This window comes from Drosophila busckii, chromosome 2R (genome assembly GCF_011750605.1).
Source record: "Drosophila busckii strain San Diego stock center, stock number 13000-0081.31 chromosome 2R, ASM1175060v1, whole genome shotgun sequence".
NCBI lineage: Eukaryota > Metazoa > Arthropoda > Insecta > Diptera > Drosophilidae > Drosophila > Drosophila busckii.
In genome coordinates, this window is record NC_046605.1 from 6,859,423 (window position 1) to 6,996,981 (window position 137,559).

The following is a 137,559-nucleotide window of genomic DNA, read 5'->3' on the forward strand; positions in this document are numbered from 1 at the left end:
TAATTGCCAAATGCAATTTGCTTACCTGCTGCTTTAAATAGAACTGCTTGATCCGGGGTCGTTGGCAAGGTCATTGCTAGCGCCAGGCACAGGCGCAGGCAATTGGGTTAATGCAGCCTTTCGCCGGCCCAGTTAATGTTTGTTGGCCATGCAAATGAGGCTTAAGCCGCAACAGCGCAGCTCAGCTAACGGTGCTGGGGCGTTGCCAGCAACAGCAGCAGCAGCAGCAGCAGCATCTATCAAGCAGTCTGTGTCCGATGCGCGCATGTTGTATATTATAAGATGCATTGTGGCTACCAGTTAAGTGCATGTTGCTGGCGGGCAGCTCAGCTCAGCGTACTCAGCTTGGTAGGTGTGTAAACTATGTTGCTGCTGTTGCTGTCGCTGCTGCATGTTGCTGTGAAAATGTTGCTGCAGCGTTTGGCCATGGGGCGCGTACCTTGCTTCATTTTTTTTTTAAGTCGAGTGGGCGCGTTCACCTGATGTTGCAACAGTTTTTGCAGCAGTTGCCTGTTGAACAGCTTCTGTGCAACATCGCACATAAAACTGGAACTCAAAGTTTTAGCTTTGGCTTTGGCTTTCTTTTCATTCATGCACTTCTGGCTGCTGCTGCTGCTGTTGGGTTTGGCAACAAGTTGCCAAGCTATAATTACTGCATCCATGTCGCTGCTGCTGCTGCTGCCGCTTGCTACTTCATAAATTAGCATGCCAGGCAGCCACTTGTGGCATGTGCTCCCATTTGCAGGCGCTTTGTCATTGCCACGGCGCACAGAATGCGGTTACCGCCAACAGTTTTCCATGGAAACCATGGCAACGCAGTCCTCACTCATCTAGGCCCCCAAATCGCTAGTCCAACTCCCCAGCAAAACAGAAAAGAAACACAAATCACAATTCGCATTGGCAGCGGCCATTAGGCTTCCGTGCTAGGCTCTCCAGCAGCGTCTACAGACATGCGGCGTTGCTTGTTGCCTGCGGCGGCAGCAGCTCCTTCTGCTTATTTTTCCTTGAATTCTGGCACAGCGCGCTCTGCCCAAGCCGCAACGCCTCTCGCTGTCTCGCGTCCTGCTCCAGTCGCTTGTTAGGGCAGCTAACTAAAAAAAATATATATATAAACTCATTTTTTTGTTGCTTTAGTTTGCTGCCTGCTTTGGTTTGCTGCTGCTGCTGACTGACCCACAAACAATTTGTTTTTGCATTTCGCTGGCGGCCACGACAAAAGCAACTCAACATGATAGCCGCCACCCCAACCAAAAATAAACCAAGCACCATTATTAAAATAAAACTAAAGCGCTCAAATATATACTCTTATAAAAAATATTAATTAATTACAAATATATCTATAGCAGTCTAGACTCCAACTTTACAAAATACTATACAGAATATTTTATAATTAGCAAAACTTTTGAGTCAATTTGTTTAGCACGCTTATTAAAATTTAAGTTAACATATTCTTAATATAATTAAGTTATAAAATGCTTGCAATTAATAAAAAAAATTTTAAATAATAATGCAATCCGATTTAAGCGCAGTTATATATCATTAAAATTTTTGCAATTAATAAAAATATTTTTCTTGTATTTTTTATTTATTATTGAAACAATATTGAAATATATGACTGAAAAATATAACTGCCCTTAAATCGTATTACAAGAAAAATATATTTATTAATTGCAAAAATATTTTATTATTATCGCATTAATCAGCCTGTGTCAGAACAAAATATTTTCTCATTTAAAATAAATTATTTTTGTAGATGCTTATGCTAATCTAATCTCGTCCAATACTTATTATAGTAGCTTAGCATTAAAGCTAAATAATATAATAACATGTTGCAGAAATATTTTTTGATAAAAGAGCACTTAAATCGATGTAAGAAATATTTTTATTAATTGCAAAAATATTTTATTTTAATTTTTTGGCAAATATAACAATTTAAAGCAGTTTTTTAAAATTTATAAATTAATTAGTAAAAGGTATTTTTTATAAATTTATAAATCATTTAGTAATTTAAATAACAAATTCTAAATTTGCATAAGGAGGTCTGCCAACTATTAGACAATGTTTAGTTATTATTATTATTAGCTAACAATTTTCTTAGTGTGCGTGTTTTGCAATAAATATTTATTATTAAAAAGCTAAATAGAGCATAAATAAATAGACTCTACGTACAGGTATAATATAAATATTTGATTAAGTTTGCTTAACATTGTTTAATATATAAAAGAAATGCTTTAATTTTTTATTCAAAGCACAAATAATTAATACTTAAGTTTATTTTTACAGTATTGCAAAACATTTATAAAGTTTTTATATTAATGTAAACTGCCATTTAGTTTAGACCAACTTTACTACTATATACTATATACTCTACGCTTAGTTAGTGTATTAGTTTGATTATTTTCAGTCTAAGCAGAACTCAACGCACTGCAACAACATTATCACGATCGTACACGATATTGAAGCTGAGCGAAAAATAAAGAAAAAAAAAATAAAAAATAAACTGGTTGGCTTGCGATCGAAGCATTGCGTGACTGCGTTTCAAGGCTTCACGTTTGCCGTTTTCGGCTTATATCAGAAACTTAAGAAACAAAAAGCTTATAAAAGCGTAGAAGAAAGATATTGTGCAAAAAGTTGTGGATTTCAGGAAATCAATCTTGTTGCCATTAAAATCGCATGGCATTCAACATTTGCCATTTCGTGTTTATTGTTTTACTACAACAGAAGTTCGAGTTGCTGCCAAAAAGAGCCGAAGCGGGCATGCAATGGAATTAGCATAGGCACGAAAGTTGTTGCCAGCCCTTAAGTTGAGTCGACAACAGCAATGCGTTCATCATTAGGCGTAGCAAGAGCTGCAACTGCAACAGACAGCAGCAGCGACAGCGACAGCAGCAGCAGCAGCAGCCGCATATACTTGGCGTATTTGTTCGTTGAACATGACCGCAGGCGAGGCTACAGCTTGGACCTGGTCTTGGTTAACACCCAGTGCCACAGCCCAAAATGAATGAGATCCAAGCCAAGAGACAGCCTGCCAAGCTGCCGCTCCGGTTGCTGCTGTTGCTGTTGATGATGTTGCTGCTGTTGCTTTAGCTTTGGCCCTGGCTGCTGTCATTGGCCGCTGGGCATTAGCTCGTAAGCAGTTTTGAAGACCTCCAGTGCAGCACGCGATTTATATACGACACCCAATCTGAACATGGAAAGGAAATGGCGCAGAGACACAACAAAAAAAAAAAAAAAGCATCAGCAACTTGTAGCACGAGTCGCTTCGGGTGTTTCCTTACGGTTCTATAAATCTCCAGACAACAGACAAAAAGAAAGAACTTTATGTTTATTAATGATTTCACTTGAATTTGTTTGAAATTTGTGTCTGCAAATGGCGACGAGTTGGACTCGAATCTTGAAAAATGAACTTTTAATTGGATTAGTCAAAGTCAAAGGGCACAACTCAAAACAACTCATTTAGCGCAACACGTGCAACAGCCGCACAAATGGGGAAATGCTAATAAATTATAGATTTATCATCTTGCAACGGCAACAAGCTGCAGCAAAGGGCGCTACCATAATGATTAAAGCAAATGTTTACTTACATGTTGCTGCTGCTGCTGCTGCTGCTGCTACTAGAAATATGCAACCTCATCATAGCTAAATTGAGCATCTGTGATGAGGGTTCAAGACTTCACTTAGGCCACAAGTTGGAGCTAACATGTCCCAAAGACAAGCCAAGCACTTGCGTGTGTCACTGCGCTGACGCTCAAGTGCTCCGACTGGCACCAGCAACCAACCAACCCAAGCAACCAGCCAAGAGCAAAGAGCAGCAACCGAGCACCTGTACCAGCTGCTGGGTTTATGCCTCTTTGGCTGAAATGAAAATTAAGTCATCAAGACGCAGACCCAAAGCCAGACTCAGAGTCAAGCTCCCAAGCCCAAGCCCAAGCCCCAGCTAGTGTGCGCTTTATAACTGAAGTAGTTGCTGCAAGTCCCAAAATCTTTATAGATACACAAGTAAACAAAAGCTACACTGGGCGAAAAGCGTAGCTAGTTTAGACAGCAGCGCACTGAGCGCTCAATAAAAATTCGTTTGCATTTTAATTCAAGCCTAAAGCTTTAACTCTTAATTTATTTGCTATTAGCTTAGACTAAGATATAAAATATAAGAACAACATGCAAATTAATTTAAATCAAAATATTTTTCTAAGCAATTACTTAAATTTCTCAAATATAATTTGATAGTTTTAATCAAATATTTTAATTTTAAACATCTGATTATTAAAAATCTTGTGACAAAGCTTAACGAAAAAAGTTTTAGCAACTGCAAGATTTTGCTAAATTATATTTTAAAATTTTTTTTTTTTGAATACTTGAATACTTTTTATTAAATTTGATAGGAATATATAACAATTTGTCAATTTGTTAGTTTAGCAGCTTAAATTATTTATTTTACTAAAAGGTATTTAAAAAGAATTTTATAAATTTTAATCGATAGACTTTATGTAGCTCATTATTATTATTAAAAAATTTTTTAAATAAAATATTTTAATTTTAAATGTCTGCCCATTAAAAATTTTAGGACAAATTTTAACTAAAATAATTTAACCCAACTACAAGATTATCTTTTATTATTTATTTTGCTAAAATATATTTTGGAATTATTTTATTACTTGAATACTTTTTATTAAATTAAAAAAAATATATAACAAACTTACAATTAGTTTGTTTAGCAAATTATTTTAAATTAATTTTAGTAAAATAAATAATAAATGTATTAATTTTACTAAAATATATTTATAAAGATTTTTATACATTTTAATTGACATGCTTCATGTAGTTTATTTAAATAAATTATTTTTTCTATTTAATAAATTCTTTACTAAATGCTTGAAAGCAAGTTTAAGCATTCTAATGCACTTTTTAAATTTAGTTACATTTTTATAAACCTTTTCTCTCAGTGCATGAAATAGACTTAGCGCATAGCTACGGCGAACACATCTTGATGAGATTTGAGCTCATCAGCGTTACGTGTCTCTGCGTAGCCCGAACGGAACAAGTGTCTGCCGACAACAACAACAACAACCAACAGCAACTCCAACTCAATCTCAGAGTTCTGTGTCTCCAAGCTGCGCGCAGTGCAGTGTCTGGAGTCGCGGGATAATGATGAATGAGCCCAGTTGACATATGAGGGCTTTAATCGTTAGAGAAAACCTACGCATGCGAGACAAACATTAAGCTAAGCTAGAGCGCATAGTTAGAGCTGCTGCTGCTGCTGTTAGTTTAGTTTTTGATATTAGAGCCACTCCCACGCTCCATATAATGCGATGACTTATGCTAACAACTGCCAATGGGCACTTGACTGCAGCCAAAGGCTGCCGCTGCCGACTGTCTGCACTTGAGCAGTCAAAAAAGGATAAAACGGCTTTCAACAAGTTTATGTCGATCCTTTGTTAGAAAGCGAACAATGCCAAACAATAACAAGTAGAAGAAATCAAAGAGACAGCCGAGCGAGCGAGCAAGCAAAAAAAATAACAGAAAGGAAAAGCTGAGCGGCAAAATGTCAGTCAGCTATTGATGATTGTGATCATCAAATTATTGAGCGCCCTATAAGTGAGTACGACTCGACTGCGAGAGTTTGGGGTTTGGACACAAAACGCCCCCTTCCGCCCAGGCCAGGCTGCAACATCAGCTTGTTGCTGTTGCTGTTGCTGCTGCTGCTGCTGATGAAGACAAGAAATGAGAAACTGCTGACACAATCAAAGCAATTAAATCGTATGACGCGGCGGCAATGCCAATGCAATCGAAGTCAATCGAGAGTCAAAGCCACAGTTCAGCAACTTGAGAGGCGCTCGAGCTGACGATAAACACAGTTCTTCTCTTTTTATTCGGCTGCTGCTGCCTTTTTACAACCTTAACAGGTGAGAAAATGCGCGCAACATTTACATGTGTGTGTGTGTTTGTCTTGTTTGTGTGTGTGTGCGCACATTTTGTTCATTCATGAGTCCTGAGCTTCTAATTCAATTGTTGTTGCACTGCTTTGGCGCTATGACTGGCCACAAAATTCTGCCGCAGTGTTTTGTTTTTTTTTATTTTATTTTGGGCTCTGTAGATTTGTTTAGAGATCGCGCTGCTCCAATGGGCGCAGCATTTATTTCATCCAACACAGCAAATCTCCAATCTCCAAGCTCTGAACGCGGCTCGTAGATAATTTCACCAATCAATTGAGCTGAACTTCCGTTTTGATTAAGTGTCAGCGATAAAAAATATGCTTTATTTTTAAAATTATGTAGTTAACTGATTTTTAGAGACTGCACACGTTTTTATTATAAGTGAAATGTGTTTATGGCATTGAACTATTTTTTACCAGCAGTTTTAATTCAACATTTAATGTTGTAGTAATTTATTAACATTCATATTAAACATAAATAGTTAACAAATTTTTAACTTTTTGTATTTTTCATTTCAGTTTTAATAAAAGTAACAATAATTTTCCAAGGTAAGCATAATAATAGTTGATTAATATTTATTCAATAAATAGTTTTGTAAATATAAATAAATTCATAAAAATTTCATTTAATAGTTTATACATTTTTATTCAATAAATAATTCAGTAAATAAATATAAATAAATATAGATAAGTAAATAAATAAAAATAATATAAATATAAATAAGTATAAAATAAATAAATATAAATAAATAAAAATAATATAAATAAGTATAAAATAAATAAGTATAAATAAATATTATTAAATAAATCAGTACTTAAATAAGTATAAATAAATATTATTAAATAATTCAGTAAATAAATGTAAATAAATTCATAAAAATAAATTCATACATCTCAAGTCGACAATTTGCAACTTATTATGAGATTTTTTCAATTAAAATAACATAAAATACAAATTATAAGCTACAAAAATATTACTAAAATATTTAAAAATATTAAATTATACAAATTGCATTCAATACTTACTACTAAGATTCAGCAAACTTTTTTGTTGCTTAACTTAAATTATTTTAAAATTACAATTTTTATATTTAAGGAAACAAATTCAACTTCCCTACAAAAATATGATGCAGTTTTTTTCTTAAATGTTACTTAATTAATTACGCTTGCGTTTTGATTAGGTGTCATCGATAAAATTAATAGATTATATAGTAAACTAATTTTCCAGCATAAACTTGTCCACAACAATTTAAATTTAATCAACAATGCAATAAATCAAATTGCCTTGAGACACAAACAATTGCAATTGCGCTTGCTGCAAGTGTAAAATCATTAAAAAATATATATATATATGTATATATATGAAATTGACTTTGGTTTTGATTTTAATTTTGGTTTTGGTCCATGGCTTGACTGCAAAAAGTTTTCCACGCTTGGCAAGGCTAGCGGCAAATTGACGGCAATTTATTAATTCAAAACAAAAATGGACAGCGAGTAAAAAAAAAATAAAACTGTGTATGAAAATGGAAATAGACAAACGCAAATCCTATTTGTCAATTTATTTGAGCAAGTATGCGTGCAACTGGCAGCAACAAAAAAAAAAGCAACAACAACTGCAACAATAACAAAGCAAACAAAATGTCAATTGCTTAAGCAAATTGCGCATAATTGACATTTTTTGCTCAATTGCTGTACTGGGGGGCATTGTTAGACTTATAGACTAACTGCTTGGCAACCTGCAACCCGCACCCCGCAGCCCCTTCATGCTGTAGGCTGTCGTCACGCCTTGGGCTATAAAACTGTCCGTGGCAATGATTTAATTTCCCAAATATTTTTCAAGCATAAATCTTGCGCCGAGTGTCAACAAATCCTTGTAGGTGGGCCCTCAAAGCAAAGCCGCAACAGCAGCAGCAGCAGCAGGAGCAGGTTGCATGAAATCAAATCGTGGCACCTTTTTATGGTTTGTTGCAACAGCCAAGCCAAGCCGCATCCCTAGCTCATTAGCTCTTGTCTGTGCGGCGGGCATTGCCATTGTGGCCGGACACACCTACACGGGCGGCTCTACGGCTTAGAGTCGTCTCTGCTGTTGTCCTGTTGCTGGTTGCACGTTGCTCGAGTATGTGTCGCATTGTGTGGCACTAATAATTATGAGGCCTTTTGTTGCTCAATCTGCCGCAACACTTGTTCTACGCCATTGTCCTGCGCTCTTTCATAATTTCCACCTAAAAGGATTTCACAGTTCCTCTTTGTCTACATGTGTGTGTGCGTGTGTGTGTGTTGGTCATAGATAATCCCATTGGCATTATAATGAGCTGTTAGCCTTTGTCTGTAACACTTCAGACAAAAACCAAAATTGGGTTTGGGCGCGTAAAAAAGAAAACATATTTGTTCAATATTAAAAGTAATAATAACTTATGCTGAACAATAAGCATTAGAAACGAAGTTTGATAATCTACAAATGTATGACTTAAATGCAATAAAGTAGTTATAAATATGAAAAATAAATATACAAAAAATTATTTTACTTTTTTGTAACATTTTCTCATTATTTAAGCATTGTTAGTTTGTTAATAGTTAAATATAAAAATATTTTCAACGCATTTTTTCGCGAAAGCAGTGCACGGAAATAAATATTCTTCGCAAGCTGAATTATACTTAATTACCAATGTATTTTTTTTGCATAGTAAAAATATTATGAAAAGTTATTTGTTGTTGTTCACAAGAGTTTATATCAATTAAGTGGCAGTTAATAAAATTTAATATTATAAAATACTCTGAGCACCATATTCCCAACTCCGCTAGTTCTTAATTTACATTAATTGTTAGCTCTTTATATAAAAAAAAATAAATAAAAATACTCTGAGTTTCTTTTATGCGCAAATTAAATATTTTAGGAATGATTTTCATTGCATATATATATATTTTTTTTTTTTTGTATTTTCTATGTATATTTTATCATTTATTACTTTAATATTTTAGCAGTGTGATTTAAAATTGTTGAACATAAAATATTAAAAAATAATGAAATTAAATGAAAGCAAGTCTTAAAGTAAATTCTTTTAAAAATTTTTATTATTGTTTCAAAGTTTAAGTAAATTATATATTTTTTAATCTTTATTGCTGGCAATAAATAATATAGTAGATAAAAGAATAAGTAAATTATATTTTTTTTTTAAATTATCTTTATAGCTGGCAATAGATTTTTGTATAAAAGTGAGTACAAATATTTGAAGCTTATAAAAAGTTAGACTGTTGTTCTTCTTTATAGTAAATTAAATAGTTGTTTTACTATTTTCATTGTTGTTAATATCTATTAATTCTTTGCTATATAAAGTCAGCAGCTTTGTTTACCAAAAGGCTTGAATAATATTCTTAACAGTTTGTCTTAACTTTGCGTGCCACAATTGACGAGCAGCTCAAAATGTCGCCATGTTGGCGTCTCTTGAAACGGAAACGTTGCTCAAATACACAAACACAAATGCACAGAAGATATGTGTGTGTGTGTGTATAAATAGAAATACACGTAAATCTAACAAAAATCTAAGTTAGACATAGCGTGTGTTGCGTGGCGGCTAAAGTGGCCCCTATCATTATAGCTGTCGTCTTGGCTGAAATTGGGAATTGGGCAGTGGCAGCAGCCGTAACAACAACAACAACAACAATAACGTCTGGGGCGGATGCGCTTTTTTGAGTCTCAAGATCGAGACACCAGCTAGCCAAAAACAAAGATTTCTAGGCCCAAAAATTTGTTGAGAAAAAAAAACCAAAAAATTGATTTACGACTTCCGTTGGTAATGAAAATTCACTTCAACATTTTGTTAAATATATTTCTTTTTTTTATATTTTGAGCTACTTCATTTTGTGGTCAATATGTTGGGGTGTTTGGCTTTATAGACTCATTTAAGGCGATTATTTAGCAATTTTTTTTGAAAAGTTTTTTGCTTGCTGAAATTTATTACAACAATGCGCAGCTTTGTTGTAGTCGCAGAGCTGGAAGCGCCAGTTAGTGGCGAAATTTATGGCCCAGAAAGTGAATCATTTAAGTTAATGACTTTCAAACGTGTTTTGCACTGAAAAGAACGCTCCAGCTCCGGCTCCTTTCGATGGCTGATTGACTTGGCCACAATATGCTGAACCTACTAGCCGCCGCCGCCGCCCCACCACTCCCCGCTCTCTGCACGCTTTGCACACTTTGTTGCTTAAGTCTTGCAGTCAAGACGAGTAGCGCGTTGATTGATAATCCGTTGATTGAATTATGAGCGCAAGCATCATTTGGCTTTATCATATATGTGTATGTGTGTGTGTGTTTTTAGACTTAGTTCAGCTTACTAGTCGTAGCTAGTTGTTGTTTAAGTTTTGTGTCTTTGACTGCGCCGTAGGCGTTTTTGGCGGCAAATCAAACTGCGTCCGCCTAAGCTCAAGAAATTGGCAAATTGGCTTTTGGCCACAGCGGCTTAACTTGAAACAGCCACAAAACGTAGTCGCTCACAAATAAAAAAAAAGGCAGTTGTTGTTTCATTTGTTGTTGTTGTTTCTGTTACTGATGAGCGGCTTCTCTCTGCGATTCTCTATGCGTGCCAAAGCGCCAATGGCGTTTTAATTTGAAGTCACATTTGGCTCAGCTGCCTTCAACTTGAATTCTGAAAACATTTTATGAGCTGCCAGCTTTTATTTAGGCCCTCTGCAGTTTATAATCAATACACTAAACTGAGAGCAACTTCACTTTGTGTTAACATTTGCATTCATTCATTATTTTTATTACTTTCAATGTAAACAAAATTTGTTAGTAGCAGAACTTTTTATGTTTAGTTAAGTAAAAACTGTACAGTCTTTGATATAACATTTTACTTTATTTAAATTATAGAAGATGTTCATATTCATCTACAGTAAATATCCAAATATCTTACAATATATTTAAAAAGATTTATGCTCCTTAATAAAATATTTCTTAGAGTTTGACTGACTTAACTCCTGAAAATGTTGAATTAACAAAACTTTTGCTTCAATTGTATAAATTCTAAATTATAAACTATAAAATAATAAAAATATTAAAATCTATTAAAATATTAATACTGAGCTACTTAACTTTTTCATATTTTGCATTTGCGTAAAAAGAAAAAAATTAAAAAATTTATCATAAAATGAAACATATCTTGAAAAAGTCTGAGCATGTTTAGTTGCATAAAAAGTATTCAAAATTCAAAACTTTTAACGAAAATAGTTGCCAAAAGTGTTTGAGACTTTGACATTTTTTAAAAAATTTTAAAAAATATTTATATTTACTTTATTTTGAATTTAAAGTAAATAACAATATTTTGTATAATTTTTTAATGCGTGTTGGCAACAATTAAATTTCAAATTTATGTTGTTAGTGTATACAAACGTTGCTATGGTATGGGTGAGTAAACTTTTTATAATTTTATTTGGCTTTTCCGCCAGCGTGCAACAAAAGGCAGCAGCAGCATTTGGACGCCGCATGCGGCATCGACACTTGTGCTAGCCGCTGGTCTGGCCTGGGCCGCTTTGTTGCTACCTGTGGCCAGTTAAGCAAAACTGGATTAGGGCGTAGATATTATTTTTTTTTGCATTTGCCATTTCTTTTTGGCTGCTTGCTGTTGTCGTTTGCGCCTAATCCTGGCTGCATGTAATTGCAGCGGCAGACATGGCGCCAGTCAGTCAGTCAGTCAGTCAGTGAAGTCTGTGCAGCTAATAGGATCAGCAATGCTCTGTCTGATCCTGGCGTGAAATCCGCACAAATGTTGTTTACCTTTGGCATGAAAGAAAGGGGTCGCTGCCTCTCGCTCACTCTCACTCCCACTCGGGCAGGTTGAGAGCCCTTTAGAGTTGGCCTAGGCGTCAAGTGTAGTTCACAATTTTATTTTGTTGTTTACTTTTGGACTGCTGGCTATGTAGGCATTGTTTTTACAGTTTTAGCTGAAGCGACACCCACTAGGGCAAAACATTCTTGGCAGCAACACAGCAATGAGTCAACAGAAAAGCAAAAAAAAAAAAAACAATCTTAAAAAAAAAGTTCGCATCGATGGGAAAATTGTGCAAACAATAAACCGCAAAAGCTCTCAAGCCAAATCAAGATATAAACAAGCAAACAACACATACACATACATGCCTGTGTGTGTGTGTGTGTGTGTGTGTGTTGGGTTTACCCTATAGCCATTATTATATTTCACTCGATAGCAATTATTGCTACCGTTTAATTGTGCGCATTGCGATTTTATGGAACGTCCAAGTTGATTTTTCACACGCGTTACGCTCACCTGTTTACACAGCTTTGAGTGTGTGTGTGTGTGTGTGTTGTGGCATGCCACAAAGTTCAATATGCCACACGATTTGCTGACTGGCGACTGAGAATGCAAGCACGTGGCTAATGATTTCAAAATGATTCTAGCACTACACCATCCTGCCCCGCCCACTTAGCAACAGCTATATATAGCACACCCCCCAGCCCTCTTTAAACCTACTCCTATGAGGCAACTTGTGCAAAAATGTTGAAAGTTTGCCCTGTAAACTTATTTATTCCACACTTGCCGCTCGCTTATTTCACTCGCTTCTCATACAAGTCGCTTCATATATAAGTCGTTGCTATATGTAGTATAATCCACCAAAGTTTTGCAATTATTTGCATATTGAACTTTTAAATGTACGGCAATTAGTTGAGCTATGACACTTGACTGGCTTCAACACAGCCTTAACCATTGGTTATTGCACTCTACCATATAATCAAAAGTCAAAACAGCTGCAAGGTCTACACAGCTCTACTATAGTAGATAATGCCTAGGGACATAGACATATGTAGCTGTAAGCGTTCCTATAGGGTAGCTTGCACATTTTAAAGTTTTTTCTTATTTAATACAATGTTTAGTTTTTATATTCAACAAGCGCACTTATAGCTGTAGCCAATTTTTAATTCATAGTTTATAAAATTTTTGAATTTTCGAAACTTATAGTATTTGTCTTAAGCATTTGTAATGCAATTTTAGCAGCCAACACATTAAGGAGATATATATTTTATTTATTTATATATAACTGTTAGCTGATGGTTAAAACTAAAGATACAGGAGAAACAGCCATAGCTACTATGTAACTAAATTTATATAATACAGTTCGACTTACTTATAAAAGGTTAAGAGATAAAGCAATTGATTTATTCTACTGCACTTTGATAAGCTTGAGATGAATGAAACTTAATAAAAAACTCTTAAAATCAGGGTATAGTTGAACATTTATTTGATTGATATTTCAAGCAAATTGGCCATGAATTCCTAAGACATTTTAAATGTTATTAAAGTATGTGTAACTTTTTTACTTTTTTTACTTGCAGCACAATTTAAAGTATTTTTTATTTAAACGTCTATTTATGCAAATTAAATTTATATTTATTTATAAAGAGTTATTGCTTAATCTTTGCCATTACCGACTAACTCATTTGCTGCTTGAATTTATTAATAAAATCAACTACAGCAGCATAAAAACTGTTTATAAATTATTAACAAGTCATCAAACTGTTGGAAAAAATGCAGCAGCAGCGGCAAAAAAAAAAGTGCAAGCAACTCTGTTGCAGTTAATTACCTGTGCGAACTTTTCAACTAGATGCTACTCAAAAAAATGCAACAAAAACTAAAAAAAAAAAAGGGGAAAAAACCAAGTCACAGCAGCGTTACAGTAAACACTCAGTGCAGGGTGACTTTTAATCAGCGCCACTAAAACCGGTTAAGTACTAACTGACAGTTTCACCTTGTTAATTATGCGCATGGTCATGCAAAATAGAGCGAGAGGCCAAGAGTGCGCGACAGAGTGAGCGCTAGACAAAGTTGCATTGTCAGCGTTCGATGGCCAGCAAAGCAGACGATGATGATCTCTTAATTGCATAGTCGCAATACAAGTGAAAATTTGCGCTACAAAAAAAAAATAATATAAAATTGTATTTTCCAATGTTCAAACAGCTGTCAGTGAGCATTAGAAGAAAATAAAATGCGATAAGTCAAGCACAGGCGACATAACTAGACCCGGTGCATATTAATAAAAATAAAAACAAAGAACTTTGATACTGGGAATAGTCAGAGCGTCAGCAATACAAGCAAAATCTGTTGACAAACAATGTTTTCGAGCTTTTAGCCTAATCAATAATATATAAAATTCTAAAATAAATTTGCACTTACTTTTGCAACAAGTTTCGAGGCTCCAGATCTTATAGTTGCTGAAAACTTGGCGCTCATACATACAAAACAGTTATAAAAAATATAAAATTTAGCCCTTGAATAAACTGCTGCCTGCCATTTGATGTAACTATAAGACCCGCTCTAAATTTGTGCATATGCCGGGTCTAGAAACACTTAAGAGCAAGCTATTGGCAAAAAGGATCAGCACAGGTGTAACTGTTATTACACCAGCGTAGGCGTGAACCTAGCACGAGCTGCAGCTGCAGCAGCGTCTTTTATTTTTCTAGTCTAGTGCAGTAGTGAATGTGTGTGGGTCGACAGCGTCCATATTCGCCATTGGTAGTCATGGGCACAAAGCAATTGACTTCAGTCGGCTGCTGCTGCTGCTGCTGGTCCTTGCTCTGCTGCTCAGCCAGCTCCAGGTTTAGTTGCTCCGCTTGGCTCAAGCAGCGATGCTTGTCGTTGAGACGCTCGCGAGTAGCGAATTTGTCAAACTGCTCGTCCCCATACTGCTGACGACTCTCGCAGTAGATCTCACGTATGCGGCTGTATTCGATTTCCTGTTGCTCCGGATACCAGCTAAAGAGCTTGTCATAGCGATTCTTGAAGCGCAAATCCTTGCTGGCCACCAGCCGGCGATACTTAAGCTGATCTGTAGTAATAACCTCATTGGTGGCCATGCTGCTTTTTATGCGAATATAACAAAATAAAAAACTTGTATATATTTTTTTGTTACAGCTTTGCTAGCTATGCGTGTACAACTGAAAATATAGAAAATCTATGTGCGTAGGCTACATAATGCGAAATATTGTTAATATTAAGATTTAGTAAAGTAGACAGAGATCTCAGCGCGTACTATTTTATATGATTGCCAGATGCTCGTAAGCACATAGCGACCATCGGGTAAAACATTTTGGACCACGTTATTCACATAATGCACCGGCAGCTTATTGAGCACCAGATCGTGCTGTAATGGCATAAGAATAACAAAAAGCTGTTTTAAATTAATTTAAGCTTACTTACATCATATGGACACGTATGATTTACATTCGTGTAATGCTGAAAAGTGCTAAATATAAAATTGGCAAACGGATTGCTGCGATATTTTAAAAATTTACACACATCCAGTGTGGCATTCAAATATCTATACAGCTGTTTTGTCTCGCGTTTTGCCAAATTAAATTGCACCTGTAATTAGTCTGCATTAAATCAAACATAACTTGTCTTCTATACGCTTACTGTAGCATTATCCACAGGATATTTGTATATATGGCTGTGTATAGTCAGATACTTGTAGGTGCGATTAACGGAACGCAAAAAGCAATAGTTAAATGTCGAATAACTGCGATCAAACACACGACACTTGACATTATTGAACTCAAAAAGTGCATCAATCTGTAAGTAAAATTTTTAGGTAACTACTTTTATGTATAATGCAGTCTACTTACTCTTATGTGGTTTAATATTAAAACTATTGTGCATATGCGTAAAAAACTCATGCCGTTAAAAAAAAATAACGTCTTTTATGCTAAAGTTATAGGCTATCAATGAATGCTAAAATATATAAATTTAAATGGTTTATTGATGCTATCAAGCTAAATTTTATAAGTGCAGCAGACGCGGTCATTAAAACAAACAATAAAATAGATTCAAATTAATGTTTTGTTAATTACTGCAGCACACTTAACATAGGAGGAGCACTGCTGCTCCCGCTTAACATGAGACTGTACATAACATAAACATTTGCTGCTAACAGCGCTGCCAACTAGCTTAACATTTGCGCTCACTACTTGCATGCAGTTGGCAACTAGCTTAACATTTGCTCGGACTGCTTTCATGCAGTTGGCAACATTTGCTATTATCGATAACTTGCGTGTTGGCAACAACTCTGCCCCTGTGCATCGCTATTCCCGGCAAAAACACAAAAGTAAACAGAAGCCCAGTGATATTTAAACATGCCTGAAATTGGACAAGAGATTAGACGAACGCGTCGCTTTTTAAAGGAGCGTCTGCAGCGAGATTATACTACACTGCGCGGCTATGAAGCTGAGCGCGCCAATGTGCGTCAGCTGCTGCAGCGCACAGCAGAGATGGGCGAATCAAACTCGCTGCTGCTAATAGGACCGCGCGGCGCGGGAAAAACAACAGTAAGCACAAATGCAAGAAAATTGTTGATATTATTAAATGCAATATGCTGCTCTAGCTCATTAATGCTGTACTAACGGATCTACTGCTAAACGAGGCGTTTGTTAACAATACACTGATCGTGCATCTCGATGGCAATTTGCATACAGATGATCGCATTGCGCTCAAATCCATAACAGTGCAAATGCGTTTGGAGAATGCTACGGATGGCAAAGTGTTTGGCTCCTTTGCTGAGAATTTAGCATTTTTGCTGCAGTGCCTCAAGGCAGGCGACAAGCAGTCCAAGAGCGTTGTATTTATACTCGAAGAATTCGATTTATTCTGCACACATCACAATCAAACGCTGCTGTACAATCTATTTGATGTATCGCAGTCTGCACAGGCGCCCATTTGTGTGCTGGGCGTAACTTGTCGTTTGGATGTTATAGAGCTGCTGGAAAAGCGCGTTAAATCACGCTTCTCACACAGGTAAAGCCAAAACAACAGCAACCAAGTTTGTAGCTCAACTCTTCTCATTGCAGGCAAGTGTTTCTGTTCCCCAGTGCCAACAAATTCGATGCGTACACACAGCTCTTTCAGCAATTGATGTGCATACCTAGCAAAAAAGAGCTAGACGCACAAGTTGATCGTGTGGATAGCCTGGAGCAGTTCAAATCAGATGCATTTTGCTTCAAGCATCAGCACTTTGATGGCCTGGAATATGATTTTGATAAAAAGTATACTGACAGCTGGAACAAGCACATAGCAAAGCTACTCAAGCTGCCCGCAACGCAGAAGACGCTACAAATGCTTTACGATTTTGATGTAAGCGAGGCTTTTCTCAAGACTTTTCTATATCGTTTGGTGGCACAACTAAAGCCAGCAGCGCCGCTAATAACTGTGGAACAGCTCAGCGCGCTAGCTAACCAATACGAAAGTGACGACAAAGTAGAGCTGCTCTGTGGTCTATCCGTGATAGAGCTATGCCTTATCATAGCCATCAAGCATCATTCACAGATATACGATAGAGATCCATTCAACTTTGAGATTGTCTTTGCGCGCTTCTCCAAGTTTGCCAAAGTGTCTACAACTATGCAAGGCGTGGAGCGCGCTATAGTGCTCAAGGCTTTTGAACATTTGCGCATTGTGGAGCTGATAATGCCGCTAAGCAGCAGCGGCATGGGTAAACTACAAAAGGAGTTTGAAATGCATAAGCTGGCGCTCACATATGGACAGATACAACAAGCTGTGCAACGTTATCAGGCGCTGCCCACTGAGGTGGCACAATGGGCGCAGAGTTCATTGATTTAATTAGTTAGTAAGTCAAACAATTCCTTAATTTTTAAGTTTATTTATTTTTTCATTAAATTAGCGCACTTTATAAACTGTAGCAGTTAGTTTACTATGTAATTAGGTCAACTGATCAATAATGTTAATTTCGGGCCTACAGCTGTTGCCCGCATGCAGCTACCCTTGCTATAAGGGCTGTCCATTTGTATATAAGCTGCCTAGTCTGCTGCAGTCTAACACAGTTGGCAGCAGCATGAGTTCGTTTACTATACCAGTTCTGCTGTTAGTAGCTTTGCTATTGGCCATGAGCCAGGCTGATGAAAGTCCTGGCTTCTTTCTGAAGATTACCAAAAATGTGCCACGTTTGGGCAAGCGTAGTGACAATTTTCTTATGAAGAATCTGAAGACTATACCACGCATAGGTCGCAGCGATCCTCAGGTAAGCCTTCACCTAAACTTAGGCTATGCTTTGCTTATATGTTTTATATATTGCAGGCTTCCGTTACACCGCTACTCTCCTGGCTTTGGAGCATGGAGCAACCGCAGCTCAGCAAGCGTCGTTTGCCTGGTAATGTGCCAGCAGCTAATGCGGAGCGTGAGCTCAATGTGGTGCAGCCTGTCAACTCGAATACACTGCTGGAGCTTTTAGATCGCAATGCCATACCCAGCGAGCATGTCAAGTTTGTGCACTGGAAGGACTTTGATCGCGCCTTGCAGGCTGATGTGGATCTATATGCCAAGATATCGCATTTGGGACGCACGCCTGATGAACGCTTGAAACAGGATCTCAACTTTAGCAGCTTTGTGCCCATTTTTGGCACTGACGAACAGGGTGATGACTATATGCTCTATAACAAGGACGATCGTGATTATGGTCGCTTTGATCGGCAGTTTATGGCTTACAATCGTTTGTAAATGAGTTTGGAAATAAACTTTAGTATATGTGCAAGGTTTCAAATGAAAGCCACAAATTAAATTAAAGTAATGCATTGCTAAATATAAACTTAATCGGAACGGGAAGAGTTTGAACCGCGTGACATATGGTCGCACTTTAATTTTTAACCAAACGGTAAATCTGACTAAAATCGGCTTATATATGTATGTAAGTCTGTTGTAATCAGTTGCTGTGTCAACAACCTAACGGTTGCCCAGAGTCCATTAAGCCGGCTTATAAAACAATTCTTTACACAATTAAATGCCTTTATAACGTATGCCAAAGTAATTTGGAACTTTCCTACGTAAAATTAGCAATTATAATAAGCCCAATGATTATTTTTGCATATGTATGTATATTACAATATTTCAATTGTTGTTGCCTTAATTAGCATTTGTTTGTTAAATGCTTTGCATTTTTTGTGTTGACAACAAATTTAAATTGCAGCAATTAACAATTAAATTAATACCTATTGATATGTTTATGCTTATGCACGCAAACTTGACTTTGAAAATTCGCCAAATGTTATTTATTTGTATTTTCTATCATATTTTTTCAATTTCTACTTTAAGTGCAATCGTAGAACAAGTTTGTGCGCAACAAAAACAGCGAGAGCGTAAGTGAGTGAGATAGAGAGCGTAAGCTAGGCTCTCTCAGTTATGAATAGCGCTGCGCACGTGTACGAAAAACTCACGACGCACGTTCGGAGAGCGCGAACGATACTCACGCCTACGCAGTCGCACTGCTCTCCGATGTGTCACGCGCTCAGCACTGCTAGAGACAGAGTCGGAGCTTAAATAACAGCGCGCTGTTCAGTGTTGCTTCATTTGAAGACGAGTCGCTGAGCCAAACGTTGAGCTGCGTTCAGTTAATATTTGAGTGTGTGCGTACGTGTGTGTTTGTTTGTATAAGGAATTCCATATGTGGGTTGTGTGCATATGTGAAATGTGAAACGAGCTTTTTGCATTTTACAACAATAAACAAACAAACAAACAAATATACATGCATATATGAATAAAACTATAGACGTAAATAAACAAAATAAAACGTCATAGGCTGAGCTTGCGCTGCAGGTTAACTTAATTAAGTGCTAAAAACAAAGAGCGTCCGGGACAAGCGAACAAAAGAAAGTTTTTGGTTTTGAAACAAATGCGTTTTTATTGTCTAAAATAGAAAGTCAATAACGGTGTGCAATTGAAAAAAAAAAGAAAACAAAAAATATAGTGTTCAAAATGTTATTCACAACGCGTGTAATCTTGGCTAGCTGCCTGCTTGGCTTTTGTGCCATAGAAATGACCAAAGCATCGGCTATACCCATTTGGGAGTTTTTGTCACGCAACGAGAAGGTGAGATATACTTAAATTACACATACGCCACATGGGCTAGTTATTATTATTAATAAAACAATGTTAATTACGCTGATGTCCTTGGCATTGAGCCGAAAACTGCGTGGCACAGTTTTTATACATTTTTGGCAAATATGCTTTTAATTAATAATAATTTTATGAGATTCCCATTGATAAGGCGACAATGAGCAACACTTATGGCGCATACATATTAACGGCTTTTTTGTCAGCGTGTGCGTGTGTCTGTCTGTCTGCCTGTTTGTTATGTCGCTTGTGTTTCCACACACAAAGATATTCAATAATTTGTTAAATATGCATGGGTAGATAAACGAAATAAAACTGAAGCACCAGTGTGCGGTATTTAGTGACTAATTTGCATAACTGTACCGCAACACACACACACACACACAGCTGAATCACAACACACACACACAAAGACAATAAATACTTGAAAGACAAAGCAATACAAAATCAACTGAAAATTTGTTTTCAAAATATTTGACAACACTTTACTTATTTCATATTCACAAATTCAATGCACAAATATTGTCGCACTGAAGAACAGCTCGAGCGACTTAGACTCTGCTCATCCTTGACATAAATATGAAGAATCCATTTGCTCAAACACTTGCTTGAACTTGACATTGTCTAGACGTTATCAATTGTGCGATATAATCAAACAAGAGCATGCCGACAAACATTCATATAAGTATAAGTATAACTAACTACTTCAAATAAGCGATACCGGCTTAGCCAGTCCATATAGACAATAAAATGTATCTGTAGCTGTTTAGTTTGCTGCCCAATGCGTTTGGAATTGTGTTTGCCTTCGCGTTTGTTCGAGTGCTTTTGAGTTTGTTGCAAATATATACAGATACTTATACTAAGTCGGACGTTCGAGACTTTTATGGCAGAATAGACTCACACGAAAACGGAAATTTAGAAAGGCTCAAACAACTAACACGAGCTTAGTAGGAACTACTTAAGGTTTCTATAATATTTGCATTGCTAATTAGATCTATTGGTTCAACAAGCTTGCTAACTAATTTAAGACAGTGTAGGAAATAAAATTGATCGATGTTTTAAGGCGACAGAACTAAAATCTGATGAAATTCGAAGTATAAAGCAAACTTTATAAGCCAGAGATTATTGTATGTTAAGTCTTTGGTCTATAAACCTCTTAAACTTTAATCAAATTTAAAATTTTCACAAAAGTAAATAATTTTTATTAAGTTTTTATGTTTAGCTCAAGTCATTCAAATATAATTCGGTTTTAAATTGCAAACCAATTTGTGTTTTGTTAAAGCTAATAAAGATATAGAGCTGTTTATATGATTTGATGTATATGCTCAACGAATAATAACTAACTGCTAAAATAAAAAAATGAATAGCTGCATAAAAAAGTATTATAGTTTTATTATAATTAGCTTATGTAAGTGTATAAAGCCATTAAATCTGCAAATTTTTATGTTCGAATTAACTTAATAAATTACACCATAAATTAAAAGTTATTACCAACTATTAGGATATATAAAATCTAAACATTTCCTAGTGAAGATCCGCACATATTTGATGCAAACAAACTACGCTAAACTTTTTAACATAAATAAATGACAGGCAAACATTTGCCAACATAATGAAAAGTAATTAACAAAACTGAACAACAACTACCAAAAAAGACCAAAAAGCCAGCGAAGCGCAGCGACAACAAACAACAAGACAAACATTAAATTTCGTTTATGATAAAAACAAAAAACAAAAACTATTTTCATTTACATTTGCAATTGCTATAAAGAGCGGCATAAAAAATATAATAAAAAACAAAAAAAAATGATTCAAAAAAAGCTTTTCACTTTTTTGCGCAACAAAGCGTGACAACGGCGGCGCCAAAAGACTAGCTCCGCGAGTGGAGAAGGGTGGTTAGCTGAGGGGGGAGTTGCCACACGCCTGTAAGCAGTTAATGAACTCTGCATCTAGTCAAAAAAAAGATTGTAAAACAAAAATAACACAGCAAGGCGTATTAATTAATAACAGCTTAGCGTTAATGCTTTTTGACAAGTCATGTCGACTATATATATCGTTATATATACATAACTATCATTTTTTTCGTACATCAACTCTCGCACGCGAACTGCGCCTTAAAAACAATCCAGCAAATAAATTGTTTTGCTTTATTGTTTATTGTTGTTCTAAACAATAGAACCGAACCCGAGTCGCTATTGTAATGTGATTTGCACAAAGGCTTTAAGCATATATACATACATATGTATATATATGTCGGCGTATATCCGGCACCCGCATACAAACGAGAAAATAATTTCTAAAAAAGAACTACAAAAAAAAGCTAATTAAATGCTTTATGCTAAAACGCAATTTGGTTTTTGTACAGCAACAAAATTCCATAGAATTTGTTAATTAAATATTTGCACTTGCTGAGGTTTTATAATCTTATTGTTAGTTGAACTCACTACATGAGTCGCATCTTCAACGCTTTCGATTTTATGTTTGCAAAAAAATGAGAGAGCGCAGCAATAAAATGTTGTTGTTGCCCTTAATGTTTAAAGGTGCAAACGCGTTTAGCTGGTTTTTTGTTTAACTCGAACTACAATAAATAAATTATGTGTGCATTACCTTTTTTACGTAAACGCGTGTGTTGCTTTTTATATAAGCAAAACGTCATCATCATCATTAGCAATGAACATTGCTAATCAATCTGTAGCCTTAACTTTTCTTTTGCATTACATTTTTTAACCTTTTACATACATTTTGCCTTTGGCGTTGAATTGTATGTTTCATAATCAAAAAAAAACTGCGCATATCAACAGGTTATTGAACCAAAAACAACAACATTATAAACATAAACATACATATATAAATATTTATTAAGCTCTTTAGTTCCGCAGCAATATTTATGACAATTTTTATGTTTTTATTTTGAGCAAAAAATTGTTCTAAGCTTACTACACTAACAATTTAATGTTGTTTATTTTTAACATTATTAACTATTCATTCGTGAAGTTCAGGTTTTGGGTCAAGAGCGCTTCTAATAATAAAAAAAAATAACTTGTTGCTGCTTATTTTAAGTTTACACATTTCACAGCTTTCCCAAGGAATTAATGTGTGCATTGCAAATTTAATAATTGCTTTAAGCAATTAATTGATTTTGTTGTCAGACAGCTTAAGCATCTTGCAAATTGTTTATACATTTTTATGCGACGCAGCTTTAGTCAATTACAACAATAAAAAAAGCTAAAGTCATGTGTAAATTTATAGGCATGCATTTAATATATGCAGGCGACTTTGACGACTCCCACTTTCATTAAAATACACTGCAAGAATTATGTAAAATGAGCTAGCAAAAATATATAAATAATAATAAGTAAATATATACATAGTTTATTGTTGAGATATTCTTAGAATTCTGTGTATATTCAGAATGTGGCGGCTCTTACCTTTTTTCTGACTCGAGCTAATCGACTCGCTCTAATATATATAATATCTAGAGCTAAACACTTACTGACAAATGACTTATAATTAGATATTGTAAAATTTGAAAATTATGTAGCACAATTTTTAAATGCGATTAACTTAAGCGCCTTCGTAATTATCAATTCATCAATCATAGTTAATAACAAAAAACTTTACTGAAAAGACAACAGCGCTAAGCTTATTGTTTTATTTTTTTTAGAGCAATTAATTGTTGCTGACTTATTTTTTAAGGCCTGGCTTGTAATAAATTAAAATATGCAGCTTGTCATACAGTTAAATTAATTCAACCTGCGGCTTATCAAAAAAAAATATTTATATATTTTTTATGAACTGCTTAATCTCAAGTCACATACAATTCACATATATTATATCGCGGCTGTGCTAAAATTCCAAAAAAATAATTTTGTTGATTATTTAATTGTGTCAGGGGCTGGAGCATTTAATGTTTAAATGTAAATCAAATCAGATTAACGTGCATTCTCATTTGTTCAAGCCTAAGCATTTTTATATTTTGAGACAATACACGTACATAATATGTATAGCTACATATAATTTGTTTATAAATTGTGTTTGGTAAATTGAGTAATTTTGTGTTGCACACGAAAACAAACAATAGCAACAATAGCAAAAAAAACGTTAAAAACATATTGGTCTTAAATTGCATTTGCCAGTTTGCACACGTTTTGTGGTCAATAAACATATTCGCTACAGGTTGTTGCCATTGTTGTTGTTGTTGTTGCTGTTGGGCTTAACGGTAATTTGTAATTTGAGCCAAGTTTCATTTTGTGCATATCGAGCCATATCATTATGCAAACAGCGTCAAATTGTAAAATCCAATTCCAAAGCCAAACTCAGCGGCCAAAAGCAGCAGCAAAAGACAAAGTCGCAAGTCGCAGCCCCGATGCAAATGAAACTTTTGTTTGGCTTGGAACCAGATCAAGGTGCCCCAAGCAGAAGTCTCTATATACATTAAAGAAATCGTATATTGTATATAGTGTGGCTTGAAATTTCTACAGTTTGCGCTTTTTACTTTCTTTGTGGCACACTGAAAAATTAAGGCTACTGTTAATTAAATGAAGAATGCCGGACTTTGGCGCTACCGCAATTAACGTCTGGCGTCTCAGTTTATTAGCCAAAAGCATTGGGGATATTTTGCTAAAAACTGACGTCAGAGCTAATTCATGTGTCATGTTGCTGTTTCTTTAATTGCACTCGCTTGTAGTAGAACATTCGGCAATTAAATATGTTGAACACGCTTCGCTGCGTGCAAAGAATAGCCGTAGATTAAGCGCAGATATAGCTCGCTGACTTGCATTGGCTGCTGAACCGTAAAATCAAAGCTAAAGTAGAGCACCCAGCGCTCAACCCTTGCCCCACACACAAACACAAACACACACACATACAAAAGCTAAGAGCATTGCCTAATATACGAGCGAGCGGCTTTTGAAATGCATTTCACATCACTCACACGCACTGTTGCCGCTATTGCTTAATATCCAAAGTCTGCCAAGCAACTCACGCTCTCTCTCTCTCTCTCTCTCTTTTGCAGATGTCTTACCTGTACTCCACATTTGCACAGCTGGTGAGCGTACACTGCAAATCAACTGTGGGCGTGGTCGGCAGTCTGCCCGTCAATCAGTGCAAGCATCAGCTTTTGGGCTATGGTTATGAGAAATTGCAAACATTCTCCGCTGCGCAGCTGGAGGCACTCGATCCATATCAGCGTGATGCCAATGAGCTGAGTAAGTATATTGCATATTTATGAGACTTGGCGTGGGAACTCTTCCGCATATGATAATAAAATGCGACGCTACGTGTTGCCCCAACTCTTAAGCCATAAGCTCTCTGGTACGTGTTTTTGATTTGCTTTCTATGTCTGTTCCGCAGTCTGGTCATCGATTATGCGGGATCATCCCAGCGCAACGCTGATAACCACACGCAAGCCGCAGCAGCCACTGCCCACGCCGCCCGCCTCGTCGCTCATCATACTCAGCCAGCAGCAGCAGCCACAGAATCCCATTTTTGAAAGCAGCGAGCATAAGCACAAGTATGCCATGGACATGGACATGAGCTATGGTTATGGCGTCAGCGGCAGCGATGGCAATCCCAGCTCCAGCGAGCTGCCCATGGCCGCTGCTTTGACCGCTGAGCCACCGCAAACGTTTCTAAGCGGACCGCTGGTCATACGCGTGCGTCCCGATGGCACGCCCGTGGAGGAGGATCAGCAGCGTCCGTTGCCGCGCGACGATGATCTGGAAACCTATCGTCTGGCACACAATGCCAATGCGCCGCGTCCCAATCGTCATCGCAAGATTGCCACAATAAGCGCACTCAAGCAGCAACAATTTGCGGCCATTGCACTGCAGCGCGAACTGCAACCGCCGCATCCACATCAAGTGCAGCAGCGACGCCAGTACCGCCAGGCACAGCCGCAATCCATGCTTCCCGCTGGCTACTACTACAGCCCGGCGCAGCAGGCCTAAAAAGTGGGATTCCCGTTAATTCATTGTCTAGATTTTAAGCTTTATCTACTATAAGCGAACATGTTTGTGCGTGTCTGTTCAGGTGTCTGCTTGTTTATGAATGTGATATTGGACGTCGTGTGTCTGTGAAATTATTTCATTTGTCCTAAGTTTTATCGATTGAATTTCGTATTTGTAACAATTTACAATTCGTAAGTTTTTCTTTAAATTTTATTTATTTGCCTGCACTAGTCTGTAAGTCTTATGAGAGATTCATAATAAATAATTAATAAACTTTAAATGTATTTTAAAAATACAAATGTTTAGCTTGTTTATACAGAAAAAAAAAAACAAAACAAAACAAAACTTGTTTTTCATATTGGCACATCTGCTTTTGCATATGCAACTTCATATTTAAAGCAATAAATATGTGGTACAGAAGAAAGTTTCGTGTAGTGGTATAAACAACGGTATTTATTTATGACAAGTGTCATATACACATTGGCTTACTAACCCACAAAACAAAGGAAAATTAATAAATAAATGTTGTGTATACAGTGGGAAGAAATGTATATCACTTTATTATGAGTTTTGAATTTGCATCTTTATCGCTGAGCTAATTAAATTATATTATGCGCACGCTACGCAATCTACGGAAATTTCCATTAAGCCTAAAGAAAAATTCAAATTTGAGTGCAAGTTGTTTGAAAATTTACGCGCGCTGGTCACACCTATTTTGTTGTGGATAATACGTGCTAACTTCTTGTTGCTCTGCTGGCCACACTGCTCTGGACTACAGCTGTTGATTAGTTTGACAAAATGCACAAATATAACTAAAACTCGTGTAGTAAAAATACAACGAAGCGGCAGCAAATACATAAATACAGCAAGAATTGGCGCAGCAGTAAATACAACTAATGTTGATAAGGTAAGTCTGATAGATAACTCATGTTGAAATCAACTTAATTAACAATGACGCAGCAAGCGGGGAAGCCAAAAACTTCGTGAATCACAATTACGAATAGTTTAAAGTGGATATAGATATATATGTACTATATGTAGATACAAATATATCTCGATGTGACACGAAAAAGAAAACTAATGTGTCAAAAAAAAAATTTTCGCAGCTGGGCAAGGTTTATCGATTAGTACGGTGTGTGCAATGAACACTTTAGTTGATTGAAATTAACGTAACATAAAGGGGATTCCCAGCAAATTAAACATATGCTAGCTGACTAACATTAAGCATCTTTCGATTTCAGTTATACAGCGGCAGATCGAACGCAAAGGTTAAATAACAATATGTCAGGAGAGGAGTCCTTTGTTATATTGGGCAGTTCGCCTTTACCTTCGCTCTGCTCCAATGGATTGGAAACTGGAAAAGAAGTCAAACCACAGGTGGAGCTTAACGCAGCCCCAAGGGAAGTTATTTGGGCACAAGCTGAGGCACAAGCTGAAGTCAGTCAGCAGTCCACATCACAGCAAAGCAGCCTTCCAGCCACATTGCCCTCGGCTCCAAACTCCTTGGCAGCTAGCTTTTTAATGGGCGATCTAACACCCGATGTGCTTAAGGTAAAACAATGCATATCTATTGTAAGAATATAATTAAATGTGTAATATTTTTTATGTTAACAGAACAGCGTCTACTCGCAGTTTCCGAGTCTTTGCTCGATGCAGGCCTGTGCCGAGGATGTTGTCAAACTACAGCGCATGATGACTGAATATATGGTTCTTAAACGTATGTGTTATTCACCTTGTGTTTTATGAAAGCTTCTAGTCTGTTAGCTAGGCAGCAATAGCTTTATATTATATAATAATTTCACCAGTTGCTTTCTGGCAGACTCTTTGCTTTTGTGCGGCACATTTTGATATAATGCTTTTAGCCCATATGTAAGGAGTTAAGCTTCATGAGCTATATATTCAATTTAAATTTCATAATTTACATGCAGAAACCTTAGACAAGTTGAACAACACCATGCAGGATTATTATAAAATCACACAGCAATGGCGCTTGGAGGCAACTAAACGTGAGGAGGATTATCAGGAGCAGCTGAAGCAATGTCGTGTACAAATCGATACTTTAAGTGAAGAGAATAAGCAGCTCAAAAAGGAAGTGCAAGATAACTTGGAGCAAATGCGTTTGGTAGAGGATATACGCCAAAAGGAGCACGATGAGCTAAGGCAAAGCGTTTCGGAAAAATCTGCGCTTATTATGAATATGCGTGTTGAAATTGACCGACTGCAGCAAAATCAATTGGTAAATATATAATTTCGTAGGCATGAGATATACCCTATTGAAGCTATATATTTCATCAGCAATCTTTCGAGTACATAACTGACGCTGATAAAACAAATGCACAGAATGTTAATACTGCGCTTAATAAAATGAAGTCGGATGAGCATGAGCAGAAAATCAAAGAGCTGGAGCAGAAAATCAAAGAGCTGGAGCGACAATCGTCTCGCCTTTTAGCCGAAAATGTTGAATTTCAGGATATGGTAAGTGTCCTAATAAGCAAAGTAAAGCTATATTATTTAAATAATTAATTTATTTATAGAAAAAAGTATACATTGATGAGATTACATGCTTGAAAGTGACTTTAACCAGCGCCGAGGAACTGTTAAAAGCAACACGAGCCGATGTCCACCAGCTCAAAGCGCTGGACATGCAAAAAACCGACGAAATTGCACATTTAAAAACTCAAATTGAAATTTATAAACGTGACTTTGAAATGGAGCGTACGGACAGGGAAAAGAATGCTGGCGAAAAGGAACAATATCTAGTGGACTTGCGCGCTTTACAGCGACGCAATCAGGAGCTCATTGAAGCTTTAGCTGAAGCGCATAAGAACAAACAGAGCCCGTCGACTAGCACAACTACACCAAGCAGCTCCCTTCGAAGCAATTTACGCGAAGAGCAGCGGCCAGTAAGAGTATGCAAGATAGCTGTAATTTTGCTACAAAGCTAAATATATATTTTCAATTTTATATTTGTTAGGTTTTGGATCCCACTGGTGCTGCAGCAACTACGTCCGAGAGTGTGCTACGCTGTCCGATCTGCGCAAAATCGTTCAATGCTTTGACCGTATTGCAAAGTCATGTCAACGATTGCTTAGACAAGAATTAAATTTATAATTATTAAACACATAGATTGTTATATATTAGGTACAAAGGTTTATTCACAATAAAATTAAGCATATATACATGTAAAATATTACAGCAACAAAACTAATTTATAACTTGCTTTGTATAGGCGGCAATTGCAGCGACCAGACGCGACGCACGTCCTGACTGGCCAACAGATTGCTCAGCACATTTATATCTATAAAAAAAAAAGTAAAAGCTTATTAACTTATCAAATGAATTAGTTGTTACCCATACACACCACTTGTCTTGGCAAATTCCACCAACGTCTGACGTATATCGTAAATGGGTATAGCTGTATTTATATTTGGATAAACCACGTCCTCGTACTTTATATTGGACACACAAACGCCCAGTATATTGCCATGCTGATCGAACATAGGTCCACCACTTTGACCCGCCTGCACGCTGCCATCAGACATAATGGCGCCTTGATCACATTTAATGATGCGTCCTTGGAATATCGAAGGATTAAAGTCATATTTGAAATTAAAGTTTACATAATATGGAAAGCCAGCATTATAGACAGTCTGTCCCAAGCAGGCGCGATTGCGTGCCAAGCGCACACAATGACGCACAGGTACATCTGAAGGAGCAGTAAGCAGCGCCAAGTCATAAGGACGATCCTCGTCGGGATTGTGCCAAATTACCTCCGCTTCAAATTCACGATCGATGGCGCGACAGTGCAGCTTCGCATTGGGCTGAGATAAGCAAAATCAATATTAGTTCAAAAGCTGCTGGCTATGCTGCTTACCTGTCCAATAACATGTCCGCAGGTGAGTATAAAACGTCGATTGTGCACTTTAATGAACGTGCCAGTGCCTTGTTGACCACCCGACTCGATGACCGCAATACTACGCTCCCCTTTAAACAGCAAAGCAAACTAGCTTTAGTAAATTAAATCGAGATAAGCTGCTGTACATACACGCAAAGTTAGAAGGTTCTCTAGTCGAGCTTATCATGGTAATAGGCGTGCCCAGCTGCTCCATAAAATCGCGCAATAGATAACCAAAGTTTGCGGCCAATGTTAGATTAACATTCTCCTGTACGCGTTGGAATGAAGTGCAGATTATAATGCCTATCAAACGCCTGCAAAATATTAGAAGCTTTAGTTATTTGCATTAGCATTGCACTAACTAATACCCACAGCCTATTGTTGAAAACCGCTGCACCTTCGCAGCCCAGTGGCAGCGCATTGGACAGTCCAAAAAGCGAGGCGCCCATGACATTTGCCACCTTGCCTATGCTAATGGTCTTGTAGAAATTCTCCAGTCCAAAGGGCGAGCACATAACCAGCACATCATCCAGCGTATGTATGGGTTGCAAATAACGCAAATAGCTGGCAATGTGTTGCAGAAAACGCTTAAAGGACTCGCGCTCCTTGAGCGCACGTATGGTCAGCACCACAAAACTAGAGCGCAACACATTCTGTTCATCTGCATCTGCATTAATCAGTATCCTATGTAAATTGCGCGACACTTCCTCTGCAGAAAAGACGTACAAAGGCTGCGCTGCATAGCGCGTAAGAATATGCGCACTTTGGCCGCTATGCTGTTGCTCCGTCAACGGCCGATGCTGGCGATCAAAGGTCACCAGGTAATTGTAACTGCGTAGCAGTTGACACTCCTTGCTGGTCTCATCCTGCGCATCCACGAGCTTGCATTGCTGCAAATCTCTAAGAATTTGCTCACCCTCGCCAGCGGCGCGTATAAAGGGCTGTAAAATGCTGCCCGAGCTTATAATGATTTCATTATTAATTATAACGGCAGATTGCTTGGCAGACTGCTTGGCGCCCTGATTGGTTACTTCCAGGAGCGCATGGCGTATTTTTAGCAGCATCATCGGTAATTTGAAACATTAGAATAACAAGCAACAAGCACAGACAACAACCGAAGCAAAACTAACAAACACTTTCTTTGTTAACTTAATTGTGTAAACAAAAGAATCAAGTCAGGTATGCAAACAATGTTTTTGCTTGGCCGTTTAACTCTTTGCTTTGCTTGTGAGCTGCGTACGTGACGCAATCAGCTGTTGCCGCCACAAAAGCAAAACATTCAACATAACCTTGCTTTTGGTTAGCCAAATAACAATTGTTTGTTATGATGTTTCCTTTAAGGCTGCGCCTGCTTAGGCAATTAAATTGCCAACAATTGTACGCTAAGCGCACATTTACTAATAATAATCTTCTGGAGCTCAATGAACGCGGTTTCTTTCAAAGCATATTTCCAGATACAGCGGCGTAAGTAATTAAAACTCAAAAAGTTATGCATTAAAAGTTGATGCCTTGCAGTCCAAAGATGAAGAAGCTGTTCCAGAGCGCACCACAGAGCATTTATGCCGGCTTTGATCCTACGGCGGACAGCTTGCATGTAGGAAACTTGCTGGTTATAATGGGTCTGCTGCATTGCCAACGCGCTGGACACAAACCCATAGCTTTGGTAGGCGGCGCTACTGGACTGATTGGTGATCCCAGTGGGCGCAAGACCGAACGTAATCAACTAGGACAGTCAATACTAGACGGTAATCTGGCAGCCATACAAAAACAATTGCTTAAAGTATTTGAAAATCACGAAGCCTGCCTCTGGGATACGAGCAAACATAAAGCTCCATTGGCGCCGCTAACGTAAGTTTATAACTAAAAAGCTTAATCCACTAACTTATTGAATTCGCTTCTGCTTTAGAATTGTTAACAACGCTGAGTGGTATGCCAATTTAAACCTTATAGACTTTATTGCCAATATGGGCAGACACTTTCGCATGGGTTCTATGCTATCGCGGTCTTCTGTGGAGTCACGCTTGGAGTCCGAGGACGGCATGAGCTTTACCGAGTTTACGTATCAGATTTTCCAAGCTTATGATTGGCTGCATTTGCTGCGCAAGCACAATTGTTGCTTTCAGATGGGCGGTTCCGATCAAATGGGCAATCTGATGACAGGACACGAGCTCATAAGTCGCGTGGAGCGAAAACGTGAAGTCTTTGGTATGACGCTGCCCATTGTTACCAACGAGGAGGGCGATAAATTTGGCAAATCCGCTGGCAATGCAATCTGGCTGGATGAAAGCAAAACCTCGCCATTTGCTTTATATCAATTCTTTATGAGGATGCCTGACTCTGAGGTAGAGAAGCTTTTAAAACTGTTTACTTTTATACCGTTGCCTGAGGTGGCGCAGCTGATGCAAGAACATGCCAGGGAGCCAGAGAAGCGAAAAGCGCAGACATTACTGGCGGAGGATGTTACACTGCTGGTGCATGGCGGTAAGCCAACAAAATATTTGCTGTTGCTTTTAGTTAAACAATTTTTTTTTGCTCAGAGTCGGGATTAAAGCAAGCAGAGCGTGTAACTAATGCCTTGTACAAGGGACAAGTTGATGGCCTAGCTGAGTTGAACTATGCGGAGATTAAGCAAACGTTCCAAGGCGCTACTGTGGTGGATTTGCTTAACGAACCCGGCATGTCCATACTACAACTAGCCATGAAAGCCAAATGTTTTCCCACCGAAAACGATGCTGTGCGCATTATTAATGCTGGTGGCTTCTATATCAATCAGAAGCGTGTGCAGAACATTACGGAAGTCATCTCCACAGGCATACACATACTACGCAATGGTATTTCCTTGCTGCGTGTGGGCAAACGCAACTTTTATATTGTACGCTGGCAATAAGTAAGTGTTAAATTTTAAATAAGTTTGTTATATGTTATATTTATATTTAAATAGAACTTTGCTACAATTTACACGTAATGTTACTTTCGTGGCGCTGGATTCTTGCGCCAGCGTTTGCGTGCCAGCAGGTCCTTGGCCTTCTCCTTCTTCAGGTCCTTGTCGTAGAATTTGCCACTTTTTGTGAATGTTTTCTGTTCGTTGCGCATTTCAGCAAGCTTGCGATTCTTTTGTTTAATTATGTTTTTTTTGTTGGCCGACTTTTTCTTGCCTGCTTCAGATATTTGTACCTTAATTTTTCTGCCTTGCAACTCAGTATTGTGCAGTTGAAAACCTTTTTGAAAACTGACCAAATCTGCCATTTCAACAAAAGCAAAGCCACCGCGACGCTTCTTGGGTATGCGTATGCCCTTTATTGTGCCAGCGACTGAAAAGTGTGACTCCAAGTCATCTTTGGTAGTCTCAAAGTTGAGATTTGTCACATACAGTACATGTCTGTTTGCTTTGGAGGCGCCACGCAACAGCGAAGTCAACTGATCGCTGGTTATATGTCCATCTGGTTGTGCCTCTTCTTCCTCTCCGTCACTTTCTGCACTGTTCTCGCCGGGTTCACTTGCCGCAGCCGGTTCTGCTTCAGATTCACTGTCGTCACCATTTTCCTCATTGCTGCTGTCTGAATCGCTTGGGTTTTTGTTTGCATCCTTGTCTTCATAGGTACCTTCAAAGATCTCTTTGCGTTTCTCGTCATCGAAATTGCCCAAGAGGTCCGCCGTGTCATCATTAACAGCACGCCGCACTCGCTTTGGCTTTAGGTACAATTCTATCTCATAATCACTGCCAGAATCAGAGCTGGCCATTGTTTTAGGTGCATGTAAATTAAGCAAAACTATCTAAACAAATTTCACACGTGCAATGGCAACAGCTGTTGTGTTTGCTTTTGCAGTGACTGGCAATTTGAAGTGTTGGATAAGCCTGGCGCGTAAATCTAGTATTATTCAATACTCTTATATAGTAATCCATTTTAATTATAATTTAAATGTTAGATGTTAAGCATACGCAGTTAATTATCATGTCATCTGGCTAAATTCTTCTGTAGTTTTAACTTTCTTGCCAAACCGGCCATCTGCGTAAGTACAGCAAATTTGTGTGAAATTATGCACTAAACCGGTTCAATTTCATGAAACATGATAAGGTTCCTTTATTTTGACGATATGATAATATAATGGAATTATGTTAGGCAATAAATAAATGTACATTTTATAAGTCTAAATATTATACTTATTATGGCTTGCATTTCCTTGAATTGGAGTCTATTCTAATTTAACTTTACTTCAAATCCTTTTCATCTGAAAGTAACGGATGTTAATCATGATTATCCAGTCGTAAAAATATTCAAAGCTCTCTTTATTGTTCTTAATCAAGATGTACGGATAAGCATATTTCATAAATTTATAGCTTAAAGACATAAAAGAACAAAAACAACTGGTTGCATCCCAGGCATGTGTTTAATTTAAACAAAACAGTTTAGATCAAGTTTGTGCAAATATAGTATATGCCGTAGTTGGCGAAATGTTACCCAAATTAAGTATAAAAGCACGACAGCTTGTTGCAAACATCAGTTCAGTTTCGCCCTCTAGCTTACTTACAACTAAATATACAAAATGAAGTTCTTAGTAAGTAAATACATGGAAATCTCTAATCTAATAATGGAATGTTCAATAAACGACAAATCACAATCCCAATAGTTTGTGCTTGCTTGCCTTTTGGCCGTTGCCTTCGCCAGTGATGACAGGAGCTCTGTGGCCACCGAACAGGCTCAGGAAGTGAACCCAGACAGCTTCTCCTACAAGCTGATCACATCGAATGGTATTAATGTGAATCAACAAGGACACTTGGTTGACGAACACACCCAGGATGTTGCTGGCTCATACGAATACACATCCCCCGAAGGCAAAGTTATCAAGGTTACCTACACCGCCGGTGTCAACGGATATAAGCCCACACTCCACTACTAAGCATTCCCATTGAACAGACCACCAAATAAATTATGAGCAATTAAATACATATTTGAATTTTTCCGTGGGCGGGCTTAATTGCAAATTTCATATGAATGGTAGCATGTCTTCTTCTTCTTTATCGATGGGTTGAAAAAAAAAATAGATCTCTCACTATCGATGGCGCCAACTATCGTTGATTTTCCACCTCTATTATGCTGGCTTTGCAAAAAAGAAAAGAGTGCAGATGAAAACAGTAAAATCTAAGAGAATAAATAATAAATAAAGTCGTGCAACAATTTAGAATTGCTTATGAAAAATAATTAATCCATAAACATATAAATTGCAAATGGATTGCGACGTGGAAACTGTTGCCAGTGCCGGCGTTTCTGATGCTGCTGAAGCTGCAGAGACAACAGCAAAAACAACAACCACTGAGACAGATGCAAACACTGGGGAGGCAACTAAACAACAAAGTGCAACAGCCAAAAGCACTGAAGATGAAAATAAAAGCGAGGTAGCAGCAACTGCGAAGGAGTCTGTGGGCGAAGAAGTCAAAGAAGAAATAACCAAAAGTTCGCAGAATGAGGAAGAGAGTGCAGTTGATGAAACCACTACTTTAGATAAGCCAATTGAAGCTGACTTAGACAGCAGTATTATATTGCTGGAAAGCCCGGTGCAGTCAGCAGCTGATGGCGAATCTGAAGCTATAGAAGAAGTCACAGATGAAGTCACGCCTCCGGAAGAGGAGCATAGTTTAAAGCAAGACACTGTAGCGAGCGATAGCAGCGTTGAGCTCATTGACAGTCCAAGCAAGGCGGCAGCAAAGGCAGCGTCAGAGAAAGAGGAAATTAAAGAATTGGAAAGAGTTGAAATGGAAACGGAAGATGTCAAAAGCGATGACAGCGTAGAGCTGATAAGCAGCACACAGGAGACAACTGAAGAGAAAGAAGATGTTAGTGACAAAGATCAGGTGACAGAAAATATAGCAAAAGACCCAGAACCAACTGAGGCAGAACAGAAAGCTGCTGATGTTGACAGTGACAACAGCGTGGAGTTGATTAGTAGTCCTCGAAAAATTGCTAAAATGGAGATTGATGAACAGCAATCGGATGCAGCCATTACAGAGATGGATGAAAATAAAGAAACATCACAAGAAGATGAAAATCAAGAGCCGTCGAAAATCGAGCCCATGGACATATGTGAGCAGAGCAGTGAGAGCAAAGACATAAATCAAGAAGACAACTGCCTGTTAGAGCCTAACACAGCACCAATAGAAGAAAAAGCATGTGCGGCTGATTTAAATGAAGATTATGGGGTATACTACAACAAGGATTGTCTTAATTGCAATTGTGGCAGGCTGCATAAGCAATATATGCTGGCAACACTGGCCGTGCTGAACTTCTACAAGGTGCCCAGAAAGATGCACAAGCGTCAATATGTGTGCATGGGTTGCTTTGATGCGGCATTGGATGTCTACGAGGTAAGTTTTCTACTTTTATCAAATACATTTATTTATTATTTTTTTGTATTTAGGATTACGCTGGTTATTTGCTAGCTAAGCAGCCGCTGCTGCTGCGCGAATTTAAGCAGGAGAATGCTGACTTTGTTGCCTTGGACAGCAGTGAAGATGAGGAGACTGATGACCAGCCGGATAAAGGTGAATTCTCTACAGATGATTTGGCATTAATTGAAGAAGAACTAGAGGCTGCCGTGAGCAATGTATTGGAGCGTGTGGGCATGTCCGATCAAATGGCCTGGTCTCACACCATATTGCAAGCCAAATCGGACCGCATTGGACGTGACATCGAGCTGGCTAATGTAGAGTTGAGTAAACTGCAAAATATGGCCGACAAAATGCACTTTGCGCTCTATAATTCCTGTCAGGTGGTGCACAAGCACATGCCACCACTCGATGTGTATCACAATAATTCCGATTTTGTAGTAAGTGTTCAAAAGTGATTTATATACATTTTGATTATTAATTTTATATTTTAGCAAGTGCCGCCAGCGGGTGAAATAGAGCGGCCACCCATACAGCTCAATGAGACTTATTATGCGGTCAAAAATAAAGCAATTGCCAGCTGGGTGTCAGTTAAAGTCGTCGAATTCACGGAGAGCACTGCTGTGGGCGGCAACATAATGAAGAGCTACAAGATACGTTATTTGAATTCGCCATATCATATGGTCAAGACCATAACCGCCAAGCACTTGGCTTACTTTGAGCCGCCGCCAGTGCGTTTGACTATAGGTAAGTCGCATGTTCATGAATGCATATTAAAATTAATGTTCTATATCTTACTCTTAGGCACTCGCGTCATTGCCTTCTTTGATGGCAGCACCTTGTCGCGTGGCAAGGCCATGGTGCAAAGCGCTTTCTATCCCGGCATAATAGCCGAGCCTTTGAAGCAAGCCAATGGTTTTCGTTATCTCATCTTCTATGACGATGGCTATACACAGTATGTGCAGCATAATGATGTGCGCTTGGTTTGTCAGACGTCGGAGCGAGTCTGGGAGGATGTGCATCCGGGCTCACGTGATTTTATACAGAAATATATAGAAAAGTATTCGGTGAATCGTCCAATGGTGCAGTGCACGCGTGGGCAGAGCATGAACACCGAGTCCAATGGCACTTGGTTGTATGCGCGCGTCATGGACATTGATTGCAGCCTGGTGCTGATGCAGTTCGATGATGATAAGAACCACACCGAGTGGATATATCGCGGCTCCTTGCGACTGGGTCCAGTTTTTAAGGAAACCCAAAATGCGTTGAATAGCGCCAATGCCATGCAACAACATCGTCTGCGACGCACCATACCCTTTATACGCTACACCGAAGAAATGGAATCCAGCAGCCGTCAGGTGCAGCAGCAAAAACGCGACAAGGCGCGCAAGAGCAGCGCCGCACCTCAGCAGATCGAGATGCAGGCCCCAGCAAGCGACTCATCTCCCTGTTCATCTGCAGCCGCCGCAGCAGCTTCAGCAACTGGCAAAACTGTGCGACATTTGAACAATTCAACTATTTATGTGGACGATGAGAATCGGCCTAAGGGTAATGTGGTCTATTTTACCGCCAAGCGTAATTTGCCACCCAAGATGTACACGCCTCATGAGTGCTGGCCAGGTTGTCTGTTCAAGATTGTGCATCGCCTGGATAGCTATAGTCCGCTGGCCAAGCCTTTGCTGTCGGGCTGGGAGCGTCTGGTGTTCAAGCAAAAGACCAAGCGTAATGTAGTTTATCGTGGACCCTGCGGCAAGAGTCTGCGCAATCTGGACGAAGTGCACAGATATTTGCGTGCCACAGAAAATGTGCTTAATGTGGAGAACTTTGATTTTACGCCGGATCTTCGCTGCCTGGCAGAGTATACCATAGATAAAAGAATTGTCAAAGAGGCAGATATATCCCATGGTCAGGAAAAGATGGCCATACCCTTGGTCAACTATTATGACAACACGCTGCCTCCGCCTTGTACATATGCAAGCCAGCGCATACCTACAGAGGGTGTTCACCTGAATGTCGACGAGGAGTTCCTTGTAGGCTGTGACTGCGAGGATGACTGCTCTGTAGGGCTACTTAATTGCAATTTTTAAACTGATTTCTTGTTAACGTGCTATTTTTTTTAGGACAAGTCAAAGTGCGCCTGCTGGCAGCTGACTGTGGCCGGCGTTAGATATTGTAATCCCAACAAGCCAATTGAGGAGATTGGTTACCAATACAAGCGTCTGCATGAACATGTGCCCACTGGCATCTACGAGTGCAACTCACGCTGCAAATGCAAGCAGAATTGTCTAAACCGCGTCGTTCAACACTCGCTGGAGATGAAACTGCAAGTGTTTAAGACCTCGAATCGTGGCTGGGGTCTACGCTGTGTCAACGATATACCCAAGGGTGCCTTTATCTGCATCTATGCCGGGCATTTGCTGACGGAAACTAAGGCGAATGAGGGTGGCTTGGATGCGGGTGATGAGTACTTTGCGGACCTGGATTACATTGAAGTGGCTGAGCAGCTTAAAGAAGGTTACGAGTCGGATGTAGAGCATTCGCCCGCAGAGGAGGATGAGGAGCCTTATGTGCCAGATCCAGAGGATGATGATGATGAGTTTACGCCAAAAAAGTATTACCAGCCACGCAAAAAGGATAAGCTGATGCGTGTTTCCCGCAGAAATTCCAATCCAGTCAATGTACAAGATTCTCAAGAGCGCGCTGTTATCAACTTTAATCCCAATGCGGATATGGATGAAACAGTACGCGAGAATTCAGTACGTCGGCTTTTTGGCAAAGAGGAGGCGCCCTACATTATGGATGCAAAAACTACCGGAAATTTGGGACGTTATTTTAATGTATGTGTATACAAGATTTTCCAGCTGTGAATTAATGTCTAATTATTTTGTTTCTCTTTTGCAGCATTCATGTGCACCCAATTTGTTTGTGCAAAATGTTTTTGTTGACACGCATGATCTGCGCTTCCCTTGGGTCGCATTCTTCTCGGCTAATCACATAAGATCTGGTACCGAACTGACATGGAATTATAACTATGAAGTGGGCGTGGTGGCTGGCAAGGTGCTCTATTGTCAATGCGGCGCCGCTAATTGTCGCATACGTTTGCTCTAAATTGTAATTGTAAAGCTTAAAGCATGCACAAACCTTTAAATCGTATTACAAAAATTCAAAAAATATATGTATATCGCTTTTAATGTTATCGCTATTGATATTTTCAAATGGGTGTATGATAGATCAAAATGAATATTTGAATACAAAACATCGATATATTTACTTTGCGATACTAATATCACAGACAAATATCGATATTTTGTTATAATATCAACAACCCTAAAAGAAACGCAAAGCGAAAAGCGTGGAAGTAAAAAGTACCTGTAATTAAACATTTGCGACTACGTGTTATAAAAGTATTAAGTTGACAGATTATAAATTAAACACGGCATAGTAAGCAGAGTGTCAGGCGAAAACGTGTGTACGGCATTTATGGTAATACTGAATCCAATGAGGCTGTTTAAATTATGCCTAAGCCTTGTGAAATTTGCAACAACTTTGAAATTTGTTGCTGTAGTTGTGTAACAATACATATATTTATAAGAAAAAAATGCAAAAGCGCCCGCAAACAATAACAACAACAAACATTTGCTTGTAAGAAACATCGCCTGATAAAAGTGCGTGTGTGTTTCAGTGAGACTGTATTTGTGTGAATTGCGCGTTAAGAATAGTAATATGAGTGAGTGTGCGTTGACAGTTTGAACTATTGTTGTTGTCATCAATACAATATGTAAAAGATATATAACTTTCGGTTGTTTATGTAAATTACTTATAATGTGTACCAATTTCTTCGTAGGCGTAGGAAACCAAGACAACAATTATTTGGATTGCAGCAAACAACAAATCCGAAGTTAATTAAACACGAAACAAAGCAAACAGTGATTCGAAAATTCAAAATTAATAACAGATTGTAACTCTTTGGAATCGGATTGTCCGCCTGCTTTACCGCTCAAAACCCGCCTCCGCCCAGAAATCCACAATGAATGCATTGCTACAGCACAAAGGATCTTCAATAAATTTGAAGGCGCACTATGCGTATCAGAATTTCTACAAACGATGTAAGTTATCATATCAAACAATAACAATAATAATACATAAAAGCTAAAAAAGTGCAATGTAAATTGTAAAACTTTCCATTGATTTTATACAAGCACGCATACAAAGCACGCAACAATAGCGCTTTGTGTGTGTGTGTGTGTGTGAGAGACACTTTTCGTATTTTGTTTTGACTGAATTTTCGTGCACAGCTGATTCGTCAGTTGACTTGCGCTATAATTTCCCTTGGTACTTTGCCTAACAAAAAGGCTGCTATAATTTCCCAAAGTACTATAATGTCCGCTGCAAATGCATTGAGAATTTCCCGGTTCAATGCCAAGGCTGATTGTCCATTCGCTTTGTGCGACGCCAGTTACGGTTTAATGACTGTAAACAAAGACTATTGATAAAATAGGATATAAATATTATTGTAAATTTACTCTGCATATCAAAGCTCACGTGTTGAAGTATTTCCCCTGCATATTATTCATTTGCTAATTTAATTCACACTTAAAGTCTTTTGGTTTGAGCTTATCTACTTGCTGAAGCTAAAGTTTCAAAATTAATCTTTTGCTAAAGAGATAAGAAAGCAGATAAGCAGCAAAGTTTCTTTTTGATTATTTTCTGTTTATTTACAATTGCAAATGTCTCTATATAAATGTGTATTTTGTTTAGCAAGTTTCGCAAGACTTTTCGCTTGACCATTGCTTGCTCAAGAAATTTGTGTCTTCATGCGATCATTGCTCTATTTATACAAAACATACACACACACATATTTATGTATACCTGCTTACTATTTAAATAAGGGACAATTGCCAAGCAATTTAAATTGGTACAATGACAGACAATATGACGCCGACAAGCAAATGCTATAACTAAACACCCTATATTAAAGCTAAATGCAGAAAGTACAGTTAAGACGCCAACCAATTGCCTTGACCAATGGACTGTAGGGTGAATGCATTTCGCTGACGCCGAACTTTTCGTTTGCGTTTCACCTTGAATTGATTTTTGATAAAGTGTCTAATGCTGAACGCTTGCCAAAAACAAAAGAGAAATTGCAAAAGCAAAAGTGCAATGCACAAGCAAAATGCATTGAAATACATGCAAACAGTAAACACCCGCAAATTAGTTCCAATGACAATTTTAATATGCGAAAAATGCTTATTAGTGCAGCATTTTTTTTTACTGCATTTAGTAGTTAAATGAGCTCTTATAAAAATCTATAGAATTTGAGTAGAATAATTAAAAAATGTTATGTTATACATTAAATACAAAACTATTTATAAGATTCTTCGCGTACATTCATTGTACTTGCAATAGACTTTCTTTGCTATATAAATTGTTGACAGTTTAATAATTAAGCTATGTAGGCAATATTCGATTTCATTATTTACATAAGCTAAGTGCTAATAACAGGTGTTGGTTTTCATTTACTTTCTGCTTCACTTGCCTTTCTACATATTTGTCGTAATCAGCTTTTTTATCAGCTGTTCGCTTACGAGATTAAACATTTATTGTGTTTTTTTTTGCCGGCAATTCTAAACAGTCTGAAGTGCCTATACTAATTGTGATTTATTGCAATTTCATTAATTTAATTAATTTTGCAGATATCAAAACAAATTACTGTGCAAGCAGCGCGACAAAGCAACTACATCACAGAGCTGGAGCAGCGGGCTCTCCAGATGCATCAGCACAAATCAGACTTAGATACTTACAGGATGGCAGTGTGCTCAGCAATTGTGCGCAACAGTATCGCTTGGGCTTTCGGCACTTTCATGCGAGCAGAACGCTGCTGGAGTCCTGCTCCAAGATCGATGCCACAGTGAAGAAGCTTAAGAATCAACAGAAGGAAAAGGTCGAGGAGATAATGAAGGAGGTGGCCAATGGTCAGGCGACGAAGACAGCAAGCGCTGCAGTTGGCAGCAGCAGCGCAGTCACCAGCTCGCTGAGCAGCGACAGCAGCAGCAGCAGCGGCAGCGATACTGCCAAAGACAAGACCACAGTGGGCACGGCAGAGTCCACTGCGGTGGCAACGTCTGCTGCCACCAGCAGCGCTGTGGCCGAGTCGCCGGACAAAAGCGTTGCCAAGCCAAAGAAGCCCCTGCGACAACGCATTTGGGATGAGCTCGTGCATTACTACCATGGCTTTCGTTTGCTCTTCATCGATACGGCCATCAGTGCCAAGTTGATATGGCGAGTGCTCAACGGCAGAACCTTGACGCGACGTGAAAACAAGCAGCTGCAACGCACCACCTCCGATCTGTTCCGTCTTATACCCTTCTCAGTGTTTATCATTGTGCCCTTTTTGGAGCTGCTGTTGCCGCTGTTTATAAAATTCTTTCCCGGCCATGCTGCCGTCCACATTTCAAACGGCCAAGGATCGCGACGAGCGCCTGAGGCAATCGCTGGGCGTGCGCCTGGAGGTGGCCAAGTTTTTGCAACAGACTCTGGGCCAAATGCCTGTGCAGCACAAGGAGCACAGCAGCGAGGAGGCCAAACAGTTCGAGGCCTTCTTTCGCAAAGTGCGTGATCCCACTGAACATGTGACCACCGAGGATATTATCAAATTCGCCAAGCGCTTTGATGATGAGATTACGCTAGATTCGCTCACACGCGAGCAACTCACCGCACTTTGCCGCGTGCTGGAGCTGAACACCATTGGCACCACCACCTTACTGCGGTTTCAGCTGCGGCTGAAGCTTCGCTCGTTGGCCACCGATGATCGCGTTATCGCGCGCGAGGGTGTGGACTCCTTGGATCTGTTTGAGCTGCAGCAAGCGTGCAAGGCGCGTGGCATGCGTGCCTATGGCCTGACGGCGGAACGTTTGCGGTTTCAGCTCAAGGAATGGATCGACTTGTCGCTCAATGAACAGGTAAGCCCAGAATGAATTTAACTTTGTTTGCTCATTGCTAAATACACTTCTTTGGCTACAGGTTCCACCCACTTTGCTGTTGTTATCACGCGCCATGTTAATCTCCGATGACAGCATTACCACGGACAAGCTGAAGGAGACCATGCGCGTGCTGCCGGACGCAGTGGCGGCACACACACGTCATGCCATTGGCGAGCGTGAGGGCAAAGTGGATAACAAGACAAAGATTGATGTGATCAAGGAAGAGGAGCGCAAGATTCGCGAAGAACGCGAGGAGGAGCGCGAGGAATCGATTGCCAAGCGCACAGCCATCAAGGAGGATCCTGCTGCACCCTATGTCTTTACCGAGGAGATTGTTACACCGCTGGACAAAGCACAAGCGCCACATATTGCCGATAGCGAGAAGGTCATCTCGCCCACGGATGTACAACTGCTGTCGGATGCGCTTAAGACGCTTTCGTCGGACAAACAGCTTGTGGTTGAGAAGGAGACAATCAAGGAGCTGAAGGAAGAGCTGCGCGATTATCAGGAAGATGTGGAAGAGTTGCGTGAGGTGCGTCAAGTGGTCAAGGAGCCAATACGTGAAAGTCGCGCTGCCAAGTTGCTCTTCAATCGTGTGAACAAAATGATATCGAATCTGGACACGGTGCTCAACGATTTGGAGCATCGTCAGCAGCAGATCAAACAGGTGGAGACTGGTGAAGAGCCCAGCACACCCGCACACACAGGCACACCAGTGGTGCATATTGATGAGCTGGTGTCCACGATACGCCGCATGAAGGAAGCCTCCGATGAGGAGCGCTTTAAGGTTGTCGAGGATCTGATGATCAAGCTGGATGCGGACAAGGACGGTGCTATATCGGTGCAGGAGATCACTAAGCTGGTGCAGAGCATTGACAGTGAGGCCACCAAAATCGAGAAGAAGCAGTTGGAGGAGTTTACGGATATGCTGGCCAAACAGGCAACCAAGCGACGCAACGAGGAGATCGTACGCATCGATGATCTCATGATGAACCTCAAGATGCTGAAGGAGACCAGTGACGAGGCGCGTCTTAAGCACATTGAGCGTGTGCTCGACAAGTTCGATGCCGACAAGGATGGCGTGGTGACTGTTAACGAAATACGCAAGGTAAGTGCAAAGAATTATATCCATTGGATGCATTTAATGTATGGCTTGTTGCTTAGGTTATGGAATCCATTGGACGCGACAACATTAAGCTGAGCGAGAAGGCCATTGAGGAAATGATTACGCTGCTGGACAAGGAACAGATACTGGAGGCGGAACAAAAGATTGAGAAAGCCATTGCGAAGAGCATGAAAGAGGCAGAAAAGCTCAAGACCGAAGTTGAGAAGACGGACAAGGAAATGGCTAAGCTTGTGGATGGCATACATGACTCTGCTAAGGAGATTCGCGACATTGCCACCGAACTGGGCGCCATGGAGGAGAAAACCAAAAACTTCAAACCTGACGTAAGTTGTTAAACATTTCGATTGACACACGAGTGGCAGTCAAAGTGTATTAAAAAGCTGGCTATGCCCAACTGTAGTGTGTTCTTCAACTAACGTAAATTTAATTTGCAGCCCGAGCTGCAAGACAAAGCTAAAAAGGTGGAGGACAAAGCTGCGGATTTAAGTGAGCTGCTTTCTTCGCCGCCCAAGAACAACAAGGGCAGTGATGCCAAGGGCACGCCGAAGGGCGCCAGTGGGGGCAGCGACAAAGGTGTTAAGGGCGACAAAAAGGGCTCGGACGTCACCAAGGCGGTGCTAAGCGAGGCAGCCGAACGACAAATGGAGAAACTGCTGCCCAAGCAGGACATCGAGCTGCCGCCCACGATACCCACAACCACAGCAACTACTCCAAAGTCCGCCAAAGCGACAGCGACGGCATCGACAAATGGCGCGAATGCGACGCAAACGCCCAAGAAGCTAATCTGACAGGTGCGCAAGCCATTAACAGCATCGAAGCTAAAACCGGATAATGTACCCAAGGCGAAGTAAGCGAGAGTCTAACCAATGTCCATAATGCTAATGATTGCAAATCAATTAACTGTTATCCACTGCAAAATAGAAAAAGTTAACGAGCAATTGCAATAGTCTGTATTTAAAACTTCTCCAACCGCAAGGCTTTTGTAACAAACATACAGAAACAACTTCAATACGAGTATATTTCATATATATGTATGTATATATCAAACATATATATACTATATACAGCGTGTAAGGCAGGCACCTCAACTTAAACTACTCCACACTATATTTAATGTGTCTACTACAATATTAAAACAAAAGATTAGGTACAATAAATATTTTTTATTATTTTTTTGGTTAGTTTTTTTTTCTTTACTTGTTTATGTGTGTTGGTTGACTTGTCTACTTGCTCTGCAACAATATTAGCAATTGTGATCATTAAGCGAAATGTTAATTTAGATGCTAATTTCTACAAACGATGCGGTTCGATGCTCGAACTCAACGAAAATGAATTAAAACAAAACAGAACAGAAAAAGAATTAAACTAAAAGAAAAACTAGTGTTAAATCACGTGATAATCTTAAACAATAATTAATGTGTGCTTAAAAATGAATTAGATAACAACAATTTGTAAAACTGTTATGCAATAAACTTTATTATAAACACAACAAAGCATAAAAAGTGTTTCACTGCGGCTAATAAACAACAATTAAATTGCATTAATAAACCAACTAAATGTTTTATGTTACCACCCCTCATATTTCTGCCCAACACCACAATAGCCATAACTACAACGCCACGCCCGCTCCAAATAACTTTTGAGCAATTGCCAAAAAAAATATATATATGGAAAGGAAACTGAAATTGCAGCATTCATAGTCTAGGCAATAAAACGAATAAAAATTACCACAGAATGTGCAGAAAGTTCTCTTACTATGCCAGCTAAACCACTGACCCATAAATTTTACAAGTGAAATGCAATGCACACCGCAATTGCTAAGGAATTTGGCATGAACGCAGCCAGACGCACGTTGGCGAAAGATTTGATGAAATCAGTGTGCAGAGAATTCGCTTCTACATTGTCTCCCAGCCATCTCCAGCTCCATCGCCCAATACTCTCATTGCAATTGAGCTGAAAGCTAAACAAGTGTAAATATTGTGCACACACAAGTTGCTCGCTCTGATATCGAATACAAATAAAACTTACTCAAATGTATTTTCGTGTGTATTTGGAAAAGGTAAATAAAAGTATGATAAAAATGTGAAACAAGCCAAATAATAATAAACTTTGGCTTTTCCAGTGAGCTGCAGGCCAAGTGGGAATTGTTGTTTGCAATCAAGCGGAGTCCAACAAGTTGAAGGCGCCAGGGCACTATGGACAATTGACGCACATTTTAAAGCAAAAGTTAAAAGCTTAAAGCTAAGTCATTAATTTTGTATAGCAAAACGCTAGACAAACAAATCAATTTAAATATCAGCCCTAGGCTTACCCTAGCATAATATTAGCTATATTAGAAAACAAAAAGTCTGCTCGTAATATCTAAATATCTTTATAAATACAGAAATTTTGAAAAGTACTCAAATTGTATTGTATATTGCTCTATAGGCCAAGATCTGCCAAAAAAAGGATGTGCGCTTATTATTTTGCCTGTTAAATTTCAGGTATGCAACATTTAGTTTTAATGTATGTAGCTATATCCTATAATGCTCCATGTATATAGCTGTTCCGAAATATAGTACAACAGTCCTACAGTGCAATGTTTAAAGTGAATAAAGTAAGAGAGCACGAGTCCTTGCAGTTTTTGGGCAGTGCCAAAAGTGATTGGAATGCAGCAATGTGTTTTGCTTTGTCGCCATTGCAGTCTTCAATTGCAGGCAATCAGCAAGCTAATGCCAAATACATAGCTTATAGTAAACTGTTAACTTTGTCAATTAAATAAGGGTACAGTTTAGTTGGCTGTAAATTTTACAAAACTATTATAAACTTGTGGACCTCTGTCAATGCAATGGGTGTAAAAGTTTTGTCAACTTGACATTGCAACATTTAAAGCAAGAAGCAGAAAATAAAGACATTTAATGCAGCTAGAGAGCAATTCGTGGTTTAGTTTGTTCCAAAATAGTTTGCTCTAAGGCTTTAAAGCTGTGCCACCAACATTGACTACTCCGCATGACTTTCTCTTTCGCTTAATTTAAACTGTTGTCGTCTCTTAGAGAGTTTTGCTATCTGAATCTTCGTTTATTACAGAGCAGACTTCAACTCTCTAATAATATGTTAAATCTATTTTTATTAAATATAAAGCAGACAAGCTTTCTTTCAGTCCAAGGCTAATATCCTTGCTGTTGGCTCACCTTTGACTTAACCGTGCAGTGCTTAAGGCTTTCGATTGTTTCCATCAAAAATGCAAAAACTTTATTTCAAATAAAGAACAAATCCAATTTAAGTTGTCAAGTAGTGTAAAAGGCAATCTATATGCCGTCCAAGCGTTTCAGTTCTTCACATTCTGACGATGAAACCAACCATAGCGCCAACTGGTCGCCTCTGGATAGTTGTACCTTTGGTCTGGTGTGCGCAAATAGCGCGTCTCCAAATATGTGGCACGTTGTCCGCTACGCAGCAGCGCTTGCTCTGCCGCCGGCACAGATTTCATGGCGCTATTGCAGGAGCCAAAGCATCTGTGCTCCTCACGGGAAAGATCATAGTCAAAGATGCGCGAGGCGGAGGGTCGAAAAATGCGCCGGCTTAGCACATTGCTGTTGGACTCAACTGTTCTGGTTCGCATCCTGGGCGATGATGCACTGCTCGCTATGTAGCGTACGTCTCTTCTAGGCTGCTGGGCCGGCTTGGACTTGGTCACATTGGACTTGCTGGCATTAGTGTTGCGTGTATTTTGGAATTTAGCTGTAACTTGTTTATTTTGATTCCCAAACATGCTCGAGTACATATTATTGTTTGACAGAAAATGATTTAATTACATAAAAGTAAAACAAAAATAATATTTTAAATACATGCACAAATAGAAAAGAATTGTTACCAAAACCCTGAGGATTTGCCGCCTGGCGGATTATGCACTTTGATAGAAGAGCGCACAGCCGCCTTGTCCAGCTCTTCTGTAAAAATATTCACAACTGTAAACAGCTGTCAGTTAAGCCTCCGCGTCCTGCTTACCGCTTAAGGAAAAGGACGACTCCTGCTGATCGCGCACACCATCAACGCGAGCACGCGCTGGATGATTGTGGCTGTTGCCGTTCTGATCCGCACTCAACATGGCAGCAATTGGCTGTTGTGGCTGAATATGCGCATCGAGCTCGGCAAGCTTTTTGCTTGCATTGCCATTTTGTTGCTGCTCCGGCTGTTGTGCCTCAGCATTGCCCTCCAGGCGATCATAGACATAGGCCGGACGCACAGGTGTGGGTATAAAGCGACCAAAGCCCTCGGCAACGCGCACCAGACCATTCTCCACACAAACGCGACCACGCACCAGCACAAACTCAGGCACTCCATGCACAGTCATGCCCTGCAAAGCAGTGAAAATTAATAAAACATGCATTAAATAAATACTTTAATTAATTAACATACCTCAAATATATTAAAATCGCAAGCATGATGATGTGTATCCTTCGAAATTGTGCGCGTTGCCTGTGGATCCCAGACAACAACATCAGCATCCGAACCAACAGCTAGAAGTAGATTGTATTAATATTAGATTTATATAATTACTTTACTATATTCTGAGCTGTTAAAGAATTTTAAATCAATCTCATACTACTTTGGCTTGGAGCTAGATTTAGGACAAACAGATTTCTTTTAATTTTTTATGAATGCTAAAAACTTTAAATCGCCGTAATTAATATTCCAAACGATTTGGTTTGAGAGATTTCAAATAAATAAATAAATAAAAAGCTCTTTAAAAACTAAACGTGATTAATTTTATATTAAGCATAAGAGCATCACTAACTAAATACTCCAACCAACAAAATCATTTTATGATCTTCCAAGCTTACCAATGCATCCTTTTTGTGGAAAAATATTAAATATTTTAGCCGCATTGCTACTGGTAATAGCTACGAACTGGCAGGCATCCATTAGACCAGCATGCACGCCTCTTTCCCACACCAAGGACATGCGATCCTCCACGCCATTTACACCGTTTGGTATTTTTGTAAAATCACCCAAACCCAATTCCTTTTGGTTTTTGTTGAAAGTGCAATTATCGCTGCCAGTGGTTTGCAAATCGTTGCTAACAATTGTAAATAGAGAGCGTATTGATTGCAATTGTGTTAATTTTTTAAAGTTACTTACTTGGCCAGCAACTTCATGAGAAACTCTGGTGTTGTGGGATCTGGACGCAGCGGTGGACTCAAGATATGCGCCGCAGCATGACCAAAGTGCTGGCAACGATAGTGAGAGCCGTCTGTACCGAGAGCAGCGGCAAGTGTTTCGCCCATAATATATTTGCCCTGATAACGTTGACGTGCGCGTGCGACTTCAATGCCAGCGGATTTGCTCATCACATGCACCACATAAAGTGGACAGTCCACCTTAGATGGAGAGGGGGTGTGCGTATGTTGTAATTTAAACAAATATAAACAACTTTACGCCCTTGTTGTTTACCTGATGTGCCAAAATGCAAGCACGATGCACTGCCTCTGCCTCCACCTCCTCCTGGCGCGATAGCTCATGGCCCTCTGGACCCGTTATGCCCTCAGCCAGCAGTCGTTTAGCATTCTTGGCTATAATATCGCCGTTCTCCGCATGCACCTGCATATAAAGCGTTTATAAGCTGGCTATCAAAATTATATATGTGTGTGTGTGTGTGTGTGTGTGCTCACCATGGCCACGCCGTTAAGGCTTCTGATGCGTTCAAACACGTCCAACAAATCTGAATCGTTTAGCTGATACAATCCTTTATAGGCCATAAAAGTTTTAAACGAGTTAACGCCCAGCTCCTTGCACAAAACGCCAATCTCATCGGACACTGACTTGGACCACCAGGTGATGCCCACATGGAAGCCATAGTCGCAGCACACTTTCGGATCCGCCCAGCTGCGCCACGTATCATAGGCCTCCAGCATAGACTGCTGCTTATTGGGCAAAACGAAGTCAACTGCAGCAAAGTTAAATAATTAATTATGCAGCAAAGCAAACAAAAAATTGCTATGCTTAAAATATATTAAAATATTCTGCACATAAAAAAATATTAAAACAATTCCAGGAAGCAGAATTATATAATAAAAAAAGGTTCGTTCCTTGCTGTTATAAATAATAGGCAGCATTTTATATTCAAACCTTTTTTTAAATGTATGCTAACTATCACTAATTTCTCCAGTGCGCCAAAAACAAAATAGCATAAATTTAAAATTGTTTTGTTTTTTATGTTAATTTATGTTTTTGTTTGGCAATTGTAACGTTTTCTTACCAAAAAGGTACCTGCTAATGAATGTTGCACAAAATAAAAGATTTGCATAAATATAAACCAACTTTAGTTGTTTAATAAATTTAAAGAAGTTGTATCACTTACTTATCATGGTGGTGCCACCAGCCACAGCCGCCTTAGTGCCGTGATAAAAGCTAACAAAATGTAGAGTTAGTTAAACATTGAGTTTGGCCAAACATAACTTACTCATCCACAGCGACAGCATTGCCAAAGGGCAGCTGCATATGCGTATGGGGATCAATGCCACCGGGCATGACCAGCTTGCCAGTGGCGTCAATAGTTCTCACGCCGCCTGGAACGGTTATGTCAGCAGCAGCGCCTACAAATCTAGCAAATCAGTGTTAGTAGTTCATTGAACTTGTGTGCTGGGGAATATAAAGATTTACTTGATAATGCCATCTTCAATGTATACATCGGCCTTGAAGGACTTGTCAGCATTTACAACTTGTCCATTTTTGATGTACACACGATTCTGTGCACTTTGCAGATGTATGGGCACCTTCTTGACGGGCTGTGGACTGTTGCTGGTCATGTTGAGAGTTTAGTGTGCACTGCAATTAAATTGCTCGATTAAATATTTAAAACAACGCTTATCAGCCCTAAATGCATTAAACTCAATTAACATATGTACTAGACACGAATTACAAAACGCGCTCGCTTATTTATATGCATTGTGCTAGATTTGCCGACACACTAACTAATACTATAAATATAAACTATGCACTGCGCAAAAATAATTATTATGTTGTACAAATTGGCAAGCCAGCAATTATTATGGCAGCCGCTTTTATGTTTTGCAATTTCTTGCAGTGCTGTTTTGTAAATTCAAAACACTTTGCACTTGAGTGAAAATTTAATCTGAATTTCCAATTGTATGTGAACTCAAACCTGATTTTCCGTTTGAACACCTTAAAAAACATGAAGATGATGTTCATTGACTTGTTGTAAGTGCTTACATATGGTCTGGCAGACTTGTAAGTCTATATGGTAGGCTATATGGTATGGCATGCAGTAACTGCATTCTCGTTTTGTTGTTAGTGCCTAAAAATAGCAAACTAAGCAAAAATGGTTATGAGAAATTATCAATGGAGCGCGCCGCATGTAAATCGAAAAAGCAACTAAAGACACTTTTTTTTTATGAGTTTCGAGCTATTTTCAGCATTTTTATTATGTTTATTTTTATATTTAAAAGCAGCCACACGCAAAATGTTTAATGTACATCAATAAGTTATGGATTTTATTCACGCATAAATACGTAGTATATGTTTATACATATATTCAGCTGTGTATAGTTTTTATTGCTTGCACACACTTTTGTTTTTCTTCAGGTATTTTAAGCTTATTTTAAAAGCAGTTTTTGCGCCTAAAGCACTTGGTTTTTAGCTAACATAAATGCACTGCAAAGCGACTGTTAAAACTTCTAAAGTTATTATTTATTTTTGCCGCCTACGCAACGAGCAACTTGCCTGCCGATCACTTACATTTGAAAACTGTGACAAGATTGAAATAACGCTCACTTTTGTTATTTGAATGTTATGGCAGCTGTTAACTTACAGTGCTGTAACATAATGTGTGCTGGTAAGATCAGTGTTGCTCATTTAGATTTTTTCCGTCAAATGTAGCTTTTTTCAAAGTTCAACTGAGCGATGACAACAACACTCAGCAGTTTTTTCTAGCTTTTTATAACTTTTTCTTTTTTATTTAAACTATTTGAAATATCTAAAGCTTTACAATTAAATAAATCATTTCGCTTAAGCATAAGTGATACAAATTAATGACATATAAAAAAACCAATCAATTTACAAAGAGTCTAGTTAGTTTATTTGTTTATAGTTGTAAATTCAAATGCATTTATTGTTTTATTGACTAGTTGAAGTTTCAATACGATCGTAGATAAATGCTGATCGCACTGGTGTTGGAACAAAGCGTCCGTATCCCTTTTCAACGTTTAATGTGCCATTATCTACACAAATACGGCCACGTACCAAGACGTACTTGGGCACTCCGTGCACGACCATGCCCTGTTGAAAGAAATTACAAATGGTAGAATAAAGCTTGCTAAACAATTTGGCTAAAAACGAACCTCAAAAATATTGAAATCACAAGCATGATGATGTGTATGCTTGGAAATAGTGCGTGTTGCCTCTGGATCCCAGACAACAATATCAGCATCGGAGCCAACAGCTATAAATAAACAACATAAACTAAAAATAACAAAATAAAGCGCGAGAGCAACACTTACCAATGCGTCCTTTTTGTGGATAGATATTAAATATTTTGGCAGCAGTTGTGCTTGTAATAGAAACAAATCTGCAAGGATCTATTAGACCGGAGTGTACGCCTTTTTCCCAAACCACCGACAAGCGATCTTCAACGCCGTTGATGCCATTTGGTATTTTGGTAAAATTACCCAAACCCAATTCCTTTTGCTTTGTAGTATAGGTGCAGTTATCGCTGCCTGTCAGTGATAAGTCATTGCTGCAAATATAGTAAAGATAAGTTGACTAATTGTTAGTTCTAAATTTGCAGCTTACTTGGCCAGCAGCTTCATGAGAAACTCAGGTGTGGTAGTGTCAGGTCTTAGCGGCGGACTCATGACATGCCCAGCGGCATGGGCAAAGTGATTGCAATGATAGTGAGTGCCATCGGTACCCAATCCCGCTGCCAGCGTTTCGCCAATAATATATTTGCCCTGGTAACGTTGACGAGCGCGCGCAATTTCAATGCCAGCGGATTTGCTCATTACATGCACCACATAAAGTGGACAGTCCACCTAAAAAGCATTGTTTATAAATTAAAATTGTTAGCAATTGTATGTAGACTAACCTGATGTGCCAGAATGCAGGCGCGATGCACTGCCTCCGCTTCCACCTCCTCCTGACGCGACAGCTCATGTCCCTCGGGTCCGGTAATGCCTTGAGCTAACAAACGCTTTTCATTCTTAGCTATAATGTCACCATTCTCAGCGTGCACCTAAAAGTTATAAAGCAATAAATTGCAGCTAAAAATAATTTACTAAAAGATTCTACCATAGCCAACGCATGCAGACTTCGTATGCGCTCAAAGGAGTCCAAGAGCTCAGTATCATTCAGCTGATAGACGCCTTTGTAGGCCATGTAGGACTTGAAGGAGTTGACGCCACGCTCCTTGCAGAGCACGCCCAGCTCAGCGGACACTTGCTCGGACCACCAAGTGATGCCCATATGCAGTCCATAATCGCAACAGACTTTCGGATCCGCACGACTGCGCCACTTGTCATAAGCCACAAGCATTGATTCATACTTGTCCGGCAAGGCAAAGTCAACTAAATGGGTATGTAGTAAATTTAATTTAAGTCTTTTTTTCATTTTATTGTGCATCACTTACTTATCATGGTGGTGCCACCAGCTACAGCTGCTCGCGTGCCGCCATAAAAGCTGTAGAGACAGCGAGAACGCATTTAATTTGAAAAGAAAAGCATTTTATGTAAGGCGCTTACTCATCAATGGTGACTGTGTCCATGCAGGGCAGCTCCATGTGTGTGTGCGGATCAATGCCTCCGGGCATGACCAGCTGCCCAGCAGCATCAATGGTACGCACGCCTTCTGGTACTTTGATATCCGCTGCAGCGCCCACAAATCTGTAGTGCAGTTTAATATTTTATTTATTTAAAGTGTGAGTACTGAATTTGCTAAATTAATTCTGACTAAATAGCTTATTAATTTAAATCAACATTCTTTGCATATATTATTGACTTACTTTATAATGCCATTTTCTATAAGCACATCAGCCATAAACTCCTCATCATCATTAACCACTTTGCCATTTTTTATATAAACTGAATGCTCTGCGCTGCTCATTTTTGAATAGTAGAAGTATAAACGGCTGGTGGAAAATGTAAACGTCTGCCCTCAACAACTTTCGTTTCAAGACTGAGCATTGCTGATAGCTGGAAGAATTTATTTATAGATCTGTATCTGTATCTGTATCTCTCGCGCATTACAAGCGCAATCTTTTGTTTAATTTCAAGAGCAAACATGCTGCGGGCAAACAAAGAATTTTTCTTATCTCTCATTCTCAGACAATAAAATGTCAAACCGGCTTAAGCAACATACACATATTTTTCCTTTTGTATCGAACAATTGAATTATAATTTTCTAAACTCGTATCTATGTTAAACCGTAGTTTTGGATATTTTTTAACTGCCGGCTAAGCCGCCTAGATTTATGTTTATTTTCAATTCGTTCTTTTTGGTTTGTGTATTGTGTGTGAGTGTGAAAATATAAAGTGGATTATATAGTGATAAAAGCGGGCCACAGCTACATGTTACTTTAGATTCTCTTTTTGTTAGTCGTTTTTATTTGGTTGTTTGTGACCAGACAGCGAGGCAGAGCTTACTGCTTACAGCAAACACATCCTGCCAGCAGCAACAACAGGAACAACAACAACAATAGCAACAGCAACAACATCAGCACGTGTGCCATAAAAACAACGCAGTTATCGTCGTCCAGGTTTCTGAAATGTTTATATGCATTGTGGGTCGCATGTCGCTGTTCAAACTGCAACAGTGTTTGTGCACAAAAAAGAGAGAAGAAGAAAATATGAAAGCAAAAAGAAATTGGAAAACACACACACACACAAATGTAATACGCGCCGTGTGCGCTATTGACAGCAATCCAAATCCACGCCGGACAGTGTAGCATTCAATTGTGAGCGTAAGCCATTTAATACCCATAGAACTTGCTTTCCTTAACTCTTTTTAGCTTAAAACGTTCTAACTGTCTTTACTTCGCATGGTTTAAAGTTTAATTTACTTAGATAGTTAGTTAAGAGTCTCTTGATTACCGCCTGTTGTATGCTAAGTAATTAATATTTATTTAAAGAGTCTTCAATTCGTTAATAGTTGTTGCATTTGTAATTTTATATTAAACAAAATGCAGGCCAAATTACATATATGCAAATAATTATAATATATACATTTAATATTGGGACAATGTATTAGTTTAGTTACAAAATATTTTTCTTTTAAATTTTATTTTGTGCTACGTCAGAATCCTTGTAGGCTGAATCCCTGTAATCTAACTTAAATATAAAATATACTATAGCCAACTGCAATCAATTTGGTAAGATAGAGCTCTGCTTAAATTTGTTAGCCACTTCAACTTGAATTCTTCGCTGGCTGGCACTGCCCTTGCCCGCATTGGTATGCGCAACTGATGATGGGAAAAGAAATCCAGCTAAGTTATTAAGACGTTTTGTTAAACGCAATTTGTGCGTTGCTGCCAAAATGCTTTACGTTCGCTTTCTCGCTCTCTCTCTCTCGCTCTCTACCTCTCGTTTTGCACCTGTTCTTGTAGCTTGTGTCTGCTGCATAAATTAGGCGATAAGTTGGGGACTTTTGTTCACTGTGCTGGCAGCCATTTGGTTTTATTTTGTTTGGGTCGGATTTATGCTTGAAATCGCTTGCTAGTTAAGTTCCAGCAATGACAGGCGTGATAAAGTGTGTTCGATGTTCACACGATTGCTAAATTGTGCTAAATATTTGCCTTAAATGCGCGAAAGCGAAGAAGCATTACGCATACGCCAGGTAGTGCAGTGTAAGCTTTAATCTAGCTGTCAGCGCTCAAATTGCAGCACAGCTGCTTTTACAATTTACTTGACAGAGCGCTGACCATTAGCGACAAGTTCTTGCAACGCTTTCTTTCTCTACAATTGACTTGACATTCACGGCCATTACGCATTTCCATTTTTATCTATCAATAGTTGCCCAGCAGCAGCAGCCAGCGCTCAGTCCAGAGCCCATTGCCATTAATTTGCGCTGCATTTGTCGCCATTTGGCTTTCAACAAGCGGCTGAGCGAGAGAGAGAGCGAGAGCGAGAGCGAGAGATTGCGCTGCTTGACTGATTGCGAGTTGTCTGCACTTTGGTGCAATTGCAATTGCATGCACTTTACAGCAGTAAGTTGTATTTAAGACTAAGCGTTAAGTGCTGCAAATTATTTCTGCTCAGCTGCTTCGGCTTACAATGCAGACAACAAAATGCTTACACTGCAGTTTATTAAACTCGCCCAAATTGAGTTGAGCCAACAACTTTACGCTTCGGCAATCAAATTAAGCGTTAGTTGTAGTCAAAGCGGGCTACTTAAGCGAAACGTGTCCACTGCCTTGGCGGCAGTTTATGTAAACACAAAACGACTTAATAAATGCTGTGCAGGTGGAAGCTGCACACAGTTCGTTGACACGGACTGTTTGGGGGGTGGTAAGTCAACAATGGAGTGCGTTGGCACGGTTTATTAAAAAGTACTCAGGTGAATGCCTGGACGCTGCTCCGGCGCTCCTTTGGCTATCTCGTATGCTCTGTTTGCTTAAGCGCGCCTTTCCAAACAACAAATACACACATACACACACGAACACACACACACACACAGTCATAGGTGAAGGTGAATTGTGAGGCGTGTCTGTGGCCTGGACCTGACAGTTCTGTGGAAAAGGTCATTTGCATTTTGAACTCAGCCTCGTTTGCTTTAAGCGTTGATTGAAAAATGAAACTGTGTATTGCTTGACAGCTGTTAAATGTGTAAACTAAAATGCTTTGTCTAATAAGCAATTAAATTATATACTTATGTAGTGCTGCAGGACTTGCTAAACATTTATTGCCAAACAGCGAACTGTGGTGTGTGCAAATTGTTTTATTGCATAGCGAAAGTTTATACAGCTAAATTTATATGCAAACTATTTATGCAGCGCTAAAGCTTTTATTTTTATTGCATATTTTCATTAGAATATTAATTGTTACAATTTTTTTTAGCATTTAAACTTAGCTAATTAAAAAGTTACAGTTTATGCCAACAACTTGGCCAAAACTTGACACAGTGCAGCGCTCTCAACACTTATTTGTTTTACACGAAAGCAATAAGTGTGTTAGTGTGCGTTAGTGTGTGTGTGTGTGCAAAACAACAATCAACAGCATTTGACGCTACAAATGAAGCGCGAAGCAAACAAATCGTGCTAAAGTTGCCCCCAACAACAGTTTTAAGCATTTTATTGCCACGCCTACGCCCCCGCCCCTACACTTAGCACCCCCCCATGGCTGTCTATTTGTATGCCTGTCTGACTGCAGGCAATTTGTTGTTAAGCATAAACTAATTTCGACAGCATTCGATGTTTTTATATACTTAGCTTTGCTCTAATCAGCTGCCACTGCTTGAGCGTAAACGCTGCGTATACTTAATGTTAACATGTACTTGAGAGCTTCAAGCCTCCAGGCTCGACGCCAGACGCCAGCTGTTAATTAAGCTATGCATTGTTGTTGTTGTTCTTATGCTGCTTCTTGAAAAATATTTGCCAACTTGTAAAATATTTATTCAACGTTTCGTTGCGTAAATTAATTAGTTAAAGTTATGCAAATAAACGTTGCAAGCTTGCTACAGTTTTAAATGTCACATGCAATTTAACAATTAATTGCGCTTTTCGACACTTGCATATTTTGACAATTATTTAATTTAGTTGCATGCATTATTATTTAGTTCATGCCTTGCGGGCGACTAATGTCATTGAAAAATTTGCAATTAAACGCATGCTGAACCGCAGTTTGGTTGCCCCTCGGGTCTGCGGGGTTGCCAACCAACCATTAGCAAATCGAGTTACATGGCGTTTCAAATAATTATGCTTAATTTCATTTATTTGTTTCATTGCATTTAAATGTGTTTTATAATTTATTTATTTGACTTTCGCAATTGCCGAACGTGCTGTTGTCATTGAATGTTGCATGGGATACACAACAACAACAACAATAACAATGCTAACCCAATGGTGCGCTGCCGCTCTGGCACGTGTTTAATCCTACTAAGTATACACGAAAAATTGAACAACAACAAGGCAGCTCTCGACTTTGCTGTCCCGTCATAAAATGTTAAATATAAATTTATGACAAACAGCGCCTCCTTGGCATATTAAACATTGTATAGATGTGTCTGCGGCCTCCTGGCAACCGTTCGTACGTTCTTCAGCAACAAGCGCATTAGCCAAATGAAATCGTTTTGTTTACAGCATTAACAATGTTGTCGATTGGCCCGCCTGCTGTTAGCCCAATTTGGATGCTTATCTCAATAGACGCTTTGATTTTGCTAGCAGCTGCTATTAGTAGTTACTGGTGACAAATAATAAGCATTTAGGTATTGAAGCAGCAACAACAGATGCTACTTGGTTAACTTTTCATCTTTAATCCGTTTGGCATGTGATGCGGACTCAACCACAAGTTGAATCTTGAACTGCAAGCAACGCAAGCTTGAAATTTTAATTAATTTTGCACACAGTTGTCAGGCTAAGCTTCAACAAATATCAAGCTGCATTTATTACTAATTAGTTTAAGTTAAATTATAACAAAGCAGTATATATGTTATTATCTTTAGTTACATACAAGTTTACTTGAGCTTTAACTCATGTCGCTTTATTCTAAATAATTATTTCTAGCAAGTGGTATATTTGTATATTCAAACTTTTTATGTAGCACTCTTACCTAGATATATATACATATATAAAAATGCATGCAAAGAATGCTGCGATGTGTGTAAGTTGCTACTATTTAGCTAAAGCTTGCTGTTAGTTAAAATTCATAACAAAGTTTTGCATAAATTAAAAATTTTAAGTACATTTGTTGTTTGCTTTGCTAATATTTACTTATTTAGGCCATGTCCAAATACGATGGCGCGGTGACAATCTATTCACCAGATGGACACTTGTTGCAAGTGGAGTATGCACAGGAGGCGGTGCGCAAGGGCTCCACAGTGGCAAGTATTGTGGCTTAGGGCGTGAGTAAAGCAAGCTTGAACAGCAATTGTTGACAGGTGGGACTGCGTACCAAGGACTTGATTGTAATGGGGCTGGAGAAGCGTGCAGTGGATACGCTGCAAGTGGAACGTACAGCACGCAAAATAGTTAAAATCGATGATCACATTATAATGACATTTGCTGGACTTACAGCCGATGCACGCGTGTTGATTAAACGAGCGCAATCCGAGGCGCAGAGTCATAAGCTAAACTTTGAGCGTCCAGCCACAGTGGAGTATATGACGCGGTAGGTCATAAGCTCTGCAGTTTCTATATATATTTTATGTGTTCTTTTAGTTTCTTGGCCAAGCTGAAGCAGCGTTATACGCAAAGCAATGGACTGCGTCCGTATGGCGTTGCTTGCTTAATTGGCGGCTTTGATGATCAGGGCGAGCCGCATTTGTTTCAAACCGAACCCTCGGGCATTTTCTATGAATGGTCAGCGAATACGACGGGCCGCTTGGGTGCGACGGTGCGCGAGTATTTGGAAAAAAATGTGGCCAGCATGGTTGCCTCGCCGGATGAGCACATGGCGGTGAAGCATGTGGTGCGTGCGCTGCTCACTTGCACCTCCTTGGACGCCAGTTTCTATGAAATAGCCGTGCTTAAGCATCGAGAGCCCATGCGCATGGTGAAAGCGGATTTGCTAGCATTTCTGGTTAAGCAAATCAAGCAGGAGAATGCCGAGGAGGAGGCTAGAAACAAGCGGCAGGCGTTGAAATAATTTTAGGCTACGTGTATAAATTTTCTATTGTTAAATTCCCACTTCAATTATAATGCAGTCATCAACTGCTGATGAGCAGTATTTTTTTTCAGCAGTTTAATTTTTAAGCTTTGCCTTTTACATGTTTTTTTTTTGTTGTTGGCAGCAAAAGTAATCAGCACGAAGAGCGTGTAAAGGCGAGCAAATCATTTAATTTGCCTCTGGGGCATGTTTATGTGCTTCATTTCGTTGGCAACGCGTGGGCTAACTAAACCTTGGCCACGGCCAAAAGGGCGAGTTTATAAACTTTTAAGTGAAATTGGGAATTGAATTTACGCCAAAAATTGCATGCACACAGACACACACACACACAAACACACGCACAATTGCGTGTTGATGTAGTTTGGCTTTTTGGATTGATGAAATGATTTACGCAGCGGCAAAGCCTAATTTGTTGCGAAGCATTTCTTTTTGTTTGTCTGGCTCATCAGATTTGACTGGAAGCTGCTAAAGCTGTTAATTAACTTTGTAAACACGTTGAACTGCGTATAAATAAAAAGCTTATACACTTATAGGCTAAATAGTCAGACGGTGCTTATAGCCTAGTAAATTTATTCTGCAAGAATATGTAATAATATAATTTATAAATTGCTCAACGCATTAAAAGTGACGTTTAAAATTAATAACAAGTCAATCTATGAACAATTGTCAAAGTACGATAGTTAGTCTTTCTCAAAGGGCATCTGCAAAAGTTAAGACTCAATAATGATTTAGCTTATTTTGTAATATGGCGCCACCAGCGTTTCATCTGTAGTATTTTCAAATTGATATCTAATTAGATTGTGTACAACATTTGACATTTCCAAATGGCTTATGATTAAATTATTGACACCTAGGCTTGCTATTAAAGTCAACAAACTCGCACTGCTTTTAAATCAATAGAGTACTCCTTATATATATGTAGTTTCTTTATTTATATATATTTATTGTACTGCGATTTTACGTTTTCTTTAGCTTCTTGCATTCAAAGAATAAAGAGCTAATTACTCTATAAAAAGTTACGCTTAAACTTGTCAACAAGCCAAGTAAATGATTAAAATTTGAACAAATTGAGTTTATTTTATTTTTATTTTAATTTCGCCACATTAACGTGCGTTTATTATTTTATTTAATTAAGCTGACAACATATCTTTTGGCTTATTGCAGGCCCTTCAGACTGGTCATGCCCGCTTGCATAATCTCATCGGTGAGCAGCAGATTGCAGGCAATGATGGAGCAGGAGCTTAGCACCAGCTTTTTCACACAGTAATTATCAAAGACTTTGAGCTTAGCTGTGTCCAGCGGCTCGCCCGTGTTCAAGTCTAGACCAATTAGCTCGCTTTGAGCGCCCGCAGCTGCAGTCAACTTCACAATGGTGTCCTGCACATCAAGGCCGCTGTTGGCGGCCAAGGTTTTGGGTATGACAAGCAGCGCATCCGCGAACAGCTGCACGCCCAACTGAGCCTTGCCCACAATGGAGTGCTTGAATTCGCTTAGAACGCGATGGGCGCGCAACTCAAAGGCAGCAGCTCCAGGGATGAGGCAGCCATCTCGCAGGGTATTCTGTATGGCATGCAGGCCATCGCGTATGGCATCCTTAATGGTCTCCACCTGATGTGCTGCCTGCGCGCGTATGAGTATGGTGACCGAGCTGGGATGGCGACACTGCTGCACAAAAGTAAACGCCTGCTCGCCCAGCTGCTCCACATGCACAACGCCAGCGTAGCCCAAATGCTCGGCATTCAAATTTTCCAGTGAGTTCAATGCCTCGCCGCCACAGGCGCGCACCAGGCGCTCCATGTTGCGACGCTTGGCGCGACGCAGCGCGAGTATGCCAGCTGCAGCAAAGGCTTCCAAAGCGGGCACATCAATGCCCTTCTGATTGATGACTACAAAGCCGCGCTCGGAGCTGCCACAAAGCTGCTGCTTCAGCTCGATAATCTTGGCCACGCGCTCATCAATGAAGCGATGCTCCTCCAGCACGTATTGGTCACGCTGCGCTGCCGTCGCATAGCAGAAACTGGAGCTGACTGCGGTCTTCTCCAGCTCCAGCGACACATTGCATGTGAGTATGTAGGCCTGCTCCAGGCGCTTGGGCATCAGCTCATGGCGTCCGCCATGATCCAGTACCAGGCCCTGCACCAGTTGCGTGTCCATTGTCGTATATTGCACCATGTGCATCATCTCAATCATATTCAGATCCAGCGGCTGCTGCTGCTCGCGACGTATGCTCAGCACCGCATCCACGCAGATTTGCGCCAGCAGATCCGCCAAGTCGCGCTCCACTTTGGTTCTCAAGCTGGTCTGCGCCACATTCAGCAGCGTTTCGCGCTCCAGCTCCACAGGCACACGCAGCTGCTCCAGCAGCTCCACTGCCTTGTCGCGTGCCTGCATTATGCCCACAGTCAGCAGCCTGGGATGCAGTCCGTCCGCTATGAGTCGCTCTGCCTGCTTGAGCAGCTCACCTATAAGCAGCACCGTCGATGTGGTGCCATCGCCTGTTTCGAAATCCTGCGCTGTGCTTGCTCTGGCTATCATCGCTGCCGTTGGATGGCAAAAGTGCATCTCATGCAGCAGCACATTGCCGTCCTTGGTTATTCTAATGTCACCCGCTGGCGAGACGAGCATCTTGGTGGTGCCCTTGGGCCCCAAATTGCTGCCCATCAAACGCTGCAGTCCAACGGCCGCCGACATGTTGATGGCCAACGCTTGTGCAGCGCGTGCGATTTCAGCTTTGGGATTCAATAGACTTATACTTGCCATGCTGCTCACTAATTTAAAAATAAATTTTATTTCAGATTTAATTTTTTTCAGATTTGATTTTATGTTGCTTCTATTGCATGTCACTAAAGCAGACTGAAAATGACTATGAAATTCTAGTTGACAGCTCTACAACATTTTGTAGCAGTTGCCAGTGTTGCAAAGCGTTTTAAGCATAGCGGGATCAACATGTTGTAATCACACATGTTACACCCATTTGAATTCTATTTGCAACGCCAACACAAAAATGAGTTAAAGTTTCTTAAAGTTATTGATGTAACAACCTTTTGTTACTGATGTAACTCTATTTGTTCGTCCAATTGAGAGCGACGTTCGCTTCTGTCTGCCTATGAGAAAATACTTTACTTACCATGTCAGTCATTTAGACAGCCTTTCAAAGTTTCAAAAACGCAACCTTCTCTTACTGGTGTAACTCTATTGTAACAAAAGCAAGTTGCCTGCATTTTTGCAAATTTGATACCAGTTTTGTTCAGATGCATCTCAAGAGTATAACAAGGCATGAAACTCTGAAATACGATGAAATTCCTCTTATTTAACTTAGATTTTTCACAGAAAATTGTCTTGTTTGTTTGCTATTTTGTTCATAACTTCGACAAATAATTTTTGTATCACACATATTTCAGCTCATTTTAATTGTGCTTTTCACGCAAACATAAGGACGTATAGAACAATTGGATCGCATTTTTTTTAGCTGAGTTATAGCTTCGCAAAGTTTGAAATTAACCAAAAAGTGCTCTTGGCATTGGATTTTGTAGGCATAACTTGTCAAAACAATTTTTTTATTGATCAAACTTAAAAACATATAATTATTTAGAGTAAATTAAGCCAAAACACTCTTCAGTCCGATTTTTTTTGCTGAGATATAGCTTCTCAAGGTTAGAAAGAAAGTGAAAAGAAATGAAGACGGCATATTTTTTGGCAAAAATTTTACAGGGCGTTTACTCACGTTTATTTGCCAAAATTCGAAAATCGTTGACCTTCCAAGTTTTGAATGCGTTTTTTTCTTCTGCATCTCACTTAGTCTACAAGGCAATTGAAATCCGCAATCGGATGTAATTTCGCTGAATTACGGCTTATCATTACTATTTTGTTCATAGCTATCTCAAATAATTGTTTATTAATTTAAATTTGAATGCAGTTTTATAAAAATATGCATCACGAGTCTAACTAAACTTTGAGATCGGATGCAATTTCGTTGAGCTTTAGCCTTTCAAAGCTTAAACAACGCAACAGTTTGGTATTGATGTAATAATCTTTTGTTATTGATGTAACAATTTGTTTCTCCAGTTGAGAGCGGCATTCGCCGCTGTCTGCCAATGAGAATAAATATGTGAGTGTTTACTTACCTTACTTACCCTGTCTATCCTGCATACTTACCCATGGCTGGATGCATCAGTTTTACCCAATTCAAATTGAACTTTTACATTCAACTTGAACTTAGTTTTTTTTTTAAATTCGCTTCATTTAGATTATTTATGTGTTGTACATAAAACAAACAAAGGTTGTATTGTACATCAACTTTTAAAGAAACTTTTTGTTGTTAACGTGCATCACAACCTTTCGTTGATGTGCCTAACACACAACCTTTGGTTGTTGATGAACATAACAAACAACCTTTTGTTGTTGATGTAGAAAACAAAAAACCAAAGGTTGTTGATGTACAAAACAAACAACCACAGGTTGCTGATGTACAAGACAAACAACCTTTGGTTGCTGATGTACAAAACAAAAAGTTTATTGCTAAAAATTGAGGCGTATTCGTTTCTTATCAGTTTGAAACTTTGGGAAGCTTTAACTCAGCTAGAAAATAATCGGAATAAAGAGTATTATGGCATTATTAACTCATGAGAGACTAAATAAACGTTTGGTATTTGATTTGATTAGATTTGGCTGGCATAGCATTTAGTGTTGGTGTGGCATATACAATTATTTTATAGACATAAGCTGTTGTTCATGGGAAGTGTTTTATCATCCCAAATAATATTCAGCTGTGTACTTTGAACGCAATCGAAATATAATCTTTTTATTTTAAGAGCAATCACAATCATTTCTAAGCATAGCATTGGTCTTAATAGGGCTTTAGCTTTATATAAACCCATTGCTGCTCTTGCCGCTGCGTATACACAGCAGATTAAGCTAATCAGAAGCCATTTGCTGTTGGGTCTTTAGGCTGTTAATGGAAATTACTTTGCGCAGTGCTCTGCTGCTTTGACCAATGCCCATAAGTTATGCATTTTTTTCATTGCGCTACTTTATGTTGCACTGAGAGTTGAGATTTAATTATGTGTTACTTTATTTTATGCGCTTTAATTGAGTTTCAAGCAGACTGTAATCAGTTCGTGCAAGTTTGTTTTGTGTTTGCTGGCGTATACGCAATATAACGTATACGTTTGGTGTGCCGCTTGTCTGTGTGTGTGTTTGCTTATTGTTGCTTTCACAACACTCTCCGTTTGCATTTACTCATTTTATGCTTTTGTTTGTTGCCACTTGTTGCATGGCAATTTGTTCTTTTGCTGCCTGCCCCAGCTTTTGTTGCTGCTCTTGCTTCGCCAGCTCAAGTTACATTCATTATTTAAAAGCTTTCTAATATGAACAACAATTGCCTTTGTTTGCTGAGCTAACCTTTTGCACTCACTACAATACAATACAATACAATAAAATGAAATAAATGAGAAATCTGCTAAAAATTTAAATTAACAATGACAGCGCATAAATGCCAGAGTTCAAATCATAGTTTTTTATGATGATTGCAAGTGTACAACAAACAATTGAACACTTAATTTAATTAGTCGACGCTGCAGCGCAGGAATTTGCAAGTAACAAAAACCACAACATAAAGAAATAAACAGAAACTAGTGCATTGTTTGTAGATTGCAATGCGTGCTAAATGAAAATAAAAACCACAACAAAAGCATAAAGTTCTATTGCCAGTTGGGCGCATATAAATCTTGTATATATTGAAACTTCCTTATAGAAATGTCAGTTAATGTGCTGATTATATCATTAGCTTTAACTCTTTTAGCAAAAATTAACATAATCCATCTAATTAAGCGCTGCTGTAGATTCTTTTTGCTACCCGACCCATCAATTTTTTTATACTTAAGGCCTGTTGTGTTGGTTTCGTTGCTTTGGCTGACCAATCAGCAATTTATAGCAACCGCTGCAAATGAGTTAACTTTGGCGGCTGGCAAAACTTTTCATAACTTTTTCGAAAGTAGACAACGCCAAAGTGTTCCGTTAATTGAAGCTTTGCGCTCCACTAAACGTTCAAAGTCCAAGACGCCTGCTGATTAAACCATCGGGAGCGGCATGCAGCAAAAAAGAAAACTCCAGAAGTAGCAAGCAACCAAGCAAAAAAAAAAAGCGCAGCGTAATTATCTTGATGAGTTTCGCTTAGGCAGCTACAACTGGAAGGTGACCCGAACCGGCGTCAACTGGCGGTTGGCCTTAAATTAAGTTATGTCCAGTGCACTCAAACCTTTGGCATGTTTGCGCTATAAGCGTAAATAGCCATAATGAAATAGTAGCTGAGGCATATACACTACGAAGCTATTACTATGGCCTAAGTGAAGATTTAAGTTAAATTAAGCATATTAAAGGCAATTCAATTAATTTGAAAAAATTATAAAAAAAGACGCTTGGAATCAGTTAATATTTTCATAGATATTAGATATATATATATATATATCTAAATAAAGAATATGCGCTGATAAATGTATCTACACATTAAATTTGCGGTATCTTTAGTTCATACAGATGAACAGACGGCTCAATCGACTCAGTCTGTTGTGCTGACATTAACTTGCTACAAAATTGAATTTGCACAACTTCATGATACTTTTAAACATTTTTTACAAAAAAAACGTTCAAGTGAATAAAAACTGTATCTCAACAAATTTGATATACGTGAGCACAAAGCAACTGTCAATGTCACTCGGTCGCAAATGGACGTTAAAGTAATTTAATAACTTTTGTCCAGGCAATAATTGGAATTTATGAATCATGTTGCTTGACTAAATATACGCACATACTATATACAGTCCATTGACTTTGTGGCAAACAAAGAGCGCAAGGGTTATGGCTCAAACCCCTGTGTGCTGGCTAAAAGCAAAGGGCAAGAAACACAAAAGTTAAACAGAGACTGAAGCGAGATATAGAGAGGGGGCGAAAATATTTCAAAGTTTGCGTCAAGTTTAAGTGCTTTTAAAAAACCATTACCGTCATTTCCTATGCTTGACACCAGGCGCCGTAGTTAAAGTCTAACGTATGCGTTGATTGCTACTTTTACTTGAGGAATTGCACAGAAAAGATTCAAGTGCATTTAAAACGTAAATTTGGTCAACATACAGTTGAGAGATTTAAGCTTGCGGCTTGGAGATTTTGAAGTCATCTAGCACTTTAGTGGTTTGCACATAATTTGTGTGCGTGGCTTGCTTAGCAGGCTGCGGTCTGGCGGTCCAGCATTTAGTCAAGTCTGGCTGCGACTTGCGTAGCCGATGAGCTGCACCCGCTGTGCAGCGTCCAGCGCATTTGGCGCCTGCATTGACACATAGCGTGCAGTCAGGCTTGCTGCTGGCTGTTGGGCTATGCGACTGCTTGGCTGCGCTGCTATCTTGGCTATTAGACTTCTTGGCTGAGCTGCCTTGGCTTGCAGCGTTCTTGGCTATCATAATCTCTGAGCAGCCATCGCCGCTATTAATGCTTAATGCAAATTCCCTGGCTATTTTTTCTACCTTGGGCTTGAACAGGTTCATGTGGCTTGAAGACTGGCGTATTAGGTTACCATTATTCGTTTCATAACATTTGATGAGCCCATTCGACTCGCATTGCTTGTACGGCTGCTCATCGGCGGCCATTTTGGTTATCTTAATGCAATTGTTGAATATCGTATGGCGATCTCTTTCCATTTCAACGCGACAGTTCTCGCGATGCTCGTACTTGCGATAGGCCAAATCCGCTTTTGTATGATAGCCTGGCCAGCAATAGTCGCGCAATCGGTTGCGTTGCACCGACTTGCCCTCGGGCTGCAGATCCACTAGATTCTCGCGCTTGTAGATCTCCACTGCCTTGGCTATGGGATACAGCGGTCGTCCCTTTTCCTGCGAGTCTTGCATTATCTCCACCGCCTTGTCGAAGAAGCGCACGTCGTCTTGCAAGTAAGGATCTTCCTGGCAGGCGGTAATGCGCATCATTTCATCCTGTCGCTGCTGCAGGAACTGCTCGCGCTGCCCGTAGAGTATGTTACGCAGCTCAGCAGCTTCTATGTTATGTCGACGCTTCTCGCTATTCGTAAACTCCTCATTGACGCTGGCATTGCGCAGGCGTGTGGCAAACTCATAGCGCCTGATCTCTTTGGCCAGCTGCTGCTTGGCCTCTGCCTGCTCGCGCTCCACCAGCTCATAGGCATGCCGCTCCTTAGCAAGCTGTTGCTTCTGGCACTGCCGTCTAGCTTCGTCCATTTCCGTTTCAGCCTCATGACGATCTACAATGCTCTGTTGCTGCTTCAGCTCGCCGGTTTGCTGCGCTCGCTGCGCACAACAAACAGCCAACGCTCTGGCCTCACGCTCGCATATTTGCTTGGCACGCATGTCCTTCAGCTGCTGATTGTAGCGCTTGTCCAGTTCTCGACGCGCTGTGACATCCACGCATATAATTCGATCGTCTATGGCATTGCTAATGCGCTCGTCTAAAGCAAAACAAAAATTGCGTGCAGTTAGTGCTTAAAATAATAAATGTAAGTATATAAGTTACCGCTCTAATATGCTTTTATTTTATTTTTTGTATTTGTTAAGCAAAAATATATATGTATACGTTTTTTAGCATGTTTAATCTATAAGCAATTAATCTGTAGCTAGCTCTTGTTACATGCACAAATGAAGCATACTTTTAAGCTGAAGTAAGTAATAAGCAGTCAAATGCAGAGTTTATATGTTGCTATGAAATTCAATAAATATATACTATACCAATATTAATATCAAATGAAAACTTGTGTATTTTTTGTAGCTTGTACTTACGTTTAGCTCTTGCTGCTTTCTCCTGCACAGCTTCCTTATATGCAAGCCGGCAGAACTCGCGTTTTTTAGCCTTAAGCGCATTCAGCTCTCGTTGCTCCTTCTCATGCAGCAGCCTGCAGTGCTCACGATCAATAATTGCCGCTGCTATTTCCTCTTCCTTCTCTAGGGCTTTGCGATCCTTGCGCTCAGCCATATCCTTTAAGTAGAAATCACGCAGCTCCACAGCTCTTTGCACTTCTTCTGCCTTGACTTGCTCCTCGGTTATGTTGCCAAACGGTATTAAAGTCTCTGGGCACATCTGATCGGTTCTGAAGTCATGCTGGCGCTGTGTTGTCTTTATCTCTGCTGTAAGTCCTTCGTAATACTTGCGCTGATGGTAAACGTCGCTCTCGTATAGCGCCTGCTGCAGCGCACGCGGTCCTGGCTTCATGCTCATCAACATATTGTTGGCGCGCATGATGCGCTCCTTGCGCTTCTCTTCCAGCAGATGCGTTGTTCGCGGATCCTTGACCTTTGCGGCCAGCGCTGCATCTCGACTTGCCTGCAGCTCATCATCGTCCTTGGTAGCAGCGCTTACATTAGGCATGTGCTCCATTAGCGCCTTGTTGCCCTCAATCAGATATTGCTTGTAGCGCTGCTCCTCCTCCACTGCCTGCAAGCGCTCCTGATGCTCGCGCTGGTTTGCTCTGCTCTGCATGCCATCGTAGCGCTTGGCTGATATCACCACAGGATGCATACCCACAACGTTGTGCTTCTTCTTCAGCCCTTGGCTGGGTGTGGGTATGGCCCCGCATGCCAGATTTAGATGCATTGCAGCCCAATCAGCGCAAATGTGTTTTAATTAAAAAATATTTTTCGGCTTTTTGTGCATTTATTGTATTTTTTTTGTCTTTATGGTCACCACAGAGGATGACTTGTAATTAATGCGTGTGCAGTGTGTGTATGTATGAGTTTATGTATGTGTAAATGTGTAAGTGTGAAAAGTGTGTTTTAGTGAATATTTTTGTTATTTGTTTTACAGCTTCAGTTTGTACACATGGCCTACATTTTTAACAAAATATTTAATTGATTGCAATCCAAAAAGAAAAGCATAGCATACTTTTCTGAGTAAAATGACAAAAGTTCTGTTGATGCTTAACAAGTTAAACTAACTAATTAGAAAGCAATAGCAGCTCAAGCACATTACCGAGAAGTTAATTCAAGTGCTCAAGGTCTACAAAACAAGCTCATGACGCAAAGTAATTAGAATATCCATATTTAAACTTATAATTTCTTGCAAAATTCCCACAAACTGCGTTTTATTTAATTTATGTAGTCCTGTTCAGAATATTAGGTGTCAATTCATTGAAATCCAACTAAATTCCAAGTACGCGCGTCTAATTTAATCTTTATGATTCCACAAGAATTTTGTAAGCTGCTTAAAATTTAAACATTTATGCTCCATTTAATTATAACTGTCTGTTTATAATTTTTGTACTTCAAATTCCACTTATGTTAATTAAATGAAACCACAAAAATGTTCATCAAGCTCTGCTGAGTGTTTATCTTCAATCCCGTCTGCAATTATATTTGGCTAAATAATTTTATATCGGTTTAATTGAGGTTTATGCAAGCGTTTAATTTGTATAAATGTGGTTTCCAAAAGTCACCAAGCACCAAGCCAAAGTTTTACCTTTTTGACGTTATTTTTTGTGAGCAAACTTTGTGAATATCTTGAGCTTTGCTTCAGAATTGTCTAAACCGCAATTAGTATTTTGTGCCTTAGCCTGTTTAATCAAATTAGGCATAGCTGTGAGCCAGCCAGCGAAATCCAATTCCCAGCTGGCGGAAAATTATACAAAAAAGAATAAGAGAGCTCGAAGAGAGAGCAATGGCCGCCGGCCGCGGCCTGCATTGGGCAATGGCAAGAAAAACAGTAGCTTGCTAAGTAAAGTTGACTTTCATGCGAAAACTTTTGTACAAATTTCCTTTCGTTTTGTGTAAAAATAGCCGAGCGGGCGTGAGTTTTTCGCACGCAGCTACTACGGCGAGTTGAGAGGCCGAGGCCAAAGAGGTGCGTGGTGTCCATGGGGCGTGGCAGCTAAGCCAAACACCGGCGATTATTGTTACAAAATGCAGCGAGCCGTGTAATTTCTTGGCATGACGCACGCAGTGGGAACTCAAAAATGGAAATTCAAACGCGAGAGTTCGCATTCAAATTCAGATTGAGATTCAAATTGCCCAAAGAAGCAAAGTTTTGTGTCCCGCGTGGGCTTGGCACTGGGACTGGGATTGGGACTGGGCCTTGAATTTCATGGCATGGCGTCATTGTCTGCTGGCGTTGGCTTCTGAAAATTGTTTTGCGAAAATTAGTTTTTAAACTTTGCTCGTTTTTATTTGCGTTTATTTTAATTTTTCTTTTTTTTTGACTATATTGCCAAATGAAAATCTCAATGCAGCATGCGAAATTAATTTGCATTTTGGCTTCGGTTTTCCGTTGTCATTTTGTTGTGCAAGGCGCAGCCATAAAAATCAAATTTGAATAATTTTTAATTTATTTAGCCTTTTTTGCTTAACAACTTTGTTTGCGTTTGTAATTGAGATTTAAATTCTTTTAGGCAATTTGTGGGCGATTTTTTAGTAATTGCTTTTAAATTGTTGCGGTCAGCGCGGGCATAAAAAAACGCGTAATTAATGTAATTTATGACAATAATTAGATACTTATTTGAATTTATGGTTTAATAAACAACATAATTGCATAAAAGCCGAGAGCGAAGCGTAGATTGTTTAATAGTTTATTAAATAAACGAAGCTGTTAAAAAAATTGATGAGTAAAGCTTCAGTTCAATGGCAATTAGAATCTATCGAATAGGTTGTGTATATATTGAAGCAATAAGAATAAATATTAAAATTCGTATGAATATCTTGTATAGCTGCAATAAGAAATTTAGTAACAACTATTAAACCACAGAAACTAAGCTACTAGTAATCAATAATTAATATAACAATAAATACAGCACTGTGTTGGTTTTGTTTACTTTTTATTCCATTTAAATTCATTTGACAATTTTTTCACATTTTATTTATTCATGTATTTTGTTTACATACATATATGTTTGCTTGCTTGCTTGAAATATTTACTTATTTTGTTGTCTAAACTAAAATTTGTTGAATCTTTATATATTTGCATTTAACTATTGCTTCGTTAGCTACAAATTATGAGCTGCTCTCGAGTTTAAATTTAAATTCTTGACAATCACAAAGTTAGGATTTCGCTTTTGTGCTTTATGTGTTGTTTGATTGTTTTTTTTGTTAAATTGCCTAGTACTATGAACCACAACGCTTAAGATCCAGCAATATGTGAGCAGATACCTATATACTATATATTATGTAAGTTTATTGCGTTTAGAACTGGTAGCAAATGAAATATTTTGATTTTTAAAGAAGTCTAGCATCTCTATTAAAGTTGAAGTATTTTAATAGCATCATTTATAGTTATGTGGACACATAATTAACTAACATTAGCTAAACCAACCGACTAGTTAAATGGCATACTACAAGTATTATTATTATTATTATTAGCTAAGAGCAATTGCTGTTTATAAGTCAGACATATAGACAGACATGCATAAAATATTAAATATTATGACTCGCTCGCTCGCTCGCTCGTTAGTAAAAGCTTATCACAAATATACACAGACACAAATACAGACACAGACACATACACATATATAAAATGACACACATTATGTGGAAAGTTTTATGCATATTTTAGATTTGATAAAAAGCTTTTGAAATTGAATAGCAAAGCAATTCAAACGTTTGAAGAGAAGTATACCGAATTTTTTCGTTAGACACATACACACATATAGACTTAAGCGCTAACTAATGGCTAACTAACTCTCACTATCTCTGTCGTTAACTACTTGCGATACTCGCTCATGCTGTCGGCGGTGCATTGGGGCGGTGGTGGACTGTGGCAAGCGGCGCGTACCCGGCTCAAGCGCAGGCTGCCCGTTTGTGGATGACCCAGCAGCAAGCTTCGAGCCTGCTGATGCTGCGGATGATGCGCGCACTTGGCCTGCCGCGCCGCCAGCTGTTGACTGTTGGCGAGTATCACATCCTCTGCGTACTAGATGTCCGGTATGCTGCGTCCTGCTGCCAGCTTGGCGGCTACTGTGCACACCGTTGCGCCGTTGCCGGCGTCCAGCAGCTTGCTCTTGGCGCAGTTGGCATCGTGGAAGAGATGCTCGCATAGCTTGGGCTCCGAATTGGAGAATTTGCTTAGCTCGGCGGCGGCGGCCTCCTGAGCAGCGCTCGATATGTTCAAATGCAGATCGCTGTGCTTGCTAAACGAGGTGGTCTGATGCTGCTGCGGCTGATGCACATGATGCTGATGCTGATGCTGATGATACGGAAAGTGCGGGAAAGTCTTTTGCATGGCATGCAAATTGCCCGAGCTGACAGTGCGCTCCAAAATTTCACCCCAATACTTCTCAGACAATCCCTCAATGTCGGGCCGCATGGCTGCATAGTTCTCGGCGGCTGACTGATGGGCGTGGCCGCCGCCGCCGCCCAGCGTGCCGCGTATGTACTGCGAGGCGCTGCGACTCAAACTGTTGGCGCGCGAGCGCGCACAAATGCCCAGCACAGAGCCACCAATGGCGCCGCCAATGCCGCCTTGACCCACCGACGCGCTGTTGCCACCGCCGCCGCCGCCGCCATTATTAGCTGGCGGTCGCGAGGCGGGCGGTTCCGGTGGCAGCGGCAGCGTTGTGATTTCAAAATCGTTCGCATTGATGTGACAACAGGCGGACTTGTGCTCCGGTGTATCCTTGTTGGGAAAGCACTGCAACGAAAGCCAAAGCCAAAAGCATAAATCAGTGTGTGTTAGTTTAATAAGCAGTTCCAAAAACGCAGCAGCACAGCAGCGAGCAATAAATTTTCCAAGAGAAAATGACCTACAGTTTTGTTTGAATTTTACGGAAGTAAATCATGCAACTTTACTGCGCACCGCTTGCCACACAAACGACAGTCATGGCCCCCAGTCATGTAAACGAGGCTGCGAGGCTTTTGGCACTTGCATAATTCAAAATCACTTTTCATATTGCGTGCTAACTATAGTTGTTGTAGCACCTTTGTCAATTTATGGCCACGCAAAATTCTCAGAATTTTGAAAACATTCGTTTAGCTGCAGGCATGAAATGAAAGCAGCGACTGCAGCTCGTTTCATTGTTGAATTTAAAGTACGAATTGATTTCACAGACAATTCAATACTTAACAAAAGTTTAACATTTGAATTTGTATATTTGCTGCTCATTAATAGATGAAGCTTGCAAATCCGCATCAAAATCTAGCTAAAATCTCGAAGTAAATTTTAATATTCTAAGAATTTTGCATTACCAATAAGTGCACCCACCCTTTTGGCTATGTTGTTGTTGTTTTGCTTGCAATTTTATTTTTATTCTAACAACGTTGCCAACAAACTAAATCCCTCAGTTACATATACAGCTCAGCTTTTGTTCGCAAAGCAGTTGACTGAGATCAAAAGTTATGGCCAGCGGGTTTTGGCAAAATATATTTATGTTGCAGCTGCATTTGAGCTTTAAGCACTTGAATTATTTACTAAGCACAACTGAAAGCAAGTGTAATGCGCATAAGCAGCTTTATTTAGATGCTGTGCATTTAGAATTTAACAACTAAGCTCAAGCTTATGTGTTGCTTTGAATACTTTAAGCTGAATAGCAGTAGCTGCAGCTTTTATTTTATTTAAAAGCAATATAAATTAGCTACACAACTTACTCGATTGGGCATCAGTTGGCGGCTAAGGCGACGAAAATCGGAATTTAGCAGCCAATACATAAAAGGATTCCACAAGCTGTTGCTCAATGAAGTCCAAGTGACTACAAAATCAAGAAACGGCGGCAGCTGCAAAGAGAGAAATAGACACCAACTAAATATAAATACAATAGTGTAGTAGCCCGTATGCGTAACATTTTGTACTGATTACGTATGCGACACGTTGGCTGTGGCTTTGTTGCGGTTGCTTACCTTCGAGCCAGTGCAGGCGGTGACAATCTCCTGTATGGTCCACGGTGTGACCATAACAATGAATCCCAGCGAAATGGCAGCCATAGAACGTGACGTGTTCCCACTAGAGTTCTTCTCCTGTATGGGCACAATCTGTAAGCAGAATGTGCGCGGAATTTAATTATCTAATTAGTGTAAGCATGCAGCAAATAAAACTAACCACAGACATTGAATTAATTTCAATTGATTACAGCTATTCTTGTGGATTAGCAACAATGGCAACAAAATAATAAAAGCAGCTTATATTAGTTTTATTTTTAGTATACGACAAAAAAGAAAATTAAATAAAGCAATGCAACCCATACTCAACTTTTCACCTATAGGATTATAATTATATATATAACTAACACTTAATTCTGTTAGATTTTAAAGCAAGTTAGCTCAAATCAAATATTTTAAATTGTTTTGATGATTGCAAAACTTTCGCATTTAAACAATTTTTGTTCGTAAGCTAAAAATATAATTTAGCTAAAATCTGCGAACATATTTTGCTTAAATTTACAAAAAATATCCAAGGCAGAAACAGGGCAACATGCTTGGTAGGCTTTATTATACGCATGGTTAGTGTAAAAAGGAAATTCTTGATACATTTTGTAAGTCAAGCGTGTTGCTAATAAAATATTAAAAGCTCGCACTTACCTTTTTGGTTATCTTGTTGGTCATGCTTGGCATGCCCACGAGTCCCATGCTCATGGCCATGCTCAGATGGTTCATGACTGGTGGGCGATGATGATGGTGGTGGGTGTGATGCGAGTGCCCATGGCTACCATGTCCAAAAAGATGCGCCGACTGTGGGTGTTGCTGCTGCTGCTGTTGCTGTTGGAGCTGCTGCTGTTGTTGTTGATGCTGTAGCTGCTGGGGCGGATGATGTGGATGCGGATGATGTGCGGCCGCTGTGAGCGGCATTGTTGGATCGTTCAAGCGAAAACGGCTCATATGAAAGCTCGAGCCGTAGCAGTACATCAGCACCATTGTGGTGGGAAAGTACAATGCGCATGTGGATAGTATGCGATACGAGGGCTTACTGTAGAACGGTTCGCAGGCCATTAAGCCGGTGTTGTTGAAATAGTATCCTGTATACAAGCAAAACACACACACAAGCGCATGATAAATAGCAAATTGAGCAGCTGTTTGCCAGCATTCAATATACGATGTGTCAATGTTAGTTTGCCAAACGCGTCACAGCGTGTAACTCAACTATATGCAAGTGTGTTAGTGTTAGTGTTGTCAACTCACCTTTGGGCAGCACGAGGAATCCAAACACCGTCAGGCTGATTATCCATGTTAAGCTCAATATGGCAACGCAGCCCTGCAAGCAAAACAAGTAGCACACACACACTCGACGTTTAGTTGCTGTGGCTATACAGTTTTGGTTTAATTAGCAGCCCCCACACCCCACCACTCCCCACTCCCTAACCCAGCTTATTGTCAAGCGTACTCTGTCGCTCTCTCTCTCTCTTTGGAAATTGGCACAGCAGCATGTGTGATTTATGGTCGTTGCAGAATTTCGCACACGTTTTGGATTTCAAGTGCTCGTCGTTGCGGTACATTGCAGTCTATGCGAATTACCCATCAAAAGTCAATTAGACAAAATGCTTGCCCCGAAAATTTATAGCCATTGGCCGTAGGTCAGAGTCAACTGCCTGCATCAATAATTAAAAGTGTGCAGTGCACTAAGCTCTCTTCAAAAACTTAAAACCTTGAAACTTCGACTCTTAGCACATCAAACGCGCTGCTCTTGCTGCAACGCTTGTTGTTCACTTTATTTTTGTGCAGCCTTCAACAAAGAGGCCAGGCAAATGGAATTAAAAACTTTTGATTACGTTGAAAACATTGGGGGCAGGAGGCGGGTGCGCCCAAAAACTAAACCACAAACAGACGCAACCACAGGCCCAGCCCCAGCCCCTCAGCCCCAGCGCAGGCAGAACGAAACATTTGCAAAAGGCTGCTGGCTGCCATAATCATAACTGACTGAATGCCTAACTGTCCGTCCGTCTTTCTGTCTGTCTGTCTGTCGGATTGTCTGCCTAACTAACTGACAAGTAGACAAACGCACTAGCACTAGCAGGATATAACTCTAGTCGTCTACTCGTCGCCCAGCAGTGCAAACACAGCACAAAACTGACAACTTGCAAAGTTTTTTTTAACTTTTGCCGAGCTGTTTTTATTATTTATTTAATTTACGGCATTACGTTTTCTCCACTGACAAATAAGCTATGCAAATCGCTAAATGCAAGTCTAAGTAAATTCAATTTGTTGCTTTTGCCTTTGATATTTAACTAAATGTTTGTCTTTTTGTTAGTTTTCTTGCTTTGTGTATATTTGATATTAAGGCTCCCGGTTATGATTAACAACGAACGATCTATCAAGCGCGGCTTATCGAGTTCAGCGCTATTCTGTTAATGCGACAGCTGCTTAGCTTTTCGATGATAGTGAATATTATTTAACAGCAGTGCTGCCAGAATTCCCTAAGCAGAATTTAAACGAAAGGTACTAAAAAAAATTATATAAAAATTCTAAAAATGCTTGGCTTATCAAATGAGCTAATATATAAAAATGGCTGGATTTAATTGGTGCGTATATTTCAATATCAATATCAAAGCAAGCAAGAAAAGGATAGCAAGAGCAGTTTGTGCTTAGCTGCTTATCTGCTTTTACACATGCGCACATACAAAAGTCAAAGAGGGCGCCAATGACTTTAAAACAGTGTCGCCATCTAGGTTTTGCTCTCTCAGTCAAAACGTTTTGAGTGGATAAACGAATGCATGGAAGCAGCGCAGCCGACTTTGGCAAGCAAGCAAGACAGAGACATCAATAGCTGAGTAGGTTCAGCTGCTTATCTCTTTTTACACAAGCGTGCATACAAAAGTCAAAGAGGGCGCCAATGTAATTTACGGCAGCGCCGCCATCTTGGTTTTATTCTCTCAGCAGTCGATGCGCTCTGAGCGAATTAAAGTATGGAAGCAGCGCAGTCGACTTTGGCAAGTAAGGAAGACAGAGACAGCATGTGTGTGCTCAGCTGCTTATCTGCTTTTACACATGCGCAGATAAAAATGTCTTGAAGACCGCCAATCATATTGCTAGATTTTAAAAAAGAGTTTCTAAAAATGCTAAAGGAAAATTAAAAAGCGTTAACATTTACACTGTTATGCTATCTTACAGCTTTTGCTGTAGCTTGCTGCTCTAACGGAAAAGTAAACCACACAAATGCAAAAATATGATAAAAGTAATTTATGACTTGCTCCCAGTATTATTATAAATTGTAAAACAAAAAGAGGCGATTAAAGCTGCGAAAGTGCAAAGTTTTCAATGGCATTACAAGGCGTAAAATGGGCCAACAAATTGCGTAGCCGAGTGTCAGTTGCCACGCCAAGTGGCAGCAAAAGCAGTGGCAGCGACAGCGGCAGCGGCAGCATCAACAGCCATTTATTAATTTTCGACATTGCACACTTTATTACAAATAGGGCGTGGCAGCGCGCCAAATTTAAGAGCCCTTAACGGCCACCCCCCCCTGACCCGCTTGCCAACAACTATTTCGCCTGGCAGACAGTCAAGAATTGCAGACAGCATTATAGCAAGGCAAAAAGAAATTGCGAATATATAGCGCGAATACGCAGGCTTCGCAATTTTATGCATATATTTTATTCTCGACTAATATACATATATTTTTTTTTCTGTTTTATTTTTTGTTGGCGTTTGCCTTTTGCATTTATTTATGATTCTTCTTTGCGTGTTTTGCCATTAACTTGGGAGAGAGCCTCTTGCTGCGCTCTATTTAAATGGATGCATTAAAATTCGCCAAAACAAGAGAAAAACGCATATAATAAATTCTGCTAAGCGAAATTCCAGGCAGGCGACAAATATGTTTTTATAATGTAAAAAGAAAAGAAGTAAATAAATGTCGAGAAAATATTTCGCGCTGGTATTTGAAGCTTAAATACTTAAATTAAATTGAAGCACCAACGCATTTTTTATATTAAAGATAGATTTCCAATTAAATCTTCACAACAAGTTGATGGGAAAATTTTTCACAAATATGTTTAATAAAATACAACAAAAATTAAACAAGTGTGGAAGAAATATTTCAAGTGTTGAATTTAAATAGTTCAGATTAATTGTAAAGTCAATTTTTTTACCTTTAATAAAGCTGATATTTTCATTTAAATTTGAGCAACATAAATTTAATTTATTTAAATACCAGACTCAATGTATATTTAAGTAGAACAAATAAAAATGAATACGTAAAAGACCATAAAACACTTTTGTACACTTCATTTCAGAAAATATAAACTCCAAAATTTGTATTAAACAATTAGCCCTTATCTAACAGCTCATGAAAGCAAACTGGCAGAATAAATTTACTCAACTGATTATATTCCAAGCGTAACGCCTCAACTTTCACATTTTATATATTTGAATATTATTTATGCAATTTATGCGCTCTTTGATTGGTTTAGCAATTAGCGGCTAATGCTAATTATTACTTTTTGTCACTGTCACAAAGTCATAATGTTAATAAACATTTGCATATTTAAACACAAATCATAAAATATAAAGCCGGACGGGATCTCTGATACGCGACGCGTCTCGCTGTCCAAAAACCCAAAAATTATTTCTTTCCACTTCCGCTTACAAAATTCCATTCTCATTCTGCTTTTTTTTTGTCTGTGACACATTTTTGTTGTTTTTTTTTTTTTTTGGTAGGCTAGCCTTCATTTATGGAGGCTGCGTAAATATTTGTTGGCTCATAAATTATCATGTAAGTCTATGTGTGTGTGTAAGAGAGAGAGAGAGAGAGAGAGAAAGAGAGCGAGAGCCGTTTGTTGCTCTTTGCCGCTTGCGGTTTCCGTCAACAGCGTCCGCTTCATTTGCCTGCCTTGGTCTTTGGTCCTTGGCGTTTCGGGGTCCCAGGGCCAGCTAGGACTTTGCTGTGGTCCTTCTATTTAGTTTAAGTCTACTAAAAAAAAAAGTATATATAACACGCAGCCAGATGTTGTTTTTGCTTTTGCATTTGCGTTTTTTCTTCTATTTGTTTTTGGTTTTCGGTTTTTGTTGTCTTCACTTCTATTTTATACACTGTTTATGCTGTGAGAATTTTGCTTGCTTTGCTCTTTCATTCTTCAACGGCTGCTCTGGTACTTTGTTTTGTGTTTTAATGACTGCCAGAGAGCTTAGAGCCCATTATCCTTATTTATCTGTGTGTAATTGGCTGATAGACGATGATGCTGTTGTTTTTTATTGGCGCGTGATTTCTTGGTATTTCGCTTACGCTTTTGTTTATTGCCGCTGCCCCATTGACAAGAGCTGCGATAAATTTTTATCTTAACTTGTACCGCAGGCTTATCGCAGGACGTGCCCTATCTCAACTGAGCTGTCGCGCATTACAAGGTCTTACACATATGTATGAACGTCTGACGGCTCCACAATTATGCAACGCTTAAGCCCACGCCCCACAGCCAACCACTTACCTTTTTGCTAGAGTGCTGATAATAACGACGCGGATGCAGTGCACACATGTATCGGTCCACGGCCATGCAGACGAGGATGACGGCGCTCTGCTGCGACAGCGCGCCACGCAGCAGCGCCTATGGGGGAGAGAGACAGGAAGAGTTGGTAAAGTTAGTTAAGCAGTGCATAATTTAATAAAATATGCAGCTTAAATTTTGCAGCAGCAATGAGTTGCAGTAAAGTTGCTAGCAACATGTTGCTGCCACACATAAAGAAAGATTTTTAAAATTAATTATGCAGCTGCACGCTGCACAAAGTTATCGCTGCAACGAATTGTTTATTTGCTTTTATGCTCCAATGCATTTGTGCATTTATAGCGGGCGAATTGTTTAGTTTCAGTGTTGCCGCAGACTTGCCGCAAAACAAAAAAGGCTAAATAAAAAGACTCAAAAACAAAAGCTGTAAAATAATATAGAAAATAGAATCGGCACTTATATTATTTATAATACAAATTTAAAAAAAATCATTTAAAAGAAAGCTTTTGCCCATTTCTATATTTCCGTCTAGTCGGCAACACTGTTTAGTTTTGTTTTAATTGAGCGCAACATGCGGCATTTTAATTGCAATAATCGCATTTCGTGCTCACCTGTATTTGGCAAAAGATCTCTCCATATGGCCAGCAGTGAAACAATGCTGGCATTAATCCAAACGGCGTAATTAGCAAACCAATTGTTAGGTCATTTAGCGCCAGCGATGTGAGCAGATAACGTGGCTGGGCAAGCAAACGAAACGAAACAGACCAACAAACAATTTAAAAGAGTACATAAAAAACATTGTTTATATATTTACCTGTTGGTGTATGTAGGCAGCATAGCGACGATTGTTTATGACAAAGATAACCAAACAGTTGGCGCCTATGACGCCCAGTGTTAGCACCAAAATGAGCACCGCTTCAATTGTCTCCGCAATGCCAATGTGCTGGATCAGATTGTGGCCAGTGTAGCGTGGATGTGAGCAGCTGGAGTTCTTAACAGCGGGTGCAACGAGCAGTGAGCCACTCTTGAGGTCCATTGCAGAGCTGCAAGCAACAGAAATCAAATAAATATAGCATACTTTTGTGGGCGTTAAGACTTAACTTGAGTAAACTTGCTAACTTACTAAGAAATAAATGGTTAAATCATGAGCTGCCAAGATTTCAATTCTAAGCCTAGTAAAGATAAATCAGTTGCACAAATTACACAGATAGATAATTTGGCTAGTCGATTTTCTGTTAGGAAAAAATCATTTGCATATAAAATATTTAACTAAAATAACAATAATTGATTTAAGCAGCAGCACATTGAACTCAACTGGAATAAATTAAACTGCTTAATATTTAGGTTTTAGTAGCAACTGTCTGAATAGTTTTAAACTAAAATAAAGTAATTTTTTTCTTGCCACACCGCTTAGTTAGATTTGATTGTCTGTTTGCTTTTGCTGTCTTAAAATAAATTATTTTTTTTTTATATGTGCTCAGCCATGCAGTTGGCTTTTGTCGTTAGTAGTGCATTTGCGGTTAGTTGCAGTCGGTGACGTTGCCTCGTTTCCGGTGCTTCCGGCATTCCCATGTGCAAATATGCAAAATGGCGACAATTTGTTACGCCATAATCAAGTCAAAACATGCGAAACCGACGCCGCGTTGACAATTTATCAGGCAGTAGCTCAACGGCACACAAAGTACCAAGTACGAAGTGTACGATGGGGAAATGCGAAAGAGTGTAAGAGAGAAAGAGAATAGCTTGGGTATGATGATGACAACACAAGCCACAAGCCACCACAATGTGGCAGAGCAAAAGACAAAAGAAAAGTGCGGGCATAGGGCTGCCAATATGGCGTCACTTCCGGCCAAAAGCGAAAACAACACGCGCTTCAAATGAAACTTTACAGCATAATTGGATGATTTTGACTAGCTGCCATTTCCATTTTCACTCGCTCTCGCTCTCGCTCTTGTTATAAATCAAAAACATACGACGAGGCTGCCTTGACTCGACTCGACTCTGACATTGAAAAATGCTGCAAAATAACGCAACATCATGGAAATCTTGTGCGCTTTAAAAGCGACACGGCCCTGATATCATTTGTTTACTGCCTTTGCTTTCTTATACGTTTGCGGCTTATGCGGATTTGATTAAGTTTGCATTGTCATATAGAAGCGACAGAAGCTGCGAGAGAGTGCCGTGATTTATTGTGTCTAAGCCTTGGCTGTGTTTTAGTGCCAGCAACACAAATCACCGCATGATATATAAGCTGAAGGACCAACCAATGGTCCAGCACATAGATTTACTAACGCAATTTTAGTGGACTTTCCAACTAAGAGGATTGGCCCTTACACTATTCAGCCAACACTTTTCATTAATTAAGTAGATTTGCATTGACACTGAATCTCCATTTGTATGATTCAATTGTAGCCCAGCCAGCAGCCAACACCCTTTAGCAATAATAAACTAAAAGACAATGCAGAGCGAGAGAGAGAGAGAAAGAGAGAGATAGTTGGGAATTGGAAAACCAATTCAATTTTCGGTTTAATGAAAAGGGGAAAATTTCGCTTAATTCCACGTATTGTTAACTCTGGCGTAATCGAAACTGCAGCTGCAGCCGAACCGAAACCACGACACCAAAGCCGTAACAAAACCAGAAAAACATGCACAGTAGTAGCCTCGAAGCCAGTGTCAAATGTGAAGCCGCGTAATTGTTTTAAAATGCACAACGCTGCTGAAAAGAAAGCGCAAAAAAATTCAAAAGTAGCAGCCAAACTAAACGAATTTTTCCACCGACAATCGACAATGAAATTTTCAGCATTGTCAATGGCAGCTAAGCTGCGTCATTAATGCCGAATACTGTCTGTGTGTGTGTGTGGCCGTTGCACATTGCCAAAGACAAATGCTGAATAAATAATTTAGCTGCTGGATTAGTGAGTCCACAATCCGCTTTCGAATTTACACTCAAGTTACTTCCATTAGTGGCAATGCAAAACTATTGCATATCATTAGGCGCCCACTGCCACAGCAGCAGCAGCTGCTGCTGCCACAGCTACAACTACAGCCTGTCTCGACGCCCCCTTGAAATTTATAACACCAACTTGGCATTAGAATGATGACAACGAGCACAATGCCAACTGCCAAGCCAAGCCATGTTGCCTTCTCTCTGATTGTGCTTGATACAAAATGCCAAAGCAAAAGAATAATTGATGCGACTACTAAATACCTCTAAAGGGTTTATATTAAAAGCTTTGACAAGTGAGCTGTGCAGGTGCCTAAATGGCTTGCACAAATTATTCAAAGTCGTACTAAGTCCAAGCCAAACAGCACAGTTTAGTTTAGCAAAGTTAAAATGCGCACTACACAATGCATTTTATATTTAGAATTTAGCCCATTTATAAATGCAAAAATATTGAAATGAATTATAATCGCCCGCAGCTATTATAATTATTTGATTGCTTTAGTTTTGATTACTTTACTAATTTGCAGTTTTATTTCGAACTCATTAATTGAAAATGTAGCGTTTGCCCTTTAGGCTATAACCCTTGCCCAACTTTATTTAGGGTATAAAACGTGTTAACTCAAGCTTTAACTCAATACAATGCACTGAACACGTTGTGAATTTTTGGGGCTGCTTCAGACCAGCAGCAATTGTGGAATGAATAGGTTCAGATATTTTGTATTCACAGTGCGTTTTGTCTACGCAACTTGCTTGCTATTTATGCAATTGTGTGTGTGTGGTGTGTGTGTGTGTGTGTGTGCGAACTATGCGTGCGTGTTAATGCACGAAACTGTAAAGTCCGAACCTTTATAGAAGCCAAAGTAAAAGCAATACATATGCAAGCTGTGCGCAAAAGCTCTCAATGCATTTCATGCACACTTACACACACACATGGACACACACACACACACACACACACAAGCAACGCTTGGTTAAGTTGAAACAAGAACATTCTGTGGCTTTGGCGCTTAAGTCTCTGTTGACAATGTGTGTGCGTGTGCGTGTGTGTGTGAGCGTATTTCAAATGCAAATTTGCAGCGCACGGATTCTCTGTTACTTTGTTGTTGTTGCTGGTTGCTGGTTGCTGGTTGCTGCTGCTGGTGTTGGCAGCATTTGTCGGCTTTGGCTTATTTATAAGATTTGCTTTTGCTGCTTTGAGGCAACAACGACGACGCACTTTGCCGCACGTTTCGGTTCAAAGCCATTGCCACTTGACAAAATGCCAGCGTTTTTCCAACGAGCTGCTGTTGCTGCTGCTGCTCGCCATAGAGTCGCCTGACTGATTGCACATTTGTTTGGCCCACAGTAATTTAGGCGACATTGTGGCTGCTTTGGGGCACAGCTTGTAGGCAATGTGTGTGGAGTTGTAGTCATAGGCGTAGCTAGAGGGGGCGGCGATTGAACTGTTTACTTTATTGTTCATTAATATAAAAGCAACAACTGCTTACTTAAGTATTCTAAAATTAGTCAGCTTGAAGTTTCGATAGGCATTTATTTATTATTTTCTGCGCTTGTGAAAAATTTTGTCAATTTTATTGTTACCAAAAAATTTACTAAGTTAAAAACTTAATATAAGAGCAATTCGAGCTTACTTAAAATTTATCTTAATCGATATTAAGTCAGCTTGAAATATTGCCTCATGTTTCTTTTTTATTTTGAACGCTAGCCAAAGCTTTTATTAATTTTCTTGTTACTAAAAAATTAACTAAACAAACTTGATATAAGTGCAAATTTATATTATTTTTAGCTCAAATCAAAACCATTCTTAAGAGATATTAAGTCAGCTTGACATATTGCCTTAAGTTTCTATTTTATTTCGTACACTTGCCATAGCTTTTGTCAAATTTCTTATTACTAAAAAATTACCTGAAGCAAACTTAACACCAAATATTAAACTAAAGAGGCTTTCAACATATTTAAAAAAATTAATTTTGTTCTGATTTTTTGTAATTTTATATGAATGTTAATGCCACAAGCAATATGTTATGATATCTATCGAATATGGTTCACATAGTTTTCATTATATAAAATAAAATAAAGTTAATATTGTATATGATAAGCAGAAAACACTCAAGCGACTGTGGATCATGGAAAATGCTCGACTTATTTCTAGATGAATAAAGCAAAATGTAGGCGCTGGCAAACAAACAAATAAACATCCCTCCAGCTTTGATGCTTATATATGCTACAGCTTGAATATGTAGGCTCAAGTTTGCATAAACAACATTAATTTACTGCCCTTGGTATACACATTTTGGTATAAGCAAACAATATGTGAACCGGCTTGGCCCCTTTTAACTGCTTGCTGACTACGCTCATGTGCTGCGTATCGTTATAACTTGTTTAAAGTTCAAGAGATAACAACAATAGCTATAGCTTACATAAATTTCTGCATCAATCAGTTTTGTTGTTTTGCAAACTTTTGTGCTGTTGTCACCTGTCACAAGTTGCTGTCGTTAACAGTGAACTCTCGACTACAAAAGTATAAGTTTTCATTACAATTAAGTTCCGGGCAGAGCAGCATATTGTATATATTATATATATATAGTAAATATATTATATAAGCTGTGCGTGTTTGTCAGCGACAGCTGCGCTAATTGATAACTTTGCAGCTGTCGCTTTGCCTGCCTGCCTGCCTGACTGGCTGACTGGCTGTAAAGTTTAAATTCATTTGTTAACACATGGCGTATGCGTGTTAATTTTTGTTTTCTACCGCCCCTTAAGGCCCACAATAATGAATTATTAAATGAGAAATTATGCTGCAGCAAATAAACGACTGTCTTTCAAAATGTCAACACGTGCTCATGACTTGTATATCACACAAGCAAAGGCAGCAGCATGCATTTGTTATTTGTTGATTGTCTTCAGTTATATTTGCTTTAGCGCTTACACATATTTAATGCCAGTCAGACAGCTGCCAACTGCGAACAGCGAATAGCGAGCAGCTGTGTCTAGATTTGATATAAGACTGCGTTTAGTTGTTAAAATTACGTCAATTACGCAGGTCTAAGGCAAAGTTCGTCGAGCTATTGCTTTTAGCAGTTAAATATGCAGCCAAAGTTTTCTAGCGGCTGCAACTGCTGCTTAGCTAATGAGCCATTTGTGCAAATATTATGTATACGCCAGCAGTGCACTATGGGAAATAAGATTTCGTAAAAGTGAAAAGCATTTGGATGTGCGAAAAATGTTTCAAAGTCAAAATACGATTTGGCTTGACAAATTTCAGACTAAAATCCTTAGAGATTTCAAAGTCTTAACTGAATTGAAAATAGTTACGACTCATAAATTTTATAGTTACGACTCATAATTTAACCACTCATAATTTTTATAAATATACTTTATTTATTTCATTTATTTAATAAAAAGTTGAAATAAAAATTTTCCTTATAAAAATATTTCTAATACGAATACAGTTTCATAAATTGAGCTGTAACTTTTATAATTGCAATAATTACTTTTAATAATAAATGCCCATCAAAAAGTTGAGTAGCATTAACTTGAGCAATTTTATATCACGAATTCTCCATAGTGCAGCACTCAGAGATTTTCCACTTGCATAAGAAATTCGCTTAACTTTAATTATATGAAATATTTTGCGGGTTTTGATGCGTTTACATATGAAAATATTTCCTGCCCATGAATGGCATGAATAAATCAGTTGTAAAATTATTGATTCAATATAATTCAATTGACATAATGTGCATTGAAAGTATTTTTGACTGTGGCTGCATAATGATGACTTTATGCTAGGCCATGTTTGTGGCTGATTTCCGTCAATCTCATTCAATTGCCATGCAAAAGCAATTTCACACACACGCACACCAACACACATGTGTATACAAAGAAAGAGTTGGCAAAAGTTTTAACCGTAAACGGCACAAACGGAATTTAATAAATACGTGCATTGCATTTGTAATTTATTTTTTTTTGTGTGCAGTGCCAAAGCTTTTAACAGCGTAAAATGTTCAAAATTTTCACCCGCTTGTCTGCAATTAAAGGTGGTGAATCTGCCGAAAAATTACTCTGTTGGGTCGACGTTCCGCTTCTGTCACGTACACGTAAAAATGAGGCAAATGTTTTAAAAAGTTGCAGCCAAAGTTGTTATGAAGTATTTTTGCCACACACAACAAGAAAACCTGCCGCATGGCAAACAATCACTGGAATACCCAAACACACACAAACACACACGCACACGCACACATAGACACGAGCACGAACACATGCAAGTGGCACACAAAGACTTTAGACATTTTATGAAACTGCAATGTTTGCAAAAGTCCCAAGAAATTAGCTGCAAACATTATTTTCACTTTTTGGAGTTCAAGCGTAGGACTGGAGTTCATGTTTTAGTGTGTGTCAAGTTATACGCTGCGTATGTGTAATATAAGTTAGCTGTAGATAAAATTAAAAATGTAACAAATAACAAAATGATTTTTTAAGCTAATATTTTAATTTTAAATGTATATTAATTTTTCAGTTAAGTTAAAAATCAAGTTTAAGCGATTTAATAATTCTAGTAATATCAATAAAAAATATAAAATTAAAAATTTAGCAAAGAAGTGTAAAACAATGATTTTCGAAGCTATTATTTTAATTTGAATTTTATTTTAGTTTTATACTTCAATTAAAAATCAATATTAAGCGATTTATTCTTTCTAATAATATAAAAGCCAAACGCTAAATGAGCTTAGATCATTTTAAAAGCTTTGTGTTAGAAATTAATCATAAAAAATAGTCCGCTGCAATTTTAAAAGTTCCACGGTACCAGCGGAAAGCACAGAAAATGTTTGAAAACAAAGCGAGAATCGAGTTTATAAATTTGGAAAATATTAACAAACAACAGGCATAAAATTTTATAAATACAATGCAGTTAATCAATGAAATAAAAAATATAAATAAATTATAAATTTAAGTGGTTAACGCTAAAATAAGATTTTAATTAATATAGAGAATATAAAAGTAAAACAAACTATTCGTAAGCTGTGCGTATTGTTTTGTCTAATTATAAAACTTAAATGTCATATTAAATAATAACCGTAGCTTAATTTACCAACTGAATTTAGCCCTGAGCTCTGAGCATAAATTAGCTCCACTGTGCGGCGGCAGCAGAATGCACATAACCAAAGGCATGTGTGGGCGGCAGGGCAGTGGTTGAGCTTTTGTGGGCGTGGTTAGGCAACACGTACATGTCGCATTGTAAACTTGTCTGCCGCCATATCCTGCGGCCAATGTGGAACAACTTATGTTAGTTTATCCAATGCTGTGTGTGCTCGTTGCTCGTTGCCAGAAGTTTCCGGCAGGTAGTGGAGGAGCTTTAGTCTGGCTCGACTCTATGGCGTATTTTATAGGCAGAGCTCATTTGGGTGCTGTAGCCACAGTTGCTGCTGTTTTCTTTTAGCCCAGTGCATGTAATTATGGTAAGCCCGCTAGGCAATCGTTGGCTGACTAATATTAAGAAATGTAGTGAAGCTTTGGGGCTGTGGCAAAAGCCAAGCGGGCACTGGCAATGAAAGTTGTGCTTTGAGCTTATGCAATACACAGCAGCTTAGCAGCAAACAGTAATTGAAGCAATTAAATTTTAGATTACTTTGAATACACATTTGATTTTTGCTAATGATTAATGCACACACACACACTTGCACTTAATAGTCATTTATTAAATGTTAATTGCGCCAAATGAAATCAAATGTTGATTACGAGTCGCACTCAAGGCAAGTCGACTGACTGTCAGCTCAAGGACCAAGTTTAATTGCGATTTAATTGGATTGTAATTAAAATTAATAATGCATTTAATATAAAGTGTAAATTGCGGTGGCTTTTGTTCGCCAAACTACAATGCGTGCGTTTTCATTTCATTTCAATTTCAATTCAGTGTCTCTTATTTAATTCAATTGCTGCAGACAATAGCGTCGCATTATTTGTTTATTTGACAGTGACAGCAACTCACGCATGTGTAGCTGTGTGTCTGTGTGTGTGTTTTAAGCTGCTCACTTTTATTATTTGCCTGTTAATTGCCACTCATTTCTTATGCGTGCCCACAATCAATGCCACTAATACTCTGACATAAATACAGTTTGTCCTCTGCGACTTTTGCAAACTGAGTTTTTCATAAATGCGCTGTCATTAATAACTTTTGACCTCACAAACTCTTTTGCTGCTGCTGCTGCTGCTGCAACTAATTAGGGCGACACATGTTGAACGGCTTGATGCATGCAACTGAAATATGGCAACAGGCCAGTGATCATTACTCATGTCTCTGCTACAGTGTACACAATTTGCTCTCGCTACAGCAAAAGCAAAAGCAAAAGCTATTTTGTGGTCTTTAAGTGATGATGTTATGCTCAAGTTGCAAAATAAATTGCCAAATGAAGCTGCTTTATGGCAACTTCATGTGGTCTGTGTGCTGCAAGCTAAAAGCTTTTACGAAAAATGTAACAAACTCCATTGAACACTTATGAAATTTGTTAACAGCTTTTCAATTAGATGTATGTTCATTTTGAAAGAATATTTTCAAGTTATAAGAAGTTACACAAACAAGTTGGTACACAATTAAAAAGAAAGCTTTAAATTTAATTAGCTTGAGCAAAAATTTGTTAAAGTCAATGATTCATTACTAGTACCTGCTCTAGTGTAATTGTAATATAATCAACTCTAGTTTAAGCCTAGTTTATTTTTAATGAGAAACGTGTGTGATATTTGGGGAAAACTTGTATGAAAAGCTGGAAATACAAATTTTCAATTCACTGTCAATTCTAATTGATATAATTGTAAATAAATTCAAAAATCTAATTTGTTATAATTACAAATATAAGTTATACATAAAATAAGCGCAAATAATGTGTTAACTTTGTTAGGCAGTGTTGCCAGAATTTACTAAGCTAACATAGCTAGATTTAATTTAAAAAAATTGCTAGAAATAGCTAAATACGAAATTAAAAATGCAAAAAAATATCTAAATTAATTTATGATGTTACATTAACAATAAAATACTTTAATTGAGAACAAATATTAGTAAATAAAATATTGTTTTCTTTTTAAAATTATCGTAGTTTCTTTTATTGAATTTAAAATAAAATTAAAAGTAATCAAATCAATTTTAGCTATTTTAAGACATCAAAACTATTACATTTTATAGAATGTTATTAGCTAGAAATCACTTAAATAATCTGATAAATAGTCTGATTTCTAGCTAATAACATTCTATAAAAGGTAATAGTTTTTTTTCAGTTTCAAAACTACTAGATCTAGCTATTATCTAGCAATAAAATAGCTAAAATGGCAACACTGTTTTTAGCATTGATAAACTTGTCCTTTTTCAAATATTTGTCATACTTATTGCTTTCATTTTTTTAACTTATTTGTAGTGTTTTAAGTTTAAGAAAAGAGCTACCTATGTCCTGTTTAACATGAGCTCTGCTATGAACGCTATCCTAGGAGCTGTGTGTTATATCCTTAGTTATTATTTCAGCTTTAACATAAACAAGGCAATGCAAAGTTGCAGCATTGGTTTATCACTCTGTCTACGCAAATAGCCGAAGTCGTGTAAATCTTCAGTGAGGCAGACACGCAATTTCACGTTTCATCAAACGTCAGACAGATTGATGCAGATTAAGCTGGCAGTTGGCACCTGCCACCTGCCACCTGCCACATGCCACATATATGTATCGCCATTCAATATGACGCTGCGGGCGTAATACAAACTCAACTGTCAAAACTGAAATACGATCGAGCGTGTGGCGCGGTTATAAATTAAAATTCCTTGCAGGTCAATTTATAATATGCGAAATTAAGTGCAGTCTTAAAATTTATATATTTTAAGCGGCGCTGATATGCGTCAAGGGCTTGTGTGTGTGCTTTTTATTTTAAATATGCATTGGAATGAAATATTTTTGGGGCTGCGCATAAATAAATTGTTGCCACTTGATCACGTTGCAACTGTCAACTTGAAGTCCCAACTGTTTGGCTTTAATTGCAAGCAAAGACTAATTAAAGTAATTAATTGAAGCGCCAGGCGTTGGGCATAGCCTGCGCTAATTAATAGCCAACAAATGTTACAATTTGCAATTTAAATATGTTTTTATCGTTACAATATTATTGTAAACATTAATTTGCGTTTTTGCTTATTTTGTTTGCGCTGCGAAAATTCACGCTAATTTAAAACTCACACAAGCCCGCAGAGAGAAAGAGAGAGAGATAGAGAGAGCGAACATATGTACATAATGCCACACATGAGATCAAATAAATAGTATAACAACATGTTAAACAAATAAGCGCAAATTAATACAAAACAAAAGTCAATGGTAGCTAAACAAATAGCCTATTAAATTTTAGCTCGCTCGCACACACACACACAAACACTCTATCTCTCTCTCTCTCTCTCTCGCTCTCTTTCTGACTCTGTTTGTTTCGCATTAGCTGCGTGTGAATTAGCTTGCTTGGCATGAGAGACACGCGCCATTTTATGCTTGCGCTATAAAAGTAAAATAGACAAACATGCGAACAATTTATTATCGCCTACTGTATGGCGCTGTATATGCAACAAAGCGTACTCATTTAATTGCTAATATCTTTGAAATACATCTACTATAACATACTTTTAACTTTTGTATTATCTATGCTATAAACAAATTGCATTTAAATGCAATTAAATGCCACGAATGAGAGTCAAAACGACTTAGAAATGGTTCAACACAACAAATGGACGCAATAGTCTTTAAAAAGCGGTTTAGAGCTCAGCAAAACTTGAGTAGCGGCAATAAATTATCTAAATATATCATACAAATATATAATAAAATTAAATGGCAGTGCTAACAATGTTGAGTTTAAAAAATAAAGTAATACAAATGATTTGCAAACGCAATTGCAACTATGTATTAATTAAATAAGCACCGAAGCGAACAAACTAGGAAGTTATATAAAAGACGAAACATGAAATTATTATGGAGGAGAAATACTCTAAGCATCACAGCAATCCCCCAATCAAGTTGGAAAGCAATTAGATGCGTATACGTAATATCTGTATGTAATACGTTTACATATATTGTAATAATTCTACAGTTGAACATAATAAAATATTCAATATTAAAATAATAATAATAAAATAATAATTGTGTGTGAATTTTGATTTTTAAAGAATAATTAATATTATTATTTTAAATTTGTCTGTCAGTAATAACGCATAATATCTTATTTGATCAACAAGTAATAATTCTACACTGGAACTGATTTTTTATAATAAAATACTCAATATAAAAATAATATTACTAACATAACAATTACTTGTAAATTTTGATAATTAATAATTATATCTTAAATTTGTATGTAACGCTGAAATCTAATTTCTTATTAAACTAAATGTTAGCAACAATTAATGCTGACTCAATTTAAAATTTCACTTCTAGGCACTCATATGTTTATATGTAAATAAGAACTCATTTTATGGATTATATTTATATAAGAACTATTTTTATGGGGCATACATATGCATTAAATGTGTTTGGCGTCTAGTCTTTGCATAATTTCCAGCACGGCTACATATTTTACTCTTCCGCAGTGAACAATGTGCTGGCATTTCATATAAAAAACGAAACGATAAAATACATTGCTAAGAGTTAGCATTAAGTAGGAGGGGCTGCCAGCTAATTAGCGAATTTAACAGCTACAAACTTGTGTTAAATGCTAAAGAGTTCATTTTATTAAAGGTCAAGCCAATCCAGCGCTGTATACAAACTTTTTCCCAGTGCATCAGAGATTTAGTGCTGTTCTATAAATCCACATAAGCTGATTTGGAATTTTAGCAAAAAACAGAGTCAAAATATGTTGCAGTTTGTCATATGCGTTGCCTAATGAATGCTTCCAACTAATTGAGTTTCCATGCAGAGCGGAGCGATGGAGATCAATGCACTCTCTCGGTCAAACGGAGTTGAGTTGACAATATTTCATGCGCATAATTGAAGCTTTGATGCATTGCTGGTCATGTTTTTATTGCAACCGCATTCAATGTGCATGTGCATGTGAATTTTGTTGCAAATTGTTGTTGCTGGCTGGAATAACAATAATAAATAAAACGCAATTGCAAGTTAAGCCCTGGCTATGGATTATAATTGCAAGCTAAGCTCTCTATGAAAATCCACACACACGCACACATACATATATTTTTATGCTTTCTTTTTCGCTTTCAAGCGCTGAATGACCACAACAATAAACTCGTCGCTTAGGGTTACATGCACTTCATGTCGCGGCGACCGCAAACGCATAAAAGTCACATCGTTGGATGGATCCAAATCTCTGACCACATTGCGTGCCATTTCGGTCAAAGGTGTCAGATTGACGGCATATGCATAAGTGCGGCGATGCGACAATGTCGAGCGCATCGGACGCCCCTTGGCATCCATCACAATTATTTCGCGTGCTCCACGGCGTGCAAAGTGATTCACAAAGGCGTCGCCATCGTAGGCGCGTTCACGGCTATTTTAAATAAATGTATTAAACTATTAGTTAGTCTGAGCTTGGTACACTTACGGCGGTTCAGTGCGTGCTTTTGCATTACCGCGTAGCTCACTCATATTTTATTCATTTACTGCTAGTGAATTATAGTTGAAACTTTATTTGTTGCTCGTACTGTGTGTGTGTGACAGCTAATTCGTATTTATTTAAAATTTAAGCGCTTGCTACGAGCGTTGAAAATGTTACAAAAATCTATTGATTTAAAAGAGACACGTTAACAATTTTGCAGTTTAACGCATTTTCAGTTTTTATGCATTGGCTATATTTAATTATTTAAATGGCTGTACATTTTAAATGCTAATTGCATGTATCAATAGCAAAATCATATTGCATAAAATATCAAACAAAAGAAATGCAATTGAATTGAATTAATGCAGTAAATGCGAACTGCATGCAAACCACAGTTGCGTATACTTAATTTCAAAAGAAGCAAAGCAACGAGCTTAAACATGTGGAATTTCTAACATTTATAGCATAATTTTATATTGTTTATATTTATATTATTGCTGGCAATTTATAAGCTAAGCGCCTTCTCTCTCGCTCTTTTTAATATTCATAGCCACTGCGCATCGCTCTTAGTCTCTTTTGCCTATCATTGCTCATAGCTCATTTAACAGCATTTGATAAATATTATTACATTATTCAGCAGCTATTATATGACTTCATTTAGTATTTATTGATTATATGCTAAGAGATTCGATTCAGCAGCAATAATAGATAAACTAAATTGTATTAGCTAAGCTAACGAGAAGTTTGCGCTGAATAAAAATTATATATTAAACTATACAACAAATTTAAATTATAAGCAGCTATAGAGCTATAGAGCAGCTCAATCGTACACGTATGAAAAATAAATTTTGATTCAAAAATATTCAATTAATGAACGCAGCAAAGAGAATAGCGCAGGCTAATAAAACATTCTTTGTACTTAAGCAAACACGCACAGCTGAATTTTGTTATTTTTAATGCGAACGTATAAACCAAACGATATAAACTAATACTTAATAAACACTTAAAGCGGAATGCGTCCACGCAAGTATTTCATAATTTCGGCAGTGCCCATTTCTATAATTTGATGACGGGGCTGACGAAACGGATTGCCCGTTAGCTTGAGCTTGCTAATGGTCATCAGATTGCCCAACTGCGGCGGCACCAGCTGTATATCGTTGTTGGCCAAGTTCAGGACCATTAAGCGCGGCAACGCGCCCAAGCCATTGTCACTAACATCGAGCGTTTTGATTTTATTATCATTGGCTATGAGTGATTCCAGATTGATCAGCTCATAAATGCAGCTGGGCAGCCGTTTCAAGCGATTGTGCGATATATTTAGTTCACACAGATTTTGCAGTCCAGCGAGCTCCATGGGCAGTTCGCTAAGCAAATTGCAGGACAAATTCAAAGCCTGCAAACGCGAGAACTGCGATATGTACGAGGGCACAAAGCTCAGTTGATTCCTTGAGAGCGTCAGTTCGGTTAGCAGCTCATGCAGCAGCTTGAGTCCTTCGGGCAGCTGGGTAAGCATATTATTGGTCAAGTCCACAATGTTGACAAACTCATTGCAGGCCACCTCGAACACCTCGATGGGCACCTGAGTCAGTGCAGCGTTGTGTACCGTTAGACTGCGCGTATTACGCATGGAATATTTATCCGGAAAGGGTTTGCCATAGGCGGCATCCTCCTCGCCCCCTGGAGTGTTCTCCTTGCCGCCCTGCACGCGTGGACTGTTCAAACCGTCGCCAACCATTTTGTCAGTAATATAAAATAATTTAGTATATATAAATAAAATACAGAATACGATAGAGATGTGCAAACAAAATAATGTGAAATGAGCTACAGTTAAAAAGGTGCTACCAAGTTGAAGTTCAAGGCAGTTCTAAGCTGTTGCGATTAAAACAAAAAGCAAATGTTAGTTTGGAAAATTATTTTGGGCTAATCAAGCAGAACTTGAGATTGTCTTAGAAGCTCTGCTTAGCTAACTGTCGTACTACGAATATTAAGTTAACAATTTATACCTTAACTGTTACCAAATATGCAGCGTAGTTAAAATAGCTTTGGCCATTAGTTTGTTAAATTATCAAAGCTTCATTTATTTTCAAGCTGCGCTAACTTGAGTCAACATACAATTTATATATTTTTCAAATGAGAAACAATTTTAAAATATATATAGCCCCCCATATACAAGAAATGTCATTTGCTTAGCTCACAATAATACGCCAGAGGCCTCAGCGTCTAAAGAATGCCGCAGCCCGTGAGCTTAACTACGCCATTATTGCTGGGCAAGTGTGCGGTGGCCTCATGAATGCGCTCCAGGAGCTGCAGACCCTTGCGCACCTTGCCAAAGGCAATGCGCTTGCCATTGAGAATGGACAGCGGCTTGAAGCTGATGGAGAAGTTGAGCGAAGTGCGTGACGAATTGCCGCGCACATAGCGACTGGGGAAGGATAAGATGCCAGCATCGACGCCATGGTTGAGCACCTCAAAGTCATGCTCGATGTTGCTCATGTCCAGCTTACGCTGCGGATCCAGCGCTATTTTGCCCTCCAGCCAAATGGGCGCAAAGGTGCGAGTGAAGCAAATTAAATGCGGATTGCCGGTGGTGCAGACGCGCATAAATTCCAGCACAACCTCCGGGCAGGCCTCGGTGAAGAGCTGTATGGCCAGGCGGCCCATGATGCGCGTGCCTGTGACCTCGAAGTCCATAAAGATTTGCGGACGCAGCAGCTTGCACAGCACTTGGACATCGCAGACACTCATCAGATCCTCATAGCGATGTAAAACATGCAGCGGCACCTCATAGCTAAAGCTCTTGGGCGCCTTGACTTTGTTGCGTCTAGTTTTGCCCGCATGCGGATCGAAGAGTCCGCCGCCCACATGATACTTCTTGTTCTTCTCCTGCTGCTTGCGCTCCTTCTCACGTGCGACGCTGGTGTTGCGCCAGCGCCCAGCGGCCAGACGATCCGGCGACTTGGTAAATGTGCGCAGCGTGTCGTTGCTCTTGCGATAGAGCGCGGCAAGCATTTCCATGTAGGACAGCTCCATGCCGCTGCCCTCCTTCACCGGCTGCTTGGGCGGCGGCAGACAAGTGTTCACCTTGCCCTTGATATTGGCCAAGCGATCGCGATGCTGTTTATACAAATCTCGCTTCTCGTTCACAGCCAAATGCGAGCGCGACTTGATTCGGGGCACGCTCTTCTTGGACACTGGCGCGGGTATAATGCGCTTGTGATACTTGTGATTGTTCTTCAGCGCCTTGATGTTGATATTGAAAGTGTGACTATGCATCTTGTGCTCTGTTTCAGGCTCCTCTGCATTGTTGTAAACCGGCTGTGTAAGCGTAAAGGGTCCACGCTTAACTGCAGCCACAAAAGGCGCTGGCCGCTGAGCCGCCGCAGTCTGCATTTGTTTGCTATCGTCTCGCAGAAACATTTTCCAATGCGTGTGTGTGTGTGTGTGTGTAAAAAAAAATTTATATACTTGAATTTATTGTTCTGATAACGCTTTGTAGTCAGTTCAAACTGAGAGCGAGTGCGTGTTGTTTGTATAATAAATTTTTAACTATAAACCGAGCTGCGCTTGCTTAGTCGAACTTTCGATTTTTTTTTATGACAACAATTTGCAATTTGATTGCTGTCAAAACTGTAAATTGAACGCAATCATGTGGCAGATTTTTTACCACCCAAAATCAAGCGTCAATGCGTGTGCGCTCGGCCAACCTGCGTACAAATTGCCATGCCAAATGTTGCAGATGCTGCAGCAAAGATAAAAGTAAATCAAATAAAAGGGCAAAAATTATAATCAAACCCACTGAACCTAAATCGTTTGCCACAATTGCATGTAATCTGCTGAATACTCTCAAAATAGCCACTGGCTGCTTTCATTGTATTTATTTTTCTATTTTTTTTTTTTTTTTGTTGGCTGGCATATTTGATTGCAAAATGCTCAATCAGCAGTTGGAAGTTGATTAAGTTGTTAGCACATGTAGCCCCAAAGGCTTTTGAGTTTTAATCAACTATAAGCACATTTGTATTTTTTTGTGAGTTTATATATTTATTTATAATTTTCACTGTTGCACAATTAATTAAATTTCATATGTTCGGCAACATTAGCATTTGTGGCTGTGCTAATAACATCAACGTGTTTTCGCATAGTTTTTGATTTAATTAAAAATTTGCATTGCATTAAATAAACTTTTAGTTTGCTATGCTAGCTATGAAAATAAAAAATATTTTGCTGCAGTTTAGTTAAATTTTAAATGCTTGGCAAATTATAAAAAAAATACAGCTGCATTATGAGACTCTGTAGAGAAATATAGCAAATGTGCCTTTAGTTCAGCTGAAAGCAAATCTCACTCACTAGCTAAATGCACTTCAAGTTTTCATAATTTAACTTTAAGCTTAACGCTTGCGCTCAACTTTATGCTTTAAGCTTCAAAACTAAAAGTTAAATTCAACTTTTTGTTCTTGCTCTAATGAACTTTAGTTCATATAAAAGGGTCGCAGCTTAACGGCTGTGTCCAACTTGCTTTATAATTAAAGCAAAAACTTTTTTGTGAGTGCTTTTTAACACTGCAAATAATTAATTATTTATATATTTATATTTGTGCATATGTTAAATTGCCACGAACTACATAATTGCTGTGATTTGTCAGTAAATTAATAAAGTATTGCATAAATTAAAAAGACAATAAACAAAAAAGGCTTTAAAAACTAAAATGCAACTGTCATTTGCACTTTAATAAGCTGGCGCGTATGTTTGGCCGCCCATTGATTTGAATTAATTGAATGTTAATTTGCTAGAGATTTTGCGGTGACAATTAAATAATTAATGGCATTAAGTATACGCCTATCAGTTTGAATGCGCTAAAAACAATAAGCAGAAAGAGTAAGGCGCGAGCTTAGTGGGCAGCACTTATGCCAAAGCGGCGCCTTATCACTCAGCCATCAATGCTGATGAGCCTGTCAAGGACAATGATTGAACGCTGTGAATCACTTAAGCGCCTTTTGTTGCTCAAGTGGGGCAGCAGCCACACAAATATATATATTTTATCTATATGCTGTTGCATGCCACTTGAAATGCTGTTATGTGATGCATACTTTTGTTGCTACTCATGTTACTGACAGCCAAAGAATTTCGACTTGACACTACCCACACACACAAATTGTCAAATGTGTATAAAAAAAATATGCGCAGCACACTGACTTACAAATGTAATCAAACAGAGCGCCACACTTGGCTGCAATTTAATCAAATACAAATGTTAACTCAAGCATTTGTTAAGTTTGGCGCGACCTTAACACGCTGCTGACAACTCCTGATTGAGTTTGCAGCTGTTAGTTGTTAAATTTCAATTACGTTTACTTATCAATTACTTAAATTTTGGTGAATATAGCTAATGAGTAAATAATGCACAGCTGAAATTTAGAGTAAAGGCAAAGACTGAGCAACTAGGAGCCTCCAAAGTTAATAACTAAAGACACCTCCGAAGAGAATTTCGTTCAAAATTATAACTAAAGACACTTCATAGTCATAGACATCATCTGCTAGAAATTAACTTAATTGAATTAGCTCAATAATAATATTAAATTAATTGATAGCAGCTATTTTATAGCAAAAGAAAATTAAATAATTGAGCAATTGAATTATTATTTTATCTACAAAATTTGATAACTACAATTGCTAATCATTATTTGAATTTATGCTCCTGACTTTTGTTTCTATATAAATTATAGACACCTTAACAAAGCTTTTATTGCCCCCAATTTATGATTTAATTTAATGACAGATTATCAGTTATGACTCATTTGAGTGCTGGCAGGGCTTAAAAGCTTTTAGGCCAACAAATTTTGTGTATGACTTGAAACACTCAAAGCTTTGGATACAATCGCATTTTTTTTTATTTTCGCATATGCTATGTAAAGTCGTAAATCGAAGCGAATGTGTCTGACCTTGCAGTTGTTTTTTATACATATATTTTAGCATTGTTTTTGTTTTGTTGCGTGTGTTTTTTATGGCAGTGCGGGGAACAAATGGAAAGCCGAAAGTTAAGAGCATTATGTATCACCATAAATGAATAAATGTCTGCGTTGACGCTTTGCCTGCCACATTACCTACCAACAATAAAGTGCGAGAGCTGCGAGTCTGTCTGCGGCATTTGATGTCGTTGTCCTTTGTCCTTTTGCAGTGCGCCAATAATAGCTTTTTTTTTTGTGTCTTAGCGTAAAATCATGCAAATGGCAAAGGTCTTAAGGCAGCTGCTGGCAAACATTTGATGCTGCCAATCAGCCATAAACATTTCTTGTTTATTTACATATAAATTAAAGTTGCCTAGGCAGATTAATTAAAATTTATTTGATAGCACAACAAATTGCGGCCGTTAGCACATCAGTTAATTAATTTACTGACTGAGCAGCGCCATTAACCAAATTGACAAATCAAGCGCCGTTCAAGCCTCAAAGGCTTAGCAACATTAACGGCCAGCTTAATTAACAAGAAGCCAAGGTGTTAATAGCGCCACGACAACACATCCCTAACAGTCTTAATACACACATACATATATATAAGGGTCACCTGGGTCACACACACACACACACACATACAGTTAGCAATTTCAAAAGGTTTTCGCCGCTAAAAATACTCACAATTTTTTTTATAAGCTGCTTACCTTTTGTGCCCTGGCAACCAAACGTAAGTAAAAAGCTAAGCAAGCAGCTATAATATATATGTATGTGTGTGTGTGTATGTGTGTGTGTGTGTGTGTGTGTATTTTGTCATTTACAAGTCGAGCTCAAATTTTTAAGTGTGCGTGTAATGCTGCAGCAATTTTATTAGCCAAAGCCAAAGATGTTGCCAGCATAAAAGCCAATTAGGTTAATGTCCTTTCAAGGCAACACGCAGGACGCCTAATTGCTTACCTTAGAGAGCTCAGTTACAATCTGAAGTGTTTGTATATATGTAAGCTCCAGACTATTACTTAGTCTTCAAGCAAGATTATACTTTAATAGCTCCACTGCTTACTTACTTTATATTTAATTTGCTTGTTGTTTGTTTTATTGCCTAATTTTGAAACTCAAAACTTTTAGCAAAAATTCATGTTCTTATAATATTATACAAAATAATAACTTTATAGCAATCAGTTTATTTTTAGCAGCAGCAGCTGTACAAAGTTTTTTACACAGCTACTTTATATTTTATAAACAAAGTGTAAAATTTCTTGTTGTCATTTAAATCAATCACAAAATTTTGTTAACATCTCGCTTAAAACTTTGCCAAACAGCTTTGTAAATGTTTTTTATTTTCTACATATTTGAGCACTTGAACTTTAGTCATTTAGCTTAAGCTATTTTATATGCAAATTGCTTGTATTTAGTTTTTGTTGCTGCTGCTTTGAAAATATTTTGCTAGCTATCAATGCAAATTGCTGGGTAAGCTTGAATGCATTATACGAATTAATTTAGTAGAAACATTTCGTTGGTATTTACTTTGGCTAACCTGAAACAGTTTAGCAGAGCCAAAGGGCTCAAAGCGCTTTATAGAAATCTCAGCGTGTGTAAATACAAATGGGCCAAGGCGCTGGCTGCAGCTGCAGCTAAATTGATGGTTGCCAAACTAAACACACACACACACACACATGCGCATACATATGCATATATGCATGCAAATGCCGTTTAAGCTTAACTGTTTTTGAGTGACTCACAAAGGACTGCACAGTCACCCACAAAAGCTGCTGCCTGCTCAAAGCAATTTATCAAAACATTGGCCAACAATAGCGAGAGAGCTTGCAGCAAGCTGCGCCACACACACAGACACACACAACACACACACACATAAAGGATATTCAAAACTACTTTAACTTTATGTGCACGTATGATTTGAACACGTGTTAACAACATAAATGCATAACAAACGGCATGTAGGTGAAAAGAAAAGAAAGTAAAGAAAATAACAGCGACATGTGTTGTTCATGTTCAAGTTGGCGAAGAGCCGAGCGCTCTTGCTCCTTTCAGCCGGCTAGCTAGTTGGCTAGCATAAATTGCAGACTTGCTGCCAGTTTAGCATGTTAAAGTGGCTAATTGCTTGAGTAGAGCGTGAAGAGTCTTTTTAAATGAAACTTAAATTTCGCTACTTCAACTATTGAACTATAAATAACAATTGTATTTTATCCTATTTAATTCTAATTAACTAGCACTAAGCCAGAGCAGAGTGTGAGAAGTGTTTGAAAATCTTAAACAGCTTTAAAACATTATTTTAAATCAATGCCAGGTCTATTCAAAATTGAATTCAACTTTCTCTATTTTATTTATTTATTTACAAGATTATTTAATATACAAACTAATATAAGAACTAAAGATGGTGAGTGCTAGCTACTAAGGCCATCGACTCTACTCTATTTTAACTATTGAACTTTAACTAACAATTTTATTTTATCTTATTTTGTTGTGAGTAACTAGCACTAAGTCAGAGCAGAGTGTGAGAAGTCTTTGAAAATATTAAGCAGCTTTGAAGTCTTTTTTTAAATCAATGCCAGTTCTTTCTAAAATTGAACTCAAGTCTCTCTAACAACTTTGGCTGTGATTCTCACTATTTATACAAAATTGCTAAATGTATTTAACATAAAACATTTTTGTACACTTCATTGTAAGTTTGCTGTTCATAGATAAAAGAGTAAAACAATATGCGACTAGAGTAAGGAACAACATAAGGTATTAAACTATTCAGGCTATTTCTAGCTGCCTACAATCTAATAAGAATGAAGTTCCTTATAGTTCATATAAGGAAATCGCTTGTTAAATGTGTTTTGTATTTAATTTTGCCAGCACATGAATTCACACTACAACAATTAGCATGAAAGTCCTCGCACTTGGCCAGTAGCTTCACATTTTTATAGCTTGAATTTGAATAGGAAAATATGTTAGGGCTTTAAATCAAGATCACAGCGTGGCTTAGCATGCACTTTTGTAAATATTGTGTAAACATATGTGGGCACAGGCATCAATGGGCGCAGTGCTGTGCACAAAGTCAAGGAAACTCACAAAGCAAACTCGTTGCCTCTGGCTCTGGTCCACTATGAAAGCAGCTGTAAAATAGTTTTTTAATATCCTCTAGCCATAAGCATTGTGGGCTTGTCACCTGTAGACAACTATGATTGCCACACACACACACAAACACACGCACACATATGTTTTAACAGCTAGCATACTTGTGTGTGTGTGTGTGTGCAGCTCCTTAGTTATTCCTACTCGACCGTTGCTATATACTAAGTATTTTTACTTATTTTCTCATTTGGCTTGCGGAAATTTGCACTGTGTGCTGCTTTGGCTTTGCCCAAGTGACTGTCACTAAATAAACTTTGATTTTGCGGTAGTGCACTTTTTAGCCTCAAGCCAAGTCATTTAAGTTCGGGTAAATAATTTCTAGGCCAACAAAGCACAAGCAGCAGCAGCAGCAGCAGCAGTTGCTGTTTGCTTAAGACTTTGCCGCAAACTTTGCACTTTCAAGTTCATTTTCACAACCGCATTGCTTGCTTAGACATAGAACAAGGTGTTTGCTACAATTTGCAGACAATTAGAAAGTCTCTGTGTGTGCGTGTGTGTGTAGTTTGTATAATAATAACAATGTTTATAAATGCTGCTTGCTTTGTTTGCATACAAAAGGAATTTAAGTTAGTGCTAGCGAGCTACAAATTTTCTAGAAATTCAAAACATGCATTGCATTTATTATTAGAATTCAATATTCAATATTGAACTTCTACGCAGCTGCTAAATTCCTAGAAATTTAATTTCATTCTTGCATTTTGCTTGTGCATTCATTTTTCAGCTTAACTTTATTTTGCTGAATTACGTTTACTTCAAAGTAATTGCTTCTTTTTTCTAGCTAACTATAGCGCTATAAAATTGATCAATATGCAAGTAAAGCATATTGCAAGCTTAAATATTGACTGGCAAATATTTGACGAGAGCAAACGCAAAAGCTATGAACTCAAACTCACTTTACACTTGTCAATTCACATGCACTCAGCCCAACACTCACTCATGTCAGACAAGACGACGACGACGACGACGAGACAATAACAACAAAAAAATCAACATGTCGAACTTTTTTATACGCTTTTAATATTATAAAAGCTTTCTTGTTGGCGCACTAAATCGCTTGACTTGGCTAAACTGAAATATTTGGTTGTTCACCTGTCGCTCTTAAGTATTGCAAATAACATTGTCTGTCTATGTGGCAGCTGCTGCTGCTCGAAGCTGCAAGCTGCAGCTTTAACGGGGATTTAGCAAGTTTGCAACAACTTGTTGTTGGCCTTAACACTTATGCACTGTGGGTTATTTTGACACATTTGCGGGTATTTGTGCTCAGAGCATAAATTTTTATTAAAACTAAATGTGCAATACACACAATTTAAACAGCAATAACTTAAAGTAAATTAAATTAAGTAAGTAAATAATGCTGACTTCCTATTAATATTACTGTGCTTGTTTTGATACATTTATGTATAGTTTTTGCTTGGTATTGGCATTACCAGACTAAAGCGCAGAAGCTTCAAGTATATCTTGCAACAAGACCAATCTGAACGCTTACAAAAAATGATTGGCAACAGGCAAATAGTAAGGAGTGAAACAATAAAATAATAAGTATTTTGATATGTAATTCACTAAAATAAAAATATATAATGTTGCTGAAAATTCTAGCAAAACCATAAATATTTTTGTACAAAAAATTGCCAATTCTTAATAAACAATTAAGGTTCGTTAACGAAAACTTTTTTAAACCGTACAGAGTTGTGATTCAATATAAAATAAATGTTATGTGTGTATCAATAAATAAAACACATAACATTCATTTTATATTGAATCGTTTACTCTGCACGGCTTGAAAAAGTTTTCGTTAACGGACCCTAATTGTTTATCAAGAATTATCAATGAATAATACACACATAACATTCATATTTTTTATTGAATACAAATTCATATGAATAACATAAAAAAATTTGAACAGATTCAACTGATTGCAGCTACTCAATTAATAAATCTATTTAGTTTAAATAAACTAAACAAAAACAAAATGTTACATTATGAAAATGGAGCAACTTTGACTCTTATACAATACAATATAATTTTAATTTTATATACAATTCTTACAATTTTAGAATACACAAGCGATTCAAAACTTAATTCTTAACATACAATTTAACTAATTCAGTGAAGCGATTTCAATGAATCTGGCTATATATATATTTAATGTGCACATATCTGTGTCTGACTAAGTGGCAACCTTATTGCGATACTTCAGCTGATGGCACACATTAGATATTATAAATAAATTTATCTGTACATGATCGATAAGAAGTTGTAGCTATAAATTTTCTTGGCTTGATATTTAAGTATCCTAAGCCTTAGCTTACCAAAACTGACAATAAGCTCCACGGTGCTCATTTTTCTACTATAAACCACATATAAATTAAAGTTTTTTGAAAGCATTCTCATGGGCTTAAGGCAGGCCACAGCCACCTGTTGTGCCCAAGAGAGAGAGAGAGAGAGAGAGAGAGCGAGCTGGTGTGCATTGTGGCATGCCACTTAAAAGCAATAATATTTATTTGCATGCCAAAAAGAAAATAATAATAGTAGTAAATGCAAGTGTGCAACGCTTGCTTGCCGCACATGCTGGCATGCAGTTTGTAGTTTGTGGCAAGAAGGAATATTCGAGTTGCATGCCACGATTATGCCATAAAATGTCTGCAGCAGCAGCTTGGCCTTAAATGTATGTAAATTCAAATGTGTTCGAGGGTGTGTGTCCCACATGTTGAAATATCTAGTTGCCCTGTGTATTGAGCATGGGCCAGGGCTGCATTTGTTTGCTTATTATGTTATAACGTACACGTACGCATACTTTTCAAACGCACTGTATCGGGTCACGTAACATATCGCATAGCGCCACGTAGCTCAAGACTTTTGTGCTCAAAAGTGTTTCTAAGCGTGCTGCTGACTTGATCTGACGAATATTGCGCATACGCACAGTTGGCGCAATTAATATGCTGTCATGCAAATTTATGCACTTGTTTACATGCAGCATTTAAATGACATTGTTGCAACTAAAGCGATTCAGCTGCAGCTTGTAATCTTATAAGGCGCCAACAAAGTTTGCCCACAACTCAATTGCAATTGCATTTATCGATTCCTTTGCTTTACTATTTCTCTGTGTGTGTGTGTGTATTTGCTTTGATTGACTTGCCAAAGCTTGCACTTAATACAATAAGAGCGTGCTGTTCAAGTTTTAAGCGCATAACGAAACGAACGCTGCAAATGCACGCGAGCTAATTGCATTAGAAACTAAGGCATGCACTTAAGCTGAAGCAGTAAAACTTGAAATTCCAAGTGCGCAACCAAAAAATATGGCAAATTTAATATTTCATTAAATATTTGCATAAGTAAGTTGCCAAAGTCTGCAGCAGTGTTGGCATTTAAGCAGTTTTACAGCTAGACGTGTTGACATTTGAAAAACATTTAAATTGCATTGGATATTTAGCTAAATATTTTATTAAGTTTAATTACAATTTTTGCTCTCCCAAATAATAATTTATTTTTAAAGAAAATTTTTTATAAATATATAAATAGACTCTTAAATATTGTAATGTCGAAAATAGTTTTCAAAACATTTTTAAAAATATAAAAATGGTCTCTTGTGTTTTGAAATGATGACAAGTAAGGTTTGTTTTGGGTCTTCTTTTGATTGAAGACATCTCTGAAAGCTAAATGTATAAACTAGCTAATAAGTTACATTTTTGTTTCAAGGACATTTTGAATGCTTGGTAGAATATTATTAAGAGAAGGTTGCTTTTAATAAAAATAAGAGCGGATTTGCTGAAGTTGCAGAAATTTCGTATTGAAATTAATCACACAATTCACGTTAGAGTAATTATTCAGAATGTATAAAAAAAAAACATAAACCCTTCTTTGCATTTAAAATAGATAAAAAATAAACTAGCATTTTTCTAGCTATTTGAACTCATGAAATTCTGTCAACACTGAAACACGCTTTAAAAATGTTTTCATTTGAATCAAAGTTATTAAACAAACTTATTTTGCATAAAAAATATTTTTCTTGCCTTTTTTAATGCAGTTACTGCAGATAAATGAAAATTTTACAACTGGCAGTCAACGTGTTTATTTTTCAGCTACATATGCAAGCATTTTAAGGTTGCTTTTGGCGCATAACGGCAACTGGCGAACCGTTACATTTATTTTACACGCACGCCCACGTTTTTGTGTGTTTGTTAGTGTGTGTCTGTGTGTATTGTCAGCGCTGTTGTCGCTGCCACCTGTCGCCGGTGGCGTGGTAACTGATATTTCAGGCCAGCTTGCACCTTGGCTTGATGCCGCCCACATGGCGTATGAGTCATCTACATGATGTGCAACTTGTGTTTTATTTGTTGTCGTTGATGCTAGCAGTTTTTTTTTAATGTTGCTGTTGCCGCAGCTGCCGCCACAAGTTTTGCCAAAGTAAATTAAATTTCTGCTCTGAGTTTAGCTTAAATGAAAACTTTTCGTTTTGCCAAGCACTAGCGCACTCAACGCCCAGCCACGCCCCCTTGCAGCTAACGACAGCCTGTTTTAGTTTAGTAGGATCTTAATTAAAACGCGACTCAACGCGAACGCAAACTTAAGTTGTCTGTCTGACTGTGTGTGAGCGCCTCTTGATGCTTAATTAAAATACTTATACGACATGTTGTACGCTGCCGCCTTGCCTTGTAGTATATATGTCAACAGCTGCTAATGCCACACCTGGCTCCAGCGCCAGCAGCTGCTCAGCAGGCAAACATTTTGTATTTCTTTTTCGAGTGTTTTGTGTGCCGCTTTTCTTGCTACTTGCGTGACACTTGCTACTTGTGCAACAGCACCCCTAAAAAAAAAACACACAACACACACACACACACTAAAGTAAAGTAAGTTTTCAGCATCGTCTCGTGTCTTGTGCTAAAAAGTGCGCAATCCATGCTAATTTGCCAGGCCACGCTAAATGACAGCCCAACAGGCAATACAAAACAAGTTGCCAGACACTTGCTTTTGCTTTTATTTCTGAAGCGCCAGCAACGGGATTAGGTTCAGCACAAATGTGAGAAGCTTGCATTTGAATCATAATTAATGCATTACTATAATATGCAGTACGATTAATATTTATGAAAATAATTGAAATGTAATATTAATTAATAATAATACTGTGGCAAGAGAAGTCCCTTTGATAATTTTTAAATTTAATGTTTATGTTCTGCTTTAGTGACTTGTATTTTAAATTAATACATAGCAATGAATACAGCAGCTCAGAAGTGAAGGAAAACTAAGGTATCAAACCTAAGGTATAAACTATTCAGACAAGATTGTAACCACATAAGAGGGTAATTCTGAATAAAACTAAGAACACAATTTTGTTAAGTCTTATACAAATAAATTGATTTATAACCCTTTCAAAACGAACGCATGTATTTAAAAGGATTCAATTTAATCAAATGTTCACTGTTTAATAAACGGCATTCAAATCAACCTCAAGCAAACTTAAGATAAACTTCGAGCTTCTTGGGGAATCGTTCAGTTCGATTAGTGAAAATTAACGAGTGGGGACTAAAAACTATATACAACACAATTACAAACAAAGGGTAACTAGGAGATCTTGCGAGTAGGGAGATCGCTGGGGTGAAATCTCTTCAGCCGTCGGAGGGGAATGGGGTCAACGAGATCGCTCGCCAACGGATTTGGGTGTGCCGCTAGCCTATCCGCATATCGGCTGCTGTGGAAGTTAATTTGGTCACCAACCAAAGTGAGCCTCAGGTCTCGCTCGATGACGTAATTGGAGACGTACCACGGCATCCCGGATGCATGCCGCGCAGCTCTTGATTGGACGACTCTCAGTCTGTCCAGTTGGCTTTTGGAGGCGGTCCCCCATACTTGGATGGCGTACGTCCAGGTTGGTGTAAGGACAGCTTTAATCAAAAGCACCTTGTTTTTTATGTTCAGCTTGCTGGAATGCAGAAGCCAGTTGAGCTTTTTTAATTTTTCGAGCGATTTCTGCTTGACGGCCGTAATGTGGGCTCTCCAGATCAGCGCCCGGTCCAGGTGTACGCCGAGATAGCAGTGTGATGTGACGCTGTTAATCACTTCTCCGTTAAAGGTGAGGCCTGAGCAAGTTCCTCGTCGCAAAGAGAACGTGACGCATGCCGACTTGGAGCTGTTAATAGCCACATTCCATTTAGCAGCCCATCGCTCCATTGTATGCAGCCATTCCTGGACTGCATTGGAGGCGGTTTGCAATGACGCATGGGATGCAATCATAGCTGTGTCGTCAGCGTAGGTGGCTAGGAGCAGGTTCACCGGGAGGCCTTCTTCGTTGTTACTAACGGGGGCTGGGATGTCAGCAGTGTACAGCGTATACAGGAAGGGTCCAAGTACACTTCCCTGTGGTACGCCTGCACATATCCGTTCCAAGCTGGATCTTGAGTCCCGCACTGCAACCTCAAAGGTCCGGTCGGAAATGAACGATCTTAAAATGCAGTAGTATGGTTCAGGAAGCAGATTTTTGATCTTGTACAGGAGACCTTCGTGCCACACCTTGTCGAAGGCTTGTTTGACATCTAAAAAGACGCCAACGGAGTATAGCTTGTGTTCAAAGCCATGTGTAACATGATTGACCAAGCGATGGACTTGTTCAGGGCAACCGTGTGACTTCCTGAAGCCAAATTGGTGTTGTGGTATAATATCTGTTATCTGCGGCAGCTCCATTAGGCGACTTAGCAGAATCCGTTCAAAAATCTTGGAGAAAGTCGCTAGCAAACTAATTGGGCGGTACGAATCTATTTGCGTTGGTGGTTTGCCGGGTTTGGGGATCATCACAATCCGCGCACGCTTCCACTGCTTTGGGAAATGCCCTAGTTTAAGCATGGCATTAAATATTTTAACAAGGGCTAAGACTCCTTTGCGTGGAAGACATTTAGCAGCTCTGTTGTCAATACCATCATACCCAGGGGTCTTGTTTAGCAGCAGCGCCTTTAACTGCAATGAGACTTCTTGCGGTGTAGTATGTCTCATATGGCGGGCTGGTTGCACTGGAGCATCTAATAATCTTGCAACTTCTTCACGGTGGGTGTCGTCCGTTAGTTGGAATGGAGTGAAGGTGGAACTTAGGTGTGCAGCAAATGCATTTGCCTTGTCTTCATCCGACTTCAGCCAGAGACCACTGTTGCTCAAGATGGGCGATTGGAAAAGCGGCTGTCTTTTAATATTTCTCGTTAGCTTCCAAATTGAAAAATCACAGTTATTGTCTGTGCCGGCTCCTTCCAGCAGGGTGTCGAGGTTCTTCTGTCGGGTCTTGGCAAGAACCCGACGCAGCCTGTTTGTAATGCTTGCAAGAAGCTGTTTAGTTGCAGGATCACCTGACACTATATACTGCCTTCTGAGGTGTCTTTTTTGGTTCAGCAGTGCCCTTGCCTCCAAGGTTAGTAGGGGCGCTCTTCTAACAGCGGGACTGGATTGGTGCTGAGTTGGTGTAGCTCGTTGCGCAGCCTCACAAATCGTGGAGGTGAAGGAGTCAAGATAGGCTTCCAGCTCATCGCAGGTGTTGATGGGTATATTGAGTAAGACAGCGGCTTCTATATGTGCTTTAAAAATGCTAACGTTTGCTTGGGGTGGCAGCATTTTAGCAACTCCCTTGAAAAATTGAGCATCTTCATCCAACTCAAAGAGCAGTGGGAGATGGTCAGAAGACAGCTCAGTCAGTACTTTGACTTTCACTTGTTGCTGTCTGAAGCCTTTTGAGATGCCAAAGTCAATGGCACTGGGAGTGGCGCTCATACGATAGGGATAGCAGGTAGCTTCACCAGTTGCTACAATGTCGATGTTCTCATCAGATAGGGCAGAAGACAGAACCCTTCCTCTCGCACACATTCTATAGTTACCCCACCATCTATGCTTGGCATTCCAGTCGCCTGCCGCAATAAACTTATTGCCGAGTTGAGTGAGAAATGGCATAATTTCAGCCTCCGTCCACCTAAAGGCAGGAGGGCAGTACACCGAGGCAACCTTAAAATTTCCTCTATTTGCGGAGAGCTCAATGGTGACAGCCTGTATATGATCTTCTGAGTGTATGGATGAATGTTGATGGGAGATGGATGATCTTATAAGGAGGAATAAGAATGAACCGGGAAGTATGAGATCTCTGTTATTGCTTGTTTCTAAGGTCGGCAGCGGCTGCTTTCGATGCATATGGTTATTTCCTGTCAGAGCGCTTTGACTGCTGGACGTAAAAAATCAAGTTGGCGATGTCTGAAAGTCATTGGCGCCCTCTTTGACTTTTGTATGTGCGCATGTGTAAATGCAGATAAGCAGCTGAGCACAAACTGCTCTTGCTATCCTTTTCTTGCCTGCTTTGCTATTGATATTGAAATATACGCACCAATTGAATTTCGCGAGCCTTATATAAACTCATTTGATAAGCCAAAACAAAGAAAAGGTCGAAGACTAGTTGAACCATATTTATTGATTGTTGCGCGTTAAATAAATTTATTTAATTCTACATCAGCGCACGTCAGCGAATCTTTTATCTAGTCCAATTGCCTATGCAGATCTCTATTCTATTCTCTCATACACAAAGAAATTTAGCATGGGCGATAAGCAAAAGTGAACTTGGGTGATAAACTTGTAAGAAAATACAAATTACAAATTAGTATAAAGTAGCTCAACTGCTGAAAGTCTGTAACTGAGTCTCTGACTAAAGCTTAACTCTTCTATAGTGTAGTCTGATCTAGCTAACGCCAAACGCGAAACCGATTTGTTTCATTGTAGGGCAATATATAGCGCGAAGCTTGAACGCCGCCTTTGGCTCTGTTGGTGGCCAAGTCCGAGTGCTTGGAGCTTTGAGCTGCTGGTTTGGGCAGCTGCTCAATGTGCTGCTTGGCTTGCTGCATGGCTGTGACCACTTCGGGATGCTGCACAACAAAAGTCTTGGCTGGCTGCTGCTGCTGCAGCGGCTTGGCTGCTTGGGTGACCTGCATGTTGGCTGGACACAGTTTGATGGGCGGCGCTTCGTCATAGCAAACGCTGGCGCAGTCAAATTCAGAAATATCCTCCATGGCCGGAATGCCGCGATGTTGCATGCACTTGATGGCGCCTTGGGCAATGCACTCTTTGTAGGGCAACTCCTCGGCGGCCATTTTGGTAATCTTAATGCAGTTGTTGAACAGCTCATGACGCTCCTTCTCCTGCTCCTGACGACACTGCTCCTTGTGCTCGTATTTGCGATAAGCCAAGTCGGCCTTGTCATGAAATCCAGGCCAGCAATAGTCGCGCAGCCGACTGCGCTTCACGCCGCGTCCCTCCGGCACCATGTCCAGATCGTTTTGACGCTTGTACAGCTCCGCTGCCTTGGCCAGCGGAAACAGTGGACGTCCAGTTTTGCGACACTTGCGCATTTGCTTGACCACCTCGTCAAAGAAGTAAACATCTTCAGCCAAATTGGGATCCTCCTGGCAAGCGCCCATGCGCATTAGCTCATCGCGACGCTGCTGCAGGAATTCCTCACGCTGTCCAAGCAGCACAGACTTCAGCTCATCCTTTTCCTGCGCCAGCTTTCTGCGCTGTATAGAATTGAAACGTTTATTGATCTCAGCGTTCTTGAATCTCTCGGCAATGGCAAAGCGCTGCAGTTGCGCCGCATGCTGCGCTTTAAGCAGCGCCTGCTGCTTATCCTCCAGCTCATAGGCACGACGCTGCTTTGCCAGCTCCTGCAGTTCGCACTTGCGACGCGCCTCATCCACTTCCACCTCAAAGGCATACTTATCCTCCAGCTGCTGCTCTGACGCCGCCGCCTCTCGCTCAGCCGCCGCATGCTTCACTGCTATGCTGTCAATATGCGCATCTCGCTTGCGTATCAACTCAGCGCGCATGTCCTTGACCTGCTGATTGTAGCGCTTGCTAAGCCTGCGCTGCGCTGTGGCCGATACGCAGTGCAGTCGATCCTCTATGGCCTCGCAGTTGCGATTATCTAAGCATTAAACATTAGGCATGCGTATACTTAATATAGCAGCTTAACTTACATGCTGCAATTTCAGCTTTTTCCTTCAGCGCCTCCTGATAGGCGCGTCGACAAAACTCGCGTTTCTTTTGCTTCAGCAGCTTCGCCTTTAGCTGCTCCTGCTCCTGCAAACATTTGTACTGCGCACGTTCGATTTGTATTTCGACCGTGTCCTGCTCACGCTGCTCCAGTCTACGCTGCTCGCGCTCCTCCAAGCTCTTGCGCCATTCCTCTTTGAGCAGCGCAGATTGCGCTGCTGCCTTATCCTTAATCTGCTGCTCTGACTGCAGTCCTGGCGGTATTAGCGACTCGGGGCATAGCTGCTCATCGCGACGCTCCTGCGCCTGCGTCTCCTCCGCAATGCGTCGATTCACCTGCTCATTGTACTTGGCCTGATAGGCAGTGTCGCTTACGTAAAGCGCGCAATGCAGCGCTCTGGGTCCTGGTTTCATATTATTCAGCAGTTTATTGGCGCGCATAATGCGCTCCTTGCGCATTTGTTCGTCCTCCAGCGCCACCTGGCGATTGCGTATGGCAGCCTCTTTGAGTTCCTGCTCGAAGCGCAATTGACGCTCCTCATCGATGCTGCGAGTTGCCTTAACGACAAAGCATTTGTACAATGCCTCGTGGCCATCCTTTAGGTATTGCAAATAGCGCTGCTCCTCCTCCACTTCCTCGCGCTGATCCAGCTTCAATTGCTGACGCGAGTGATCCACCACATCCTGAAAGCGCTTCTTGGATATGACCAAAGGCTTGCAACCTACGCGATGTTGCAAGTAACCCACGTGTGCCGGTTTGGCCAAACATGCCTGGTACATGGGCATTGTGTGTGCGTGTGTGTGTGAGTGTGTCTGTGTGGGTTTACTTTTGTTTAGGGTTACAGTTTCTCAAGTGTGTGTTGAGTTTACCTGACCTGACAATATGTGAAGTGTTGGCTAATCTACTGGACTACTATGTTATAGCAACAGGTTACGTTGTAAGTTAGTTAAAAAGTTGTGGAGTTGATTGCAAATTAGGCCAGCAAGACTAAGCTGAGTACCAAAAATTTCTTCCCAGCAGCATTTTATATAATGCAAATTACCAACTTCTTCCAGTATAGACACTAACTTAGTTGTATATTTAGCATAACAAACATTTAAATGACAGCTACAATAATTTGTTTAAGTGTAAGGCTATTTAACGAAAAGCATATTGAAGTCATTAAACAATTAAAAAGCTTTGAGCTGTAGAATACGATGGTTAAACCAGCTTAAGCGACTTCAATATATAGCAACTAAAAATATTTTGGAATTATTTATTATAATTCTAGCAACTCATTCACTGCTTGTTTAAGCGGCAACAGTCCAAGCACTACTGAGCTGCCAGTGGCATCGCTTGCCGCCCACTTGCCAGCGTCTGTCCCTCTCAAATGCTTGGAGAGTGTTTTCGCGCACGATCGCTCAAGTACACTGCTGCGCTGTGCTCATAAACTAGTGAGCGGCTCGCCTTTGTTCATATGCGAGCATCTCTCAGAACAGTTCGCTCTTGCGACTGAACGAGAGCAATGCGCCCAGCCTCACACAAATTGATCCCAATGCACAATAAGCTGAGCGCAAGCGACAGCAATTGTTTGGCTTATGCTTGTTGTTATTTATTATATTATATTATTAACTTAACTTAAGTTCTTGTATTAACTGCCAAGCCGCAATTGAAAGCCTTTTAGTCTTTAATGAATTAGCTGACAAATTGCTTGTCGCTTATCATCAAGAAAAGAAAACACATAATGAACTTATTTTTGTATTTATGCCTATCCCTATTTATTAAGCTAATTCTATTACAAATATAACCTACAGTGCTAAATATAAAGTAAACTAAATGTTTACATAATAATAGGCTAGCGCCATTCGCGAAATCTATTGGAATTATTATAAGGCAAAATATAACGTGAGTTGTCGCTCACTTTCGCTAACGTTTGTGGTTTTCGCAATGTTGCAACGAAATCGGTTCGTGCAACTTTCGGCTTAGCTGGCCTATGCGCTCCCGCTGCTATGCGAACTAAGCCGCTTGTTGAGGTCTTTGCGGGCACAGGCTGCTCCGGTGGCTTACAGCAGCGTGGATCTGATGTTTTCATAAAGTTCTTGGGTGAGATTTGCTGCTGCGCTGCTTTGAGCACCTGCATTTCGGGTGGACATGGCTTATGCAGCGGCGGATCATCGTAGCAAACGCTGGCGCAATCGAACTCGCCCACATCCTCGCAAGGCGGCATGCCGTGTGGATGATGAAAGCAGCGTATAGGACATTCCACTTGACACTCGACGTAGGGTTTCTCCTCGGCTGCCATTTTGGTGATCTTAATGCAATTGTTAAAGACCTGGTGACGATCTTTCTCCTGCTCCTCGCGACACGATTCGCGATGCTCGTACTTTCTATAGGCCAAATCAGCGAGCTCATGATAACCCGGCCAGCAGTAGTCGCGTAGACGACTACGACGCACCAAGCGTCCCTCCGGCTGCATGTCCAGCTGATTCTTTTTGCGATAATTAGCCGCGGCAGCAGCCACTGGAAACATGGGTCGACCCTCTTCGCGTGATCGGTTCATCAAGCGCACTGCCTCGTCATAGAAGTACACATCGTCCTGCAGATAAGGATCTGCCTGGCAGGCGGACATGTACATGCGCTCGTCCTGTCGCCGCTTCAGATAATCATCACGCTGTCCAGTCAGCTGTTGCGCCAGTTGCGCCGTCGCCGCATCGCGCTTGCGCTTGCTGCTCTGCTCAAAGTAATCGTTGACCTCGGCATTCTTGAAGCGTGTGGCAACTTCAAAGCGTCGAATTTGTGCCTCACGCTGTCGCTTCTCCTCCAACTGCTTGCGCTCCTCGGCCTCATAGGCGCGCCGCTTGTTAGCCAAGTCCTCCTTCTGACACTGACGACGCGCCTCATCGATTTCCACCTCCAGTTCATATTGCGCCATGTAGCCGTCTTGTTGCTCCTGCTCCTTGCGCTCCTTCGCCTTCATCAGCTGTCCAACGCGTGCGGCACGCGCATCCCGCTCGCGTATTTTAAGCGCGCGCATCCTCAGCACATCCTCATTGAAGCGTCGATCCAGCTTCCGATGCGCTACGTTGCTCACGCAGTTGAGACGATCTTGTATCGAATCGCACATCTTTTCGTCTAGTATTAATATAAAAAATTAGACAAAGAGCTCCAAAACTGTAGTCAAGGGCGTAAGCAGTGGGAGTGATTATATCGTCGAAGATCTATTTACACTTTTAAAAAATAATAGCTTTGTTTTGGGTCGAGAGGTGGAACAAAACTCAAGTGCAGACTAAATTTAGTAAGTAAGAAGAAAACTAAAATGTAAGTTTTACAATTTTTTTTTATAGACCCTTCTTTTTCCTAAAACTTTGCTGTTTATTATTTTTTAAGCTATTGGAGCAATCTTGATACTTTTGAAATAAAAATTTAAGTCTATTCAATTATATTTATGCAAATAATTTTGAAAAATTATTTCAAGGCAGAAAATACCATAAGTTCTAAGACTGAATTTGGTTATTTCCACTTTAGCAGTTTTGCTAGTATACACCGATGTATATCCACTTCCGGGACACCTACAATACTTAATAGATCCACACGTATAATAATTTTACAATATTTTTTATAGACCCCCCATTTTGTTAAAACTTTGCTGCATGTTTTTATTTTAATTATTGTGACATCCTATCTTTAAGTTCAATCCAATCAATAAACAATCAAAGCTTCGATGCTCGTTACATTAAGCAAAACGTTGGAGGCTCTTAACTAATTATTGAAATTAACAAAAATTTAATGAATAAGTGATTCTAACAAAACATCATTAAATTTAACTTTAAGCATGGATCGCTGGACCGATCCCTCTTGTTAACAAAGATCAAATAAAATAAGTAGAAGCCGAAACTAGCAGCTGAAAAAGACTTAAACAGCTTAAACTTATTTTTAAGCAAGGCAATGGTTAATGTACCTATCTCCTCTCTGTTCCCCCCTGAGTACACCCTACTCTGTTTCCACTTACATTTCAATCTCTTGGCCTTTTCCCGCATTGCATCGTGATAGGCACGACGGCAGAACTCGCGTTTCTTTTGCTTTAGCTGCTCCGCTGCCTTCAGCTCCTTCTCATGCAGACACTGATATTGCGCACGCTCGATTCGGCACTCGCAAATGTATTCCTCCTCCTCTTGCTGCTTTTGCTGACGTCGCTCTAGCAGATCCTTCATGAAATCAGCGCGAAATGCTCGCGTGCGTTGCTCTTCCTCCGCCTTGATTTGCTCCTCGGTAATTTTGCCAAATGGTATGAGCGTCATGGGACACATGCGATCCTCCAGCTCACGCTGCTTGCGCTCCTCCTCGGCAATGTCGCGATTCACTTTGTCGTTGTAGGTTTGCTGATAGAAGCGCTCGCCCAGCAGCATGGCCTGCTGCAAGGCACGCGGCCCAGCCTTCATATTATTCAAAAGGATATGGGCGCGCAAAACGCGCTCCTTGCGCATCTGTTCGTCCTCCAGTCGGACCATGCGCTCGCGCACTGCGGCATCCTTGAGCTCCTGATCGAGTCGCGCCTGCTTCATTTGCGCTATAGTCAGCCGATCCATGTTGGTGAAGCGTTTCACCAGCGCCGCATTGCCCGCCTGCAAATATTGATTGAAGCGCTCATCCTCCTGCTGCTCGGCCAGCTTCTGCTGCTTCTCCTCCATGCGTGATCTGGACACAACGCCATTGTAACGTTGCGCCGATATGACCACGGGTGTATATCTATTGCGTATTCTAATCAATTCAGTGTGGCCTAGCTTAGCGCCACAAGCTCTGTTGAATCTTCTATGCATGTTTATAACAATATGTATATAGCTTTGTATATATAATATATTTGTTTATATGTTGCGACAAAGATGCTGTTGCTTTGTTTGTGTATACGGTGTGTATATTAATATTTATATTGATTTTTATATTCATGTAAACTTGACATTGAAAAGTTAAGCATATGTTGCCATATGTTTGTTCTAAGCCGGTTTAAGCTGCGTTCGATTAGATTTGACCCCTTTCAGGAGCTACAATTTTTGCCTGTATGTTTAAAATATTATAAAAATTTAATAATGCTGCATTTTGTAAAAAATATGAAAGCATTGCCATTGATTGTAAAACTAAATAAATGTTTTTTAACGTTTAAATAAATCAATATTTTGTTTACTTACTTTTGAGCATAAGAAATAATTGAATTTAAGCTTTTAAGTTGAATATTAAAATAAAAAAATTTTAATAATGTCGCTCTTTGCTTGCTTAAGTTTAAATATTTATATTTACAAATGCCAAAAAATAATATCAAGATAAGGCGATAAGCACAGATCTTGTATAAGACATGTTTCTATAATTAAATGATTTTTTATAATATGAACATTATTAACTAATGCTAATCGATATAAGTCTATAACGCATGTTTCCATAATTAAAAGATGCTATATAATCTGAAGCTTATTATCTGCTAATGCTAACAAAAAGTTATGAATTATTTATCGTTATTATTATTTAATGCTAATGCTAACTTTTGCTGTCTGTTCTGCTTTTCTTGCCTCACATATTTAGTTTTTGTCGTTTTCTCTAAATTTTTTTTGTGGCAACGCTGCTTATCAAAATCACTTTGATGATTTTCTTTTTATAAACCACAAACATTGCTTTAAAGTCTAAATCTTCAAGTCGTGCGCAATGCATGACAATGAAATTGGATTTAACTTGACTCAATTCATACATACTTATGGCCCCATATACAATTTGCAAATACATTTGTATTTGCGTATTTGGCCAAAAAGGGTTGTCAAAGCAAACACAGCCACAGCCAACACAGCCACAGTGAGAGAGAAACCCAATCTACAAGCTGAGCTGGGCTCAGATTTTATCCCACAAATTTTTTTTACTGCTACTGACGTTTATTATATTGCATTATGCTTCATTGTATGTGTGTGTGTGTGTGGGTGGGTGTGCGCCGCTATGCCGCTTTAAATACAAGATGAGTGTCTGTGTGTGTGTGTGTGTAAAGGCATTCGTGTGTATGTGTGTGTGTGTGTGTGCTTGTGCTAATTTGAAATGCGGCCGCCTGTCGCTTGGTGGCTTATATGGCGTTGACATGTGCTTTATCTGTATATGTATGCGTGTGTGTGTGTGTGTGTAACAGGATTTTTGGGATTTATTTTAATGCGTTTAAATTTGGTTCAATATGCTGGGCATATGCAGCTGACGCGTCTTTTCCCCAAAAAAATTTATGAATTATTTATCGATGTGCAAAACAAAATCCAACAACAGACAACAAACCGCAGACAGCAAAGTTGGCTATTGACTTTGACAGCTGTTTAAATTAAGCTGCGCCAAATTGTTGTTGACAAATAAATAAATTATGTGGCCAGGACGAATCAAAAGTCACATTTCCCAAGAACTTTTGCTTGCATTTTAAGTGTTAATTATATTGCAAAAGCTTTGAGTGCCAAGCAGAAATTTAATTAAAATTTGCTATGATTGAGCAAAAAGTATAAGCTCAATAAATTGGCTATAGCAATTAATTTCTTTTGCGCTTGTAGTGTATAAAGCAGTTGTACTTTAGTTTAATAAAAAAATGTGCACAACAGGAAATAAACTACGATATTCTGTGTTTAACAGGCGACACTCTGAAGAAACAGCGGGAGCCAGCACGTTTCTGTGTGTGTGTGAACGGAAACGGAAATCAGATCAGCGACACACGGCATAAAGACAAAGGCGGTTCTCGAAGCATAAACAACAGCAACATGCATTAACGGCCAAAAGTCGAATAAAAATATTAAGAAGCAGACAGAGCAGCAGCCGCAAACACGAAAAGCGAAACGAAACGAAACGCATGTCAAAGTAAAAATAAGAAAACATTGTGAGAAAAAAAATGAAGATTAATGTGAAAGCATTGCGTAGCCGCCGTGTGGTGCGCCCCCATTGCCTTCTGGGACATTAAAATCAGCTGCCTTACTTACTTTAGTGGAATGCGCGCAAAAGTAGAATTGGAATTTTTTTGCATGCGCGATATTTAAATAAAATTCAAAACTGCTAAAAAAAAAATATTAATAAGCATCAATAAATTCAATACAACTAAAGGTTCTACTATATATACAACTGTTTCTAAATATTTTCAATAAATAAGATACAAAAATGCTAAAATATTTAAAATAATTTTTTCTTAAGAAATAAAAGGGATTTTATAATACGTAATTAATAATTTTAAATTTTAAGCCAATCGTAGTTATAAAACTCTCAAATATTTAAAGCAAACACTTTACGTTGCGTATACGTAATTTATGATAAAATTTTGTAAAATAAAATCATATTTCAAATGAGCATTAAATAAATAGTAGAAAATCGTAGAGTCAACTGTTTATTTTCTTTGGTTAATGCTCGCTGTACCACTCTGCGTATGCTTAATAAGCTGATTGCGCTGGCTTAAGCCAGCAAATTTAATTGCCACAATTGCTTTGGCATATTTGTAGTGCTGGTGAGTGTGAAAAAGCATCAAACAGATTGCATGCAAATTGTAAATGGAGAAACTGAAGTGCGGCAAAGTGGCGCAAAAACTTTTGGAGCAGCAACGAAAGTTGAAAGCGAAAAAATAAGTAAAGGCAGCATCAGAGCTGAGAATAAATCAAGTTTTCGACAGCCAAGAGGCTTTAATACTAAGTAGCCTAGCAAAGAACATTTGGTTGGGCTGCTTAACAAACTTTTCACAATCCTTTGCACTCTCTCAACTCTCAACTAACAAAAATGTAGCTGTAAAAATGGCAAATCGAGTGCAAAAACTAATGGAAAACTTGCGAGCGAACAAAAGGTGCGAAATGCGTTTTTAATGGCAAAACTTTTTACAATATAATTTGAATTTAAATGTATAATTTTGTAGTCGGTTTTGTTGCTTAATTTTATAAATTGATATGTGCGCTTGTGGCAAACAGAACAGAAGTATATATAATTCCTTAAGTATAATCCGCTTTGTGTCTGTCGGGCAGACCAAAAAGGTTCGGAGCGATAATAATCCAAAGTTAAACCCCAGCAGACAAAAGCTTCAAAACGGCAAAACAAACACCACATAAACAACAACAACAAGTCAAGCATGCATTGCTTAAGAGCAGAGAGAGGGGGTGAGCGGTGGTGTGGACAAATCTTGAGCAAATTTGCTGCGGTCTTCTGGCAGCTTTTTTCGCTCTTGTTGCCAGCCAGCAACGCATAAAAGGATTTTGTATTTGATTTTTATTTAATTTTATGCGCGTTTCAAGCAAACGCAAGGTAAACAGCAAGTTCAAGCCAAAAGTTCAATGACTTCACTACAATCTAATAAACTTTGTATTTGCCTGGGTCAGCCAAAAGTTCAGGCAGCACACAGAGAACTTCTTGCAGTGTATTTTTGAAAATAAAATATAAAAAGCAGCTCAACTTTGTTTATCTTGTCAATACAGCAAGCAGCAGCAGCGGCAGCAGCGTTGACCTCTTACCAAACAGTTATTTATTATTATTTTGTTATATATGTTTATTTTTTTTGGCGCCGTTGCTGTTGTTGATTTGTCGAATTTTATTCGAAGTCGAGACTTGCAGACTGCTCATTGATTATTTAGTTCAGCTTAGGCACTGGAATTTGCCTTTAAAATATTATTTTTATTATTTTATTTATTCAATATGCAATAGCAAAGCAATCAATAAATCATTTCCTGTGCGCTGTAATTAAATTTATGAAGCGCAATCAGCGCCTCTGAAGTTGCGCGAAAAAAAAGCAAATTAAATATATTTATGCCCTGCAGCGTAGCTACAATGTGTGCATAGCGTTTGAATTTAATATTTAAAGCAATGTTAGCTTTATATTTTTGCTTTATAGTTGGCACTATACTTGGGAGCGCTCGCTTTGCTTTGTGTCCTTGGCGCATCCATTTGCGCTCATGTCACACTCATGGGAATAGCCAAAGCCAAAGCGAAGGCGACTTACGCGTTGGCTAAATAAATTATTCGTAGCCAACAATGCCGGAAAGCAGAAAGCTACACAAATTATGATAAGCACTTAAGTATAATAGGCCATGTACCAGCAGCAGCAGCAGCAGCAGCAGTAATCAATGCGCTCCGAAATTCCCATAGCTAGTCCAAGTCCAAAAGTCTGCCAAGTGCATGGTCAGCTAGTCTCAGTGTATATCTTCACTATATCAACAACAGCAACAAAAATTCACTTACGCTGCCTGTGGACCAAATGCGCTTGCCAAGTTTTATACCAAAAAAAAAAGGAGCTGCAACCCAATCTTGAGCAGCGTGCCAAATAGTTGCTGCAAATTTCAAGCTTGCATATTTTAGTAGCAAACACAGAAATTACAAAAATAAAATGCATGCAAAAATAACAAACAGACAAGCCGGAAAATCGCTTTGAAATGTGTCTAAGGCACATGCATAAATTATGAAACAACACAATTTTTAGTCCCACACACACACACACACACATACATAGAGAGCAAAAAAGTTGGCAATGCATTTCAATTGCAACTACATTGATTTTTGCTGTTGTTCATTTAATTGGCGGTTAAAAAATCCTTCGCAAAGCGGAAACAACTTCAACTGCAAGCAAAAGTTAGACATGTGACAAAAACCGCAGGCACGCTAAGCAAACAATGTACAATGGGCTAAAAGCAGCATTTTTGCATACAAAGTTCAATATAAATATTAGAGTTTGAGCTAAGAGCAAAGCTGTAGGCATTTGATAAAGGAATTTAAAATAAAAATTCAATTTATACTTTAAACTAAGGAAATGCTCATTTTTGTTTTGTTGTTGTGTTTTTAGAATTTCTGACTTTTGCAATTGCATAAGCTAAAAATTATTTATTTAAAATTAAATTTACAAAAAATTAATCAATATTTTCTTCTGGCAGAAGAACTGATTTAAATTTCTAACTATGAATTTTATTGTTGACTATTCTTTTAGCAACCCAACTATAAATAAAAGTGTTTGTTATCATGTTCACATCAAATACTTTATGTATTGTTTATATAAAAGAACAATAATTATTTCATGTTCGCCCACATGTTGAACAATTTTATCAACACATTTTCAATTGACTTTTTCTAATAAACAACTGCAGTTGTTGAAATACCAAGCAACCAATTTCATATTGTTTGCAACATGCAAATTTTAAAACAAATGGAGCCAGAGCGCAACATTTACACTGTAATCTCGTTACTGCAAAAACTAAACCAAACAGGTGCGCGTATAAACCAGCATATCAAATACGAAACACAATTGAATTTGCTATATTTTGTTGGCTAAAAATACAGCAAGAACACTAGACTAAATATATATAAAATAGACAATGCATATTTATTTTGCACAATATGTTTTTTAATTCTGAGAAAAAGCTGCAGCAGGCTTGTGGATTTAATAATAACAAAGATTGATGGCCTTAGCTTATAAATATTTATTTTCTTTATGCCTCAGAGTTATTTGTATGTTTTTCTATAAATTTAAAAAAATGTGCTCTGCTTAGTTTTAAGTTAGAACTTTTTAAAAGATGCCGCAGCTTAGTTCAAAACGCTGTTATCGTTTAATGCCAATACACTGCAATAAAAAGTAATGAGTGCTCTAAGATTTTTTATCGTAAGGTATTAAATAAGTTTCGATTTGACTTAATGCCCATTGAGCGGATTTTTGGACCATTGTGCATTGTCGAGTTTTTAACAGTTGAGCGCTCGTTTAGCTTACTGCCAGCTGTCCGGCACTAAACCTATACACATATATGAATGTATGTGTATATGTATATGTGAGTTTTGCTGACAGACTGCGCGCCACTACAAACTAGTGGCAGTTGAGCCTTGCATGCTTATTATTGTTTGTAAGTGAAGCGTCACAACACATCATCAGCAGCGTATCAAGCGGAAGTCAAAACAATGAAGGCTCAGCCAACGGAAACACACACATAGACACAACGAAAAAAGCAGCGACAGACTGACATTGCGGTTGGAGTAGGGTCGGCGCTGCTTTGAATGATGAGTAATGTGTCTGGGTGTGGGGGGCGGCGACTTTCATTTAGCAAATTTTTTAAGTGTGGCCCCCCCACCACCACAAATAGTCAGCGGAAGCTGTGTGCTTAGGATATAAGTTGGATTATTAATTGCCCTGGAGAGCAAAAGCGTTAGCTGTGAAAGTTGCAAAGTTACCCAAGGGATAGATGGCATTAGCCCAAGCGCGCTGACCTTAAAGAGTCGTCAGGCATATATTGCGTATACGCAATGTAATTAAAGCTGAACTGTGCGTTGGTAGATAAAAATTGTTGAATAAATGTGGCGTCAAATTGAATGACCAGCCAACTGACAGCTGCCTAAAGGGCGCAAAAGGAGCAAAGAGTTGGCGCAAAGACGCGAAAAGCGAAATGGAATTAAAAATGACGCGCACAACAAAAAAAAAAAAAAGAAAATGGCATAAAGCGTAGAGAATACATTTCCAAATGCAAGCTGCCGTAAAGACGCTGATGAAATGAAGTAGATTTCTGTCTGAATTATAAACAGCTGTAAGAAAAGGCAAACGCAGAAAAATAAAAAATAAATGCCAACGCTGGCAAAACTGTCCAGCAGCAGTAGCAGCAGCAGAAGAAGAAGCAGCATCAGTAGCTATAATAAGCGGGCAGACAGGTTAGGTTGGACAGTTGTAACCCAAGACCAGTGCTGCCACAATAACTTGGCTAAAATCGCTAAATTTGGAAAAGGTAGTTGCTAAAAGTAGCTAAAAATTATGTGAAAATTGGCATCAAATGAGTTATAGCTTATCAAATGAGTTTATATATGGCTTGCAAGTTTTAATTGGTGCGTAAATTCCAATATCAATAGCAAAGCAAGCAAGAAAGAGATAGCAAGCGCAGTGTGTGCTCAGCTGCTTATCTGCTTTTACACATGCGCACATACAAAAGTCAAAGTGGGCGCCAATGACTTTCAGACAGTGTCGCCATCTAGAATTTGCGGTCTCAGATGTCAAAGCGCTCTGAGTGGATAAACGAATGCATGGAAGCAGCGCAGCCGACTTTGGCATGACAGCAAGACAGAGACATCAATAGCTGAATAGGTTATGTTGCTTATCTCTTTTTACACAAGCGCACATACAAAAGTCAAAGAGGCCGCCAATGCAATTTAAGGCAGCGCCGCCATCTTGGTTTTACTCTCTCAGCTGTCGAAGCGATCTGACAATGAGCGTATTAAAGTACGCATAGAAGCAGCGCAATCGACTTTGGCAAATAAGGAAGACAGAGACAGCTTATCAAATGAGTTAATATGAGTACATTTACCAATTTGAAGCCCAAAACAAATGCAAACGATAGCAAGGAGTAATCAACTGAGTTAAGTACAAGTTCCGATGTCTATTTAATTGTAATTTGTGCAATCAATTTCATAAAGGTTTAAAAACAACAAAAATGTAAAGCGATAAATAAAAAATAATTTCTTCTTTAAAAAGTTGCTAAATTTGCTTAAAGAAAATTAAAAATTGCTATTTGTGGCATTTAAAAAAATATTGTACATATTTTTTTTTAAGTTTCCAGGAACTTAAACGCTAAACTAGCAGCACTATACAGGACTGTGTGTGTGGCCCACGGGGACACAAAAGTTTTGTGTAAATGAATGAAGAGGTGTCTAACAACGGTCAGAGCAACTACAGCTTCAGCTAAGGCAGCTAAACGCGCATTGCTGTGGGCTGTGCCGTTAGGGTGGGTCGCTTGAGGTGAAACAAATTTACAACGAAAAATTGTAGGAATATTTTCCATGTAAGCCAATCTTTTAAAACGAAACCTCTTATATATAAATTTAAATTTGTATTGATGTTTGTGACTACAGATGAATTTTTGCCATTAGTTTATTATTTATATAAATTCTAAGAGTGGTAGCTTATCATTATTAAATGTATAAGTGTATAAAGTAATAGAAAAATTTATAATTTTGTTATTATTAAAAACATTTTAGGCAAATGAGTCAGTCAGTGCTTAATAAACTAAAGAAACTTCTGAGAGAAAGGGTTCCAAAATTAATTGGGTGGGTCTTATTAAGGTTTTATGCTATAACATATTTAAAAATCATATGATTTTCAATTGTTTCACTATTTATTTACTTCACTTTATTTACTAATAATTTCGTATTCTTAACTTTTCTTGCAAAACGTTTTTTTACATCCATTGTTTTTTTTATACAATATTCTCATCTATCGAGCAACGAGCCACCCTATTGTGCATGCTGAAAATGAACAAAAATTATATCAAGTGCTGAGAATTTTGTAGCTTAAAAAGCGACAATGATGGCGCCCCAAACAGTCAAAGGCGCACTTGACTGTCGACAAAGCAAGAGACTGTCCAAAAAGGAAATGAAGTTGCTCAACGCATACCTGGGCGCTTACTAATTGAAATGCCTGCAAGCAACTGCTTCGTTGCACACACACAGACACACACACACACACATATACGCACTCAACTCTCTGCACATAACAACTTGTTTATGAAGAGAGAGATTCTCGCTCTTGCTCTCTCTTGTGTGCGAATTCAAGTTTAATTGTATAGATTTGCCTGCGGTTATGGGCACTTTACAGGAGTTTTTGCCTATGCAATGCCAAAGCAAGTGATTATTAAAGATTGCCATTGGGGCAACGCTGCGTATGCATAACATGCAGCAGAGACAATGCTACACAATTAATTTAGCACTGCCACAATTATTGTTTACACAACAGAGTGCCAAATACTAAATTACAACTATATTTTCATTTTTATTTGTTGTGTGCTTCGTTAGCAGCGCCTTGTATTGCTTTAATATAATATTTTTCATTTTCAAACAACAAGCTACAATAACTAACCACATGGCAAATGGCAAATGGCAAATTTAATAAAAGGCCCAGGCTCAACTAAATTGTATGAAATTATTGCTGCCGCTGTCCACACAACTATATATAGCCCATATAGCTTACACATTTGTCGCTTCTGTCGCTTCGTTTTACATATTTGATTTATTTTATTTATTTAAGCCGCCGCCTTGTGTCAACGTCTAGGCAACAATACCACACACACACACACACACAAATGGACCAGACACAAAAATATGACTGCCCATAATTTTTACGCCTGCAGCAAATTTTTTTGTCTTTTGGCTATTGTTGTGAATTTATCGCAGCTTTCTGCTGCTAGACCCAGTACATATAAATGTACAAAGAGTCTTCTAAGTTAGTTAAATGAGAATTGTGCGTGACAGGCAATCCTTAATCATAGCTTAGTGGAGCTAATTCGATATAGTCATGTCTGTCAATCTAGATTTCAATATTTGTAGCAGCGAGAGACACCAAACTTCTTACAAAGATTCGTCTATATCTATAAAATCTATAAAAAAAAAATAATTTGTCTTTATGCTTAAGTTTCTGGATCGATTTGCAATAAAGCCTAAAATTTATTTTGATTAATTTTATTTTTTTTCAATTTGGTTGGAATTTTTTTTTTTGATTCTTCCATGCAAAAAATTATTTTTGAATATCAATAGATTTTTAATAAATTTTTATATATTTTTAATTATATTATTATATTTACACTATCTAGCTGGTCTCCCAATATCGACTGTGCCCAACTTTTCGCACATATTTTTTTGCATAAGCTCTAGTATTTATCATGGTCAACAGACTTTAGTATTAAATGTTAGAGCTTTGCCCGTGATTTATGCTGCCTGAATGCTAATTGGCGCGTATATAGAATTCCTACGCCTATGGCTGTCAATATTTCTATCAACAGAGAGAGAGAGAGAGAGTAAAGCTAAAGAACGAAGTCATGAAGTCATTAAATATTCGCATGACACAAGAGTGCGCGCGCTTTATATATATTTCAACTAAAGCCAGCTTGAGCTACACTTAATTGTTTTCATTAACTGATAGTTTATGCTTCAGCTGCTGGCTGCTTTTAAATATGACACTGCAGCTGGCTTAAGTATGGCACTTAAGAGATAATTTATGTGCTTTTTTGGCTTTCATACATTCCTACATATATTAAAATTGTCAGCAATTTTATTAATTTAACTTCATTAAGTCAGTTGGCAACAATGTGCATAAGTTGCGCTTGTTTTTAGTGCGAATCTTGCATTAGTCACTGCGAGTGGCGCTTAAATTATAAAGTAGAGAAAATAAAGCATACCCCAAGGCGTAGCTAAGCAACTACTACAACTAATGTGCTATTAACTTTTAGCCTGCGCCTAAGCTAAACGTAATAAATGCTTATTATTTATGTGTCATGTGTGTGTGACAAAATTTCCAGTTGCGCAACAGAGCCAAGCAATTTAATTGGCACTTTTCTTTCATTTTTTTTTGGTACACATTTGTTTATTTGCTTTGATGTGCGTACAATGCCAAAGACTGTGCAGGCGTAAAGTTCGCAATGCCAATTAGTCAATGTGGTGCGATGGCAGCTGCACAAACGAGCAAAAATTTCATTGACATAGTCAATATGCCACTGACTCAAGAGAGAAAAAGTTCGACTGCAAGTCAAAAATATTTTATAGCAATTTTATAATTAAAAGTTGAACACAAACGAAAACAAATTTATTTGTGCGAGCATGTGAGCTGCATTTAATTTAAAGCAATTTAAAAAATGTAATTTCTAATTGCTGCCAGCCTTAGTCTTAGCATATCAATTGGCCTGCTGTGCGTACAATGTGCAGACCACACCCAAGAGAGAGACCAAGCGCTAGCCACTGGAGCTGCCTGCCGAATATTTGTTGTGCACATATTTCTGGGCCAAGTGCTGGGCACATAAAATACCTTGGTATATTCACTTAATTATAGATGCGACACGCATTCAAACCATTTGCAAGCCCTTTTTAGGTTGAGGGCGTGGTCTCTGTAGCTGCCACTGACAGCATCTTCCATTCTATGGCACACAAGACGGCTATAAAGTCACAATTAGATCTAAGCGCACACGCATTATTTTGCTAAAAATAAATTGCAATTTAGCAACTCATGTTTAAGTTAAGAAATTAAGTTGCGTTCTGCAAATGTCTGGCATTGAATTTGTGGGCTAATTAACGGCGGTTGCTAAGACTCAAATTTAATTTTAGATTTCTGCGAAACGGCACATTATAAAGTCTAAATTAATGACTTAAATATATTAAAGCACAAAATGAATAAGAGCACTGAAATTATTGAAATACACTTACCATACGCCTTAGAATTGCACGTTGCGTATACGCGGAGTGTTGCGCTGTTTAGCCGACAAGCGTTGCGCACATTTAAAAATATGAAATAAATTCAGTCACGTTCACAGTTGTTGCGCGTTTTGTTAACTAAATTTGTTGTTGTCAAAAACTTCAAATTCGAAACTCAAAACTGCAGCAGCAGTTGGCCAGTCAGTCAAGTCAGTAAGTAAGTTTGTCTGGCTAGCTGCCTGGCTGGCTGGCTGTGCAAACTTTAGCCGTTACGTTAACGTATTAGGAGGCACTGCAACGCGTTACGAGCACACTCAAAACTTTGGGCAACACTTAACAGCACTTGAGCGTAAACTTTTGACGTGGCAGTTTCTTATTATTTACTCAACTCATATTATGCAGCTTATGCGGGCTCTGTGGCTAATGTTTAACTATCAATAAGAAATGCAGCAGCTACTGCATGCTGCTGTTATTAAATTTTAAAACGCACATTGCAACTAACATAGAAATTGGCTGCTTAAGTTCCAACGCCAAGTCTTTGATACTTAGTTCGCCTTTATTTTTTTTGTATACGCCGTAATTTTTAATGCAGACAGCTGCCGTTGATGCAACTGTTCTGTCTAAGCAATCACCGCAAACTGTTTGCTCGTGCTGAAGCTCCCAGAACCTGGACCAGCAGCAGCAGCAGCAGTAGCCAAGCGAAGCGAAGCTCTTGCCCATTGCAGCGACGATTGCCGCCAAAAGCAAAACATCGACAGTTTTTATGAATGGCGCGATGTCTCGCAACAGCCAGCGGAACGTTTTGGCATTCGGCGCATGCGTTTCGCTAGTATAACAGTTGTATAACAGTTTACTGCACGGCACACAACAAGTGTGATAAGCAGGACAGTCGCATACGCTGATAAGCAGCCAGCACGCAAATTTGTTCAATGCTTCTTGTCTAAGGTCAGGGACGCACCCGGCGAATGCAAAACTGTACGTGAGAAAAAGTCACATAGATTAACTTTTATAAAATATATAGCAAAAAATTAAATTTATTCGAAAATATATTTAAGCATTGCACTATTAGTTTTTTGACAGCTTTAAATATAATATTTTATTTTAAAATTACTAAGTTAATAATAACATTTATTTTCTTCCCCTAACGTTTTTTAATGCAGACAAAAAATGTAATAAATAATATGTAAAAAAATTTGCATGAATTTAACAAACAAGAGAGAGAAAGAGAGAGAATGAGTCTAAAGAAAGAGTACAGAGAGAGAGAGAGAGAAAGAGATCTCTTTATCTCTAAAAGAAAAGAATGTTAATCGAGAGACAGAGAGTTTAGTAAAGCAGAGAGATGAGTAAAATATTAATCACAGATTCCCAATTGAGAAATAAAGAAAGAGAGCACTAACACTAATGCACTTACAATAAGAACTTCACTTCGATCGAACACGTCGAAGGCTGATCGCAGACTGAGCTAGCTCCAAGCAGTGGTTCGTCTTTTATGCCTGACGGACCTTACACGCTCCCACACACACACCCACGCCCACTCTTGATCTCGCTCGCCTTTACCGCATATAAATCTAAGCAACGCTAACGCTCAGTTAATTAATTGCAAGTTGACAAATCAATTAAAATGCTTTACAATTCATTAGAAATATATATTTAATTAAATTCATTAATAAATGTGACTGATTACTGATAATAGTATTTAAAAAAAACCGTTTACAATCAGATAACAAAAATTAAATCGTATTCAAGCGCTATCTCTCACCGTTTTTGAATTTTTCTTACTTGAAAATCTTCTTATGTCCATAACTTTTAAAGGGGAAGAGATCGCGCTTAAATACGATTTCATTTAATTGAGCCATCGATATTTGAATTTTTCCTAATAAATTCTTAAAAATCTTTGCAGCTGACAAGTAAATTGCATTGATGCACTCACTTTCATACATGCAGTTTGCCTATTTGCTTATCAGTTAATAAATCATTAGGCAAGTGAGACATGCCAGTTAATTAAATTGACAGCTTGAGCATAGACCACAAAATCCAGGACTGCCTAAACTGCTGGCAAATGTAAACAGCTCAAAGGCACGCATGCGGTGACAGTCGAGGCTAAACTAACTATTTATGTGTGTGTGTGTGTGAGTGTGTGTGGGTGTAGGTGTATCTCATTATAATGTGCTTTATCAAATGTCAATATGCCACGACTTCTGTTACGCTTGGCATAGCAAATCAACCACTGAACAGACTACAAGCGACCATTTGAATCAAACACACACACACACACACACAAACTTAGGGAGTTGATAGCTTGGGGTAAGCCCTTAAAGCTTTATAGAAGTAGCAGCAGCAATGGGTAACTGTAAGTTTTAGTGCTCTTTGCTTTCATTTATTTTCATGGCAATTTCGCAAGCGCGCCCGCCTTGTCAAAGCTGCGTTTTCATATTCGCTGTGGCATGTTGTGTGTGGCAATAGAAATACAAATTTCGTTGTGCAACCAGCAGCATATTGTGTGTGTATACTGTATATATATATTTAAATATCTGCTAGCATGTGCTTTCAAAAAATAAATAAAAACAAGTAAGCGTATAAAAGTGGGATGCGAACAGTTTTTATATACACTTTGACTAGCGCAGTAAGCTCACGCATTTTTAAAATTAATTTAAATTACAGCAAAGCATATGTATTATTTATTTCAGATTTTTCCGATTTATTTAGTTGGTGCTAAGCTTTTATCTTTAATTTATGGTGCTGTATACAAAATATAATTTACTCAGCTTGTCTTGCTGATCAAGACATTTGCACAATTTTTATATACACTTTGACTAGGCCAGCATCAGTATCAGTGCAGAATATAGCAAAGCTTATGTATTATTTATTTCAGATTTTTGCGATTTATTTAGTTGGTGTTAAACGTTCTTTTTTTTAAATTTACGTGGCAGTATACAAAATATAATTGACTAATATATAATTGAATAATTTGTAAAAGTAGAATAGGTCACTCAACACTAGTTAAAAACAAATAATGATAAGCAAAACATCCTCAGCGGAAAGCCCCAGTGGCTAAGGCTGCCTCCCCTGGAACTAAATTTTTAACTTTAAGCCTACAGTTATAAACAATAAATAATTAAATAAAATAATTCACTCAGCTTATCTTGCTGTTCAAGAGTTTTGCACAATTTCTGCTTACCCCTTTTAATTTTGCATAAAAATATCAAAGTGTATTATAATCTGAAGCCCACCAGCCACTGCATAGATAACTGAAAACAGGAAACACAATATTGCAAGCATAACAATAAACTCGGTGCTTTAACCAAACAAAATGCTGCAGTTTTCTAGTTGCCCCAACGAGCGAGTGAGCGAGCGGCGCTTAATGTACAATTGAGTATCAAACTTAAATACACAAAGTACTTCGGTAATATTTCGATAAGTGCTTTTAAAAATAGCAGCCAACTTGAAATAAATTCAAAACCAACATGCACTTTAAATTTGAATTCAAAGAATGAGTTTGATTTTAACTGCAATTTAAATTGAAGCAGAAGAAATGCACGCTGAGCGTTAACAAAATAGCAAATAGCAAATCTATGGGTTACATAATTTAAATTTATTTCCTATTCATTTCAACGACTGTTTCCTTTTTCAATTAAGCAATATCATTTGTACTTCAATTGACACCATTTTATTTCTTCAACGAACTCATAATTCCCAGCGTAAAAGAAGCAAGCAAAAACTATTATATCTATGCTACAACACGCCCACTCAAACGCCCGCCCACATCGGTGACACATTCACACATTCAATAACCAATTAAGCCATAATAGCGCTGACAATTCCGCTTCAGCGACTCTTTCGTTTAATTTGCTGTTTACTTAATTGATACAGATTGCTATTCAAAAATAAACAAGAACAAATAGTTAACATTTGCAACATGAACTGGCAAAATCAAACTCCGTTGGGTAGAATTTTTGTATTAAAAGATGTTAAAAAAGAAACTTATGTAGTCTTGTGGCTTACTCGATATACAACTTAGCTAAGTATTGCCTATGACAGTAAATTTAAATTAAAGAGCATAAATAAATTGCATTTGATTTATTATTTCTAAACAAGCTTTAGTATATAATTTTTAAAATAGGTTGCAGCTAAAATTGCAAAGCTTTGCCCAAGCCTGCAGCAAATTTTGATGTATTGCATATATTTTATTTCTCTTTTGAATATTCAAGTAATATTTATGTAATATGTATATATTAAATGTATTAACCTGAAGGCTTTTGTTGCTCTGGCTATACCAATACAATTTAATTCTAGGCTACAATTAAAATAAATAAATAATTAAATGTATTGCTGAGTACTGAGGCAGTTTCTAATGAGTTATCCCGCAACTGTTAATTACACTGAGCTACAGAGCTAAGATTAATCAACTTACTTCGACTAATCATAGCTAAAAGCAACATGGCGGCTACGCAATAATAATTGAAATTTTCAAACAACACTGTGACATTTAAAATAAATAAATGTTAGGTGCTTACAACTGTCTGCTGACTTTTCAATACATATATTAAGTGAAAGCTACTATGCTACATATATATGCTATATATAGCTTGCATATATTATATGCAATCAAGAAGCTGCCATCACGCGCTTCACTTAACCAGCTGCAATTACAAACAATAACAACAACAATAAAGAGCAAGAAGAAGAACAAGAAGTGGAAGTTTTGTGAATAAATACAGCTGGAATAAAGGATGAAGCTTGGTAGCTCTTGGTAGCCAACAAGGACGGTAGCCAACAATTTACAGTTATGAAAAGGGCTGCCAACACAATTGCAATAATTTAACTTCCGTTTTCATGGCGGCATTTTGTGTTTCCGTTTGTGTTACGTTGCCATTGCCATTTCCGTTTACCGCTTTAGCCCACAGTCCAGCGCCAGCGTCCGCCGCAATCTGTTCGCGCTGAAGTTTGTTGTTGTTGTTGTTGTCTGGAGAGTTTGTTGTGCGCTTCATTCAAAGGCGCGCGCGTGCATTTAGCAGCGAGCAGCGACCACAGCGCCATAGCTCAAAGCACGCCCTTGAGTTGCAATCACAAGCGTCAGAGCGAGTTGCAAAGTCAATTGCCTGGCAACGAAAAAAAAGCAACAACAACAACAGTTTCCAATGCATGTCCAGCTGCTTGTTCTCGCTTTTTGGCTGACTAACTGCTCCCTTTTGCTGTTTTTGGTTTTACACACACACACAGCTACACTGAGCGCTGCATTCTTGCTGGTCGTCGCCATTGGCATCGTAAATTATTCAAATTTTAAGTCGTAAATAAACGCGCATAAGCATAAGCAAAGCTCACAGTGCTCTGGCTTTGCCACTTGCCACGCCCATGCAACAATTCTTCAGCACAAAATTGTTATGTTATCCCCCCACAACACCCCCTTGGGGCCACACCCTACGCCGCTGTTAATCGTTGAAATTTTTAGCGTGCGCTGCAAATTTGCTGTTGCATAGTTTTAGGCGTTAGCTTAAGCTTGACTTCGTTTTACTTTTGACTGCTGATTGACACTTTAAATGCGCATGTGACATTTGATTTTGCCACGCTCAACTGCTCACCTGGGAGTGTCCATAGCTAGAGACATATATGAATGCATACATCAAGTGCCCTGGCATGTTCGTAATGTGTTCAAGATGTTTTGCCATTGAAGCAACTGGCATTTGATTGATTGATGCAGCTTTACTTTTTTACTTGTGTGTGTGTGTTTTTTTTTTATCACACACTACTGTGAGCCATAAATTTAAGTTTCAGACAGGCAATATTTGTAACAATGCGATGTGGGGGGGGGGGGGGGGGGGGGGGGGGGGGAAAACAAGTTTGTATGCTACAATTTCAATGTGTAGTTTTGGCAAACTTTTTTATTTATTTTATTTACTTTTCTGTGGCAGCCAAGCTGTTAAAAGTTTAATTAAAATTGCTGCAATCAATCACAAAATATTTACATTCATTTTTAGAATCCAAAGCTGTTGAATTTCAATTGGAATTGTTAAGCAGTTAAATTATTTTGTGAGAAATGCTAAATTCAATATTTAATTACTTATGTTTAAAATTACAAATATGAGTCGCCATTGCTTACAATTATTATATCAATAAACTTTTCAAGCTGTCAAATTATTTAATAACCTTTTGTTTTTTGTCTATTTTATCTAATTGAATATAATCTTTAATTATTATAATTTAAAAATAACTTTTAAACAACATTTTAAACATTTCAGCTGGCAATTCTATCACTTTAGTTATTTATGCCAACATAACTTTTATTTTATTTACTACAATATCCGTTTGAGTGGCTATAATTTACTCTCTCGAGCAGCCCACCCAATGCCACCCACAGCGTCTGTCAAACCAGTCAGCCGCACAAAGAAATGTTTACATGCAATTTAACGTTTTAGTGTCGCGCTGTCAACTCCAATGTCATTTGCAATTGTTTATTAGGGGCTCGTGTATGTTCTGCTCTGCTCTGCTCTGCTCTGTGGCTGACTCTGTCGCGTGCAGTCTTAATTACAGTGCCTGCAATTCCTCATCGCATGTGACCAAAGTTGAAACGCAGCCAGCCACACATGCAACTGCTAACTGGCAGTCCAGGTAGTTCGCAATGAGGAAAATAAAAATAACGCTTATTGTTTTACACACACATTGACAGTGGCAGTAAACTGACTTTAACATGTGTGTGTAACGTGAAGTGCTTTTACTCTATGCTGTGTGGAAAGCTGTGTATTCAATTCATAAATATATTATACATAGTAAGACTCGATGAAAATTTAAAACTAATATAAAAAAATTATTAATAGCTTGTAAATCGTTCAATATATATTTTTATTTTTAGCAGTAAGCATTACAAATATATATTTTATTTGTGAAATCAAACTTTAAGCATTCTTAACTATCAAAATAATTCTCAAAAAATAGTAAATGTTTATATTTAGCAAAGACTGAAGCTAGAAGGCCTTTGGAAATCATTTAAAGCTTTTATAACAAAATAAAAACTATTCATTCACTATGAATGCATAATTAATGTAAGATTTATTCAGTTAAATCATAAGATAATGTTATATGAATATTATATGAATAATGAATATTGTGTACGTTAAATTAACAAGTTTTAGTAATTTTCAATTACACAATTTAATGACTTTTTGGCAGCTTTAAAATAATCAACTTCACGTCTTCTACTTTTATTCAAGAGTGATGATACGATTGATCTTCTTAAGGGTGGTCAGATAATAGATAGTTGTAGGGATGTCAACATGCATCAGCTATCAAGTATTTCTCTATATCATAAATGCAAAGTATATACTAAAGTCTGGCATACTGCCTGTATTAATTATTATATTTACAAATGTTCTATATTGAGATTGTTTTCTTTTATAAAAAGTTCAAGAAGTTAAACTACTGGGACCATCGAGTAGAAGCACTAAGAGTTAATACAGTCGGAACTAGAGTTATTCAGTGCTGCCATATTAGCTTATTATAAGCTGGATTTAGCTTTTTTGAAAATGGAATAGCTTATTTAAATTTTGGGCAGTATATGTCAAATTGACTTCATAATTGAATGAAATTTTCAGGCACTGACCTTTTTTTTAGCCATGAACTTAAGTTTCAGTACTCTGCTACTTTTTTTAGGACTTCACATGAGTTTTGACGCAAATTATTCCAACTTATTAATTTTTTTTCAATCTAGCTCTCAACATCTAGCAACAGTGGTGTTATTTACCGCTTTGTTAATAAATTGTTAACAATAAAGGACGGAAATTGGTTGTAATAAAATAAAATAATATTTATCTTATCTGCACAATAATTTGTTTAACTAAAACAGGCATTCACCAGTCCTTTTATTTATTTAATGTTGACTATAGAGAGTGGGCAGTAAAACAACAAAAAGCATTTAAAATAAATGAAGCTAAATAATTAAAATTAAATGAAATGTGTGTTAGTTATAAAAACATACATAAGCTAAAAGTTTATACATAATATGCATGAAAATTTAATGTAAAGGCTGCCGCTTGTACACAAAATACTAAAGCTGAAGCTTGAATCCTTTTAATCCTTTGCCGTAAACCGCAAGCGTAACAAATATTTCTTATACAACCTGTAAGTAAACATAAAACAGTGCAGGTTAAGTGCGTGGAGGAGGCTGCTGCTGCTGCTGCTGCTAAGTGCTTGCTAATTGAATTGTTTGTTTAGTGACAGAAATTGTGCAATATCCTGTGTGAAACTGATAGCTTAGGGTGTGTGCGTGCGTGTGTGTGTGTGAGACTTAAAGCAAAGCTGTTAACAAAATTTATGTGAAATTTTAATGGCTGCGTCTAAAGACTTAGACGAGGCTGCAAATGAAGATTAATACGGAACTAAACGCATTTATAATAAGTAATTAGTACGCATTAAATTCACTTGGCTGCGCTGCTTGCACATAAAAGTTCCGTTTTATGTTAGGTAGCAGTAATAATAGTGGACGACGATGTTCGCTCTCTCTTTCTCACTTTTATGCGCAGTAAGAGTTGCCGACAGAT

The 137,559-nt window shown here is 38.6% G+C and overlaps 24 protein-coding genes across 28 annotated transcripts; 9 read left to right on the forward strand and 15 right to left on the reverse strand.

The window, feature by feature from the left end:
• Nucleotides 1–14,322: 14,322 nt before the first annotated feature.
• On the reverse strand, nt 14,323–14,885 carry LOC108595773. Its single transcript, XM_017981063.2, has one exon. It carries the CDS (start codon nt 14,787–14,789, stop codon nt 14,385–14,387), a length of 405 nt encoding a protein of 134 aa, XP_017836552.1. The 5' UTR covers nt 14,790–14,885; the 3' UTR covers nt 14,323–14,384.
• Nucleotides 14,886–14,924: 39 nt separating this feature from the next.
• LOC108594849 lies at nt 14,925–15,608 on the reverse strand. Its single transcript, XM_017979987.1, has 4 exons — nt 15,558–15,608; nt 15,349–15,504; nt 15,133–15,297; nt 14,925–15,076 (listed from the first exon to the last, which is right to left on the reverse strand). The coding sequence occupies exons 1-4, from the start codon at nt 15,606–15,608 to the stop codon at nt 14,927–14,929; spliced, it is 522 nt and encodes a 173-aa protein (XP_017835476.1). The 3' UTR covers nt 14,925–14,926.
• A 427-nt stretch (nt 15,609–16,035) lies between these two features.
• On the forward strand, nt 16,036–17,588 carry LOC108595722 (origin recognition complex subunit 4). The gene is made up of 3 exons (XM_017981003.2): nt 16,036–16,256; nt 16,313–16,722; nt 16,776–17,588. Exons 1-3 carry the CDS (start codon nt 16,065–16,067, stop codon nt 17,542–17,544), a joined length of 1,371 nt encoding a protein of 456 aa, XP_017836492.1. The 5' UTR covers nt 16,036–16,064; the 3' UTR covers nt 17,545–17,588.
• Nucleotides 17,589–17,775: 187 nt separating this feature from the next.
• On the forward strand, nt 17,776–18,481 carry LOC108595848. The gene is made up of 2 exons (XM_017981139.1): nt 17,776–17,962; nt 18,019–18,481. Exons 1-2 carry the CDS (start codon nt 17,777–17,779, stop codon nt 18,436–18,438), a joined length of 606 nt encoding a protein of 201 aa, XP_017836628.1. The 5' UTR covers nt 17,776; the 3' UTR covers nt 18,439–18,481.
• An 814-nt stretch (nt 18,482–19,295) lies between these two features.
• Nucleotides 19,296–26,019, forward strand: LOC108595144 (rhythmically expressed gene 5 protein). Its single transcript, XM_017980310.1, has 3 exons — nt 19,296–19,803; nt 24,842–25,034; nt 25,180–26,019. The coding sequence occupies exons 1-3, from the start codon at nt 19,690–19,692 to the stop codon at nt 25,773–25,775; spliced, it is 903 nt and encodes a 300-aa protein (XP_017835799.1). The 5' UTR covers nt 19,296–19,689; the 3' UTR covers nt 25,776–26,019.
• Nucleotides 26,020–26,543: 524 nt separating this feature from the next.
• Nucleotides 26,544–28,949, forward strand: LOC108597610 (NF-kappa-B essential modulator). Of its 2 annotated transcripts, none has more exons than XM_017984246.2 (7): nt 26,544–26,682; nt 27,017–27,326; nt 27,390–27,492; nt 27,704–28,011; nt 28,071–28,250; nt 28,310–28,684; nt 28,750–28,949. In XM_017984246.2, the coding sequence occupies exons 1-7, from the start codon at nt 26,672–26,674 to the stop codon at nt 28,876–28,878; spliced, it is 1,416 nt and encodes a 471-aa protein (XP_017839735.1). In that variant the 5' UTR covers nt 26,544–26,671; the 3' UTR covers nt 28,879–28,949. The 2 variants fall into 2 exon arrangements, with proteins under 2 accessions (XP_017839735.1, XP_017839736.1); XM_017984247.2 differs by having other exon boundaries at nt 28,310–28,678.
• Nucleotides 28,911–30,817, reverse strand: LOC108597609 (peroxisomal leader peptide-processing protease). The gene is made up of 5 exons (XM_017984245.2): nt 30,043–30,817; nt 29,821–29,984; nt 29,650–29,759; nt 29,137–29,596; nt 28,911–29,073 (listed from the first exon to the last, which is right to left on the reverse strand). Exons 1-5 carry the CDS (start codon nt 30,735–30,737, stop codon nt 28,985–28,987), a joined length of 1,518 nt encoding a protein of 505 aa, XP_017839734.1. The 5' UTR covers nt 30,738–30,817; the 3' UTR covers nt 28,911–28,984.
• A 162-nt stretch (nt 30,818–30,979) lies between these two features.
• LOC108595162 (tyrosine--tRNA ligase, mitochondrial) lies at nt 30,980–32,582 on the forward strand. The gene is made up of 4 exons (XM_017980333.1): nt 30,980–31,134; nt 31,186–31,518; nt 31,577–32,151; nt 32,208–32,582. The coding sequence occupies exons 1-4, from the start codon at nt 30,995–30,997 to the stop codon at nt 32,555–32,557; spliced, it is 1,398 nt and encodes a 465-aa protein (XP_017835822.1). The 5' UTR covers nt 30,980–30,994; the 3' UTR covers nt 32,558–32,582.
• Nucleotides 32,583–32,585: 3 nt separating this feature from the next.
• Nucleotides 32,586–33,475, reverse strand: LOC108595163 (polyadenylate-binding protein 3). The gene has a single exon (XM_017980334.1). It carries the CDS (start codon nt 33,409–33,411, stop codon nt 32,638–32,640), a length of 774 nt encoding a protein of 257 aa, XP_017835823.1. The 5' UTR covers nt 33,412–33,475; the 3' UTR covers nt 32,586–32,637.
• A 677-nt stretch (nt 33,476–34,152) lies between these two features.
• On the forward strand, nt 34,153–34,618 carry LOC108595974 (larval cuticle protein 9). Its single transcript, XM_017981261.1, has 2 exons — nt 34,153–34,227; nt 34,300–34,618. The coding sequence occupies exons 1-2, from the start codon at nt 34,216–34,218 to the stop codon at nt 34,567–34,569; spliced, it is 282 nt and encodes a 93-aa protein (XP_017836750.1). The 5' UTR covers nt 34,153–34,215; the 3' UTR covers nt 34,570–34,618.
• Nucleotides 34,619–34,782: 164 nt separating this feature from the next.
• On the forward strand, nt 34,783–39,207 carry LOC108597601 (histone-lysine N-methyltransferase eggless). The gene is made up of 6 exons (XM_017984224.2): nt 34,783–36,031; nt 36,085–36,492; nt 36,547–36,799; nt 36,857–38,112; nt 38,173–38,889; nt 38,954–39,207. The coding sequence occupies exons 1-6, from the start codon at nt 34,898–34,900 to the stop codon at nt 39,158–39,160; spliced, it is 3,975 nt and encodes a 1,324-aa protein (XP_017839713.1). The 5' UTR covers nt 34,783–34,897; the 3' UTR covers nt 39,161–39,207.
• Nucleotides 39,208–39,669: 462 nt separating this feature from the next.
• On the forward strand, nt 39,670–45,482 carry LOC108597269 (mitochondrial proton/calcium exchanger protein). The gene is given in 7 exon segments (XM_017983731.2): nt 39,670–39,779; nt 39,897–40,158; nt 41,746–42,485; nt 42,487–43,011; nt 43,073–44,140; nt 44,197–44,481; nt 44,593–45,482. Coding segments are annotated over 6 exon segments (3,051 nt in total). The 5' UTR covers nt 39,670–39,779; nt 39,897–40,079; the 3' UTR covers nt 44,947–45,482.
• A 1,864-nt stretch (nt 45,483–47,346) lies between these two features.
• On the reverse strand, nt 47,347–47,942 carry LOC108597483. Its single transcript, XM_017984060.2, has one exon. The coding sequence runs from the start codon at nt 47,919–47,921 to the stop codon at nt 47,466–47,468; it is 456 nt and encodes a 151-aa protein (XP_017839549.1). The 5' UTR covers nt 47,922–47,942; the 3' UTR covers nt 47,347–47,465.
• A 31-nt stretch (nt 47,943–47,973) lies between these two features.
• LOC108597481 (dihydropyrimidinase) lies at nt 47,974–51,907 on the reverse strand. The gene is made up of 11 exons (XM_017984056.2): nt 51,896–51,907; nt 50,801–50,965; nt 50,601–50,741; nt 50,499–50,548; nt 49,810–50,084; nt 49,592–49,738; nt 49,280–49,518; nt 48,982–49,217; nt 48,557–48,657; nt 48,146–48,494; nt 47,974–48,087 (listed from the first exon to the last, which is right to left on the reverse strand). Exons 2-11 carry the CDS (start codon nt 50,944–50,946, stop codon nt 48,008–48,010), a joined length of 1,764 nt encoding a protein of 587 aa, XP_017839545.1. The 5' UTR covers nt 50,947–50,965; nt 51,896–51,907; the 3' UTR covers nt 47,974–48,007.
• Nucleotides 51,908–52,228: 321 nt separating this feature from the next.
• Nucleotides 52,229–54,316, reverse strand: LOC108597482 (dihydropyrimidinase-like). 2 transcript variants are annotated; one of them, XM_017984057.1, is made up of 9 exons: nt 54,153–54,316; nt 53,893–54,033; nt 53,781–53,830; nt 53,444–53,718; nt 53,241–53,387; nt 52,949–53,187; nt 52,657–52,892; nt 52,498–52,598; nt 52,229–52,435 (listed from the first exon to the last, which is right to left on the reverse strand). In XM_017984057.1, the coding sequence occupies exons 1-9, from the start codon at nt 54,251–54,253 to the stop codon at nt 52,274–52,276; spliced, it is 1,452 nt and encodes a 483-aa protein (XP_017839546.1). In that variant the 5' UTR covers nt 54,254–54,316; the 3' UTR covers nt 52,229–52,273. The 2 variants fall into 2 exon arrangements, with proteins under 2 accessions (XP_017839546.1, XP_017839548.1); XM_017984059.1 differs by lacking the exons at nt 52,229–52,435; nt 52,498–52,598; nt 52,657–52,892 and having other exon boundaries at nt 52,945–53,187.
• Nucleotides 54,317–58,862: 4,546 nt separating this feature from the next.
• On the forward strand, nt 58,863–60,028 carry LOC108595602 (proteasome subunit alpha type-7-1B). 3 transcript variants are annotated; one of them, XM_017980867.2, is made up of 4 exons: nt 58,863–58,961; nt 59,080–59,185; nt 59,239–59,468; nt 59,519–60,028. In XM_017980867.2, exons 2-4 carry the CDS (start codon nt 59,123–59,125, stop codon nt 59,943–59,945), a joined length of 720 nt encoding a protein of 239 aa, XP_017836356.1. In that variant the 5' UTR covers nt 58,863–58,961; nt 59,080–59,122; the 3' UTR covers nt 59,946–60,028. The 3 variants fall into 3 exon arrangements, with proteins under 3 accessions (XP_017836356.1, XP_017836354.1, XP_017836355.1); XM_017980865.2 differs by lacking the exon at nt 58,863–58,961 and having other exon boundaries at nt 59,005–59,181; nt 59,519–60,026; XM_017980866.2 differs by lacking the exon at nt 58,863–58,961 and having other exon boundaries at nt 59,023–59,185; nt 59,519–60,027.
• Nucleotides 60,029–61,041: 1,013 nt separating this feature from the next.
• LOC108595376 (T-complex protein 1 subunit zeta-like) lies at nt 61,042–62,795 on the reverse strand. The gene has a single exon (XM_033295062.1). The coding sequence runs from the start codon at nt 62,724–62,726 to the stop codon at nt 61,122–61,124; it is 1,605 nt and encodes a 534-aa protein (XP_033150953.1). The 5' UTR covers nt 62,727–62,795; the 3' UTR covers nt 61,042–61,121.
• A 4,202-nt stretch (nt 62,796–66,997) lies between these two features.
• On the reverse strand, nt 66,998–69,757 carry LOC108595110 (calponin homology domain-containing protein DDB_G0272472). The gene is made up of 2 exons (XM_017980271.2): nt 68,759–69,757; nt 66,998–68,430 (listed from the first exon to the last, which is right to left on the reverse strand). Exons 1-2 carry the CDS (start codon nt 69,567–69,569, stop codon nt 67,103–67,105), a joined length of 2,139 nt encoding a protein of 712 aa, XP_017835760.1. The 5' UTR covers nt 69,570–69,757; the 3' UTR covers nt 66,998–67,102.
• A 2,773-nt stretch (nt 69,758–72,530) lies between these two features.
• LOC108596675 (5-hydroxytryptamine receptor 1A) lies at nt 72,531–129,644 on the reverse strand. Its single transcript, XM_017982686.1, has 9 exons — nt 129,041–129,644; nt 81,125–81,353; nt 80,922–81,047; nt 80,296–80,412; nt 76,064–76,136; nt 75,467–75,900; nt 74,789–74,920; nt 74,540–74,665; nt 72,531–73,586 (listed from the first exon to the last, which is right to left on the reverse strand). The coding sequence occupies exons 2-9, from the start codon at nt 81,344–81,346 to the stop codon at nt 72,870–72,872; spliced, it is 1,947 nt and encodes a 648-aa protein (XP_017838175.1). The 5' UTR covers nt 81,347–81,353; nt 129,041–129,644; the 3' UTR covers nt 72,531–72,869.
• On the reverse strand, nt 93,373–93,929 carry LOC108596679 (dynein light chain roadblock-type 2). The gene is made up of 2 exons (XM_017982689.1): nt 93,815–93,929; nt 93,373–93,760 (listed from the first exon to the last, which is right to left on the reverse strand). The coding sequence occupies exons 1-2, from the start codon at nt 93,856–93,858 to the stop codon at nt 93,451–93,453; spliced, it is 354 nt and encodes a 117-aa protein (XP_017838178.1). The 5' UTR covers nt 93,859–93,929; the 3' UTR covers nt 93,373–93,450.
• LOC108596677 (leucine-rich repeat-containing protein 40) lies at nt 94,747–95,622 on the reverse strand. Its single transcript, XM_017982688.2, has one exon. The coding sequence runs from the start codon at nt 95,541–95,543 to the stop codon at nt 94,812–94,814; it is 732 nt and encodes a 243-aa protein (XP_017838177.1). The 5' UTR covers nt 95,544–95,622; the 3' UTR covers nt 94,747–94,811.
• On the reverse strand, nt 95,881–97,323 carry LOC108596676. The gene has a single exon (XM_017982687.2). It carries the CDS (start codon nt 97,223–97,225, stop codon nt 96,029–96,031), a length of 1,197 nt encoding a protein of 398 aa, XP_017838176.1. The 5' UTR covers nt 97,226–97,323; the 3' UTR covers nt 95,881–96,028.
• On the reverse strand, nt 111,307–113,790 carry LOC108596674 (trichohyalin). The gene is made up of 2 exons (XM_017982685.1): nt 112,875–113,790; nt 111,307–112,822 (listed from the first exon to the last, which is right to left on the reverse strand). Exons 1-2 carry the CDS (start codon nt 113,674–113,676, stop codon nt 111,588–111,590), a joined length of 2,037 nt encoding a protein of 678 aa, XP_017838174.1. The 5' UTR covers nt 113,677–113,790; the 3' UTR covers nt 111,307–111,587.
• On the reverse strand, nt 114,642–117,764 carry LOC108596673 (trichohyalin). The gene is made up of 2 exons (XM_017982684.1): nt 116,880–117,764; nt 114,642–116,002 (listed from the first exon to the last, which is right to left on the reverse strand). The coding sequence occupies exons 1-2, from the start codon at nt 117,685–117,687 to the stop codon at nt 114,726–114,728; spliced, it is 2,085 nt and encodes a 694-aa protein (XP_017838173.1). The 5' UTR covers nt 117,688–117,764; the 3' UTR covers nt 114,642–114,725.
• Nucleotides 129,645–137,559: the final 7,915 nt, after the last annotated feature.

Bases quoted from the DNA above. Each gene is read 5' to 3' on its own strand.
- LOC108595110 (XM_017980271.2), bottom strand. From the start codon at position 69,569: ATGCATCTAAATCTGGCATGCGGGGCCATACCCACACCCAGCCAAGGG. The intron at 68,431-68,758 runs GTAAGTACAAGC...GTTTTGCTTTAG, and splicing joins GAAAGCAGCAAGAGCTAAAC to ACGAGCGCATTAGCAATGCC.
- LOC108597601 (XM_017984224.2), top strand. From the start codon at position 34,898: ATGGATTGCGACGTGGAAACTGTTGCCAGTGCCGGCGTTTCTGATGCT. The intron at 36,493-36,546 runs GTAAGTGTTCAA...TTTATATTTTAG, and splicing joins ACAATAATTCCGATTTTGTA to CAAGTGCCGCCAGCGGGTGA. The intron at 38,113-38,172 runs GTAGGGCTACTT...TATTTTTTTTAG, and splicing joins ACTGCGAGGATGACTGCTCT to GACAAGTCAAAGTGCGCCTG.
- LOC108597609 (XM_017984245.2), bottom strand. From the start codon at position 30,737: ATGATGCTGCTAAAAATACGCCATGCGCTCCTGGAAGTAACCAATCAG. The intron at 29,760-29,820 runs GTATGTACAGCA...TGCTGTTTAAAG, and splicing joins AGAACCTTCTAACTTTGCGT to GGGAGCGTAGTATTGCGGTC. The intron at 29,597-29,649 runs GTAAGCAGCATA...TGCTTATCTCAG, and splicing joins GCGGACATGTTATTGGACAG to CCCAATGCGAAGCTGCACTG.
- LOC108596676 (XM_017982687.2), bottom strand. From the start codon at position 97,225: ATGTTTCTGCGAGACGATAGCAAACAAATGCAGACTGCGGCGGCTCAG.
- LOC108596675 (XM_017982686.1), bottom strand. From the start codon at position 81,346: ATGGACCTCAAGAGTGGCTCACTGCTCGTTGCACCCGCTGTTAAGAAC. The intron at 75,901-76,063 runs GTGAGTTGACAA...GCTTGTATACAG, and splicing joins ATTCCTCGTGCTGCCCAAAG to GATACTATTTCAACAACACC. The intron at 74,921-75,466 runs GTAAGTGCGAGC...TTCTGCTTACAG, and splicing joins CCAACAAGATAACCAAAAAG to ATTGTGCCCATACAGGAGAA.
- LOC108597483 (XM_017984060.2), bottom strand. From the start codon at position 47,921: ATGTACTCGAGCATGTTTGGGAATCAAAATAAACAAGTTACAGCTAAA.
- LOC108595144 (XM_017980310.1), top strand. From the start codon at position 19,690: ATGTTATTCACAACGCGTGTAATCTTGGCTAGCTGCCTGCTTGGCTTT. The intron at 19,804-24,841 runs GTGAGATATACT...TCTCTTTTGCAG, and splicing joins TTTTGTCACGCAACGAGAAG to ATGTCTTACCTGTACTCCAC. The intron at 25,035-25,179 runs GTAAGTATATTG...TCTGTTCCGCAG, and splicing joins GCGTGATGCCAATGAGCTGA to TCTGGTCATCGATTATGCGG.
- LOC108595376 (XM_033295062.1), bottom strand. From the start codon at position 62,726: ATGGCAAGTATAAGTCTATTGAATCCCAAAGCTGAAATCGCACGCGCT.
- LOC108596673 (XM_017982684.1), bottom strand. From the start codon at position 117,687: ATGCATAGAAGATTCAACAGAGCTTGTGGCGCTAAGCTAGGCCACACT. The intron at 116,003-116,879 runs GTAAGTGGAAAC...TATTAATACTAG, and splicing joins AAAGGCCAAGAGATTGAAAT to ACGAAAAGATGTGCGATTCG.
- LOC108596674 (XM_017982685.1), bottom strand. From the start codon at position 113,676: ATGCCCATGTACCAGGCATGTTTGGCCAAACCGGCACACGTGGGTTAC. The intron at 112,823-112,874 runs GTAAGTTAAGCT...TTTAATGCTTAG, and splicing joins AAAAGCTGAAATTGCAGCAT to ATAATCGCAACTGCGAGGCC.
- LOC108597482 (XM_017984057.1), bottom strand. From the start codon at position 54,253: ATGAGCAGCGCAGAGCATTCAGTTTATATAAAAAATGGCAAAGTGGTT. The intron at 52,893-52,948 runs GTAAGCTGCAAA...CTATATTTGCAG, and splicing joins CTCATGAAGCTGCTGGCCAA to CAATGACTTATCACTGACAG. The intron at 52,599-52,656 runs GTAAGTGTTGCT...GTTTATTTATAG, and splicing joins TCCACAAAAAGGACGCATTG to CTGTTGGCTCCGATGCTGAT.
- LOC108597481 (XM_017984056.2), bottom strand. From the start codon at position 50,946: ATGACCAGCAACAGTCCACAGCCCGTCAAGAAGGTGCCCATACATCTG. The intron at 50,085-50,498 runs GTAAGTGATACA...ACTTTGCTGCAG, and splicing joins TGGTGGCACCACCATGATAA to TTGACTTCGTTTTGCCCAAT. The intron at 49,218-49,279 runs GTAAGTAACTTT...TACAATTGTTAG, and splicing joins CTCATGAAGTTGCTGGCCAA to CAACGATTTGCAAACCACTG.
- LOC108595162 (XM_017980333.1), top strand. From the start codon at position 30,995: ATGATGTTTCCTTTAAGGCTGCGCCTGCTTAGGCAATTAAATTGCCAA. The intron at 31,135-31,185 runs GTAAGTAATTAA...GATGCCTTGCAG, and splicing joins ATATTTCCAGATACAGCGGC to TCCAAAGATGAAGAAGCTGT. The intron at 32,152-32,207 runs GTAAGCCAACAA...TTTTTTGCTCAG, and splicing joins TACACTGCTGGTGCATGGCG to AGTCGGGATTAAAGCAAGCA.
- LOC108595602 (XM_017980865.2), top strand. From the start codon at position 59,083: ATGTCCAAATACGATGGCGCGGTGACAATCTATTCACCAGATGGACAC. The intron at 59,182-59,238 runs GCAAGTATTGTG...AATTGTTGACAG, and splicing joins TGCGCAAGGGCTCCACAGTG to GTGGGACTGCGTACCAAGGA. The intron at 59,469-59,518 runs GTAGGTCATAAG...GTGTTCTTTTAG, and splicing joins ACAGTGGAGTATATGACGCG to TTTCTTGGCCAAGCTGAAGC.
- LOC108595773 (XM_017981063.2), bottom strand. From the start codon at position 14,789: ATGGCCACCAATGAGGTTATTACTACAGATCAGCTTAAGTATCGCCGG.
- LOC108595722 (XM_017981003.2), top strand. From the start codon at position 16,065: ATGCCTGAAATTGGACAAGAGATTAGACGAACGCGTCGCTTTTTAAAG. The intron at 16,257-16,312 runs GTAAGCACAAAT...ATGCTGCTCTAG, and splicing joins GCGGCGCGGGAAAAACAACA to CTCATTAATGCTGTACTAAC. The intron at 16,723-16,775 runs GTAAAGCCAAAA...TTCTCATTGCAG, and splicing joins AAATCACGCTTCTCACACAG to GCAAGTGTTTCTGTTCCCCA.
- LOC108596679 (XM_017982689.1), bottom strand. From the start codon at position 93,858: ATGAGTGAGCTACGCGGTAATGCAAAAGCACGCACTGAACCGCC. The intron at 93,761-93,814 runs GTAAGTGTACCA...TATTTAAAATAG, and splicing joins AAAGCACGCACTGAACCGCC to CCGTGAACGCGCCTACGATG.
- LOC108595163 (XM_017980334.1), bottom strand. From the start codon at position 33,411: ATGGCCAGCTCTGATTCTGGCAGTGATTATGAGATAGAATTGTACCTA.
- LOC108594849 (XM_017979987.1), bottom strand. From the start codon at position 15,608: ATGAGTTTTTTACGCATATGCACAATAGTTTTAATATTAAACCACATA. The intron at 15,298-15,348 runs GTAAGCGTATAG...GACTAATTACAG, and splicing joins ATCCTGTGGATAATGCTACA to GTGCAATTTAATTTGGCAAA. The intron at 15,077-15,132 runs GTAAGTAAGCTT...ATGCCATTACAG, and splicing joins ATCATACGTGTCCATATGAT to CACGATCTGGTGCTCAATAA.
- LOC108595848 (XM_017981139.1), top strand. From the start codon at position 17,777: ATGAGTTCGTTTACTATACCAGTTCTGCTGTTAGTAGCTTTGCTATTG. The intron at 17,963-18,018 runs GTAAGCCTTCAC...TATATATTGCAG, and splicing joins TAGGTCGCAGCGATCCTCAG to GCTTCCGTTACACCGCTACT.
- LOC108597610 (XM_017984246.2), top strand. The intron at 27,493-27,703 runs GTATGTGTTATT...ATTTACATGCAG, and splicing joins TGAATATATGGTTCTTAAAC to AAACCTTAGACAAGTTGAAC. The intron at 28,251-28,309 runs GTAAGTGTCCTA...ATTTATTTATAG, and splicing joins ATGTTGAATTTCAGGATATG to AAAAAAGTATACATTGATGA.
- LOC108596677 (XM_017982688.2), bottom strand. From the start codon at position 95,543: ATGGTTGGCGACGGTTTGAACAGTCCACGCGTGCAGGGCGGCAAGGAG.